General features: G+C 41.2%; 1 protein-coding gene across 1 annotated transcript; it reads left to right on the top strand.

The window, feature by feature from the left end:
* Positions 1-50,970: 50,970 nt before the first annotated feature.
* On the top strand, positions 50,971-109,216 carry LOC148029075 (uncharacterized). The gene is made up of 5 exons (XM_087687831.1): positions 50,971-51,444; positions 51,629-51,743; positions 51,877-52,052; positions 52,160-52,255; positions 108,346-109,216. The coding sequence occupies exons 1-5, from the start codon at positions 51,151-51,153 to the stop codon at positions 108,634-108,636; spliced, it is 972 nt and encodes a 323-aa protein (XP_087543957.1). The 5' UTR covers positions 50,971-51,150; the 3' UTR covers positions 108,637-109,216.
* Positions 109,217-144,179: the final 34,963 nt, after the last annotated feature.

The following is a 144,179-nucleotide window of genomic DNA, read 5'->3' as shown; positions in this document are numbered from 1 at the left end:
GTTGATTTGATGTGTTGGGGGCTACAAAGAAGTACAGATCAATGGAGTCCATGAATTTTTCGCTTCCAATCTCCTATTGTATCACAAGAAATGGCTCACGATTTGAAATCATAGAATCTAGTATTTCTCTCTCCTCCCTCTCTCTCCTCTTTAGTATCCGTTTTTATGCATCATTCTATGAGAGAAGGGGGTGGGTTATTTTGAGAGATTTCGATTCAAAGATGATGTTGAGACATGATGGAGCATAGATTGATGTTTGGAGGAGTGTTAGCGGTTGTTAATGCGCATCAGGCTATTAATGAGCATCAGCAGCCTTCAAAATACGAGATACATGTGGAATAAAGCACAGTTTTATGAGTAACTAATAAATTTTATCGTTTTATGATAACTCTCAATTGTGAATGGTTGAAAATGGTTGTTTTTTATTTTCAATGATCTAATTTATGAGTAACATTAAGAAAATCGACAAGAATCATACATCTATTACTTTTTCTATAAACATGTAAAACTCGTAAAATTGCAAATTTAAGGTGAATCATAGATTTTAGGGGTTTTGATGTGTCAATGGTATTCACATGAGATGAAATGAGGGATGAAGATAATTCTCAACAAGTCTAATCAAGTCACATCAGAACATAAGGAAATATCAGTATTTGATACATAAATGGAAAAAAATGGAAAAAAATAGTTTTTTTGTGCTTTAAAAATAGAAAAAATAGCATATGTGTTCATCGATGTATATTATGACTAAAGCATGAGGTTTAGCCTCAATTTAGCCCTATCTTTATGTTAAATTGAGTATTTATCGCTTTTTATGAAGGAAAATACATCAAAACTCTCTCTAAATGTACCATCAAATAACCCTAAAACGGTAGGGAGAGGAGGGGGTAACAAGTGTTGATTACATGCTGAATCTAATTTTCATTGATGCATGTTGCATATAGGATACATGTGGTTTTTGAAAATTAAAGGGTTTAGTAGCATGAGCATGCTCAATATAGCAATTACGTTTAGAATGAAAGCATGAAAAGAAATATTTTCACACGGTCACAATGGTATTTTAAATGAATAAAAATGGTTGAGCATTATGAATCATTCACAAATGCATTGCATTCAACACATGGTATCATCTTGGATACATGGCAATTGTCTTCATATACATTGACCCACGTTGAGGGTGAGGTATCCCAAGCCGTAGGGTTAGCGATTCATTTCCTTTAGGGGACTTACTCAGTGAGGATTTATAACATGCTTGCCTATCGGCTATCCAAGCACGTTTTTAGTGGTCCATTGAGAGACTATGAATGGGCACATTATAGTTGGTATCATAGCAAAACTTCGTAATGATACGTGATTGATTAATGTATGGTTCATAGATATATCCTAAACAAAATAACCTAACTGGTGTGGCTTGATTGTCAGGCACCTTCTACACCCACAAATATAGACATGCAAGAGAAGAATTTCCTTCTCAAGCAAATTAAGGCACCCAAGTTTGGTGGAAAAGGAATAGACATCGCAACAAAGGTGGAGATATGGATTGAGTCAATAGATGATTATAACTCTACTTCAGGAACTGCTTCTACCAATGAGGCAATGATAGCCAAACTTAAGTTAGTTGGCCAAACTCGGATATATCAAATACAATAAGTTGTTGTTTCAAAAGACCATATAATTATGAGAGAGCAACGAATGTATGTTGGGTCCTACCCCACAAGTTCCAGAACTGAAACCCCCAATTCTTTTGAGATGAGGACATCTCGAGTTCTCTAAGGGAGAGAGGATGTAATATCCCGGCGTAGCCCGCATAGGACCCCCCCTAATTTTCATTAAAAATAATTGTTTTTTTACTCTCTCTCCCCATGTCGACGCTGCCAATTGGTGAACTAAGAGGGAGGAAGCAAGCGATGATGACAGGGAGGAAGAAGTAGATGACGCAAAAGATAACGTTGGGGAGAAAGAGGTAGATGGCAACGACGGTGATGACAAGGATGACATGGAGAAAGAAGTCTCTGATGTCGAGGGAGGAGAAGGAGGAGATGACATCAAGGATGAAGAATATGATGATGACAATGCTGAGGGGGTGACCACGAGTCTACCACCCCTCCACTAGCCTTCTCGACCAGACCCTACGACCCAAATGGACTCCCCGCCGCCATGCAGAACGGCGGACATGTGGGGGAGACCGCCACCGCTCCACCTCTTCCCCATGCCCTCCCCCCCAATAATACCTTTTATCCTCCCTATATAAACCCCCCCCCCCCCCCCATCATAAGGAGGAAAGAAGGGCCTAAATGGCACGCTGAAGGATACTACTTCATTTCCCCTCCCCCTTGCTGCTAACAGAGGGGGAGAGAGAGAGAGAGAGGGAGAGGGAGAGAGAGAGAGAGAGAGGGTGTGTGTGTGCGTGCGTGCGTGAGTGCGTGCATGCATGCGTGTGTGTGTGTGTGTGTCTGTGTGTGTGACACACACACACACACAGCCTTATTGAAGTATCTCCTTCTCTTCCCCTCCTTAGAGGGTGTCCACATGCATTCTTTCTTTCCCCTTCTCCACGAACCTATACCTTTTTTTCTTTCCCCTTTTCCACAAACCTATACCTTTCCTGCAAAATTATCCTCCACTTGCAAGCATAATTCTCCCCCCAATTGGTCCCCCACTAATCAAGTAAAAGGTGCTAAAGTCTTGTGCAAGTTGCACCTAGAAGCAAAGAAGGTCAAGAATGGCCCCCAAGCGAAAAATGTCATGCGCGGATGGCAATCCCGCAATGAAGGCCTCAAGCAAGGGCATCATTGCCAATCCAACTGTGGTACCGATTGTAAGTAATGTATTTCCAAATTAATAGATGTTTGCTTTGAGTCTCGCTTGAGATACGTTAGGTTTGTTACTATGCCGCACGAGAATAGGTCATCAACAGGAAAGGGTTTCATCTCACATATTCGAAGGATAGAGTTTGTAAAGCATAGCTATCAAGAGAAGTAAATTGCATTTAGTTGCTATGTGACAAATTTGTATATAGCATAAATAGCATATAAGATTCCAAGGTATTGTCGACTCCCCTTTTCTTGTAAATAATGGATATGTTTTTCCACCACACTGAAGGTATATTGTAGCTTGCACGCTTGACGAATGGCATGGTAAGTAATATAGCCTAGAGGAAATTCAATCTCAAAACTCTAAGATCTTTGCCCAAGCTCTTGCCAACAACATGAATTGATAGCTCATGTTTGATAGATTGGAATCTCGATGTTATGTGTAGCTAGTACAAACAACGATTGTAAGAGTTAAAACTAAGATCCCTTGAGATCCATCCGATAGCTACTATGTTTCATCACTCCAATTCAAGGTTGGGTTATCGATCATCGTAAGTGATCTATAGAACTTACGTCTTGTACAGTGTTTGAAACCTTAACATATGCCTTAGCCGAAGGAAGGGAGTGTTAAGTAAAATTCTGCATAGTATCACTCTTGGATCCCAAGGGGGAGAGAAAATATGCGATGGAAATGCTATCGTGTCTATTCTTGCATTGTTTGGAAAAATACATTTGGTTTTGTTGGCTGTTCAAACATGCTTTTACATTCAACTGATTCGATTGTCGTTTGGATGATTATTCCAAGTACTTGTGATTTATGGTAAATTCATGGCAAGGGTCTATGAGGACAAATTGCCATGAGAGTAAAGGAATGTTTTCTTGGAAAATGATATTAGGGTTGATTGCCTTGATTATGCTTGATTCTTAACTGGATTAATTAAGGAAATGATATTTTGCACGGGTGGATCATCTCAAAAGTCACACCTTGGTTCAACTTAAGAGGGCACTGCTTGATTCATGGGCCGAAGGTCAAGTGGTGAAAAGGCCAACCACGGAAATTATGCCTCACTCCTAGGCCGCTTGTGGGTCAGGTAGAGCTCTGGACACCCCTTGCCTAGTCTAGAGCAGAGTTGACGACTGCCATGAGCCCAATGTCTATGGCATTAGAAGATCCTATTCTAGATAAAGTATGGAATTTGTGGTGCCATGTGATTTGGACCAGTTACTTCTGTAGGGCAAAAGGGATATATAATTTCTCATGTATGGGCAGGAGACAAAGATTAACTTGAAGATAACTTAAGGAGCTTTATTTGAACTTGGTTATCAAAAGGACTACTTGCACTGTTTTCGTGTCTGTGCTATAAGTTACATGAATAAACCATGTTCCCTAAACGGCTTAATTAAGGAAGCTGATTTTAAATGTCACACATAAATGTGATAGGATCTAATTAGATAACTAAAGAACACCTATTGAGGGAAGCAGGTGGGCGGAACCCCTTACGGGTCTGTCCTACAGCAGGGTGGTCCCAGAGAACTACGAGGCTTCTCACAAGGTTAGGTATTGTTAAGTTAAAACCTGATTCATGCCATTTTAAGGGACCAGAATGGGACTATGCCCTACGGGTAGAGAGTTTGTGTTAACCGTCAGACGAACAAGGTGGAAAATCTAGAAAAGCTAAAGCAAAAGACAAAGGGCAAGGAAAAGTGAAACGGAAGATGAAGGCATGCCAAGAAAAATCTAGAAACATAAGAAGCGCAAGAAAAGTCCTAAATAAGGGAAAAAATACGCACAAGGAAAAGTGCAAGTCAATACTTTTGTAAAAGAGTGCAAGCGCATCATGATTTAATTTAAGGAGCACTAGGCTCTCACCTGTGCAATTTGTAAATGTAGACGAGCGGTGGAAATGAAGCTAGGAAGATAGAAGGACAATGGAAAAAAGTGCCTAGGCCACGGTCGACCATGTAAAAAAGGGGATCAGGGGATGACCGCCCAAAAGGGATTTAGGGTTTTGTATATAAAGTTGAAAAGTGAATGAGAAGCTTATTCTTGTGTGTGGCCAAAAGTGGCTCTCCTCTTCTTCTTCTTCTTCTTCTTCTTGTTCTTGCTTGCTTGAGCTTGTGCTTGAGAGAGGGAGTGTGAGAGTGTGAGGGAGTGAGTGTGTGAGGGTGAGGGACCGGAGAGGAGAAGCTCTCCATCTTCTCCTCTCTTCTTCTCTTCTCTTCTCTTCTCTTCTCTTGCTCGCGGTGATGGAGCTTGGAGCGTGGAGCTTGAGGATGGAGCTTGCTTGAAGCTTGCACTCCAATCGTGGAGCTACCAAAGTGCCCAGGAGAGGAGGTAACTCGATCGGCATGGAGGTAAGCTCACTACACCCGTAGATATGGATGGCGCGTCGACTATGTGAGAGGTAGCCATTAGTGCTCGGCTTGGAACGCTTGAAACAATAAGCGATCCGTGGGTCTTGGCGGTTGAGCGAAAGCTCCTGCATTTTGGTTCCGTTTTCAGGACCAACGGATTCAAGCCTTGAGCGCTTGCGCACTTCGAATCGAGCATTGAAGTAGGGTTTTCCCTGAACCGATACTTGAGGTAGATAGGTAGGAAGCGAGGGAGTTTGAAGAGGTATTCGATCTCCTTAACAAGTAGGTTTTTGTTTTGGACTTGGGAAAGCATGATGGAGTAGTGTAGGTATTTTTCTTATAATTTTTTATTGCATTTAGGAAGTATAGGAGCAAAACATTGGAGCAAACAGTAGGGTTTTCTGTTGTTGTATAACAGGCTGAAATAGGAAAATAGGGACACAGATTCAGATTTCTGACTGGAAGAGTATGAGGGATTAATTTTTGAAGTTACAGTGGGCTGGGATGGGATAATAAGAGGCCCAGGGAACCAGGAAAGACCACATTTGACATCCTGCCTTCTAAGAGTGAGCTTGAGAGCTAGGGAGAGAGTGAGAGAGAGAGAGTAGCGGGGAGACCCCTGAAGTGCCGATCGATTCGAGCACCACAGTGATTCTAGGTAAGTTTGGCATTTCCTTGTATTGCTTTGCATCTATTTGGAAGGCACGGCACGATTCCGTGGAGTAGGCGTTGACCTTGAGGCATCGCGCACAACCCGCGGGCCGTCATCCGCGCCGTCAGACCAGTTCGTCCGAGTCCCAGAATAGGACTGCCCGACTTTCGGAGTCGGACCGTCCAACTCCAAAAATTGGACCACCTTTGCCTATCTGATTGGACACTCGACCGTCTAATTTTGAAAATTGGATGCTCGGACACAAGGAATCAAACGGCTTAGAATCGGATGCCGGTCAAAATTGGACGTCCAATTCCAGAAATCGGACGTGACCAAAATCGAATCACTAGGCCAATTGGTCCAAGCCAAAATTGGACGTCTGATTCTGATAATCGGACATCTGAGAATCAGATAGAAAACTATCAAAATCGGACAGGTATCTAGAACACAAATTTTGACGCATCTAAACCCTGAAATTCACCCCAAAGGCTATATAGAGCTAAAGGCATATCACAGATCCATCACTAGGCTGAAACTTAGAGCAAGTAGTTCAAAATTTGGCTATAAATGGTCCTCCAAATTGTGCATGGTGTTTACCGTAACGGTCCTACAGGCCGGGGGGGACTGCCCCCTCCGCACCTCCCCCAAGTAGGTTGGAGAGAAAATGCGCGTCGTGACAGGCCCTCCAAATTGGACCCTAGTGTAGTAATGGCTCTACACGAGCATGAATTCTCACTTGCAAAAGAGCAACCAAAATCCCATACCCGAATAGAGAGAAACAGAGACCCTAGACCATTAATGGGCCAATCTAGCCAATAAGGGCAAAAAGGCCACACTGCAAAAACACATACGTGTTGCATTCGAACTGCATCTAGTCAAAGCGAAAAGCAACAACATCAAGCTACAACAGCGAGAATGACTAGATCTGATAGTCCTGACGATAGATGCTCCTTGAATAGCACTGCACTGACGATCCAAGACATTAGTGGAGAATCCACATCTGGTCGTGCAGTTGGGGACTCAAGGGCATTTGTCAGAAGGCTTAAATTTACAAGCCAAGACTAGGAAGACGAAGACATAGTGCCACCTGCTTATCTTAGGGTCAAACTCACTACGTAAAGAGAGCATACTATCGATGCTCTGATTGATGAAGGAGCAGATTTTAATATCTTGACCTATGAATCATGGACCCTACTAGGCCAACCAGAGCTCACACAGACTAATGCAACTCTTAGCCCTTATGGGGGACACCCACAAGCACTCATAGGGAAGTACAAAATCCTTGCGACAATTGAAACTGAAAGTTTGCCTATCCTATTTCATGTTCCTCCAAATAGTACTAATTACCGGAAGGAAACCCTCCTTGGAAGACCCTTCAAAAGGGCAACCAAGTGTGAGGCCGACTGTGTAGCACAAAGGATACACCTGACACTACCGAGTGTGAGGATAGTCACAACCTTTAGCAAGGGTGACCTCATCGGACCTTGAGGGAAAGGCAAGGAAGATGCTTACATAACAGTCAAGCCTACTAACAAGAGCAAGGGCTTGTTGGAATAATTGATACAAGCCCAGGTCGAACAACGAGAACCAGTGAGTGAGCCCATACCTGAAACAAGAAGGTCAAGAGACAATGCCTAGGATGGGCTTTGGACTTACAAATATCGTAGAAGACCCCAGAAGAAGCCCAAGCCTTATAGACGAAGGCATCGATGGAGGGTCAGCACAATGCCACGATGGATATCCAAACCATTGCTGCATGTTCAAGGGTATTATGTAGCTAACCGATGGATTTGGGTGCCAAAAACCCTTGCTAAACCTCCCTTGTTTACTGAAGGCCAGATCGTATCAACAGCAAAGAAGCGTAGGAGATCTAAAAGAAAAACCAAGTCTCAAGTCAACAACAGTGGAGTGACCGAGCCCCTCATGGTCGAAATCAAGAAACCAAATGGGACTAGTCGGAGGGTAGATCCTCAGCCTAGCGTTCTTGACAAGTAGATATCAGATGTAATCATTGAAGATATGCAAAAGCCACTAGTGCCCAAGGAGCCTTTAATTCCCTAAGACGATAGTAGGCATCATAGGCACAACATTGCTCATGGCAAGGTTAAATGCTCAACAAAGCAAATAGCAAAATCATTTAATAGCCACGAGCAAATCTCCCAGCCAATTTCAAAGCCACTTAGGAGTCCCAAGTCTCCTACACCCTCTTCCCCTAAACGGACACAGGAAGCACAACAATCGTCAAGTGCAGCTACTCAATCCCAATCTCTACCTACATCAAAGCTTCTAAATGTCCAAGAGGCAAGACATGACACCACCCTTAGCTCTCAACCTAAGGATATGCATGTGCAATCCACTGTGGCTAGCTCAACTGATACTCGACCTATACAAGTGAATGCTCTAAGGGCAACAAAGGACACGACCACTTCCAATCGACCTAAGGACCTGACACCGCAATCCACCAAAATTAGTAAGTCCACTGAACTAGCTGCTACTACTTCCAATCAGGGATCACAGCAGTCACAGCCCTTGGCCATGACAATGCCCCTTGCGGAATGTGTCCTTAGTAGTTCACCTGTGGAGGAGGTGTCGTAACCATCTTCATTGACAACTCCATCACTTTCAAAGCGCCTAAAGTCTAGGCTGGAGGAGTTAAACAGAAGGGAAGAGCTAGACTCTCCGAAAAGGGAGGCAGTTGTACCCTCACAACCTAGCGAGGCTATTCAGCAGGCCACGGCTATGTCCCATAAGAACACACTAGAGAAAGAGAATACTGAGGCCCAACCAAGCACATCAATGGTTAACCTAGTCCAGGGTCCTGAGTCGTTGAGAGATACACCTACACTGACCAAGAAAAAGAGGAAAAAATAGTGAAAATAACAGCAGTTATAGGTGGTTGTGGACCCCAAGAACGTTGACACCAAGAGCGCTGGAGAGCTAAGGAATCAAGCATCGAGTCCATCCACCAATGACCCCTTTGATGCCTCTCCTAGTAGCAGTGAAACCTCAGACACATCCGTGTGCTCTGAAAAATCAAAGCAGTTGTTACCATCAATGGTTGCTTGCAACACTCAATCCACCGACAATAGAACTCGCATTGACCAATCAAAAGTGGATACAACGCTGTCACAACAGGATGAAAAATTTATACCAGTCACATCCAAGGAGAACCATGACGCAATAACAAAGCCTCAGGAGAAACATGGAAACCCCAAGAGCATAAGAAATCCTAGCGTTGACCAATCTTGCTCATCTAGGCCTGAGCCCCTAGCTATGCTAAAGCCTAGGCAAACTCCTAGAACCTTACATGAGATAGCAACCGAGCAAGCCCTCGTTGAACATAGAAGTGTCGCAGAATGCTTAACCGAGTTGGATGCTAAGCTCAAAGTGTTCGCACGTGTCTATGTCCTGGCAGACATGGGTGCATTCCCTAAAGAGCAGCTTGAAGAATACTTCCCATTTCCCTTATCCTAGGAAGAGCAAGAACATCTTGACGAGCACTATAACAGGCTCCTATATGAACGCATGCGACTCATCTTTGACGAGGAAGCCGATGAACTACGCTTAACTGTAACATTCAATGATGTGCTCTGCCAACCAAATCTCTTAGAGATAGAGCAACTAAAGCGAAAATCAGAGGGTCGACATCAATTTGAACAACGTTGGTGTGAAAACCGCGTTGCAATGGCCAAACTAGGAGCCCAGATCATGACACTCTCAGAGAAGCGATTGGCCAAATGGCGATCTCAAAGAGACCCAACCTATGTGGCACCAACTTCCTTTCGAGTGCTAACTGCCATTCGGGGTACGGACTTAGCTAAAACTAACCAAGAGAACTCTTTGTCTGATAAGGTTCTCACTGAGGAGGAGTTACATATTGCCAGTAGACTCGGACAAGGTTCCATGCTACTCGATGTTGCAAAATATCTATCGGTATTGAGTAAGCTGCCGCGAGTACTAAATGTGTGTGCCACACTCCACTACAATCTGGAGTTCTACAATTGGCTTTTATCCTTGAGAAGTGACATGGATTCGTAAATATGTACATGAATAAACAATGAATTTTGTGACCCTATATAAACAATGTCAACACACACAAGCAATGATAGTCAAGTGCAAGGAGAAGAGTTGGGTTCAACAGGCTGAGCTCCTCAGGTCCTCCTCTCACCACACATTTAAAAGTTGTGTGACCATTCCCACCTCCAAGCGGAGGGCATGCAACCCTCATCGCCACCATAGGAAGCTCTGACCAACATCTCTGAGGGTGTAGACAGGGTACCGTCCCTTTCTATACGCCTTTCCCCCTTTCTGGTCTATCCTTCCAAGGATGAGCCTTGCCCCACTCCATGACAACCAGTCCACGCAACTTAGCATAAGCCAAGATCTCCTAATGGCTGGAGGCCAAATGAGCATCATCATAGGGGCCATCCTTCTACTACAAACACTGCATGCCTCACCTCTCCCCTCCTCGTCATACGCGCTTGATAACCCACTGTATAATCCCTTCCATGCGAATGGTTTTATCCTGTCTCAAGGCCTAATCCTTGGTTCGCATTTTGCAGGTCCTCCTACGGTAGCAGACATGGAGCACCCAGTGCAGCTGGCTTGCAAAGACGCTATCCGCCATCGAAGGGAGCATGCAGCACAAGCTCCTCCACCAGAACGCTCGTACCTAGCCTCAAAAGGTATGCAAAGAAACGAGGCCCCAAGTGACACCGCCCCGGACATAGGCCAAAAAATCCCTAGGCCAGGGGAATATAAGCTCAAGGGAGCACACAAGGCGTGGCAACACCGATCGTACGAGCCCCCAATAGATGCTCGGGTACCAGGTGCTCGAAAGAGGAGAGGGCAGCTCGAGACAAGCAAGAATTTGATGCATTGTTCAAAAGTATTTTGGAAATAGTTGCGGCCATGGATTATACCATTCAGATCCCGGCCGACATTTTCCTCGCCTAGCCTCACAGGAGCCCCTCACCAGCATAGCCTCAGTCACCCGACCACCCAGACTCGCTCCGCCTCGTACAAATAGAGTAGCCCCATGTTGCATAAAAGGCTTATCAAATGCTACCTGGCCATGACTTTTTGTCTTTAAATGGTTAAGTGCTGACATGTTCCCCGATTGTACAAACTTTTCATATTTGCGTTTAATATACTTCACGTCTTTAGTAAAAGAAAAAGCTAATCAAGCGCAGGTGATAAGTATCTAAGCCAACACCATGGAATTCAGATAAGTGATGCCTCCTTGCGTTGCACTGGTTTATTCTAGTTGCGATATATGTCGTGCATGTACTCTCATGAAGTGACAAGTGGATGCAGGATCATGCAGGTCTTTGAGCGAAAGTGTTCAATGCCCAAGTCACCGCAAGTCCATCGACCCCACAAAGAGCCGCAACAAAGCCACGCTGTCGAAAGCAAAGATCACCCATGCAAGTGCCCACGTCGCACGGGCCAAAGCATGACCTTAACCACTTCCTCTTTTTGGGTTACACTCTACGCCGGGCACTCATGGCAGTTGTTACCCCAATTGTACCAACATCGCACGTTCCAAAGAGGGTTGCAATATCTCAAGTGTATCTCCCCTCTCAACGACTGCTTCTCTAACAACGAGGCTAAGGCACAATCATCACTATCATATCCATTTCCTGAGCCTTCGAAGCTTGACATTTCCCAACCCATTGAAAGGCTGCTAGCCTCAACATATTCCAATGGTTGTACTCAGGCAAGTCCAAAAAAAAAAAAAGAGAGAGAGAAAGAAAGAAATAAAGAAAGAAAAAAGCACAAGAAAAAGAAACCAAAAAAATTTTTAAAAAAAGAAAACAGAAAAGGAAAAAATAAAAAAAAGAACGAAAAGATAAGAAGAACCCACGAATCACGGCACAAGCACCTAGGGGTCCTCAAATTAGGTACGTCTAGTGACCTTAGTCGGCTGGCTCTGTCCCTAGTCCCCTAGCCCTTTAGCATCACCCACAATTGTTCAGGGCACATCAAGGGTAGGACATACCTAGGGAGCTTGTCTCGCCTATGGTTAGACCTGTCACCCTGACCCATTCGCACGATTCCCTCTTGCACTTTAATTGCCTTAATACCATTGCATTCAATTGTGGTAAGCACCACACGAATGGCCATGAAAAGTACACCGTCCTCATCAAGCAAGTCGATTAGCTCCCAGCTACCGAAAGTGCGGTGTCCCTGTGTTCAATTATGCTATGTCGTACAGTCACAATGCAAATGATGTCTCATACATCTTCACGTGTACTTCTTCTCAACATGGACAACTTTACTTCATCCACACATTGTTATGAGAAACCAGCCCATGCTCTTCTAACTACGTAATATCTAAGTATGCACAAGCACTCACATAATATTTGCACCGAAATATATACACAGTTTGGGTCCTTAAGTGAAGGACAATACTCTCAACTTTCTTAGAGTTCGACCTGTCTCCCAAACTAATTGAACTATGTCTTGTGCACGATAGAGCAGACTAGCACTACCCCTAGGGAGTGACCACCTATGAGAGGTTTTCAATTGCAGGTATTGAAGACTCCAACGAAAGTGTCATTCGCTCTTCATGGATACCCAACTCTGAATGCTTATCCTTTATCATCTTGCAAGCCCACAAAGAATCATCATGTGCAGAATCCCCAACAAACTAACGCTTGTGATGGCCATCGGTGCAATCCCCAACAAAGAATAGCCCTACCACCAACTCCAACAACCCTTCCACCAGCCACCTAGGCCACCAACGTGCCCCCAAGGACCTTCCTCCATACCACCACCAACACTCCTCCACAGCAACCAGGCACCCTTGCCACCTACGTCTTCGGTGCATGCTAAAGCCTGCTACCTACGACGGTGAGTGCCATGGAACTGGCACTTGTCTAGGAGGGGGTAATGTTAACCGTCAGACGAACAAGGTGGAAAATCTAGAAAAGCTAAAGCAGAAGACAAAGGCCAAGGAAAAGTGAAACGGAAGACGAAGGCGCGCCAAGAAAAATCTAGAAACACAAGAAGCGCAAGAAAAGTCCTAAATAAGGGAAAAATGTGCACAAGGAAAAGCGCAAGTCAATACTTTTGTAAAAGAGCGCAAGCACATCGTGATTTAATTTAAGGAGCACCGGGCTCTCACCCATGCAATTTGTAAATGTAGATGGGCGGTGGAAAGGAAGCTAGGAAGATAGAAGGACAATGGGAAAAAGGGCCTAGGCCATGGCCGGCCATGTAAAAAAGGGGCTAAGGGGATGACCACCCAAAAGGGATTTAGGGTTTTGTATATAAAGTTGAAAAGTGAATGAGAAGCTCATTCTTGTATGTGGCCAAAAGTGGCTCTCCTCTTCTTCTTCTTCTTCTTCTTCGTCTTCTTGCTTGTTTGAGCTTGTGCTTGAGAGAGGGAGTGTGAGAGTGTGAGGGAGTGAGTGTGTGAGGGTGAGGGACCGGGGAGGAGAAGCTCTCCGTCTTCTCCTCTCTTCTTCTCTTCTCTTCTCTTCTCTTGTCTTGCTCGCGGTGATGGAGCTTGGAGCATGGAGCTTGAGGATGGAGCTTGCTTGAAGGTTGCACTTGAATCGTGGATCTATCGGCGGAGTGCGCGAGAGAGGAGGTAACTCGATCGGCATGGAGGTAAGCTCACTACACTCGTAGATATGGATGGCACGTCGGCTATGTGAGAGGTAGCCATTAATGCTCGGCTTGGAACGCTTAAAACAATAAGTGGTCCGTGGGTCTTGCCGGTTGAGTGAAAGCTCCCATAGGTTGAGTTACGCGTCCCTCTCGTTTTCCATTCTCTTTGAACCAAATGCAGCATGGGTCTGCTTCAGCTTGGGTATCTCTACGTAAAGTAGGATGTCTAGGACCTGATGCTAGAATGATGTAAGAAGACCTTGACCACTAAGGAACCAAGTTTCAGGTCGATCCTAGTCTGTCAGGAGTTTGGGAAGGGTTATCTATTGGACTGCGAGCCATATAAATGATTATTTGGTTAGATCAGTACGTAACCTTTGGATGCTCCTGGCCACGAGGCTATGGGATATTTTGGTTAAGCATAGAAACCTGACTAGAGCTTAGAGCCAGTGTTGGGCCCATTTTAGGTCACGACACCAAGAAGACATGAGAGTGTACTCTTAAAGAGAATACCTCTGATTCATTTGACTCTTCTCTCCCCATTACTATGCCAAAGAAGCATAGCAAGCTTCAAGTTGAGAAAGGTAGTGAGAGAGATCTAAGTGGCAAACTTTGACATGAGAAGGGTAGTTGAGAAGTGTAATGAGAGAGGGCAAATTGGGCAAGCCACCAAAGTATCAAACCCTTAGCAAGAGAGCACTATTTCCAGGTAGTGCTTCTGCAGAACAAAATAAGACCATGCAAGCATCAAGGTACAAGCATGCTGAAGAATGTAAGGCCACAACCCTTAGATATACAACAAAAATCTCCACCATTAAAGTTCTTATACATAGAACGTAAACCTAAAGGGGAGACACAAAGACATGAAACTCTTAGCTTGTATTTGACTCTTCAGGATTAGGATGGAGCCAATGCGACCTCGAATAGAGCAAACTATCATATTTATTGAGAAGCCATGACAAACTAAGACACCCCTTCTTACAGCGGAAGGGTCTTCAACAAAGCACACCACACATAAGTACCCTAACCATGAGAAATGTTTATTATACTCTATCTAAGGAAACCCCATTTTGTTCCTTGCAAAGAAACCTTGGCTTGAATATGCTATTGACTGATAGGTTGAAGCAATATGGGAACGTTATGTCATGTAATTATGTAGATTTGCATAGCTTTATAGTTTACTCGATAGTTTTTAATAGTTCAATGGTTCAACATTTTGGACTGAATGAGAAAAAATTAGTTAAAGCTCAATATAGTGTAGGGCTCTTGAGAGGTGGAATTCAAAACAAAGAGAACCTTATTATTATATTATCTTCTTTTATCCAAGGCAACATATAATGAATGTATCTTCATCTTAAAACTCTATTCAAGCCAAAGAGATGTCTCATTCTATAAAAATCAAAACTAGTGAGAGAGAAGGTAGCAAAAATATACAAAAGAAGAGGAGTCCACCAAGGGAGATACTTACATTAAAGAGAAGACTTCAAAAGAAATCTAAGAAAAGGAGGAGCCTATGCCAAGTACCAAGTCTAATTCTGAAGGATTTCAAAGATGAGTCAACTACTAGAGGAGAGGAACTCATAATGCTAGGGAGGGATCTTGAATAAGGTATCTTGCCTTGAGAACAAAATACACTTAGGAGGTATACAAAAGAACATAAACTTATCTCCCTTCCAATCAGGTAAATACATTAAAGGTATCTTGCCCCCATTGATGAGAGTACAGGGCTTAGACTATTAGAATGTGAGAACCCATCAAATGACATATTAATAACTTGAAAATGAAAATGAAAATATTAGGTGGCTGATACTTAGTTGAAGCAAGAAGGCAGCTTCTAGAAGTGTATCCTAATACACGTCACTTTGAATATGCTAAGTGCAAAGTGTATGCAAGATTGAGTATTTAAGAATCAAAGTTGGGATCAAAATATATTAAAGTAGAGATATATGTTTACTAGGTCATATTAAGTGGTTGATACTCAGTTGAAGCAAGAAGGCAGCTTCTAGAAGTGTATCCTAATACACATCACTTTGAATATGCTAAGTACAAAGTGTATGCAAGATTGAGTATTTAAGAATCAAAGTTGGGATCAAAATATATTAAACAATCAAAGCTGCTAGCTTGAGAGCATAACATTCATAATGATTTTAGGAGAAAAATGTTATTCATAGAGAATATGAAAATTTTTAGGAGAAAAATGCCATTCATAGAGAAGATGAGATTTTTCCATACAAAATATGAGGAGTATATGCAACAATATAGGAAGTTAGATTTGAACACGAGAAGATTTTGCTTATTAGAGATTGGTGTGGTCATTGGATGAGAACTCTAGGATGGGATTTTTATAAGCATGACCCAATGTATTTACATGATCAAATCTTCCATATGTGGAAAGATAAATAATTAAAAGGTCAAAAGTTAAAAATGTTTTGAGATTATGAAAATGTCAGTTTGAAAGGAAAGTCTAAGAAGATAGATGTGTCCATTGAAAAACTTATCAATGATATGAAGTCATTACCATAACACTCTCCAAGGCATGAAGGATGAGAGTGCTTATATCCACCTTACCTAGGGTATTAGCAAAAGAGCTCTTGCTGGATGAGATGATCAACAAACTAAACTTGTAAGTTTTATTTTCAATATGTTTACATATTAGTATAGTTTACTTTTTCAAATACTAAGAAATATTTTTGTTTGCAAACATAAAGTTTATATGAAGATACAAGAGACGATGACAAAGCATCTCAATTGTTCTTCATGGGATGAAGTTACATATGAATATCATGAGGTCAAGTTCAGTACACTAAAAGATTCATATATTTGGGTGAGAGCATGGTTTGGTGATATAGACTATTAAGGACACTACCTCTTTTTGATAGAATACACCTCAAAATTGGTTTCTTATTTAGTTTTTTTTGGATTTCTTTTGCTTATTTAAAAAAGTATTTGCTTTGTAATAGTTTGTCTTCCCTTTCTTGTTTTGCTTTGTGCTACATACATATTTTTCCTAGACAGTTGTACCATCATACACATGATTGTAACTCATGGTCTCATAGGTCATTTTGGCCTTTTGTAGACGTTAATATATCATTTCATTTCATTTCTCTCTCTCTCTCCATGTTGTTGTCACCCTTCATTGACAATTTTGTAGCTGTGTGTGCATGTGCATGTGCGTGTGCATGCGCGCGCGCGCGCGTGTGCGCGCGCGTGCGTGCGTGCGTGCGTGTGTGTGTGTGTGTGTGTGTGTGTGTGTGTGTGTGTGTTGCATCGTCCCCTTCCATAGTCCATGCTGACAAAGTTATCTCACTCTCTCTCATGTGTAGCCACCTTCCATAGTCGATTATCTAGGGGTGAGCATGCACACACACACACACACACATGTGTGTGTGTGTGTGTGTGTGTGTGTGTGTGTGTGTGTGTGTGTGTGTGTGTGTGTGTGTGTGTGTGTGTGTGTGTGTGTGTGTGTGTGTGTGTGTGTGTGTGTGTGTGTGTGTGTGTGTGTGTGTGTGTGTGTACGCATGTGCACATGTGCGCGTGTGCCCGTGTGCGTGCGTGCGTGTGTGTGCACGTGTGCACGCGCGCGCGCGTGTGTGTGTGTCATCTTCACCTTCCATTGCTTGTTTTGTAGCTCTTTCCCTCTCTATACCACCCACAGATTAGTTCAATATGGATAATTTGTGTAGTAGCTTCTCATTTCAAACAAATAGGCCTAGTGAGAATATGGAAGGTATTTTTAGTATTGATATTGTCCAAGGCATTGAATCCATTGATTGGAGTATGGAGAGGAATCAAAATGTCTCAATAAGATGGATTCTATGCTTAAGGATTGGGCCACTAAGAAAAGTGAAGAGAGAAGGAAAGAAAAAGAAAGTAGCAGGCTGAAAGTTCCATCTTCAATGGATGAAGCAAAGTCAAGAAAGTAGATGTTTTGAGCTATGGCAAAGTTTTGGTTCAAGAAAACAATAGGGCTTTTGGTGCCCATATAGAGTTATTCCAACAACTCTTGCTTCATAATCTAGCTTTTCAAGATATGCAATCATCAACATGTACCATTGAGAGCAACATTTTATCCAACATCTATAACACACTCAGCCAAGGTGTCCCACTCCACACATGAGTTGTTCTCGAAATTCTTCTTTGACGATGGCAAATAATGCAAATCGCATAACACAAATGAACCATATAAGAATAGTATGTGATTTGGGTGTTCATCAAAGAAGCATTGCTATAGCCAATTGTCATCTTTAGATTAAAGATGATGAGGAAGTTTTGCCATTCAGTGTTTTCCAAAGGCAATTATCTCGATGCAATATCATTGTGCATAAAGTAAGAGATTTGGTTCATATTTTTTGGAGCATGGAGACTTCAGTTTCACCTAACAAAAATGATATATATCCTATGCATCTTCTCAATGACTCTCAAGTTAATTCGAATAATTACTATTATCTTTTATTTCTTTATTCTATATTAGATGGTTGTAGTCTACATGTAGTACATTTTGTTATGCCTTATACATTCCTTCTAGAAAACTTATAGCACATCATTTGCTTCCTATAGAAACCTTGGGTTAATAGAACCTAGATTGATATCAAAGTACTTGAATTGTACCTTATTTTACCCTATCCTTCTATGTTAGGTACTCAATAACACTTTTCATCTAATTAAAGCACCACCTAATAGTCTCCAAAGTCCATCTACTCTTTCTTTCATATGCGGCACATCACATAGCATTCATTATGGTTTTGGTACGAGCACATTCTTAGCATTGTACCAAATCAGTACCTTATAGTACCCTTATGATACTATACATTTCTAAATGGTGGGACAAAATTGCTCTATTAGTCTATTGTATCTCACACTACAATATCAAAGTTTCTATAAAGTTTCAAATTGATAATGTATAGTATCAAATGGACCTAGTACTGTAGTACATTCCTAGTATAGTACCAAAAGGGTACTATGAAGCACCAAATGCTTCTATGAAATACCAAATTGAAAATGTATAGTAGCACTTTTCTTGGTATAATATCAAAATGATACTATAAAGTACCAAATGTTTTTGTGAAGTACCAAATTGATATTGTATAATACTCTATCATATCTTCTAGCACGGTACATAATGCTTCCATAAAGTACCAAATTGTCACTATGCATTACCAAAAGGATCTAGTACTCTAGTACATTCCCTACAATACCAAAAGGGTACTATTAAGTTTAAAATTGGCACAACACTATATCAAATGCAGATACCAAATGGCTCTAATACTTTTATATTTCATATAATAGTACCAAATGCTTATGTTAAGTTTAGAACTAGAACTTCATAGTACCAAATGGCTGAAGTACTCATATATTTCATAGCATGATACCAAAGTTCTTTTGTAAAGTACCAAATTGATTCTATATGATATCAAATTAGGCTTTTTAATACCAAAAGGGATACCAAGGGGTCTAGTACTTTGTTATTTTTCCTAGCATGGTACCAAAATGTGCTTACAAAGTATCAAATTGATTCTAGATAGTACCAAATTAGTTCTAGACAGAATTGAAAAGGGTTACCAAATAGGTCTAGTACTTTGTTATATTTCCTAGCACAATACCAAAGTTCTGGATATAAAGTCTTAAATTGGTACCATAAAGTTTCAAATTGGTACTATAAAGTGCCAAGTTGATACTATAGATTTCTAACTCTATAATGTATAATACCAAATAAGGCTACTAAAATGTTCTAATATAGTACAAAAGATTATTTTAAATGAAAAAACTAACCTCATGAGTTTCAATGTTTAATATCATAGGTTGAGTTATACCAAAGATTCAAAAGGGCCCATAATCAAATGATATATTTTAAGGAGGCATTTAATATGATGAGACAAAATAAGTTTGGGCACCATGGAAAGGATCATGCTTGCACATGTTTTGTCTACTGTAGAAATGATGACCTAGATCAAACCAATCAGTATATCATAGCATCACCAATGTGTGGGAATCTCTCATCATTTAGAATATCATACAAAAAAATACTTGTTTGGGGATTCTTGTAGATGTGGCATTAACATGATCACAATGTGTCATGATGAGACTTCAATGGATAGCAGGGACGTGGCTATGAAGATATTCACGGAGGTCTCAACAAGGCAAGTGGATGAATATGGGGCTGAGAAGAAAAGAAAGGACTTGGAAGTGCAATGAATAAGAAGCTCTACGTTTGTTAGCATGTTCTCCTCTCATCTTGGATACTTCATCAAGCACAACTTCATTTTTTGATGGCAAACACAACAATTTAAAGAGTGGTTGGCGAAGTTCCATCTTATTTGTTCTTTTAGTTTATTGACTTTGTAGAGAAAATTTCATTTAAGATGTAGAATGAGATACAATCCATGCATTGGTGGTCTAACAAGCTATTATACGTGTTCACATAACTTATATTAGGAACACAAGAGATATAAAGGGAAAGATGCTCCATTTTACATATTTGATGATAAGTTGCATGATACTCTCCTTGCATAGTATTGTTTTCTTCTCCATGACATTGAAAAGACAAGGAAAAAAGAGGGAGCTTGAGCTCTTGCAAGACACACAACACATGGAGTATACACACAAAATAGGAAGTTGAAAACCTAGTCTTTCTTCTTTTTCTTCTTATTCACTATAGTATTCTACCAAGAAGATTAAAAGAGAATTGGCTTTGTCCCTCCCTTGAGTTTCTTCTATTTTGATATAGCAGCCAGATGTCTCAAAATACTAAACTTGTAACTAAATACATACCTATTATTTAATAAATTTGGTTTAGTAGAGCACCAAATTTGGTACTATCCATAGTACCACGTTTGGAACTCTATAATATCACAAGTTTAAAGGCCTTTGTTGTTGGTTGTTTATTACATGGTACAATTTGGTCTATACTATACAAACATTTGAATTTTTTTGTTTTGGTACTTTAACACAGTGCCAAACTTGAAACTGCATAATACCAAATTCTTAAATTCTATCGGTCTTGCTAGTTTAGTATAGTTTCCAGTTTGGTTTGATGGAGTACCAAATTTGGTGTTGTATAGTACCAAAGGTTTGAAGTAATTTGTTCTTGCTTCTTTAGTATATCTTACCAAATTTGGTATACACAATACCAAAGCTTGAAGTCTGTTGTTCTTGGTACTTAAACATAGTATCAAACTTGAAGCTACACAATACAAAGGCTTAAAGTGTTTTGTTCTTGGTATACACAATATCAAAGCTTGAGGTCTGTTGTTCTTGGTACTTAAACATAGTATCAAACTTGAAGCTACACAATACCAAAGACTTAAAGTGTTTTGTTCTTGCCACTTTAATATAGTGCCAAGTTTAAATAGTACAAAAAAATGGTACTCCACCAAAGGCTTAAAGTGTTTTGTTCTTGCCACTTTACTATAGTGCCAAGTTTAAATAGTACAAAAAATTGATACATCATAGTACCAAGCTTGTATTGTACAACTTATATTACACCAAAGGTACCATGATCACCATTGACATTTTTTAAAAGGCCTAAGATCAACACATAATACCACCTACAATGAACCATATCCTAATGACTCCGATAGTTCTTCAGAGTACTAGAGCAAACAAAACATTAGAACATGTCAAAAACTACATATTAAAAAAGGCTAAAAGTATTGAAAAGTAATAGAAAAGGGTTTAATATTGACAACTTGATAGAAAAAAATTCAATATATTGTGGTATGTAGGAGTGGCTATGAATAGCAAGCTAGCATACAACTTTTGAATATTGGGGATAAATTACAAATATTAATTACAAAGTGCAAATAATGTCACATGCCAACTAGGACAAATCATACATTTGTTGGGGGTCCAAACTGATCTAAATAGCCTCCAATCTAAATAAATTAATTAGCCACCAATGGAGATAAGTTATCTTTGGACATCAAGCCTTGATTGTCACCTATGGTAGGCTAGTGGGTAGGGATCTTTTATCCATCATTGAAGCCAAGGTTTCACTATATCCAATAGATGGGAGGGATTATCAAAAGTGGTCCCACTTTTGGCTCATAGGAATGGATTACTAAGCAATTTTCATATTCATTCTTCAAAGACTTATAATTGTTATTTTTAAAAAGTATCATATTAATTGAACTAAATAACAAGTAAGACATTGAGAGAGACAAAACAAATAGTTGAACTAAAAAAACTAGAGATTAAGTAGTATATCAAACTCATAATAAAAGCGTGAGTTGCAAGGCCATGTAGTACTTGTAGGCACACCACATCTTGCATGCACATATTTTAGGTATACACACATGGGAGCACTTTGTACCTTTACAAAAGCTCTACTAGAGGAGCATCATCTTCACTTAGTTGTTGCATTTTCTATAAGTCCTCTAGTAAGGTTCTTCTCTCCCTCCAACTCCCCTTCCATCTCTTCACAAATACAAGCTTCAATGGGTTCTTCCTCTCCCTCTACACTAGAAGAGATTAGGGGCCATAGTAACAGATGATTGTGTCAATTTTTTTTGGCATCGCTATTTCTCTCAATATACTGATGTGCTTTTTGACATGCATTTTGATGTTGATATATCGATGAAAATAGCGACAACATATTGTGTGAAAAAAAGTGCCAAACACAAAGCACAAGAGTTTTAACTTTGCAAAATGAGTGTGAAGAAAGAAAAAAAAGAGGAAGAAAGCATGAAAGAGAGAGAGAGAGAGAGAGAGAGAGAGAGAGAGAGAGAGAGAGAGAGAGAGAGAGAGAGAGAGAGAGAGAGAGAGAGAGAGAGAGAGAGAGAGAGCCACAAAGGAGGAGACAACCACGAAGAAGAAGAAGAAGAAGAAAGAAGGAAGGCTACGAAGGAGAAGAAGAAGACAATGAGTGAGTACTTCTTCAAGCTTTGAGGTAAGTCCTTTCCTCTCTTGCTTCTTTGTTTTTCTTTATGCATTGTGCTTAAGAGAGAGAAAAGGAGAAAGAGAGAGGGCAAAGGAGATGGAGTTGGAGAGAGAAAGAGGGTTATAAATTTATTTTCGTGTTTCTTTGTTTACTTTGTGCATTGTACTTGTGAGAGAGAGGGAAGGAAAGAGAGGGGAAAATGATTGTAGTGATGGAGAGAGAAATATAGAGGGAGAGGGAGAGAGAGAAATAGAGGGATAAGAGAGAGCCATAGAGAGAGGGAGGGAAGGAGGGAGAGAGAGAGAGGGAGAGAGAAATAGAGAGAGGGATGTAGGGAGAGACTCAATAGAGGGAGAGAGAAACAGAGAGGGGAAGAGAGAGAGAGAGGGGGAGAGAGAGAGAGAGAGGAGTTGTTGGTCTTATGATGCTCTGTTATGCTGAAGTGATGTCTACATGTATGGGAATGCTATGCCCATGTTATGGGTTGGATTTGGAGCTGATTTTGGTACTAAAATAGCTTGGTTTGACAATGTATTCACTACTGTATATAGTAGAGCTGAACCTCTTTTAATAGGGATTTTATGTGCCTATTGCTTCTAGCTATGATTTGGGTGTTCTATATGCACTCTTGATGTGTACTATTGATGCTAGTACATTGGTATATCATATGCCCATGATTTGAGGTGGCTTTGAGCTTCATGTGAGGACCGGTTTACTCAATTTTGATAACGAATTTATTACTATAATAACCAAGGCTGAAGCCTATTTGGTTAATGTATGCTCTACCTAATTGGTCATGAGTGCTTCTCAGGTGACACATATACATGAATGTATACAAAGGTTGGCAAATGTCTTGGATGGTACCGAAATGCATTTTGAGCCTCATTTGAGCTCCATATTGGGTGGCACTTACTTGCCATTGGACTATACTGGCATGCTTTGTGACAGAGGTTATACCTATGGTCTATGCATGACCCGTTGGTACATGCTTTGAAGCATATGTTAGTGATGCATGCTCCTTACATTGTCTATGTTTGATTGCCACTTGGAGCTTCACTTGGGTGTTCATTTGCATACTTTGGAACTATTGGATGCTTATTTGGGTTGTCAAAGATTTGATATTGACTATTACATGATGTACTAGGGATGTTATAGGTGATGCTTGACCAATCCCTTGCTCTAGATGCTTCGTTGATATACGGTCTTGGCTCCATGATGCCTTATGCATTCACATGTTATCTTTGAGCTTGGTTGCTCGATTGACATCGTTCTTTTTGCTAGTGGGAGCTTCATGCTATCTCTAGATATTGCAGAGCTTGTGGTTTATGCAGTTGAGCTTCTTGAGTCGATGAGACCGAGATCACTTACATGTCTATGCTCTTGATATATACTTGTTTGCATTGGATGCTTTTGGGCTGATTTGATCCGTCTTCTCTTTGAACGTACACCGACCTTTGTCAGGTATTTGGGTGTTTGGTTCATGGTTATTGGCTGCTATAGTGTTTTTTAGATGTCTGCTTCATCTGACCTGGCAGTCATACTTGACTTTGGATCACTGTTAGCTCATTGTTTGCTCTCTTTTTCTCACTGCTATGACTTATTACAGCAAGCTATTTTATGCAAACTGTGATGTATTTACTGAGCTTAATCATATCATTTTAACGTACTTTTGGTACTATTTGGTGGGGACAGCTGGTCATTTTAGTAGTTTCTCTTATTTTCAGCTTGTTTTGGCAGTGGTTTTGGCATGTTAACTGCTAATTATTACAGCAGGCTATTTTATGCATAGTCTGCCTCTGTTTGACTCATTATGGCTGGTCATCTCAAAGATACGGCTTTGTTCAACATTGCCAAGTTGGATGGCACCAACTATGGCTAGTGGAAGTCTTAAATATGGCAGGTTTTGGTGCAAAAATTGCAGATTAAACCACTAAGAAACAAGGGTATTGAACCTGAGAATATGGATGATGATGATTGGGATGATTTAGATGCACTATGCAAGTCCATTATCATTTTATCACTCTCCAAAGAGGTCCATAATAATATTGTTGAAGATGAAGATCAGAGTGCATGAAATCTATGGGATAAGATTCAGGAACTTTATGCAAAAAAAAGCCCTGCTTCACAGATGTATTGGCTTAAACAGTTGATGGATCTCTGCATGAAGGAGGGGACCCCATTATCTGCTCACTTTGGCCAATTTCATTCTATCATGGAGAATCTACTTCAACAGGGTATTGAGTTTCAAGATAATCTGCATCCTTTATTTCTACTTGGCACTTTATTTGAGTCTTGGGATGTATTTCATACCACTATATGTACCAACAAACTTGATGGGCTGAAATTGCAAGATGTAGAGAGTGCTCTTTTGACTGAAGAAATTAATAGGGAAACAATGATGCTTCCCGCAGTTCACATGCTTTATCCATTAGAGGTGGCAGAAGTGGCAAGAAAGATAATGATCGTCATGGGAAGGACTCTCAGAAGTCCCGGTCTAAGTCATGTGGATGCAGCAAGTCCAGTGGATGTAAGTCTGATATTACATGCCATTATTGTGGGAAGGTAGGACACATACGGCCATAGTGCCATAAGATGCACAATGACAAGTGCAAAGAAAAGGGGAAATAAAAAGTATAGGAGAAATCCAATGATCGCAACATTATACCTACAAAGTCAAGTGTAAAGATTGAGGAGATAAATGTCATGCAACCTGAGGAGTTCGATGGTGACTACATCTTCGCAGTCTCTTCATGTGATGCCTCTCAGCTAATCGAGGCTAATCGAGACTCAGTCTATTCATGCACAGTATTGGATCTTGGATTCAGGTGCATCTTTTCATGTGACCCCCTACCGTGAGTGGTTTCATACCTATCGTAGTGTATCCGATACTGTGCACTTAGGTGATGATCGGTCTCTTGCTATTGTTGGCATTAGTGATGTCACTCTACATTTTCTCTCTAGTAACACTTTTATTCTGCATAATGTATGTCATGTACCCGCACTGACTAAAAGCCTTATGTCTGCTGGGTAGCTTGATGATGTAGGTTATCATATATGATTTGATGATTCTGTTTGGAAGATAACTCGTGGCAGGCTTGTTCTTGCAAGAGGTGCCAAGTCTGGCAACCTATACCCCTTGGTTGTATCTGGTTCTACTCTTGATCATGTTTTGGTAATGGGTTCTATCCCACATGTATCTCTTTGGCATGCTTGTTTGGGTCATATGTCTCTTAAAGGAATGAAAATGCTTCGTGCTTTGCATTATATCCTGCATTTTGACTCTTCTAACTTTGTGTCATGTGATCATTGTTTGTATGGTAGGCAGACTAGGAACTCGCATAAGAAGTCAGATATGTCATACATAGGTGAGCCATTGGCTCTTGTGCATTTTGATGTTTGTGGACCCATGCCATGTCAGTCACTAGGGGGTGTGAAGATCTTCATTACATTTATTGATGACTTTTCACGTAAGGTTTTGGATTATCCCATAAAGCAGAAGTCTGATGTCTTGGTAGTATTTCAGCATTGGCTTGCTTTAGCCCAGAACCAATCTGGGCATAGGCTGAAATTCCTAAGGATGGATAATGGGGGTGAGTATGTCTCACATGCTTTTGAGCAGTCTTGTGATGAGCGGGGTATTAAGCATTAGTTGATCGCTCCTTACACCCCTCCCTAGAATGGTATGGTTGTGTGTATGAATAGGACTATCCAGGAGAGGGTCTGCAGTATGCTTAGCCAAGCAGGCTTACCACATCATTTTTAGGCTAAGGCAGTCTCTTACTACCGTGCATCTCATTAATAGGTCACCTTGTAGTGGTATGGACTTCTAGGTTGACGAGGAGGTATGGACAAGAAAGCCTCCCCTATGCTCATTTCTGTGTCTTTGGATGTGAGGCATTTTGCCATGTGCCCATGGATAAATGCAATAAGTTGGATCCTAAAAGCGTAAAATGCATTTTTCTTGGCTATGGAGATGCATGTGAGATGGGATATCGTCTTTGGGATCTATAGTTATCTACAGCCATGATGTTGTGTTCCATGAGGAAATGTATATGCAGCCTTAAAAAGTTATTGAGATACGTAGATATGTACCATTGTAGCAACCGCATCACCCCAAAGAAAGTGAGGTAGACTTCCATGCTACAACATCAATCGAGTTATCTCCAACATGGTCTGATTGGCATGCTCTACTACACCATTCTCACATGGAGTATTTAGATGGGAATATTCCATCCGAATGATGTGAGCCTTGCAAAACTTAAAAAAAGCAATAGAATAAAACTCACTTCTAAGGTAAACTCAAATACCTGAACCTTGAAAGTCATTTGCGTTTTTGCAAACACCTTCCACTCAACAGAAGTTGGGGAGTATTCCTCACTCTGGTATTCCAAGAACTAGAACAACACATATGTATTGAAATCATCAACAATCAACATCAAATACTTGGCCTTCCCAAGGGAGGCCATGCCCATGGTCTCACATGAGTCTATGTGCACCCACTCTAGTAATCAAGTAGCCCTCCAAGAAGCAACCTCTGTATGAATTTGCCTACACTGCTTGCCTTGTAAGCAATTAGGGCACAATGTGTGAATAGGAGGAAAATCTAGCAGTCTCTCCACTAACTTCATTTGATAATCCTTGCATATGGAGTCAAAATTCAAGTGTACTTAACATGCATGCCAAATTATCCCAAGCTCGTGGAAAGTCCACTCACCAAATGCAATGAGCTTATAAAGCCCACCCTCTTGAGTACATATCCAAAGAATAGAGCCTGTGAAAGAATCCCAACAATCATAGCAATCTTCTCCCACCTATTTTCGGGTACAATGGCTACCACGGCCCGCGATTCTACAAACTGCTCCATTGAGAGACAGTGATTATTTGATATCGCCTCCTCTTCAGTCTGCTCCTTTGAGAGACAGTGGTTGCTCAACTCCTTCCTCTTCTTTGGATTCCTGGTCCACTCCATTGAGAAACAATGACTATTGCCCAATCATTGCTTATAGTCTAAGCCCCACCCTTCACCCTCATCTACTTAGGTTCAAGAGGCTACCTTTGGGAGTTCTTCACCACGCTAAATACCTTCTTCGGCACGATCAGCGGCACTTCCTTCATCATCAAACATTTTCGAGTCTATGATCCATGAGTTTTTGGATTCTCTATCTACTTCAGAGGGGGATTCAAGCCTTGTATGCCGGCTTGGGGTGTCCAAGGGTACTTTTCAACTTGTACAACCACTTGTTGCAAGGCAAAACCAAATCCCACATATGCTTCTTATGCAACGAGTCAATTTCATACTGCATAGCCCTCTCCCAGGAGTGATTGTCACCCCTATGCATAGCCTCATCATAGGTGAGAGGCTCTCCTTCATCTATAACCAAGGCATCATTTATGGAGGGCTCATAGCAGTCAAGAGGTCATCTATCTCTAGTAGAACACCTCAATGCAGGCTATGCTACTGTCCAATATCATGTCTAGCATCCTATGTAACATCATGTCTAACATCCTGGCCATGAGGATCAGCCTGGTGTAGGTTGTCTAGCTAGTTGTGCGGGAGTAGGGGGCTCCTCTTGAAAGATATGGAATGTATACAACAGCATACAACACGAAAACTATGGCTCGCTTTAGAAACAAAACACTACATGCCATGTGATATCCATTGTATTATCTTGATAGTTCTATGGTACAATATACACACAATATTTTATAAGTTCAGAATTTGAAGCTATAATCCATAAATGGGTTCATACTAAAATTATGTGTATACACAACTCAAGCTATCTATAATAGCTCTTTTAGACTTTGCAAAGTCATAAATCAAAAAAACTATGATATTGTAACGAGAGAGAGAGAGAGAGAGAGAGAGAGAGAGAGAGGGCAGGGAGGGAAGGTTTCCCTTATAGTCCTTCTCTAGTAGTCTTGTAGAGCCAATGTCAACTTAGCACCAAGTTGACCATGGTAAGATAATGTGTCACAAATTTGGCTCTTATATTGATCATGTAAGCTAACCAAATATGAAGTTGATATGAGTTGTATCTCAAAGAAAAATTGTAAGTGTATGCTAGTAACTCATGTGTTTGATAGGTGTATTATGTGTGTATCAATTTAAAACTAATAATGCATTTCTTATTAGCATAGCTATTAGCACAATATGTTTCTTAACTCTCATCAAACTGTATACAAGGATTCTACACAAGAAACTCAACCACATATGAAAGGCTCAAAAATCAATATGCATAGCCATTTGATGAAGACGTGAACAATGATATCATTGATGATGGTATGAATGAGTTACTCGATGATTGGTAGTGAAGATTGCCAAGAAGGCAACAAGACTTACCTTCAAAACAAAGCCCTCCAATCTATTTGACTTCCAATTTGACGCAACTAAGTGAAATTTTATTGCTCCTCAATCTCTAAATCGATATTCTTGGAGCAATGCATCTGCATGGTGCTACTAAACCACATCTCTTATCGTGGTTAAGTGCTCTATTTATGATGATGCTCATGTAATTTTATTGCTCCTCAATCTCCTAAATTGATATTCTTGGAGCAATGCATCTTCATGTTGCTACTAAACCATGTCTCTTATCGTGGTTAAGTGCTCTATTTATCATGATGCTCGTGTAACATTCTCCCAAAGTCCAAAGATGAGATCAAAAAGATGAGGATGCAACTTGGTCATACTACAACATGATTCATGCATGGATCAATGATTGCATCTTAATTTGTGGTGAGTACGAGCATTTGACAAGATGTCCAAAGTGTTCGAATTCTCAATATAAAGATGTTGTAAATAAGGTGCTACAAAAAGTACTATGACATTTTCCACTTGCTCTACATATAACGCATATTTTTTAAAGTTTTGACTTAACTACCTATGAAAATGCAAGCAAAGACAAGATTATATGAATCCCAATCAATTGTTTCACCTTTAAGCACATTAATGCACATGGTTAGAGTTTGGAATGGAGCCATGCAACATTAAGATAGGTTTAGCATTTGATAGTGTCAACCCCTTCTCCATGTGCACAAGAAAGTGATGGACATGGGTAGTTGTGGTGATAACGTATAAATTGCCCCTAGTTTATGTGTCTAAACCTAAAGATGAGAAAAGCTTCAAAGTTTGTGATGTTGTAGCTTGGACTATCCATGACTTCTCGTGTTATGAATTTTCCTCAGGTACACATTACTTTCATTTTATATAAATCCTGGTCAATTGTTCCACATTTAAGCACATTGATGCCACATGGCTAGATTTTGGAATGGAGCCATGCAACATTAAGATGGGTTTAGCATTCGATAGTGTCAACCCCTTCTCCATGTGCTCAAGAAAGTGATGGACATGGCTAGTTGTGGTGATAATGTACAAATTACCCCCGGTTGATGTGTCTAAGCGCAAAGGTGAGAAAAGTGAAAAAATACAAAGCTCATCATCCAAACTCTCTGAATCACTATCCCAAATGACTAGCAAATGCATCATGAATATCTAACCATTTCTGTTTACCTTTTTCTTTTCTTGTAACGCTGGTAGATACACCTCAAGTTCCATGATTCTTGCTTTTCTTTTTGCACACGACTATCATGAGCATTATCATCATCTAATGCATCACCATAAATGCATACCAACTGCTCATCTCATCAAAAATAACATCCTTGCTCACTCTGAACTCACTTGTGATAGTTATAACAGTGATACCCGTTCTACTCTAAATAGTATTCAATGAAAATATATTTTTTGGCATTTGGATCAAACTTCTTTCGTAGCTCATATTGCACATGAACATATGCAATACAAATAAATACTTTCAAGCATGACACATCGGGCTTCTTGCCTATAAAGCATTCTTCAAGGGTCATTCCATGAATTGTAACTATGGGAATTATGTTCATAATATAAAAAACAGCATCAACAACTTCAAACCAAAAATGTTTTGGCAAATTATTTTTAGCCATCAATACCCATGCAACTTCTACAATATGCCTATGTTTCCTCTTTGCAACCCCATTTTGTTGTGGAGTGTACCTACAAGTAAACTGTCTCTTTATCCCATGAGACCTCAAGAAATCATCAAACTCCTTAGAGAGGTACTCTTTCTCTCCATCTAACCTCAAGCACTTAACTTTTAAGCCTGGTTCTATTTCAATAATAACCTTAAAAGTTTTGAAGTGCTCAAGCATATCACTATTTTCCTTCATGAGTTACACCCATAGCTTTCTTAAACAATCATCAACTGACAAAATATTTGATGCCACCAAGAGATATATTTTGTGAAGATTCCCAAACATTTGTATGCACAATATCAAGTATATTCTTACTCACATCTCAATCATGCAAAAAGTGTTATCTTGTTTGCTTACCGAACTTACATGCTTCACACACTTGATAAAATTCTGCAACTCTAAAAGTAGAAAACCTTATAACCAACCCTTTGGACTACATTAATTTCAGTCTTTGCACATTTGCATGTCCAACACATGTGCCATATTTCAATGTTTCCAACTACTCCATTGCCTTTAGCATACATAGTAGGAATTCAAATATCTAAAGTAAACATGCGGCTAACTCTACTTCCTTTTGTGATGACCAACATACACTTATCAGTAAAATCTTTCACAAAATAGCCTTTTACATTAAATCGAGCTTACAACCCTTGCTCTATAGCATCTAACACTAGACACTCAATTCTTTGTGATGGATGGCACGTGTAATATATATGACACACTCTTTGTTTGACTATCATGCATGGACAAGGAAACTTTTTTAATGTGTAAAATTGGGTGGAATGAATCATCACCCATCTACACATAGCCTGGATTTTGTAAATCTTGCATCTCTCCAAACCATTCAACATGGCTAGTCATATGATTAGATGTATCTGAATCAACATACCATACATCATCATGTGTTCCTTTCTTGTAACAACATTCATCATATGTTGCATAACAAACAGACACTCATTTTTTATCTTCATTTTGTTGTGAACACGATGCATAGTTTCCTTGCTACAATTTACCACTACAGATATCATCCTTCTTAGCATAATAATGGGCTACAATATGACGTGTTTTGCCACAATAATGATAAATAATGCCACAATTGCTAGAACCTCTATCGTACCATCCACCTCTTCTTTAGAGCTCCCCCTACCTCTAAAGTTGCCATGGCCTCTAAAGTTACCACGACCTCTAAAGTTATCATGGCCTCCTAAAACTTACATATCACTAAATTGTTGATTTAACCTATTTTTTCAGTTATCACCAGCATATCTCATACCATGGCCTCTTGAAGAGGATCTACCACATCTCCTTTCTGAACTTAAGTAAAAAGCTTGGACCTATTCACAACTTCTTTTAGATGATTTACCATGTATGTTGATCTCTTTAGTGATCATGAGAGAGACCAAATCATCAAAATCTAGAAATAGCTTACATATATATAGATATAACGAACAATTTTCAACCATTTTTATTTTATTAAAACCACACAAAGTAGATGATACCAAATCATTATCATCTGACATTGCATCAATTGTTTGCTACCAAAGCATCTACAATGCTTCTCACCTTCAAAACATACTCATTGATAGACATTTTTTCTTTCTTCAAAGTATTCAACCCTGCTTGAGCTAAATCTTTTGTACCTTTGTATTCACAAAAAACAAAATTTCAAATGTTGTCCATGCTACATGTAAACTTTCTACACGTTTGATATACCCCAAGATAGTGTTATCAATGATTACATATAGCAAATACATTAACTTTTTGTCTTTTTCATTCCATTCTTTTCATGCCTTCAACTCATTTATAGTCATAGGATTAACTTTTGCTCCTTTTCTTCACCTGAAATAAACTTGAAGTTGCCTTTTCCAATAAGGAAGTTTGTCATACGAAACTTCCATGCTGGGTAGTTGTTCTTTGAATAGAGATGGAGGCCAAAACATTTTCTTCTTGGTTTTTTCTCTTCTTTTTCCACAACATAATATACACAAGTACACATAAGATACAATATAAAGAAAAGTGACCTATTAAGTAAATAATTAGTTAGTGGCCATGTAAGAGTCATAATGACCACCACTGATGTGCTAAGTATAGATGTGCAAACCCATCTAACCAAGTGGTCCATCATCAATGTCCGCATGTGTTGACCTTGCCATCTCAATAGCTTGCATAGCAATAGGTGGTGGAGTGTGGTGGCAAGATTATATTTCATTGAGGTGAGTTTTTTTTTTAAACATAAGCTATACAAATTAAAGTTTTAATTTTTCTTTTTAATCTTCCCCTCCCCTCCCAAAATCCCTATTTCACATATGCTAGGGTAGGGGAAAACCAAGCCATTACAAGATGCCACCTTATCTTCTCGTAAGACCCATGATTGGCATAACACCCTTAGGGTGGAATTTATTTTTTCATACATTATTGTTTATCTTTCGTGTAATTCTTAGTGTATACATTTAATATGTGTAGCACATTTTGCCTTTTTTCATCAATGGTTACTTAACAACAAACACACAAAATATCGTTAATCAATTAAGTAAGTTGACTATATATAATTAAATACCTCTTTCTAATGTTTTAAGACTAATGCTACAAGGGTATATGAGTAATATATTACTTTTTGGTTCAGGAAAGCAAATTACAAGCAAAGAAATAGATACATGGCTCGTTCCACAAAAGAAATTTGAATGTATTGAGCATGTTTGTTTGATGAAAATAGATTTTTCTATGTCATTTTTTAATATTGAGATGCACATTATCATTCATCCAATGGAGAAGACTAAGGTCATAGTAGCTATTTGTTACTCAGGATGGTTTTCATGGAAAGATTCATGGGAGTACTAAAGAGATATGTGTGACAAAGAGGAAGACCTAAAGGTTCAATGGCCAAGGGATGGTTGCATGAAGAGTGCATGTACTATCTTAAAGAGTGCATGCAAGACCTCAATGAAGAAATTAATTAGACTAAGGAAGAGTCTGGAAAGATATCAAACAACATTTTGTGTGGAAAGGGGATTCTAGTGTATCTAAGCTAGAAGAGCAAGAAAATCAATGTATCTTCATGATCTATATCTCTGAGTGTGTGGGGAGCTCAAGAAACAGTATGAAGACAAATGCAAGTGCATCACAAGAAGAGGGACAAAAGCTAATATACTAGGGCCACCTCCATCATCCTTTCTTGGATGAGCACTCAAATCATAAGAGCACATGTGCAAAATATAGATGTAAGTAAAGAGCAACTTGAGTTGAACTTTGGGTGTGATCGAGAGGTAATGCCTTTTTTGTAATCATGTTGAATTTTATATATATATGGAATCTTTCTTCATATATTTGTGTCTAATTTTCACATAAGTTTGTGCTCTTGGTAGTATGTGGGCATATGGACAACATTTCCACATATACAAGATAGACAATATTTGCCTCACACAAGATTGCTCCATTGTTGCATCTTTCCAACAATCAGCCACAAGTATCGCATGCAAGCATAAGAGATCAAAATCTCATCAATGTCATGCTTTGAAAGGTTGGCCATATAGGAGTAATTTACGAACTCAACTATCAAGTCATGAAACACGTATTGTGAATCATATTTCATGTATTGCTAATATTTATTTACATAGAATTTTCCATTCTTTGAAATGACATATTTTGTGATGGGTTGTCTTAAAGGTAGATTGGTTTTGTGCTTAGTACAAAGGCACAAATACAATACTAAGACTTGAGCCCACAGGTTTTTGGTCTATCAACTCCACTCAATTGGTGACCACAAAGGAGCCATATATCCTTCTTGTGCACTACGAGTAAGTATTTCTTTATAGAGATCCATAGTCTATTGCTATGCAATGGTTACAAATCATGAGACAATGAATCCCGAAGGATGACAAATTTTTAACAACACAAATCCCAATAGGAGTACATCAAAGAAGAGGAGGATACAACATTGGAGGTTGGCATGAGAGGAATGTTGGAGATGCAAGTATCCAGTTCATCAATAGATAATATTGAGAGCAATATATAGGATACTTAAGAAGAAGCTCATCTCTTGGAGTTGGACTTGGAAGTTATTCTTCCAAATGGCAAAAGTAGCAAATGATAAGATTTCAGTCCACAAGCTCAAAGAAGTCATTAGGGTTAATATGGACATTGGATTAATCGATGATTATTCTAGCAATAGTGTACATCAAGAGATGTACACAAGCTCTTGTGGCTTTAGAAAGATAAATAACTTATCTAAATTGATCTTTGTGCATATGTTTTTAATAAGCTTATTCAAACAAGGAGTGGTGGGAAGTTCCATGGTGATGAACTTTAAAGGTCAATAGGGGTTCAATTCCCACAAGATCGATGTTATGTTGGTCAACATTAGAGTGATTGTAGCTCTATATTCTTGAAGACACATGAGGTTAAGTGTGTAGAGATGGATTCAAAGCTTATTGATCAAGGTTGGTTATGAGAGCAATTGAGGACATAGCAATTGAATCAAATCTAGTCCATTGAAGAGTGAGGCACATGAGGAATCATTAGTAAAAAGACTGCTTCTCTATGATAACTGTGTTGATCACATGGGTGGGTCACAAGTACTTCATGCAAAGACTCATCTTAAATATTAAAGAAATACCATAAGGAAATATGGACCTTGAGGGGCAAATGGCTCCTTTACATGTGCTTTTCATTTACAACTTGTAGAGGAGGGAGCCTAGCACTCTTTCACAAAGGACTAAAATGTGTTTTATCTCTTATGTGCCTTGTTCTTGATTTTTAACTTTTTCATATGCTTCTTGGTCTTCTTTTTCCATCAGGTTGTCTTCTTATGCTCCTTCTTAATCCTTCTTTGCACCTTGTATTGTTCTGAGGGTTAACATGATACCACTCAGGTGGTTGATGTTTAGTCATCATACTTTCAGTGCTGGCTTCTTGATTTGAGAGCTTCCTTTCATGTTACCTCACATCATCATTGGTTTTATACCTACCACACTATTACTAGTTAAGCTAGACTAGGAGATGATCATGTATGTGAGATTATTGGCATAGGTAATATGAGACTAGAATTTGATACTAATACTTTATTTATTCTACATTATGTACATCATGTCTTGACTTTGACTAAAATCCTTATCTCAACTAGATAGTTGGATGATGATAGATATTATGTATCTTTTGGTAAATCTACATGCAAGATTACACATAGCACCTCATTTTTGTTAAAGGTGGCAAGATTGGCAATTTGTATCTAGATCTGTTGATCATGTTTTGGCCGTAACCAATCTCCCACATGTATCTCTTTGACATCACCATCTTGGGCATATGTCCCCTAAAAGGAATGTAAGTCTTAACTCATTTTGTAGTATTTCTAGCCTCTTGATTACTCATGTTTTGATCCTTATGATCATTCTTTATATGGCAAGCAAACTCATAATATGCCTGGTCCAGGATCCACTTGTTGTATAGGATCATGATGTTAGACAAAGGGGACAAGATTACAAGCCCCATAATTGCTTTTGAGATACTCTATTAGACCCTCATATCCTCCTAATCATTTAGAGCCCTCTATGCATTATGTCTTGGTGATGGATTTTGATGAGTCCCTTACTTATGAGGAGGCTATGTACAAAGGTGATAGTCACTCTTGGGAGAGGGCCATGCAGTCTAGAGTTTGATTCACTACAAAAAAATCATACATGGAACTTGGTTTTCTTGCCAGATGGTAAACATGCATTGCTATGCAAGTGGGTATATAAGTTGACAACAAGCACCCCTAATCACCCTAAGCTAGCATACAAGGCCCATTTGGTTGCAAAGGGTTTTAAATAAGAAATGGGAGTTAACTTTGATGAGATATTCTCCCTTATTGTCAAGATGATGACCTTGCACTTGGTCTTAGCCTTGTACAATTAGATCCAGAGTTTTATCAAATGGATGTGAAAACATATTTCTTACATTGTGACGTGCATGAGGATATTGATATGCAATAGCCTAAGGGCTTTGTGGAAAAGGGCAAGGAACACCTAATGTGCAAGTTAATAAGAGTATCTCTAGACTTAAGTACACACCTAGGGAATCGAATCACAAGTTTGATTCTTTTTGCATTCATAAGGTTATTTTCGTAGTAGTACAGATATGCGTCTTTACATGAAGAAGGCCCATAATGGAAGTCTTATCATTTTGGTACTATATGTTGAGGATATGTTGATTGTTGGGAGTGCTCATGCTAAGCTAGATGCTTTCAAGACTCGGCTCAAGAAGAGTTTTGAGACAAAGGACATTGGACATGCCTCTCACATACTTGGTATGCACATTACATGTAATAGGTCTAAGGGATTTCTCTACTTGTTGTCACAGAAGCAGTACATCTAGAGAGTACTCGAGCAATTCCATATGTAGGGTGGTAAGCCTATTAGCTGCTCATTACCTTCTCATGTCAAGGTCAGCTAGGCAAATTGTCCCAAATGTTGAGAAGGCCAAGATGGCCAAGATCCTCTATGCATTCATAGTGGGCAACTTGATGCATGTCATGATATCCACTAGAATTGATGTAGCATTTGCATTGGTAGTTATGGCTTCTTATATGGCAACACTTAATTTGGCAATATTGAGACATCGTGAAGGGTATCATGAGATACTTAAGGATACTACATGTTTGTGCATTTGTTATGGTGTCCATGATACTGGAGTTGTGAGCTACATAGACTCTAATTATGTAGGACATGTAAACAATAGGAAGTCCATCTTTAGCTATGTCTTCATCTTTGTTGGTGGTGCTATTTCTTGGATGTCCAAGGTGTAGAAATACACAACCTTGTCTACTACCAAGACTGAGTACATCACAACCGCTTAGGCTTACAAGGAGATTCTATGGCTAGGTCACCTCGTTGTAGAAATTGGTATGACTATGACTCTTACATTGCATTCAAACTCTATGAGTACTATCCAATTGGCATGTAATGTTGTCTTTCATGGAAAGATTTGGCACATTGAGGTTTGTTATCACTTCATTAGAGAGGTGATTGAGGACAAGCAGATAGAAGTTGTCAAGATCTCTACCAAAGAGACTTGTGTAGATTTTCTCATTAGAAGTCTCCTAGTGGAATGTTATGCCTTCCTTAGGAAGATGATGAGCATAGGATGAGATGGGATCTATTCTTCATCCTGCTGTACTTGTATGCACACATTGTACTTTGTCCCTTTTTTTCTTGTTCTCTCCTCACTCGAGTACATTTTCCTTTAAATGCGAGGTTGTTGGGGTTTAAAGGTTTCCTACCTACCTACATTTACTTTGTACACAATGCTCGCATGCCTATACACTACAGGTGGCTACCATCCATCACTATCACTTTATTTTTTATTCTCTTTATGATAATAGAATAAGGGAAGGCAAATCACACATTTTGGTCTATTAGAGCTCCGACATATCTTTTTGTTATGTCTCTTACTTGAACCTCCATAACTCTTGCTTCCTCTTACTTAGTTGGTGCTCTCACTCTTGCTCCACCTTTCAACAAGCTTTATAGATTGATGTGATATATGTTGATGAAAGTGCAACGAGTGGGGCCTCATTATATATGACTAGGGTTTTTTCCAAAACTTTGACCCTTATTTAATATTAAGAGGTGGAAAACATGTTCACACCTTTAACACACATGCTTATACACCTAAGGTGTGTTCACACATAGGAGTGTATATAAAACTAACTAATAGTTGTTCATTTTGCAAACTTCTTTGAACTATTGAGAAGCTATAAGGGTCATCCTCAATTTAGTATGTATCCAACTTCTTAGCCAATAATGGAGTCTAATGTATCCATGTAGTCAAATAGATGTCACTACACAAGATTCAATAACAAATCTTGTGAGGATCATGCACCTTGACATTTAAAAAAAAATCCTTCAAATGCTATCCATCTTTGGTTGCAGAGTCACAAGCTATTCTCTAGTATCATTGTGTATGTCTAATGTATCCATGTAGTCAAATAGATGTCACTACACAAGATTCAATAACAAATATTGTGAGGATCCTGCAACCTTGGCATTCAAAAAACATCCTTCAAATACTATCCATATTTACTTGGAGAGTCACAAGCTATTGTCTAATATCATTTTTAATGTACAACAACTAGTTCATAGTGTTTGTCCCTTCCTCCAACAATTATAAGAGTTTTTACTCCATGGCCTCACGAGTCATGCTTGAGACATCAAAGTTAGCAGCATTGCTAGAAAGTGTCAATTGTAGTCTGGAAGTTGTCTGTGAAGCTCCTCTCAAATTTTTTATTCTTTCCATCATGCTTGAAAGTGTCAATTGTAGTCTAGAAGTTGTTTGTGAGGCTCCTCTCAAATTTTTTATTCTTTCCATCATGCTTGGTATGGTCCTTGTGATCTCTAGATTGACTAGTTGGATAACTTAATTGATAAGGCCATGAATAGGGGTGTGCTAGTATACATTCATGTGTACACATGTGCACTAGGCTATGCACAAAATGCAGGGTCTACCATGTACTAGATGTGAAGATGCAGGTATTGTGTGCCAATGTGTGAGTAGGTTCATGCTATGTAGTTTGCAAGCAAAGATTTATATGCCCAATTTGTTGTTTCCTTAAGTTAATGCATGGGGCCATACTAGGGCATATGCAAGGGTGTATGCATGCATTGGTATATGCACACTAGCCTAGATGCAGTGATGTAAACAACTAGAAAGCCTACATGTGGATGGAGGGGTGTGTGTGAGGGTTATGTATTCGAGAGCATGTACTAAGGTGTGGGATCACTGGGGCACATTTTTTCCCTCTTTAAAAGGTATTTTTTCCCTCGACCTTGTATATATGCCTATTCACTTTTAGGGCATACTTAGCTTGTAGCTCTTATCTATTGATTCCTCTTAATACACTTTTAGTGCTCTCTCAAGCTTCTTCTTCTCCAATAAGTGTACTTGCATTCCTACAACCCTAAATCCAACACTCATTGTTGCCTCTATTTTCTCTCTCTTACCATGATGCTTGCCCTATTTGCGAGGGAGGGTCAAGGGAAAGGATGAACAAGGAAGGTGACACCTTGCAGTACAATTGTGTACTATCCCCAATCCATTAATACACCTTAGCACACATACACTATGTGCACTAGTTCCAACCTTAGTGTAGTACACATAGATCACAACACCACCTTGCACTTATCCTAGGGCATAAAACACCATTACATAACACCTGGCCATTGATCCTAATGTACTACACTAGTGCACTAGCACAATACACATACACAATGTGCACACGCATGCACGTGTGCACTAGTGCACCCATCCATAGCCCCCCACTAGTGCCCTTGTCTAGTATCACCCTAGTGCACTCATCATGCATTATAGCCTGCACCTTAGTACACTAGCACATTAGCTCTACCCTTGCACACCAACCCTAGTGCAGTAGCCTCAAGGATAGTGCACTACCACAGATCCTTACACCAATCCAACTAGTGCACTCATCCTCCACCTAGCCTAGTACTCATCACCTAGGATACCCTATATGGGCGCAACCTTAGTATAGTACTCTCATGCACTAGTGCACTACCCTTGCACGTGTGTACTACACCTCATACATTGATACACTAGTGCACCACATCCTAAACCCTCTCAATGCACCTACCTTTGTATACTCTACTCTGCACATCATAGAGCATAGGGCACATCCGTTGACCCTTGTGCATGCTATCCACCCTAGTGCACACTAGTGTTGTACTATGCTCGTTGTTGCACATGCACTAGTGCACTCAACTTGCATTATCATAGCACGCACATCCTAGTGCACATGTGCACTAGCCCATCTACACCATCATGCATTGTGCAAGAATATGTGCATTAGTGTACCTCCCATATCCCCTACACCCACATAAGACACGTGTGCTCTTAACTACTACACAACATGCACTTCGTTCTATCATTGCACCCTAGTGTACTACATTGTGCACTAGCAAGTCCCACTCATACATGGTTCGCATATATCAGTGCACACGTACCACTACACATGCATAGTGTGCGAGACCTAATGTGCATGTGCACTGGTGCACCCCATCTTAGGCTATCTTATAGCATTCATCCTTACATGCCTTGCACATAGATCATTGAAATAGGCACCCTTATTCACCCTAATGCATATGCAAAATGCATTAGTGCATAGTGCACATAAAGAGTACATTAGTGCCTTGCACAACCATACATAGCCACTCAATACCCCTCTTACATGCATCGCCTAATGTACTTTTGGTGTGCATTGGTGCACCTAACCACCATATCTCACCCAAGTCATCACATCCTAGAGCATGTGCATTATACCAGTGCACTAGTACACTAGTATGTGACCCTAGTGTACTACGATCCTTGCATGCATAATCTAGTGGATTGGATCAAGCCACAAATGGGAGTAAACCACCCAAAGATTTTCAAATAGATTTAAGCTTCTCACAAGGCAAAGACTTTTTGAAAAGAGATGCAAGGTTATCCTATGATGGCACATAGGCCAAATTAATCTCTCTTGCAAAGAGTCTCTCCCTAACATAATGATAGTGCACCTCTCAATGTGCTTAGTATGTGCATGGAACATTGGATTTCATGCAATTGCCAATGTGCTTTGACTGTTAGTGAAGATGGTGGTGGTAGATGACTGTCCAACAATCAAATCAATGAGAAGGCATATGAGCCAAACACACTCAACTATGGCTGTGAAAAAGGTGTCTAACACAAATCATTGAAAAGGCATTGGAGCCAAACACACTCAATTGTAGCTATGAAAAATGCCATGTACTCAACTTTACAACTAGAAATGTCCATAGTGGGCTATTTCTTAATCATAATATGCATGAATTGCCAAGCATGAAGCAAAGCAACTTGTGGGTACACAAGTGTCATAAACAATCATCCCAATCAAAATCCAAAAAAGAGTGGTAATGATCTACCCTTGTTGGAATAAAATAGCCCAAGGTGTCGAGTACTACTCAAGTACCAAAAGATCTACCTCATTGCCTACCAATGTTTAGTGTCTAGGCTATGCATAAACTTGCTCATCAGTGAAACTACAAACTAAATGTTAGGCCTTGTAATGCACACATAAATCAAGCATCCAATAGCCTATTGATAGAGAAAAACATTAAAGACATCTACAACATCATGAAGGATCAACTTCAAACTTGTTTCCATAGGAGTAGCAATAGGCTTGCAGTCCTCAAGACCAAACATATACAATAATGAATTCACACACTTTGTTTGACACAAAACAATACCTCTATTGTGCTGCTTGAATTGAATGCCCAAATAATGATGCAATAGGCCCAAATCTAACTACCAAAATTTGAATTCAACTCAGTCTTAAAATCAGCAATATGTGTCTTATTAAGACCGATGAGCAACATATCATTGATATAAAACACAACGATCAAAGGCAAATCACCCTCATCTATGACACATAAGGTGATCCTAGTATTTTGAAAACTATGTGTAGTCAAGTATGAATGTATCTTCTCATATCAAGCCCAAGGTGCTTATGTTTTTCAATTTGCACATTTTGTTTTCTTGCCCCTTCTACATAAAACCACAACATTGAAAAACATATACTTCTTCATGTAAATCACCATTCAAAAATGCAATTGTGATGTCCAATTGATGTACATTTCAAGCGTTATAAGTTACTAATGCACATATGCTACAAATAGTTGTCATATGGCGAGTGGAAGAAAAGGTCTCATCAAAATCAATGCCCTTCTATATTGAGCATAACCTTTGCCACAAGTTTAGCTTTGGAGCTCAACACTATCATCTGGTTTGTGTTTTCTCTTGTAAACCCACTTGGTGCCAATGGAATTCTTGCTAAGAGACAAATCACATAAAAACCTACCATTTTTTAATAATAACATCATACTCAAAATTGCATAACAACCATCTAGTTTTTGTATTTTGTACCTCTTCAAAAGTCACAGGCTCATCCTCATCACACAAATTAGAATAGTCAATGCACAACAATCTGAAGTGTAAGAGGCACTATGAGAGCCCAAACAAGTATGACTAGTCAATGATACATCAAACTTATTGTCACGTAATGTTTGCATTAGCCATTTTGGCATAGTCCTAGATTACTCAATCTGTACTTTCTCATCAAGAAGTGCATCAATCACATCTGCATCAAAAATAGGCTAACCTATGTTATCATGAGAAACCTACATAGGCTGAATAACTACCTCATTTAGCACTGCATGTGATTGCATACCATTGAAAAGAGGTAATAAAGTATCATAGATATCCTATGAACATACATATGTCTCTTTCATATAAGTAAGGGGGGCTGAACAACATCTTCCAAAAAGACAACATCATGCATGACTAATATACACTTATTTTGTGGATGGTATAATTTACAACCTTTGCTTTTATTACTATACCCAGCAAAAAATGCATTTCATAGCCTTGTCATGCAACTTGTTGCATTGTTGCGCTGGTATCAATGAATAAGCTAAGCAAGCAAAAATACAAAAGTGAGTCATAGATGACTTTTTTCCATTCCAAGCCCCATGCAGAGTGATAGACTACAAAGCCTTAGTGGGATAATTATTATGTACATAGGCTACACATAAAATAATATCAACCCAAAAACAATATGCCAAAGGTTGACTCTTAATCACACATCATGCCATCTCCATGGGTTTTCCTCTCAGTTAAACCGTTTTATTGTGGTGTATGGACACTATACATCAGTGTTTTATCCCACACAAAATTAGATATGCATTAAAATTGTTAGACATACACCATGTTGAAAATTTGTTTAAAGCACAAAAATATATTGAACTTAACTTTTAAAACATACACTCATGCATGCCTAGAATAGTCATCAATGAAGTCACAAAATACCATAAACATTGTTTTGCGCAAGTTGCAGTTTGCAAATAACTCTCATTGAACCATCTTATGGAAATGAAGAATGTTGCATTTTTCCCAATATGCAACCTTTATAAATATGTTTTCCATGTGCCTCAAGAGTAGACAATGAAGACACCATATCAAATTTTTGCAAAAGCGCAACAAACTAGTAAAATTTAGATGACCAAAACATGCATGCCAAAGTTTTGCAATCTAAAATAGCCTTCGAATCTACAATTATGCATGCCATGTCTTCCACACATTTATCATAATGAGACTGAGCTTATAGAGCCCATGACATAATGAACTAGATGCAATGATTGTATCACTACAAGAGAGATCATGAACTATACATCTGTCATCAGCAAACTTCAGAATCAACCCAATCTTGGTGAGTATAGAAATTAATATCAAATTCTTCTTAATCTTTAGCACGTACAAAGCATTTGTCAACACAATTTTCCAACTTCTTTAACTAGATAAGAGGACTTATTGACACATGCCACAATATTGCCCTTAGGGGCATACTCGAGAGAAGTGAACAGATTGCATAAATAAGTTATATGCTTCATGGCACCATTGTCAAAGTACCATACATTGATATCCACAATAGGCATGCAAAAATCATGTAAAGACTAGTCATAATTGCATTGTGTACTAGATGTCCAATCTGTATCCTACACAACATTTGTAGATTCTAACTTAGATGGAGACGCATATGCAATAGCCATTCTAGCCTCTTTTTTCTTAGCCTCTTTTGCAACCAATTTGGGATAGTTCACGACATGATATTTTGCCTTACAATACCTATAAAACATTGGACTCTCATTATTCTTCTCATCCTTGTCAACCTTCTTTGTTTAAATAGCATTAACAAATTTATGCTTGCTAGTAGAAAAAGAAGCTTTTCTTTTATCTTTCTAACTAGCCACAAAAGCTTGCTTGATTTGCAACACACAAATGGACATGTTTTGCCTAGATTATTGTTCTTGTAGCAAAATAGAAACCAACACATGCAATGAAAAATCATTTGGATTGCCTTTCATCATCAAATGAAGAGTAGATGCAAAACTCTAATATGAATTAGGAAGACCATCAAGAGCAGTCTACACAAGTAAACTATATGCAACAATTCAATGCTTCTTAGGATCTTTGACCTTTGTCAAAAAACTATTAGTGGAGTCATCTTCACCCATATGCTCACTCTCTAATTGCTTACGTAGGTAAGCAACTTGAACCTCATTTCTTCCTTCATACAAACATGCAAGTATATTCCAAGCATCCTTATATCTCTTACATGAGCAAATATATGGGATCATGGTACATTTAACACACAATGTAATCAAAGGATGAGCCTATGTATCTTTACTATCCCAACAATGAATCTGCTCAAGAGTAGATGGCCGTGGTGCTCTAGCATTAACTAGAGCAAAACATGTAGCATCCTCAATAACACTTATTTCTATTATTTCTTTTGCATTTCCAGCTTTGACATACCAATTGGATGTCTTTTAATTCCATGTACAATGTTCCAAAGCCCCTTTACAACCAATGCATGACGTGTGATATAAGACTGGGGTGGATAGTTAGTTCCATCCAACTTGTCCTCAATAGCCAACATATGGAATATATCATTATTACCAACCATGGCCATTGACTGTACTTGATTCAAAAGTTGGTTGTATATAGGAAAATATACACAAAACCAACTTGTGCTATATAGCATACTATGAAAGGGCTCTTACTTGCGAAATGGATTTGATGTCTAAAATTTGACACAAAAGGACGAAATAGCCTACATAGTACTAGCATCAATGCAAATGGAGGCCAAAACAAACCTGAATCAAAAATATGAGGATGCCCTAAAGATCACTCCTGTAGTGTATATCAACCTAAGAATGCTCATCAAGTCTGGTCCTAATTTGAGGAAATCAAATAGAAGGTATTGACAACTGCACCCAAGAGGTTGAAGCTTGCTCTAATATCAATTGTTGGATTTAGAGTTACAGGAACACAAGTATGCTACTTCGAGAAAAAGAAGCTTGAGAGAGCACTACTCAAAGTGTATTGAGAGGTATCAACAAAGAAGAGTTACAAGACTAAGTATGCCCTCAAAGTGAATAAACATATGTATAAGGCCAGGGAAAAAAGTGCCTCGATGGTCTTAAGTGTGTTCACGCATCATTATCGAAAAAGTGGTAATAATGAGTGGATAAGTGTGCATTACTCTACTTGCAATGAGGTATGTGCATGCGCGTGTGCATTAAGATATGTTAGTACACATGGTGGTGCACAATGCATGTGCAATGGTGCATGGTGAGTGCATAATTCACATGCACTAGTACACAATGCAATGTGGTATTAACCTAGCAATGAGTTGTGTGTGCCTATGTGTAAAGCTATGTGCAAGATGTTATGCAAGGAGGGTGTGGGTATTTGTGCACTAGAATGCAATGATGTGTCCAATGTATAGTGCACTAGGATGGGGTCAATGCACGATGATATACACTAGTACACTAGGCTAGTGCATAGTGTGTGCATGTATATTGCACTAGGGTTGAACTAGTGTGCAAGGTTGAAATTGGTGCACTAGGATGCAAGGCGCAATGTAAGGGATAGTGCACTATGTGTGCACATTGCTAGTGATGTGCACTAGGGCACAAAGATTAGTGTGCAAGAGTGTGACAACATAATAGGTGTAGTGCAACAAGGCAAAGTGCAGTAAGTGTACTAGTCTGGTGCACTAAGAGATGCTAGTGTGCCACACAATGGTGTGCATTGGTGCAATGTGTATAAGGGTTGGTGTGTAAAGATGAGGCAAGTTTACTAGGGTGTAATGCATGAAGATGCAATGGGTGCATTGCAAGGTGCCACCTTCCTCTCCCTACTACCCCTTGACCCTCCCTTGCAAACATGATGGGTGTCAAGGTGAGAGAGAAAAACATGGGCACTTGTATGTGCACAAGTATGTCAAGGATTGTGTTGTGACCTAGGCTAAGTGCACTATGATGGGTTTAGTACATGGTGTGGTGTGCACTAGTATAGTGCACGAGTATGTGTACATGTGCACTGTGCAATGCATGGGTGCATGTGCAATATGCACGAGTGACCAAAATAACCAAAGCACCAGGTTAAGGAATATGCATCTTTATAACATTGTTAGAAAATTAACAAATCAATTAGCCATCTTCCACCCTTTTTTAAATCTCTCTTCTCTTCCTTCCCTTGTATATATGGTGGGAATCAGAGAACCAAGGTGTTAGGTGCCTCACTCCCCTCATACACACTCCCTCTCTTCATTAATGCACCGTTCCCCAATTATTTAACGATGATAAGTACTAAAATCTTAATGCTTGGGCAACGTGTTGCAATAAATTCATACTTTGTAGGTGTTGTGAAGGTTGCAGCTTCTCCTTGGCTTTGCTTCTACTAGTAGATCCTCCTTTTTCTTGGCAGTTCTTGGCTCCCTTTTCTCTTCTCGATGCAGACTATGGTCATTGGTCAATCGAGGGTGTTGAAGTCCAACAATGCTAAAAAGAAAGTTGAAATTCCCTAGCAATTTACTCATCCTCACTAAACCATTGCTAATTCTCATCCTCAATCACAACCACAATAGCTTTCTTATGTTTTTTCGTAAGAGCCTAGAAATAGAATTGTGTGCGACCCTCCCCATCAACTTCCTACTTAACTTTTAGTTGTACCTTGCAAGATTAACCCGAAGTTGTTCTTGAGAATGAGTAAAATCTTCAATGTGCTAAAGTACTTGAAGCAATATCGGATCATTTAGATCCATAATAAGATTAGACATAATAGAAATTTAGGCCCCTACAACCAAATCACTAACCATTCTATGCCTTACAATTTTATTTGGCTCATAGCCCCTGGAGAAAGAGATAATTGTCTCAACATATCGTTGCCAATTTATGTCAAGCCTCTTGCTAGGAGATGAGACTTCGTTTTATATGCTTTTGGTAGCTTCATTATGAGTAACTTCTTATTAGGAAATACACATTTAGCTTGGAAGGTAGGGGCTGCTTGGGGCCGGGGGGGGTGTCCTCCTTTGAAGGAACATCACAAAAGATGCTACAAATAAGAAAGATAGGACAAAGACTTGATTGTTGCACTTTAAACAAAATATTGAAGGAAATTTTAGGACAAGGCCACCAACTACCTTCTCCTACATAGACACTGATGCCTATTATGCCACATGTAAGTGAGGTCATAAATTTCTAGCATAATGACAAAGATTGCACACTTGTTGATATGATGGAGATTTTTTTTTTCGGGGGTGCAAACCAAACCCTTTTGAGGCTTAGTAAGTAGCCATGAAAGTTTTCACATGCATGGATTGTTTTGAGAATGTTGTTGCATATCATAATTGGTTGCATGATCTCAAAGCTAATGAAGTTTGTAGCGTACTTGATGGGCTCACTACCACATGTGTGGTTGACTAATATCCATAAGCTCAGAATGCCCATATATGAGATAAATTGCAAGAAGTTTTAGATAAATTCCCACTATTATTCTCACATCTTACTACTATATTATTTTAGCTATAGGTTCGGAAAGCCCCGAACCTCCAGAGGGCTTCCCGAACCTACCCTCTTTTCCAAACCTTCATTTTTCAATCAAAACCCCTTCCCCTCCTCTCTTTCTCATGTGCAATATCTCATTTTCTCTTTCCCTTCCCTTTTTTCATTAAAGCCTTCCCTCCCCCCCCCATTTGACTTCCCTTTTTTAAATTAAAACCCTTTCCCCTCTCTCTCACTTATAATCTCTCTCTTTCTTTTCCTCATCCCCTTTTTAATTAAATTCTTTCCCCCTTCCCCCTCTCTCTCTCTCTCACGTGTAGGGCCTAGGTTCTCTCTCTCTCTCTCTGATCTCCTTTAATTAAATCAAAATTAGTCTCTCTCTCTGTGTTAGATTAAACTTTTATTTAATTAAACATTTTAAAAGCTTTTTTTAATTTAAAGTTTTTTGAACATAGCTTTTCACACACTTTGAGAAGGAGATAGAATAAAAGAAAGAGAGAGAGAGAGAGAAGAAGAAGAAGAAGAATGATAAAAAGAAGAAGACGGAGAGAGAAGGGGGAGAAAGAGGAAATAAAATAATCTTTTTTTAATTAAACATTTTTCTTCTCCCCCTCTCCCCTCTCTCTCATGCATAGGGCCTAGGTTTTCTCTCTCTCTCTCTGTTAGATTAAACTTTTTAATATAAACGTTTTGTTTAATTAAAATAAGGAGAGAGAGAGAGAGAGAGAGAGAGAGAGAGAGAGAGAGAGAGAGAGAGAGAGAGAGAGAGAGAAGAGCAAAATAGCAAAAGAGAAGAGGAGAGGGAGGGAGGGAGGGAGGGAGAGAGAGGGGGAATAGAGAGAAAGAGAATTATAGAGAGAGGAAATATAAAATTTAATAGAGAGAGAGAGAGAGGAAAAAAAGGAAAAGAGAAGAGAGAAGGGGAGAGAGACAGAGAGAAGAAAATGAGAGAGAAAATAAGACGAAGAAAAGAAAGAATTTGAACACAATGAGAGAATTATAGAGAGATGAAATATAAAATTTAAAAGAAAGAAAGAGAATTACAGAGAGGAAATATAAAATTTAAGAGAGAGAGAATAAAAGAAAAAAGGAAAAGAGAGGAGAGAGGGGGGAGAGGGACAGAGAAGAAAATGAGAGAGAGAATAAGAAGAAGAATTATAGAGAAAGAATTTGAACATAGAGAGAGAATTATAGAGATAGGAAAGATAAAATTTAAAAGAAAGAGAAAAGAAAAAAGAGAAACTTTAATCTTTCTAATTAAAATAGAGAGAGAGAGAGAGAGAGAGAGAGAGAGAGAGAGAGAGAGAGAGAGAAATATACAAAGAGCAAAAAAGAAAGAAGAGGAGAGGGAACAGAGAGAGAGAATTATAGAGAGAGAGAAAAAAAAGGAAAAGAGAGGAGAGAGAGAGGACAGAGACAGAGAGAAGAAAATAAGAGAGAGAAAATAAGAAGAAGAGAGAGAATTTGAACACAGAGAGAATTATAGAGAGAGAAAAGATAACATTTAAAAGAAAGAGAAAATAAAAAATTTAAAGAGAAGAAAAAAAGGAAAAAAGAGGAGAGAGAAGGAAATGAGGGGAGAGGGGAGAGAGAGAGAGGAGAAGAATAAGAAGAAGAAAGAGGAAAAGAGATGGAAAAAAAGAGAAAAGAAAAAAATCTTTAAAAAATTTAAATATTTTTTTTGAGAGAGAGAGAGAGAAGAATAAGAAAAAAAAGAGGAAAAGAGGAAGAGAGATGGAAAAAAAGAGAAAAGAGAAAATTATTTTTAAAATTTAAATATTTTTAGAGAGAGAGAGAGAGAGAGAGAGAGAGAGAGAGAGAGAGAGAGAGAGAGAGAGAGAGAATATAAACATAAAGAGAGAATCATATATAGGGAAAATATAAAATTTACATACTTTAAGAGAGACTGAGGGGGGAGGGAAAGAAAGTAAAAGAAGAAGAGAGAGAAAACATGTAGAGAGAATTATAGAGAGAGAAAAGATAAAATTTAAAAAGAGAGAGAGAAGGAAAAGAGAGGAGAGAGAGAGAGAAGAAAAGAGCAAAGAGAAGAGAGAGAGAGAGAGAGAGAGAGAGAGAAAGAAATTAAAAAATTTAAAAAGAGAATGAAAAGAGAGAGATAAGAAAAATAAAAAAAGGAAAAAAAAAGAGAGGGAGAGAGAAGGAAAAGAGAGGAGAGAGGGGGGAGAATAAAATAAGAGAGAGAGAAAGAGAAGAAAAATCTGGAGAGAAAAAAGAGAGAGAGAGAGAGCCAAGAGAAAAGAAAAATAAACTAAAATAGAAGGCAAAGAGAGAGAGAGAGAGAGAGGAAAAAGAGGAGAGAGAAAGATGAGAAATGGATTGTTGAGTGAAGTCTCCGTGCGATACTTCGCTTGCCGCTTCGAGACAGCGAAATTGCCGCGAAGTGGCCTAGCGTTCTGTGCGCACGAAGAACGCTAGTAGAGAATTATGACACTATCATGAGCTTTTGCGAGGGAGGGATCGTATACTTATTTGAGTGTGATTGGAGGTAGTGGGCTACCACCCATGGTAGGGGTCGGTAGCCCCCTACCCCTAACTACACCTAGCCCATATATGTGATGACTCCCAAGGAGAAGGTCATTATGCTAAACACTTGGCCAGTAGCCCTTTGGGTCTAATGGCACCTAGGTAGGCATGTGGTGCTTCTTGATGAGAAGCTCATGATGTTGGACACTATAGGGAAAATCAAGGGGGAAAGGGTAGCCCCTTGCCCCCAACCACACCTCGCTAGCTATGTGGTATCTCTTGAGATGTTAAATACTACAATGAAAAACATGGGGAAAGAGGTCGGGATTGGCAACTCCCTACCCCCAACCACACCTACCAAGGCACTGCAACTAGCAAGGTATGCGGTGCCTCTTGAGTGGAACTTCATGATATTGTTTTCCCCATGGGAAAGTATAAAAAGCTTTTGAAAAAGTACGACTAGGCGCTCCGCACCTAGACTCGCCCCGGCGCTTCGCGCCAGGGTGGGCACGATTTTTAGGGGGGGCGGGTGCTAGACGTGTGGCACCCGCCCCCGTGTTCTCTTTCTTTTTTGTGGGTGAGGTGGGGGGCTGCCATGTGGCACCCGCCCCCACCTCTCCTTAACTAATAGTATAGATGCCGTTTGTGGCAGATTACTAGACGCCCTCGTAACGGCCCATTCGGGCACACTGGTTCATCCCGGAGAATTGAACTTAACTTCTTACGCAACCCACACAAAACCTTATTGTAATTGGAGTTACAATTGCTTGCGATCTGATGTGTGTGTGTGTGTGAAATAGAGCAAGTTGCTAACACAAACATGCGGTGCCGAATCCCGAACTGCTTGGTGGGAAGAATGGGGGCGATTTTGTTTGCAGCAGCACTAGCCTAGCGCCCTGAGTGCTATCACAGCACCACCATCATTGATTATCATTCGCCATCATCATGCCTTGCGCTACCTGCTCATCATCTGCTCCACCCGTATGCTCCACCTCCTCCCCTGACCCTTTCCCTCTGCTGCCAAGCTCTGGCTCTGCTTCCTCATGTTCTTGCGTCTTTTCTTCGCGGAGAAGGCCCCTTCCCAATCTCAGCCTTCGTCAACACCGGCACCATCGTCAATGGTGCTCCCTGCAGGCCTTGCCCCCGTCTGCGTCGTACACCCCCACCATGACCCGTTTGCAAGACCTCGATCCTTCCAGCATGCTTCTCAAGCAGCGGATTATCTTTCTCGGTTCGCAGGTTATCTCCATCCTTCGTTTTAGGATTTCGTTCTAGTTGATAATTTATCTGTGAACTGTTCTTTCGATGCTGTATGCTAACGCAAGTCTTTACACGTATATCAGTATTTGGGTGTTAGTCATGCCAGTGCTTTGTGTCCTGTTATTACCACCGTACAATTAAGCCCCAAAGACAACACTTGCAGGTAGACGACTTCGCAGCTGATGTAATCATCAGCCAATTGCTACTTCTGGATGCAGAGGATCAAACAAAGGATATCAAGCTCTTTATCAATTCTCCTGGTGGTTCTGTTACTGCTGGTATGGCAGTTGAGTTGCATCATTTCTTTCGTTTTTAGCACCTGAGCATCTATCAATGTTACAAACCAAATGTTAATCGGTGTAAGTCAAGTTAAATAAGCTCAGTTTTACATTTTCCTTTATGTGTATGTAGGGATGGGCATATATGATGCCATCAAGTTGTGTAAAGCAGATGTTTCGACAGTTTGCTTTGGTCTGGCTGCATCCATGGGTGCATTTTTGCTGGCCTCTGGCACTAAGGGGAAGAGATATTGCATGCCAAATGCCCGAGTGATGATTCACCAACCTCTTGGTGGTGCACAGGGCTCAGTAAGTCAGGATTGTGGCACGTTGAAGTCTTACAAGTGTATCAATTGTGGGGCATATTTCATATTTCTGGATTCTAACTTTTGTGTCAAGCTTGACTCTTATTCTAGGCAATCGATGTGGGTTTACAAGTCAGAGAAATGATGTATCACAAGGTGAAGCTGACCAAGATAATGTCTCGATTGACTGGGAAGTCAGAGGAACAGGTATTTTGAAAAATGTACTTCATAAATTACGGTTTGCATAAACAGAGTTATGTGTGCTATAAATCAGGGTGAGTCTTATATTGGCTAAATACGTGGTTATAAATTTGAAAACTCTAGATTGGACCGGCTTGCTTAATACGTGTTGGCTAGGAATTATAGACTGATGTAGCTTCGTCAATGGATTAGTGGTAGGAAAGCTGATAGATATTAGGAAAATATCCCCAAAAGGACTTTTGAAGATCCCCCACACCATTATTTTAAGATTTTGTGTAGAAAACAATTGCTCTCTTGAAGCCATTGTTTGACTCCAAGAGTTAGCATGAGATGCACTTGGTTATGTCCAAAGGTGGAGAGTCCACATTTTATAAATCAACACAACTTAAACAGTGGAACTGTCATTTGGTGCTTCTCCATTTTGTGAGTCTATGTTGGCAAAACAGACTTCATATTCTTGGGAAGCACAACTTTAGTGGAACTCTAGAATTACATGTGTAAATTCTTCTAACGATTTAGACAATTTAGTCTTTCTACTGTTCGTGCATGAGAGAAAAGATTCTTATCTATTTCTGAACCAGGAAAAAAAAATTTACAGTTTGTAAACACCAAATTATATATGCCTCACAAGCATCATTGTCCATAAGCTTTTATAATTCAAGTAAACAAATCAAAGGAGTACTATATACATTATGTTCATCTTAAATCACAGTAGTTTTTCTATTTTTTTGAAGAGTATAAGGCGTAGTAACAGGGAATGGCCGTCCTGAGGCCTCGGAACGTGGGAACGCCATCCCGAACGGATGAGCCGAATGGGGACGCCAAAATGGGACAGGGACATCCCCTGTCCCGGCCGTCCCCTACCCCGTCTCCTATTAGGGGACGTTTTTGACAGTTTTTTTTTTTGGGGGGGGGGGAGTGAGTATCTTTTAGGGGGTGGTTTTTTAGTATGTTCTTTGGTAGTATACATTCACCCACACAGTAACATGGGACCAATTTTGGGGATAGGGATGGGAATAGGGACGGGCCCATGGGGACAAGAATAATAAATTGCCATCCCCTGTTACCATGAGAGGGGGCTCTAACACGGGGATGGGACTAGGACAGGAAGCTACAAAATGGGCATCCCCTATTACTATGCCCACACATCCATCCACCACATCACATGCATACATTTTCAAATGCTATTTATGAATGCCATTCCCTCCCGCATCCCACCCCCCATCCCCGTTCCTTGCTTTTAGCCGTCCCCCCGTCCCTGACCCTGTCCTTGTCTCCGTTCCCGTTCCCCATTCCATGTTACTATGGTATAAGGACTTTTTAAAATGATGTCTCTACACTTTATAACTGCTTTGTGTCCAATGCGACATTGTCCCTAACTAGGTTCATGATTTGGAAATCGAGCTTTTCCTAATATTCTTGAATATCAGATTTTCTTTATTTGCAGTGTTTCTCTTCTCTCTTGTGTTTGTGCAGTCTGTTACAGCAGATTCTCACACTTCCGTTGCTGCACCCTAATCTAACATGGTATCAGACATCCATGTTTGGGAACTTGGTGCTGTTTTTTGCTGCTGCAGGTCTATGTTTCACATCTTCTACTGCTGATCTCCTCTTCCTTGTCTGCTGCGATTGCTTCTACAGCCTGCAAGACCCTTCCAGCAGTCAAATCGGCCTGTTTTCTCCTGTGGGACTGTGTTTTGCTCAATTCAACCTGTTTTTGCCCTTTCTGCATCTGCAGCATGACTGGGTGCGTGTAAAATGTTTAAACTGCTGCACGACCTGGTTTTACCCTTGCAAACTTTGTGTTTTTGCTACACTTGTTTGTGTTGACAGGTTTCTGCCCCTCTACAGGCTGGGCTACAGTATTTCAGGCTGCTTATGGGCTGTCTTCTGTGTGATTGATCATCCCCTGGCTGTATTTGATCTGCTGTCACCTGTTTGATCTATTTTCTCTCTGTGCAACAGTCATTTTGTGATCAGCTGTCTCTTACACTATGTGTGAACTCTTGACAAGGACCTTTTGGGCTTAGTTTGGGACTGCTGTCTCTCTCTCTCTCTCTCTCTCTCTTTCTCTCTCTCTCGTAATGAGTAATTATAATATATCAAATGACTAAAAGAGGACAAAACTCACATGACTAAAGAGTACAAAAGTCATTGTAAAGAAGCAGTAGAGATTGCTATATGCCAAGGAACCAAGTCCTACTTGTAAAGGAGATTAGAATGCCGAATAAGATCTGGCTGCCAATGTAGGAGACCCTTCAGCCTAGCAAGATGTCTTTGAACACCAAAAGTGAATTAAAAAATAAAAGCATTTTGGGTGACAAGAGGGCCCAGATTCTCAGGCTAAAGGGCACGATAGAAATCGGTGACAAGAGGATTTCACATTGGTGAGGTAGGAAAAGCAATTGTCATTCGAGATTTGATGTGTTGAAAGGGCTGAGGGAAGGGAGGGCAAAGATAGCCATCCCCAAAGAGTAAATGGCGGGTGACAAACTTCATGATCAATAGGTGACCTCTCTGAGGGTGGAGACGTAGGGGCCCCCTCTAGAATCAAAGAAGTATAAGCCCCCTTGGAGGGCAAAAATAGTACATCCCCCTCTGAATCCCCTTGTGTGAGAGAAAGGGAATCTAAAAACTCGTGAATGACGAACTTGGAATCATTGAATGACGACGGAAGTATTGCCGGTTGTGTCGAAGAAGGTATTTGGGGTGTCGAAGATGTTGAAGAACTCCTAGAGGTGATTCTAGTGGAGGGTGGGGAAAGGTGACTCATGTTGAGCCAAGGGTGGGTAACAGTTGATGTCTCTCAATGGAGTGGACTGTGGAGTTGAAGTAATGGAAGGTGTTGAAAAGCCATTGCCTTGCGAAGGAGTGTTGTTAAGGGGACAGTATCCAACAATCATTGTCTCTTGGTGGGGCGGACTATAAAACCGCGGGTTGTCAAGGCGGCATTCGTGAAACCCTAGAAGAAGTAGAAGCAACTTTTGTAGCATGTTGCGGTGGTCGCAAGGAGATCGTGGTACTAGTCGATCCTCTTGTGGCTCAAAAGGCTTAGTGCATGTTGGATGCGTCTTATTGCCTTGAGCATAAAAATCTGAAAGTTGGTGCAGAAGAAAAATTGTGGCTCAGGAGGGAGAGGTGGTACAATGAGTGCTCCTAGGGGTAGATACATATACTCCGAGGGTGTAGGGTGCAAAGATTCATGTCGGCATCATCGTGGGGGTTTTGGTGATGTCGAAAGAGGAGCACCTAGTTGTCTGTGCATCTACCTATGGAGAAGTCATAGTATTGGATTGTCAATTTGTAAAAGGGAGGGTGGATGGACCTATCTTTGCCTTCTATGATGCACAAGTCTTCATGGCTCACTGAGCACCTCTGGCTTTGATACCTTGTTAAGAAAATCACAGCGCGACCAAAGAGAGTAGGATTTGTGAGGAGAAACATAGAGTGTGTACAACAAACACTGAGAGAGGAGAAACTCAGAAACACAAGGACACAGCGATGATACATTGAATCATGCTATGAGAAGAAAATGACAGCGCGACCAAAGAGAGTAGGATTTGTGAGGAGAAACATAGTGTGTACGGCAAACACTGAGAGAGGAGAAACTCAGAAACACAAGAACACGGCGATGATACATTGAATCATGCTATGAGAAGAAAAGTTGATATAGTGGAGTCGAAGCTCAAAAGATAGCTACATTGTCTTGTTTGAATTAGGCGGTAGCACCTGTGGGAATTTCCATAGTGAGGGGAGCAAAATCCTTGGGCAGTTCGCTATCGAAGGAATCACTTGAAGGTGAAGGACAGCTGTTGAGGGAGCAAACCGCAGTCCTCAGATGCTGTCAGAGATAAAGAAGATGATCACTAATTGTCGAGGGAGTAAATTGTAGTCCTTAAATGCCGGGGAGTAGCCTGGGCAGCAAAATGCAAATCCCAGAGTGTTATCATAATTGTCGAATGCAAGGAGAGCAGCCTAGATGCTAACGCCAAGGGATGGATGATGATGCTAGATGAAGGGACAGACACCAGGAGGGTAAATATAGCTTGTGAAGGCTTGTTAACCCAAAAAACACAGGCATCTGGTGTTGAAGGTGAAGAACAGCTATTGAGGGAGCAAATCGCAGTCCTCAAATGCCGTCAGAGATGAAGATGATCACTATCTGTCGAGGGAGTAAATTGTAGTCCTCAAATGCCGGGGAGTAGCTTGGGCAGCAAAATGCAAATCCCAGAGTGTTATCATAATTGTGGAACGCAGGGAGAGCAGCCCAGATGCTAACGCCAAGGGATGGATGATGATGCTAGATGAAGGGACAGACACCAGGAGGGTAAATGTAGCTTGTGAAGGCTTGTTAACCCAAAAAACACAGGCATTTAGGGTTGTAGACAATGACACCAGATGTGGGGTGACGCCAGGCAAGAAGAGGCTTAGGAAAAATCAAGGGGCAATTGGCTTGAATTGATTGTTGATTGTTGCTACAACAAAGAGGTTTTTTGGAACAGCAAAGGAGATTGAGAATCTCAGCGTGTACTCATTCCATTAGCAATCAAGCTAAAGAAATATTGAAAGGGATGCTAGTTTTTGGGCCAATAGGGTGTCCAATGTCCGAGATTATTAAGGTAATTTGTGCACTTTAAGTTATATTCATTTGTCAATTGCTGTAGTTAAGTGCGTAATTAGGGAATTACCCCCCTTTCCAAGGAGGAAGGTTGGTTTTAGGGGTGAAGAATGACAGAGGTGGTATAGAATGAATCAAGTGACTGCCTATTTGTAGACATAAGCTATCTAGGTGGTGCATCACTCTGTGGGTGTCTACTTAAAAAGTGACCAAAATGTGGACGCTAGCTCTTTTTGGGTTTGTTAGTGCGAAACCCTAAATGAAATGTGTAAACTGAAGAAGTGGTTTCTCAATACCCCCCCCAGGCCCAAAAAGAGATGAAGAAAGAGAAGCAAAGAGAGATAAGAAGAAGATGTAGAGGAGCGCGGAGATCCAAGATTTCCACCTCAAAGGTGATCCATAGTAAGGAACAACAGAGGGGATGAACTGTAAAACATGACTTCATCTTGGGAGAGAAGCCACTAGCTCTGTAGCTTTGTGTTGGAAGGAATTCAAAGGCCCTATCACCAAGTCACGGTTGAACCTCAAAGGCCCCAATCTAGGCAATACTTGAAGATCGTAGGCATTAATAGGAGAAATGACTATTTGAAGATAGCCATTCCCAAAGAGTAAATGGTGGGCGACACGAACTTCATGATGAGTAGGTGCCTCCCTTGAGGGTGGAGACACAGGGGCCCCCTCTGAAGCCAAAGAAGTAGGAGCTCTCTCGGAGGGCAAAAAGAGTACATCCTCCTTTGAATCCCCCTCTACGAGAGAGAGGGGGTCTAAAAACTTATGGATCATGGACTTGGAATCATCGAATGATGAAGTGTTGCAAGTCATATCGAAGAAGGTATTTGGGATGTAGAAGATGTCAAAGAACTCCTAGAGGTGGCCTCTTGAATTTGAGTAGTGGAGGGCGGGGAAAGGTGAGGGTCATGCTGATGGGAAACAGTCAATGTCTCTCAAGGGAGTGGATTGCGGAGCCAAAGTAATGGAAGGTGTCAAACAACCACTTTCTCCAAAGGAGTGGATTGCTGAAGGGACAATATTCAACAATCTCTCTCTCTCTCGGTGGAGCAGATTGTAGAACTGCAGGTTGTCAAGGTGGCATTCCTAAAATCCTAGAAGAACTAGAAGCAACCTTCATAGGGCATTGCGGTGGTCACGAGGAGGATGTGGTACTAGTCGATCCTCCTATGGCTCGGAAGGGCTTAGTGCACATTGAATGCGTTTTATTGCCTTGAGCAAAAAAATCTGAAAGTCAATGTAGAAGAAACTCTGTGGCCTTGAAGGGAGAGGTGGCACAACGAGTGCTTGGGGGTAGACACATATACTTCGGGGGTGTAGGGAGCAAATGTCCATGTCGGCAAGCATTGGTGGGGGTTCTAGTGATACCAAAAGAGAAGTACCTAGTGGTTTGTCCATTTGCCTATGGAGAAGTCATAGTACCGAAATGCCAACTTGTAAAAAGAAGGGTGGGTGGGAGAGGGTATCTTTGTCTCCTGGTGATGTAGTGGAAGTGAAGGGGGAAATCAATAGATGATACTAAATCTGCAACTTGTCTTTGCCTTTTGTGATGCACAGGTTCTTCATGGCTCACTAAGCACTTATGGCTCTGATACTGTGTTAAGAAAACAACAAAGAGACTTGAGAGACCATAGGGTTTGCGGGGAGAAACACTGTGCATGGCAAACACTGAGAGAGAAGAGAAACTTAGAAATACAAGAATATGGTGATGATACACTGAATCATGCTATGAGAAGAAAGCTGATACAATAGAGCTGATGCTCAAAAGATAACTGCACTGTCCTGTTTGATTCAAGCGGTAGTACCTGTGGGAATTTGCACAGTGAGGGGTGTGAAATGTAGTCCTTTGGGTAGTGGGCTATGGAACTAATCACAGGAAGGTGAAGGATAGTTGTCGAGGGAGCAGATTGCAATTCTTTGATGCTGTCAAAGATGAAGAGGATGATCACCAGCTGTCAAGGGAGTGAGAACCCCAGTCCTCAAATGCCGGGGAGTAGCCTGGGCAGCAAAACATAAATCCCAAAGTGTGGGGAGTTGTCAAATGTATGGAGAGTAGCCCAAATGTTGACGCCAAGGGATGGATGACGACACAAAATGAAGGGATAGGCACCAGGAGGGTAACTGCAACTTGTGAAGGGGGTTAATCCAAAAATGCAAGTATGCAGAGCTGTAGAAATTGACCCCAGATGTGGGGTGACGCCAGGCAAGAAGATGCCGACATTAGGGTGGGGAAGGTGATACCAGATGTAGAGAAGGACTCCAGGTAGCCAAATGCAAATCTAGAGAGGCTTGAAGGGAGTGGAAGAGGTCGCCAACTATGGAGGACTGACACCAAGGTAGGAGTGCTATCACCAATAGTTTGATGATGATGCCAAGAGGGTAGAGCCTCCAAATGTAGACATCACTTAGGGTGCTTGAAGGAGAAGAGGAAGGGCGACCACGAACTGTGATGTCCTCTAGTAGGGGTATGGGTTGCAGTGGAGCGAAGAGTGGGAGTGATGGAGGAAGAGGGATAAAGAATGCATGAGGTGGTATAGAATGAATGAAGTGACTGTCTATTTATAGGTATAAGCTGTCTAGGGTGGTGCACCATTGTGTGGGCGCCCATTGAAAAAGTGACCAAAATGTGGACATCAGCCCTTTTTGGGGCTGTTAGTGCGAAACCCTAAATGAAGTGTGTAAACTGAAGAAGTGGTTTCTCAACAATGGCATGGAGATGTCAACCACCCCAAGAGAGTAAAGGGTGTGTGAAGAACAGCAGGACCCCCTCTGAAGTTGAAGGAATGGGTTTTTGCACTAAGGAAGAAGAAAGATGAGCCGCCTTAGAATCCCCCTTGGTGAGACATAGGGAATTAAGAAACTCATGGATCACAGCCTCCAAAGTGCCATATGAAGAAGTTATTTGGGGCTTTGATGGAATAGAAGCTAGGGAGCTCCCGGAGGTGGCCTCTAGAACCTAAGTAGAAGAGGGAGTGGAGGGAGGGGTATCACATAGAATCTCCTCGATGCCTCAATACTGCAAACGAATTAAAAGAGTGTATAGATGCTCAAAGGCAGAGCAATTGGAGTAGTTAGAGGGATCTCCACTGGAGATGGATTCTGAGGTTTATAACCACTAGTTTAAGCTGATGATGCTGAAAGTGGAAGGGCAGTAGTCTGGAAACTAAAAGGCAGAGTAGTCTTTAGGGTTGGAACTAGTAAATGCAGCAATGTAACCACTTGAATGTGAAGATAGCTGATCATGGGTAGCAGTAGGAGGTTGAGTGATAGTTGTAGAAGGTGAGGCTGATGTTGATTGGGCTTGCATTGCAGTAAATGCAAGCTGCAGCATGCACTAGAAGTGGTTGGGCAGTAGGGTGGCCTGCTTAGTCAGTAAACACTTCTGTTAGGAGAGGTAGAAATTGTTCTCTCTAATAGTTGGAGTTAGTAGGCAGCAATAGTGGACATGGCTCCAAGGGCTGTTGATGATGTGGTAGTAGTTACGAAGGTTGGACAGGAGGTGGAAGATGGAGCTGATGGTGAAATCGGCAAGAAGAGTGATGACTTGCAAGAGAAGGGATGAATTGAGTGGTACAGGCAGCTTCTATTTATAGATGTGGATCTTCCCAAAATTAGGGTTTTGGTTGATGTGACTCAAAAACTTTGGTAATCTTTGAGTTTAGGGGTTGTTTTAATAAGCTAATGTGTGTAGTGCATCGTCTTTATCTTAACACCCCCTCTCATGCCCAAATTGGAACCAAAAAGGGACTACAAGCATAGCTTAGCCCATAATATCCCGAAGCGTCCCATCCCAAAGCAGCTAGGGCATTTGAAAACGGCTTGTAGATCTAATCTATAGGATAGTGAACATAACCTTAAAACACATACACTATTTAATTCAGCAAAGAAAGAAAATGACACGAAAGAGCTAGAGCGCTCTTGCACATTAGATGACACTAGATTGACCCTCAAGATGAGAGCCCCTTATGGTATTTCTTTAATGTTGAAGATGAGTCTCTATACAAACAATTTGTAACCTAACCATGCAATCAACACGGCCGTCATTGGGTAGCACTCTTTTTGCTAATGATTCCTCGCATGTCTCGCTCTTCAATGGACCGAATTCGCTCCAATTGCTCTCTCCAACCTTGACCAATGAGCTTTAAATTAGTCACAATTACACTTAAACCAATGTTTCTTCAAGCATACAAAGCTGCAATCACTCCAATGTTGACCAATGTGATGTTGAAAAGTGCATGCATGGTTTGCCACTGCAGCCACATTGGAATCAATGAGGAATTCATACAAATCTCAATCCCAAATTGATCTGATTTGCCAAACAAGGCCTTAACCCTGATTGTCCAACAGTCTTAGAGACCAATGCACATCAATTCATTGTCAACTTAAAGTAACTCAGATGTGTAAACTTGTAGGTCCACAAACTCTAATCATTGATATGGATTTGCCCTATGATTGGATGCTGAATTTGGAAAATTAAATTGGCAATCCATTATGAATGGAATACTTTTTGGCTATCTTTCTCTCAATAGCTAGCTTTTGGGCATTTAGACCTCCAAAGCTTCTTGAGCTACCATGTCCCTCTTGAACTAGTTGCCAGATCTTACTAAAGTGAAGATCGTTTTGGCAATGCCCTTTGAGAGAAAGATAGAAATCAGTGGAAATTTCAGAGAAAGACAAGACGTTGACTTCAGGAATGTGACTAAGAGTATTAGTAACCATATTAGTTGCATCCTTCCTATAGTAAATTTCAAAGTCAAACTCTTGCATAAGCTTTGTCTATTTCGCCTTGCGGCCACGGAGATTGGGTTGCTCGCATAGGTATTTCAATGAATGGTGCCTGTCCAAATAATAAACTAGGTGCCGTACAAATATTGATGTCATACTTTAAGCACATGGATAATTGCCAATAATTCCTTCTCTGAGGTGATATAACGTGATTGGGCATCGATGAGCTTACGGCTCTCGAATGTGATAGGTCAGCCATCTTGATAGATGATAACACCTAAAGCATAGCTGCTTGCATCCGTATGAATCTCAAAAGGATTATTTGAATTGATAATCTGCAACATCGGTGCAGTGGTAAACAAGTCATTTCAATGTTTGAAAACATTGGTTAAGCTCACTAGTCTAAACAACTGGTGGACTAACGTGTTTCTTCTTGCTTTGGATACCCTTAAGCAATTGTGTCCAAGGTTTAGCAATATGAGCATAGTCCTTTATAAGTTTTCGAAAAAGCCCAATAAAACCTACAAAATATTTTACTTGCCTTATGGTTCTTGGAATAGGCCAATTGAGCACTACTTACACATTTTCGGGATCAATTTGAATGCCATCAATCGAGATGACATGACCAAGGTATAAGCGCTTTGTACAAAAGAATTTGCACTTGGATAGTTTAGTAAACAATTGCTCTTGTCTTAAGAGATGTAAGACGATTCACAAGTTTTTGGCATGTTCCTCCAACGACTTATTATAAATATGAATGTCGTCAAGGAAAATGATTGTCCACTTTTCAAGGTACGAACGAAATAAGTCATTCATTATCTGTTGGAAAGTTATGGGAGCATTGGTTAATCCAAAAAGGTAGGACAAAAAGTTAATAATGTTCATATTATCTTCGAAATATAGTTTTTGGGACATCCTCGGAAGCTATCTGTATTTGATGGTATCTAGACCTGAGATGGATTTTGTTGAAATACCGCATATCATAAAGCTTATCTATGAGGTTATCCATCCTTGGTAAAAAATTAAGATTATTATTAATAAAAATTAATCAATATATATGGAAGAGTATTTATCAAAGAATCATGGTATGCCAAGAATGACATCAACATGGTCAAGTCTTATATGTCAGAAGTCCATGATTTGATGGTACTATTGGATCGAAAGGTTCAAGTTGTTTAATACGATGCATTTTAGCAATTCATCATAAAGCCCTCTGCATATTGGACATGATAATTTCAGTCAGTGGATATTATGTGTAGTCGTAGTTTTTGTACCAAACAAGAAAAAAATAAGATTATGAGTAGAACCATTGTTGAATAAAATTGTAATTTTATTGGTCATTTATATGCGTAGTAGCTTTCGAAAGGTCATGCAGATTATAAACAATTTTACTAATGGAACTACTATTGCTATTACTAATTTCATGAGGATATGAAATTTTATTACTTTGCTTAGCATTTGAATAGAAGTTAATGAAATGTGTTAATGTGACTTACACATGTTAGGTGCAAGCCAATTGTTTTATAGTGTGGGACCTAAGATCATGTGATATCAGTTGATGCCAAAGGCAAAAGTTGTAATAAGTTATGTTTGTCAGGTACTAGGTGGTACACAATATCAAATTTTGACCTAGACCAATTTATTGGCCACTAATGTTAGTGGTGACATTAGATACTAGGCATTGTTTTTTTTGTTTGCAAATAAAGTGTGGCTAATCATATTACTTCAGAAAAAAATCGAAATACAAGGAAGTGCTCATGTGCAACAGACTAGGTGGAGTTGATGCAGAGTCACAGATATATCAAGTATACAAGCCTCTCAAGGTGGTCTAGGGGGAGATGGGGGCTAGAAGCCATGGAGAGGGTGTATCACTATCTGGGGCTGCTTGCCTGCATCATGAAAAATAGGTCCTGGCCGCCCCAAGTGCACATGAAATGAAAACGAAGCTTCTGTTGAGCTCGAGACTCGCCTTGCATCTGGTCCCATCGGCTGCCGGAGGGAGTGGATGATGGAGGCCCAAAGCTCTGCTAAAGTCTCCTGTACTGAAAGTCTCTACCCGCCCAAAACCTCTTGACACTGCACCTTCCAGATATGCTATTCAATAAGACTTCCTATAATCTCCCATAGCTCAGAGTGGTCTGCTGTGGGCTCCAGTACTTGGCGGATGGGTAGAGCCTCCAAATTGACCACTACGCGCGACCTTGTCTCAATAATGAATATCGTGTCTTGTATCCCAGCCTCATAAGAAGGTGACGGTCCTGGCTGACTGCCTGCTAGCAGAAAGCTCCCCATGAGATATATCCAAGGCTGGGTGCTATATGGTGGAAGATGCGGCATGCTCCTCTCCACACGAGTTGTGCTGCCTCACACACCAAAGGCAGTGCTTTGGAGAATCTAGAGGTGCTGGTGTGTAGCGTTTACAATCTCCCTGCTTTTGCATCTGGGCTAATTAACTCTCCACTGCTAGGCCTCCATGTGCCGTAAGCCATAAGAAATACGATACCTCCTTGGCCTCTAGCTATCCCATAGGAGGCGCCAGAAGGTCCGTCGGAAAGCCTCTGAGATGTTGTGCTCCGCCCAATGCCTGCTGCACCACAATGCCCAATCCATGTCCTCTTGCATCAGTATGTGTTTGCCAATCCTGGTTGTGTACTCCAGGAACCTCGGTAGCTTCTTGGCGACCACAGTGGCCGGCCGTAGCCACTCTCCCGGATCCCACTCCGGCTTATCAAGTGGCTTGCCCTCCAAATCGAGAGGTGCCACTCCCTGAGCTCCTCCCAGAAGACATAAGGGTCCAGCCGCCATGTCTTCCCCTGAAGGCCAACCACCCGAATCCTCCTCCATGAAAAGACAACTATCCCCTCATCCTGCTGCCCTTTGTCAAAGGCCAGACGCCCCCCTCCTGCACGGTGAAAAAAGTACCATGTGGGGCTCCTCCGGAGTCCCACTCTATCTGCCAACTGTAGGGGGATACTTGCTGGTGAAACCTAGCGGCCCATACCTCCCCGGGCTCTATCGGCTCTTATCTCGGGGGGGGGGCAAGCCACTCCTGAGATATTGTTGCATCTATCTCCCTTCTTCTCAACTCAACTCCTCTGCCGGACCGATCTCTCGAGTCGAAACTCCTCGCCTCGCCTGCCATCTATGAGAACCCTGTTGGTGGTCGATCTGTAAAGTGCAGAGACTCCACGGATCCATGCTTGGGGAAAGCCCAACCTCACCATAGTGCCCTCTAAGAAGTCCCAGTCCACCCTGTCATTGGCTTTCTCGAAATCCAGGAGTAGTATAGCCAATCCTTGACCACTGTGCTGGGCCCACTTTGTCACCTCGAAGAAGGTGAAGATATTGTCTAGGATGCTCCTATCCTGGACAAAGCCTGTCTGTGTGTCATGAATGATGTCTGGAAGCACAAGGCGGAGTTTCCTACCAGTCATCTTTGCCAGTGCCTTATAGGCCACTGACAACAAGGTGATCGGTCTCCACTGGGATAGCTCCAACCGGTCTCCCCCTTTAGGGAGGAGATTGATAAGACCTGCTGAAAGACTCTCTGGCATCCGTCCAGAAGTGAAAATGTCCTGGAAGGTTAGCAGTAAGGGGTCCTTCACCACCTCCCAGTAGGTAGTGAAGAAGGCCTTAGAGAGTCCATCCTCTCTCGGGCATTTTTGCCGTCCTGTGTATGGAAAGCCTCCTCTAGTTCCTTCTCTGTGAAGGGGGCTAGGAGGGAGTGTCCCATCTCCTCTGTGATGAGGGATGGGATGTGGTTATAGACCTGCTGTCTACATTGCTGTCCTCTAGCTGAGGTTGTCTCTTGCTGGAAAGGGCATCTGTAGTAGTCAGTGGCAATCTCCATCACCTCGTCTGGGCTAGAACGAGTCCTCCCATACTTATCCTGAAGACTGTGTATTTGCTCTCTTGAGGTGTGGGGCTGGTACACCTGGAAAAACTCCATGCACATCGTGTCTCCCTTCCGCGCCCAGGAGGCTGTCCCACTCCCATGAGTTTACATCTTGCATCTTGGAATGTGAATAGCCTCCACTATAGTGGAGCACATGGTTCTAGGAAGTTGATTGTTCGGCAAGAGCTGCAGCCTGCCCTTGCCGAACGGATCGACATCTTACTTCTACAGGAGCACAAGCTCAAGAGGCATAGGGTGAACTGGCCACTATCTCATGGGCTGTGTCTGTCGAGGTGAGTCGTACCATGAAGATCCCTTGCCCCATGAGAATCGCCTCCATGATCTGCGCCGTGCCGATGCGTAGCGTGGAGTGAAGCCAATCCCAAAGTTGAGCCCTGGATGGGGAGTGTCCTATGACTTGACCGAAGATCATTGTTTCTTTTAGCTCCAGCTCTGTGGCACGGACTGCTAAGAGCTGTTCCTCAAAGAGAGGACTACACGCAAGGTATTTGACTGGGGGACACTCGCAGAATGCATGAGCCTCTGACCAGAGGTTTCCATCGTGTGTCCCTTCTGAGAACATACCAATCACACTGCTGTACTGCCAAAAGAGGAGTGTTGTTGCAAGTGGAGGTAGCAACTCGGGGAGGGGGGGGGGGGAGAGGTGTGATAGCGAGGATGGGGGGTCTATTTTCTGACGGCAGTGGAGGCACCGGGCGCCACGGGTGATTATGTCAGGTTGGAGCTGCATGGGTGGGGGGGCTTGGAACCGCAGGGTAAAGGCTAATAAGTGCTTGGGGGTCAAAGTGGTGTCGCGTAGTGTGGTGGGCCTGGATTATCCGCCTGGGGGTAGCGCGAGGGAGATACCAGGGCGGGGATTGGGGGGGGGGTAACGCGAATGGGTTGCAAGCGAGTGGAGCCACAATGTGAACAGGGTGTAGGCTGGGGGGGGGGGTTCTAGGAGGCGGCACAATGGGGATGTAGACAGTAGGAACCACATGGTGGGGGAGGGGATGCACAGGGGGGGCAGCGTGATGGTGAGGAGGAAGGGACACAGGGGCTAAACGTGATGGTGAGGAGGAAGGGATACAGGGGCTAAACGTGATGGCGAGGAAGGGGAGGCTTAGCTTGATGGCGAGAAGGGGGGGCAGCGCGATGGCGAGAGGCAGGCGAGAGGGATGGGGGGCCGTGACGCCAGTCAACAGGGGGGAGTTCGACGGTGTTACGATGGCAGGGGATAGGGCAGCGGCACGTTGGTAGGGAACTGCTAAAAGTTTTTATCTTTTACTAGGCATTGGTTAATTAATTAATGCCGATCTAAGGGGCAATAATTGCTTAGGGATACTTGGAAAACAAATTGGCCTAGCCAATGTAATTATTGGTTAGTGAAATTGATTTTTTTGAGCACTAAAATAATTATTCACTTAATTTTCAAAATTAATATTCTGAAAATCAATTTAATAAGTTGGATAACGTTGGAAAATGGGATTAGAAGATTGCCACTTGGAAAAACTTGCAAGTGGGAAAAACGTTTTTAGGGATTGTTGGAAGTCTATTTCAACCATTGTGAGAGAGGAGACTGTTAAGAGAGCAAAGAGGGGTTGCTGATGTGATTTGTAGCCATTAGGGATCAATTCTACAACATGTGATAGCAGTTTGGAGCCCTCCAAGAGTAGGCGACAACAGCCCACGATTCTTCTGGTATAGATGACAGCACACGAGGGGGTAGTAGTCTTTGTTGTGATCTTAAGCTGTAGGTGATTGCTTCCATGGCTGTTTGAGTAGGACAATAACAATTTTTCAAAATTTCTCGCAATGAAACTCTGAAATTTCTCTCTCTATAGCATTCTCTCTTATCCCCTAGCCATCTCTCAAGTTATCTCAGCATTTTCGAGCAGTTTGAGCCATTAGAGGAAGAGATTTCAATCAATCTTTGCCATGAACCCTGATTTACAGTAGAAATTAGGGTTTTGATAGCCTGTCTCGGGATGTGTGATCAGAATTGAGGGCCTAAGACTTGAATTTTAGTAGTTGAAATTGAGGAATTTCAAGGAGGTTCAAGAGGCCCACCAATCAATATTAGAATTGGGATTGAATTTGTGTTTTAAGGAGCAAGTTGAAGACCAATCCCTGAACAAATCAAGGGGCAAATTGGTTTGGAGGCTTGTTGGTCATTTATGATAGCAAGGGGCATTTGGATTAGCGGAAAAGCTTAGAGGGTCTCAGCTGTATTCCATCCATTTGCAATAAAAGTTAAAGGCCAACAGATTGTCCATTGTCCAAGATTAAAGTGGTAATATTTGCATTTTCAATCTATGTGAATTTTATGCTTGTTGTAATTAGTGTTAAATTAGGTTATTTACCACCCTATCTGAGAAGGAAGGTTGGATTCATGGTTTCATTGTCAAGATATCATTAATTCTCTTGACTTAGTGGACCCAAGTCCCTTGATTAAAGGTCAGAAGCTTTACTCTAGTGCTGTAATTGTATTCAATTGAGCATTACAACAAGAATGTCTTGAGATAGTGAGATGGGATTGAGCAAGGATGATGTCTCTCGATTTGAAAATTCACACGGTGTTGGGAAAAATGCAATGCATGATCTTTAAGAGGAAGAGGAATTTGATGACTAGTTTAAAGATTAGCTGAGGACAACAGCTAACATGTTTATGCAATTGGCAAATGATGCTCAACTCATGCGCTTTTGAGGGCAGCAAAGGTAGCTTGGGAATAGCAAGATGCTTCGAAGGAAGAGCCAATATAGCAGCATGATGTTTCAAATATGGATAGTGAGTATAAGCAAATGATGCTAGTGGGGCAATCGATGCATATGCAAGGCCAACTTGGAAGTGCTAATCCAATGTTTTTTGGATAATAAGGCATTTATGCAATTGTGGGGTGGCCAGGTTACTTTGGTGGTGGCATTAGTTTCCATGCTATGGTGGGTTAGGGACCTCATACGGGGATGTATGACAGAACTTCTTATCATATGTAGCAACCAATGCATGGTGAGGCCCAATGTATTCAGGTATGGCTGGTAATATGTATAACCCTATGTATAAGTATGTTGGCGTGATGTTGGGGCACAAAGTGGCAAGTTTGGCAATGCATATATGCAACCTACTGTGTTTGGGATGTAAAGAAAAATACCCTAACACAGAAACATAATCAAAAACCGTACGACAAAGCACAGATTGATAAAAAGAACACAGTTAGGGTTAGGGTTAGAGTAACTCAGAGACAATGAACATAGTGAATAAATGAAATGATACGACTACTAATAATACGATGCTCATGCAGCAAACACACTATGCAGTGAATGAATACTGAACCTCGAACTCCTGTATCTCTAGGATCAGGGCAGGGATAATGAGCTGGAGAGTGTGTCGTACTCCGAACGGATCCCGAATCGCAGCAAAGCAACCTTCGGATGTCGAATACCAGCAAACGCAGCAGTGAGAAGCTGGATCTGATGCAGATAGTAGTGAGGAGAGAGAAAGACTAAAAATGAAGCTTGCAGGAGAGAGAAAGACTAAAAACGCAGGTAAGACAGCTTACAGTAAAAATGGAGCTTGCAGGAGAGAGAAAGACTGAAAACGCAGGTAGGACAGCTTACATGAGAGAGAAAGACTAAAAACGGAGCCTGTAGGAGAGAGAAAGACTGAAAATGCAGGCAGGACAGCCTGCAGGAGAGTGAAAGACTGCAGGACTGTAGACAAGAGAGAGAAAACTGTCAGGGCGGTAGTTGGAGCCTGCAAACGCAGCAGTTTGCTGGCATGGCAGGTTGTAAGATAGCAGTGCAGATGAACAGCAGTCAATTGCTAGGCAGAAACAACAGCAATTAGTGTGTGGAGGGCTGGAAAGAGGCGCCAGATTGTAGGGAACAATGATGGACAGGAAGGGCTGAGATGTCCTCCATGACCCAGGTGTGGGCAGCAAGCTGGTAACACCTGAAACCTGCAAAAACGAGATTGTAAAAGAGTGGAGGACTGGCTGCCAATTTATAGAAAATTAGGGTTCTAGATCCTCTCCTACTTAACTTTCTCGATCCGCTCCCCTTTTTAGGGTTTTGGCTAAAATAAGCCTAAAATAAGCATGTTTTGGCGGTGTTTAAGTGGCTAAGTGCATTTCTTAGCACAACATGGGATTCGTGGTGTTAATGCTGGCCATGCAAATGCTTTGTATAGTGCTGATTATGAGAAAAAATACAGCTAGTAATGTATGCATTGTATAGGAAAATGTATCTTGGTATGGCTGGTAGTATGCATTCCCATGTACAGTTACATTTCAATGGTCCAAAGTATGCAAACAAGAATAGTTCTAAATGCATCTTTTGCTCCTAGCATGCCACATACACATGAGGGGCTAATCAATTGGATGCAATGTTGAATATTAGTTAAGTTGGATTGTAGCAATGCGAAAGTCTAAAGTATCACAATGCTTAAGGGGAAGAAAGGCCTATAACCTAGTGGAGGTTTCGAGACAAGTAAAGTTAGAGGGAAAGTTTCCATATGCTTCTTGGTGAAGCTTCAGTATTGTTTCACCAATAGATGCAGAGTGGTTGGAAGAGGATGACTTGGTAGACCATCCTTAGCTTTTGCAACTTTATTGAGATGTCTTTCAATTAGTGCCGACTTGGGTTTTCGAGCTTAGTCAGGTTTAGCAGAGCGGAGGTCCGGAGCATTGCTTGATGCTTAAAGGAGAGAGAGCACTTCAACTCCATCAGTTTGGACAGCTCTCGTATGCTGAGGATCTTGGATGTATTTAGCATGCATCCAAGTTATTGTGCTGACAGTATGTTGGCAATGATGTCACTACTGAGTGTATTAGTCATTGTGAGATGTATGCAGATGAGTATGAATTTCACTCCGGCACTAACACTATAGTTTTGCATAAGTTTATGATTAGTTTGGCACGAGTTTTTGCCTCTGTTTGAGAAATTTTTTTGATCAGTTTCAGCTCAAATTTTGATCAGTTTGAGAACCATTTATAGTTACTTTGGGGATCAGTTTTCTGATTAGATTTTACAATTAGTTTGTGATCAATTCTCAGATCAGCAAGCGATCAATTTATGATCAGATTATGCTCACTTTTCAATGGTTTACAACTGGTTCTATGGACAATAACATGTTAGTAAATGCCATTGATAGTTTCAGCCATGGTTTATTTTGAGAATATACTTTATTGTGGTTTTGAAGTCAGAACAATTGAGAAATACGAGTTATGGATGCAACCAATGGGTTTCTAGCAACAGTTTTGACTAAGTTGAGTTTCATGTTATGTGTATGCTGGCTGAAAAATTTCAGCAGGTTTGGGGCATATGGCATGGTTGGATAATAGCGGCCAATGCTGTGACTATGATGCCTTATGGAAATTCCGGTACAGTATGCTTTTCCTTTGGCACAATGCAATGCAATCAAGGACGATTTGTAGAGATTTCAAGGGGGTAATATGTCATGAGGACGTGAAATTTTATTACTTTGCTTAGCATTTGATTGAAAGTTGATCAAATGTTCTAATGTGACTTGCACATGTGAGGTGCAAGTCAATTATTTCATAGTGTGGGACCTAGGACCCTGAGATATTAGGTGGTGCCAAAGGCAAAAGTTGTAATAAGTTATGCCTATTAAGGACTAGGTGGTACCTGGTGTTAGATTTTGGCCTAGATCAATTTATTGGCCACTAATGTTAGTGGTGATGTTATATTAGAGACTAGTCATTAATTAATTTATTAATGCTAGTCTATTTTGAAAATTAATTTAATAAGCTGGATAATGCTGAAAAATGACATTAGAAGGCTGTTGCTTAGCAAAACTTGCCCATACAAGTGGAAAAAACGTTTTTAGGGGCTAGTGGAAGTCTATTCCAACCATTTTGATTTGTAGCCTCTAGGGATTAGTTCTACAGCATATGACAGCAGTTTAGAGCCCTCCAAGAGTAGGTGATAGCAGCCCATGATTCTTTCGGTGCAGATGATAGCACACAAGAGGGGGTAGTAGTCTTTCTGGTGGTCCTAAGCTGTAGGTGATTGCTTCCATGGCTATTTGAGTAGGGCAGCAACAATTTTTTAGAATTTCTCTCAATGAAACTTTAAAATTCTCTCTCTCCAGCATTCTCTCATTCCCTAGTTATCTCAACATTTTCTAGCAGTTTGAGTCATTAGAGAAAGAGATTTTAGTAAATCTCTATTGTAAAGAGATTCAAGAGGCCAATTAGCCAATATCAGATTTGGGGTTAAATTTAGACTTTCAAGGAGCAGGTTGAAGGCCAATCCTTGAGCAAACCAAGAGGCAAATTGGTTTGGAGGCTTGTTGGTCATTCATGACAACAAGGGGTGTTTTGGATTAGTGGAGGAGATCAAAGGGTGTCAGTTGTACTCTATCCATTTGCAATAAAAGTTAAGGCCAATAGGTTGTTGATTGTCTAAGATTGAAGTGGTAATATTTGCATTTTGAGTTTTTGTGAATTTTATACTTGCTGTAATTAGTGTTAATTAGGTTATTTACCACCCTATCCAAGACGGAAGGTCAATTAGCAATAAATGCTGGAAATGCCACAATAATGGCTCATAAAAAATGCGAGATGGCATGTAAAAGAAAAAATCAGATGCCCAACCCACATGCCTAGCCACCCAAACTCACACATGAGCTGATTAAATTGCTAACGTGTGTTTCCTCCTTTGGAAAAGAAGCCATAGCACCAATATGCCAAACCTGCAATTGGAGTGTGGGAGGGGGAAGACAGTAATGGTATCTCCCGAATGATGTAACAAAATGAATAATTTGGAATCTGAGGGTTGCTGCCCTTGCAACCTTATTTGCCTTCACTAAGAAGGCAGATCTTTAGCTCCTGGAGCACCTTTGCTTTGATACCATGTGAAGGTATACTCTGATATCATGCAAGGTAATGATAGGGTTTGTGGGGAGGAAGGCAGTGTGTGTAGGGCAAACAGTGTGACACAAAACTCAGAAACACAAAAGATGAATGTAATAATGAATCATGCTCAATGTTGATACAATGGAGGACAAGTGTTAGGATTCCACCTTTTTGGGGGCTGGTATTGAGGCCAGTAGACACTAGAGTTGAGTCACAGATGCCTATTAGAGCTCGGAGATGATTGTGTTGTCTTGGCTGATCAAGTGGCAGCATGTGTGGATGAGGATACTTTGTGGAGGGAGTGAAATGCAGTCCTCCAAGCAGGCTGATGTTGGTTAACACATCAGCTGATGAAGATGAGCAGGAGAGGGTGCAGAACAGAGTTCTAAGAAGCTGCTGGTGATGAATATAAAGCTGTACAGTGTAATCTCTCCGTAATGGTGGCTGCTGTTAAGATGTCTATGGTCTGATGTACAGCTAACTGGAGGAGAGAATGCAAAGACATCAGCAGGTTAGAGCTTGGAAACAGTAAAACTTAGGATGGTGAATGGTAGGCGACCGTTATAGAAGAGGGCTGATGATCTGGGTGCTGTCTCAGACAGAAGCAGCAGTAAATGTAGATCTGGCAGCTCCTCAAGATGATGCCTACTGGCTGGAAACTTGAGGACTACAAAACACGCCCTTAGGAGTGATGGAAGACACCAAGGGCAGTTGTCATGAGGACATGTATTTTTGAGTCTTTACTTAATACGTGGAATAATTTTTAATCACATGGTTAAGTAAATGTTGCACATGTGAGGTGTAACTGGGGCTAGAGTAAATTTAGGAGCCCGAGACCCGAGAAAATCACGAGATGTCGAAGGCAAAAGTTGCTATAAGTTATACCGCAAAGGTAGTTGGTGGTATCTGGTGCCAGTTGTTGGCCTAGGTCATTCATTTGGCCATAAGTGTCAGTTGGTGACACTAGGGAAGTGGTGTTTGATGGTACCTAATGCCAATGTGATGGTCAAAGATGGCGTAGAGACACATGGGAATGGAAGTTCCCTAGCCAATTTAATTATTGGCCAATCCGATTATTTTTTAGGGCACCGAAATGATTATTAGATTAATTTTTAGTATTTAAAGACTGAAAATTAGTATTTAATTATGAATAATGTTGGAAAAACCATTTGGGAAGGTTGTTACTTCTCAAAAATGCCCATGCAAGACTAAAAAATGTATTTAGAGGCTGGAAAGGGGCATTTTTAGTGTATTCAACCTGCATGAGAGAGGGAGGAGATGTTGCTGGTTTGATTTGTAGCCATTGGAGGACCTTCTGAGGGAGCCAAGGGCAAGAGAAGACCAATCAACAGCAGGTGACAGCATCTATAGGATGTCAGGATAGGGCAACAACAGTAAATGATTGATTTTCTTCAGTTCTTTGCATTTACAAGCTGTTGAGATAGGCATTAGTAATAAATGACAGATTTTTCTTCAGTTCTTCGATCGTGAAGAAGTTTTGAATTTTCTCTCTCCTTAGCATTCTCTCTCATCTCCTAGCCTTTCTACAGCCTTGCTCTGAAGATTACAACATTGAGATCACCAGAGGCTGAGAAATTTCAGATTTCTTTGCTGTAAACCCTAATCTTTAGTAGAAATTAGGGTTTAGCAGCAGCCTCGAGAAGTGTGTCAAAAATTGGAAGTTCCAAGTCTTGGATTCAATAGGGCTGAAGCTGTTTTTAGCCTATTCAAATGGAAGGACCAGCAAATAATTGAATTTGGGGCATTTTCCATCTCCATCAAAGTGAGTGAAGGCCAATTGATTGCTCGAATCAAGGGGCAAATCGGATTAAAGACTTGTTGGTGACTCATCACAGCAAGGGGAGTTGGAATACTGAAAGGGATTGGGAGAATCCCATTGTAAATTAACTTCTTCTTCAATAAAGCTAAAGAAATACCGAAAGGGGTACCAATTTTGGGGTTGACAGGGTGTCCAATGTCCAAGATTATATGGTAAAGTGTGCATTTTAGTTTTGTTGTGAATTTGTTAATTGCTGTAAATAGTGCTTAATCAGGTTATTTACCACCCTATCCGAGGAGGAAGGTTGGTTCCATGGTTCAATTGCCGGGATACCACTCAATCCCTTGATTAGGTGGGCCCAAGGCACCTGATTGCAAGCCAAAGCTTTGTGTTAGTGCTGATTTTAACTCTCAGCTGAGAAATTACAGCAATATGTCTTCATACAGTGAGATGGACTCAAGCAATGACGATACCTCTCAGTATGAACGTTCACATGAGAATGAAGGAAATGCAATGCTTGACCTTGGACAATGCTCAAATTATGGACAACAAGCTAAAAATGTTGTTGTTGGGCAAGATGCACGGCCTGCAGGTCATAAGGAGGCTAATGACCAGCAAAGTGAAAAGGAATTTGATGACAAGTTCAAGAATTGGATGAAGATAATAGCAAATCTCTTTGCTGAATTGGCAAAGGATCCTCAATTTAACTAATTTTTGAATGATCCAAAGAAGGGCGATAAAGGCGAGAAGAAGAAGACGTCTTCTACACCTTCGGGACAACAAGATGCACCGAAGATAATGCCAAACCCTTCATTTGAATCTCCCAAACATGGTAATGAAATAAAACAGTTGGTATCTACGGGGCAAGGAGAAATACAAATGCAAGGCCATCACAGAAGTGCCAATCCAATGGATTTTGGATAGCTGGGCATGCATGCTATGATGGGGCGGCTAGGATATTTTGGTGGAAGCACGATTTTTCATGCTATGGTTGGACAAGGACCGCATACGGGAATGCATGACACAAATCCCTATGGTATGCATAACCAATGCATGGTGTGCAAGGCCCAATGTATTCGGGTATGGCTGAAAATATGCAAAACCCTATGTATGGCAGCATTAGTTTGATGTTGGGGGCACAAAGTAACATGTTTGGTACTGCATCTGTATCCCTGAATGCTCATGGGGCTCAAGGAATGAATGTTGGTCATGCAAATGCTTCGTTTGGCATTGGTTTTGATGTTAATTCAGCGAATGTCATAGAGATTTTGCTGAGTTGAGAGTGAATGCGACGTCTAACACACAGAGAGAGAGTAGAGAGCAGTAGAGAGGAGAGTGAGCATGACACACTGATGTTCGGTACAAAGACTAGTGTACCACTTTTTAGGTTTTGATAATATATATAAAGTACAAGAAGTGTAAGGGTGTGTTCACACCCAAACACTGTAAAAGGCACGGTGAGCCTTTATTCCCAACAACCTCCCACCTAAAGGCAACGTGTCTGAAGGGAGAGAAAAGAATCAGCTAAGTCTATGTATGTATAGGGTTGAAATACACATATACTATCCAACCCCTATCATCTGGCGGCAATGAGCAAACCGCTCGGTTGGGAGACCCTTCATAAGGTCTGTAGGGTTATCATCTATATGCACCTTGACAAGCTCAATGCCCTTGCTGTCAGGTACATCCTTGATAAAGTGATACTTCACTTGTATGTGCTTTGTCTTTGCGTGAAAGATAGGGTTCCGTGCTAGCATGATAGCACTTTGACTGTCACAGCGGAGGATAGGGATCTCTGTAATACCAAGCTCTCTCACCAGATGTGAAAGCCATAAAGCCTCTTTGTATGCCTCTATGGCAGCCACATATTCTGTCTCTGTAGTAGACAATGCAACACACTTTTGCAGCCTAGATATCCAAGAGACTGCTCCTCCTGTAAACATGAATACATATCTAGAAGTAGACTTCTTGCAGTCAGGATGGCTAGTATAGTCTGCATCCATGAAACCGACAACAGATGACTTCTGCTTACCAAAACAGATACACAAATCCTTTGTGCCCTTATGGTATCTCATGATACCCTTCACTGCTTCCCAATGCTTTTTGCTAGGATATGCCTTGTATGTGCTAACCACTCCCACCGCAAATGCAATGTTAGGACGTGTAGCAACCATAGCATACATCAAGCTACTAACAGCTGCACTAATGGCTTTCTCTCTCTCCATATTGAAATGCTACAGAACTTTCCTGACATACTCCTGCTATGAAAGATAAAGAAGACCCTTTGATCTATCTCTGAGTATACACATGCCAAGAATGTGATTTGCCTCACCAAGATCTTTCATATCAAAGTTATTATGCAGACTTTGCTTCAAGGAGTTCAAGGCATGAACATCCTTGCCTGCAATCAGCATGTCATCCACATACAAAACCAAGAGAATAAGGCTGCCATTTGTTGCCTTCTTGGTGTATAATCAGTGATCAACTTGAGAACGATGAAATCCTTGAGATTGCATGAATGTATCAAATTTGTGATACCATTCTTGTGGTGCCTGCTTCAGCCCATACAAACTCTTGTGGAGTTTACATACCATGTGCTCTTTTCCCTTTGCAACAAAACCATGAGGCTGTTGCATATAGATCTTCTCATGCAGATCACCATGTAAGAAGGCGGTTTTTACATCCATCTATATGAGTTCCATATCCTCAGATGCAACCAAGCCCAAGATGGTTCACAAAGTAGTCATTTTGACTACAAGAGAAAATATTTAATCAAAATCAATTCCATGTTCTTGTTTGTACCCTTTAACAACCAAGCGTGCCTTGTACTTGGGCAAAGAACCGGAAGTGACTTTCATTTTGTAAACCCATTTGCAGGGTAGCACTTTTTGTCCTTTTGGCAAATGTATCAAATCCCAAGTGCCATTCTTCATGAGGGATTCCATCTCTGATAGCATTGCTTTTTGCCATTTCTTACTATCTTGTCTGTCCATTGCTTCCTGGAAGCATGATGGTTCACCACAATCTGTTAACATGACATAATCAGCTACATAGTTTACATCAGGAACAAATCTATTTGGTTGTTTTTGCACTCTGGTTGACCTACGGACCCAATGGTCAAGATTTGCTGGTTATTCAGCTTGCAAAATTGCACTAACAGCTTGCTGTTCTGCAAGTTCAGCATGTTGTACAGCTGGTTCAGGTTGTTCCAGAGGCACATGTTCTTATTGAATTTGTGGGACATTATGGGCAAGATCTTGCCGATCATTTCAGCATCATTCCTTGCATTTTTAGGGACATTTACAGCAGGTATTTGCTGCTATCTAATGGGCATTCTTTGCCGTCCTATTGGTACCTCCTCCCGGAATACAACCCTTCAGACCTCTTTTGTTCTTTCGGGCTGTTTGTGCACGTGATCTTCCCGAAAGATGACATCATTGCTGCGTACTACTTTTCTTTTCTCGGGATCCCATAATCTATACCCCATCTCACCTTCATCACCATATCCTAGGAAAATACATTTACAGGACTTTGGCTCAAGTTTGCTGCGTTCTTCCTTGCGAATGTGCACAAATGCCTCGCAGCCGAACACTCTCAAGTGAGCATACGAAGGTGGCTTTCCCTACTGAGCTAAAATACGCTTTTCAGCTAATTAGCATTCTTAAACAACCCCAAAACACACTTAATTAATAAAAAACCCTAAAAAGGGGAGCGGTCCGAGAGAGTCTTAGTGGTCTCCCAAAAACCCTAATTTTTGGGGCACCCTTCTACATCTATAAATAGACAGGCTGCCCCCATTTAGCCTCATTCCGTCTGTGTAGGTTTCTCACTCCATGTGCAGATTTCAGCCATCAGCCTCCTTCCATGTGGCTGTCCAGCCCTCAAGACTGCTGCCACTCCATCCGTGTTTGCTCCTGCTGCTAGCGCCTTCATCCACGCTGACGTTAACTGCTAGCAGCATTATCATCTGCTGCGATCTGAGTCATCGCTAGCCACATCAGACACTGTTTCAGCTTGTGTTTGCACCTGTGCAGCCTAGGCATTAGCTGTTCATCATCCTGCGGCAATTTCAGATTTGTGTTTGCTGTCCGGGACAGCCGCCAGCCATCACACACACTCCTACTGTTTGCGTTTGCTGATCAGCATCTGCTGTCACTTGCGTTTACAGCATCTACCTCCTCAAACACTCCGATTGGTGGTCACAGACTTGGGATCAGTCTTCGGTGGACGTCACACTACGACATTGCTCTGCCCTTGAGCACATTGTACACTCTTACATTCATTTGCAGCATTCATTCACTTCAGAGTTGTGTTCTCTCTCTCTCTTCTTCTGTTTGTGTTTGAGTTTTGAGTTTTGCATTTAGGACTTGAGTTTTGCCCTCTGTGTCTGTGTCCGTCTCTTTGTGTTTCTGTCGTGGTCGTACACTCTTATGTGTCCTTAGTGCAAACCCTAGCAGCTTTCTTTACATGCCCCGACCACCCCCCCAAAGACCTGTTTGGTGATCAATTAATCAAGTGTACGGCTATCATAATAGCCTTTGCCCAAAATCCATGGGGTAAAGCAACATGTGACAGCATTGTACGGACCTTGTTTTAAATGGTTGTGTTCATACACTTTGCAACACCATTTTGGGGGGGATTATGAGGGATAGTAAGCTTCCTTTTAATCCCTTTGCTGTCACAAAAGTCTTGAAAGGCTTTGGACACATATTCCCCACCATTGTTAGAGCGAAGGCATTTTAATGTCTTGTTGGTTTGATTTTCAGCAAGTGCTAGGAATTTTTTAAATTTATGCAAGGCCTCGTCTTTCCTACGGATTGGATAAACCCAGACTTTGCGTGTGGCATCATCGACAAAGGTAATGAAATACTTCTCCCCCCCTAAAGATAATCCTGGCATTTGACATACATCTGAATGTATCAACTCTAAGGGTGAAGACTTCAGAGAAATATTTTTTGTGTGACGTTTGGGCATGCTTACCATAAATACAATGATCTCACTGTTCAAAATCAGCATACCTCAAAGACGATAAATAACCCAAACGAGAGAGCGCTTTCATTTCAGATTGACTAATGTGTCCCAACTGGCTATGCCACAAAGAAACACTTGTCTGCTTAGTTATGGCGACATGGTCACGCACACTAGGTACATGCAAAGGATACAATGTATCACTTTTGGACCCCTGGTAACAATGCGAGAACCCTTATAGATTTTCCATTTGCTATCCCTAAAGGTGGTGTGATAGCCTTCATCATCTAGTTGCCCTGTGCTTATCAAGCTCTTCTTGAGCTGAGGTACATGTCTAACATTATGTAAAACAAACACGGAGCCATGCTGAAATTCAAGTTTCACAGTGTCAACACCGACAATTTTACTTGCATAATTATCCCCCAAGTGGACAACACCATGTATACCACCATTGTAGTCAGAGAACCATCATGATGTGATGTGACATGAAACAATGCACCTGAATCAAGTATCCAAGTGTGTATATCATCCTCAGAATCTACAGTCAATGTATGTGCAGTCAAAGAAGAAGCAAGAAGTACATCACCATCATTGTAATTATCATGAGTGACTACATTAACCTCTTCTATTTTCACATTGCTCTTTTTGGTAGGCTGACTATCCTTGTTTTCAGCCTTGTTGGCTTCAATATTTTTGTTTTTACCCTTCTCTTTCTTCAATTGAAAGCAATCTCACTTGTAGTGCCCTTTTTGCCGCAACGATGACGCTTCACATTTTTTCCACAAGATTTGCTACGTGCTTTGTTTTCAGAACTGCTCGTGCTGAAATCTGCCTCTAGTGTGTAATGCATTAGAAGACTTGTTTTCTGAGTTATTCTGTCTATTGAGTTCTTCCATAAGCAAATAACTCTCCACATCAAAGTATAACAACTAAGCATTCGAATTACTCAAAGTTGTCCTGAAAGTATCTTAGCTTTTAGGCAAAGTGCATAGCAAGAAAGTAGCTTTCAACCCTTCATCAATATGGAAATTGTCATGAGGATATGTATTTTTGAAACGTCACTTAACATGTGGATTAATTTTTAATCGCATAATTAAGTAAGTGTTGCACATGTGAGGTGCAACTTGGGTTAAAGTAAATTTATGAGCCTGGGACCCGAAGAAATCACATGATGTCAAAGGCAAAAGTTACTATAAGTTATGCCGCACAGGTACTTGGTGGTATCTGGTGTGAGTTGTTGGCCTAGGTCATCCATTTGGCCATAAGTATCAGATAGTGACACTAGAGAAGTGGCGTTTAATGGTACCTAACGCCAATCTGATGGTTAAAGATGGCACAGAGACGCTCGAGAATGAAAGTTACCTAACCAATTTAATTATTGGCTAGTTAGATTATTTTTTAGGGCATCAGAATAATTCTTAGATTGATTTTCAGTATTTAAAGATTAAAAATTAATATTTAATTATGGATAATGCTGAAAAATCCATTTGGGAAGGCTGTCACTTGTCAAAAATGCCCATGCAAGACTGAAAAACGTCTTTAGAGGTTGGAGAGAGGCATTTTTGGTGTATTCAGCTCGCAAGAGAGAGGGAGGAGAGATTGCTGGTTTGACTTGCAGCCATTGGAGGACCTTCTGAGGCTACCAAGGGCAGGAGAAGATCAATCAACAGGAAGAGACAACATCTACAGGCTGTTGAGACAGGGAAGCAACGGTAAATGATTGATTTTCTTTAGTTCTTTGTATCTACAAGCTGTTGTGATAGGGCAACAGTTGCATTTGACTGATTTTCAGTCATTCTTTGAGACAAAACTTTAAATTTTCTCTCTCTACGGCTTTCCCTCTCATCTCCCAGCCATTTCACAGCCTTGCTCCGAAGATCTTAGCATTTGAACTCTTGGAGGTTGAGACATTTCAGATTTCTTTACTCTAAATTCTAATCTTCAGCAAAAATTAGGGTTTAGCAGCAGCCTTGGGTAGCGTACCTGAAATTAGAAGCTCCAAGACTTGGATTCAACAGGTTGAAGCTGTTTTTAGCCTATTCAAGTGGAGGGACCAACAAATAATTGAATTTGGGGCATTTTCCATCTCCATCCAAGAGGGTGAAGGCCAATTGATTGCTCTAATCAAGAGGCAAATCAGATTAAAGACTTGCTGGTGATTCATCACAGCAAGGGGAGTTGGAATATCGAAAGGGATTGGGAGAATCCCATTGTAAATCAACTTCTTCTTCAATAAAGCTAAAGAAATACCGAAAGGGGCGCCAATTTTGGGGCCAATTGGGTGTGCATTGTCCAAGATCAGTAGGTAAATTTGTATTTTCAGATTTGCATTAATTGTTTGTTGCTGTAATTAAGTTGTAATCAAAGATTTAGCACCCATCCACGAAAGGAAGGCTGGTTCCATGGTTCCATTGCCGGGATACCACTCAATCGCTTGATTAGGTGGGCCCAAGGCACCTGATTGCAAGCCAAAGCTTTGTGCTAGTGCTGATTTTTAGTCTCAGCCGAGAAATTACAGCAATATGTCTTTATACAATGAGATGGACTCGAGCAATGAGGATGCCTCTTAGTATGAACGTTCATATGAGAATTAAGGAAATGCAATGCCTGACCTTGGACAAGGCTTAGATTATGGACAGCAAGCTGAAAATGTTGTTGTTGGGCAAGATGCACGGCCTTCAGGGGCAGAAGGAGGCTGATGACCAGCAAAGTGAAGAGGAATTCGATGACTAGTTCAAGAATCGGATGAGGACAGTAGCAAATCTCTTTGCTGAATTAGCAAAGGATCCTCAATTTACCCGATTTTTGAATGATCCAAAGAAGGACAGCAAAGGCAAGAAGAAGAAGACGTCTTCTACACCTTTGGGACAGCAAGATGTACCAAAGATAATGCCAAACCCTTCATTTGAAGCTCCCAAAGATGCTAATGAAATAAAACAGTTAGTACCTACGGGGCAAGGAATGCAAATGCAAGGCTATCACGGAAGTGCCAATTCAATGGATTTTGGACAGCCAGGCGTGGATGCTATGATGGGGCAGCCATGATATTTTGGTGGAAGCACGATTTTTCATACTATGGTTGGACAAGGACTGCATACAAAATGTATGGCTCAAATCCGTATGGTATGCATCAACCAATGCATGGGGTGCAAGGCCCAATGTATTCGTGTATGGTTTGAAATATGAAAAACCCTATGTATGGCAGTATTGGCTTGATGCCTGGGGCACAAATTAGCATGTTTGGTACTGCATCTGCACCCCCGAATGCTTATGGGGCTCAAGGAATGAATGTTTGTCACGCAAATGCTCCTTTGGGCATTGGTTTTGATGTAAATTCAGAAAATGTACCCTTTTTGTAGTAGCCAGTGTGTGACAACTTGACACCCAAAGGGGTAGCAAAAGACTATGATGAGGGTGGAAAAAGAGTGAAGTTTGAGTCCTTCAGTGGTGTACAAGATAGGCTGAAAGCTTTGACTTTCATTCAGTAGTTTAATGCAACCTATTCAGGGGAAAACTTCATGGAGTCCTCAAAGATTTGAAAGGCAGCCACTTTCTTGAAAGGGAATGCATTACAGTGGTGGCCCACTCTTTTGATGCAAGGTAGAGCACCGTCAACGTGGGTACAGTTTGAGCAAATGTTTGCATCGAATTGATTGACAAGTACCTTTGAGGTGGACATCACGACAGCTTGGAATAAGCTGGATGCTAAGGAATGTAAGAATTTGGAGCAATATAATAAGAAGTTTTGGGATGCATTGTTGCCTATTACTTCTTATCGCCCCGCAACCCTTCATAAGCAAATGGAAAAAAATGTTTGTAGGCTGCCTAAAGGAATCGGGGATTTTTGCATTAAATCCACTGTGTCTAGCATGTATTGCTGCTACAGCCGATGCTTTGCTACGTGGAAAGGATTCGGGCTTCCTACAGAGTGGGGAGAAGCCAAATAAAAAGTTGTTTAAGGTTGAGAAAAGGGGCAAATCTGAAAGTCAGCTTGAAAAGAGGCCAAAAAAACAGAGAAAGGGCTCGAAAACATTGGCATAACGTAGGGATTTGATGGCTGCAAATAAATGTTTTATTTGTGAATAGGAGGGTCACATTGCAAGGAACTGTCCCAATAGGCAACAAGCTGAAAAATCAGAAAATCAAGGAGATTCTAAAGGAAAGAAGCCTAAAACATCAGTGGGATTGGTGCCCGATGTTGTTAGTGATCAGCCCAATGATGATGCTACTGAGTTGTGTAGAGCATGGGGCAAAATTAGGGATCAACACGCATTGATTTTCTTTGATAATGGTGCACAAGCCAACTTCATCTCTGTTGACATAGCCGCCTGTCTAGGCATCAGAGAGGATGAGATGGGACCCATGGGGGAAGTTGGAATGGCATGTAAAGGCCATGCAGAGCTTGCCACACCGCTCATTGGAAAGCTTCGATTGCACATATATGGATATGTGGATAGTTAAGAGTTCTTCATCCCTCCACTTGAGGGTTGTGATATATTGCTTGATATGCCATGGTATCACCGTATGCATGCAGTGATTGATTCTTGTGCAAAAAAGATCACTATTCAGCATAAGGGAAAGGTACTCACACTTGATGTAAAGTTGAAAGGTGAATCTGTCCCAGTTGTATCTGCAGCTGCCATTTCTAAAGTAATGAAAAATCATCTTTCAGCGTACTTGGTTTTTACTAAGGATAAAGATGATAGTTAGAATGTTGGAAACATGCCTAAGTTAGAGAAGGATCGCATGTCATTTCTGAAAATGTATGTTGATTGCGTCTCTCAGTCACTTCCAGGGTAGCTACCGCCTGAAAGACCAGAAGATAATGGCATAGATTTTATCCTTGAAAGTATCCCACCTAATTAGCCACCCTACAGAGTTAGTGCAACCCAACAGGAGGAGATTATGAGTTAGGTAAATGAGCTATTAGAAAAAGGGTTGCTTCAGCCCAACTCATCTCCTTTTTGTTCTCCAGTGCTTTTGGTGCAGAAAAAGAATGGTTCATGGCATACGTGCATTGATTATCGTACTTTGAACAAGATCACAATAAAGAATCACTTTCTGATTCCTCGGATCGATGATGGTATGGATAGCTTACAAGAGGCGGCCATATTTAGCCGTATAGATTTGAAAAGTGGGTACCATCAAATATGCATTAGACCAGAATATGTGCCTAAGATAGCTTCTAGGATATCTTTTGGATTGTATGAGTTTCTTGTTATGCCTTTTGGACTTAGGAATGCTCTTGCCACTTTTAATTGAATGATGGATCGTATCTTTAGGCCGCATAGAGGATTTGTGGACACTTTCTTTGATGACATGATTGTCTATTCAAAGAACGAGGTAGAGCATAGAAGACACTTGGATATTATGCTCAATGAACTGCGTGATCATAGGCTGGTTATCAATGACAAGAAAAGTGAATTCTTCTTGCATGAAATCCACTTTTTGGGGCATATTGTATTGGCTGATGGTATTTATATGGACCTTGCAAAGTTTGAAGCAATACGATCATGACTACCTTTGAGGAATGTGCATGAGATCCATAGCTTCTTGGGTTTATGTTCTTACTATAGGAAGTATGTATGCCGGTTTGCAGAAATTACATCTCCATTGTATGCCTTGCAGAAGAAGGATGTACCATTTAGATGGACAATAGTGGAAATTTCAGGATTTGAAAAGTTGAAGGAAAAGACGACTTCAGATCCTGTGCTTGTGTTGCCCGATCTAAGGAAGCCATTCATAGTTCAATGTGATGCATGTGGTAACAACATTGGAGTTGTTCTTATGCAGGGTGGCCGAGTTGTGGCTTATAAGAGCCGAATTCTCCGCGATGCAGAAAAAACTTTGTAGGTCCATGAGAAAAAGCTCTTGGTTGTAATTCATGCACTGCTTACGTGGAAACAATATTTGTTGGGGGACTGATTTTATAGTCCAGACAGACCATCAAACTTTGAGGTACTTATTGACGCAGACAAAGTTATCAGAGAAGCATATGAGATGGGCAAGTTTTCTCTCTGTGTTTCATTTTCAGATTGTACATATTGATGGTAAAAAGAATGTTGTGGTTGATGTACTGTCACGTAAGCGACAAATTTCAGCCATCAGCATGATTTATCACACTGAGTTGGATGCCATGAAAGAGCAATATGTTGCTGATTTGGACTTTGCTTATGTTAATCATCAGCTTTGCAATGGCCAAAGGCATGAACACTTAGTGCTAAGAGATGGATTTTTGATGATGCATGGAGGACTATGTGTCACAAAGCAATTAAGGCCTAGAGTTATCTCTGAAAGTCATGTTCCTCCGTATGTAGGACACAGAGGTATTGATGCCACAGTCAAGGTAATGGAGCATTTCTTTATTGGCCAGCTTTGAGGCATGATATAGAATAGTTTGTTAAGACATGCACCGTACGCAAGAAGGTAAAGTATGATAGGCAAAAGATGCGGGGTTTATTCCGGCCCTTGCATATTCCTGATAAGCCTTGGCAGAGCATTGCAATGGACTTTATTTTTGAGCTTCCTAAGACATCTACAGGGAATGATGGGATATGGACCATCATTGCAGGTTTAGCAAACAAGCCCATTTCATTCCGTTGAGGAAGAAAATAAAGGTTGATCATATGGCACGATTGTTTTTGTAGCACATCTTTAAGTATCATGGTATGCTAGAGTCGATCATTAGTGATCGAGACCCCCGGATGACTAGTTTATTTTGGAAGGGCTTGTTTGAGAATACGGGTACCACGCTGAAATTCTCATCATCCTTTCATCCGCAGACAAATGGTCAGTTTGAGGAAGCAAATTCCACAGTGTTAGATCTTTTGAGGTGCTATGTTTCAGGCCACAAGACATAGTTGGAGCAGTATTTGCCCTTGGTTGAGTTTGCTTACAACAACACAGTGTATAGTTCTATGTGCAAAGCTCCATTTGAAGTGGTTGAGGGTGGCAAGAAGGTACCACCTATTCTGCAAACTAAGGATAAGATCTTTGAGACTGATCGTTATGTGAAAAACTTGGATGTAGCCTATGCAAATATAAAATATGCACTTCAGAGATCGCAAGAAAAGCAAAAGACAGTAGGTGATTGCAAGAGACATGCTTTGCAGTTTGTAGATGGTGATTATGTATTGTTGTGTTTTAAAAAGGCAAGGCTGAAAAAGATGAAAGGAAGAGAAAGATTGTATTCGAAGTTGAGTATGAGATACTATGGGTCTTTCCAGGTGTTGGAGAAGATCAACGATGTGGTGTATCGGTTGAAATCACCTTCACATTAGCGGATACACAATGCCTTTCATGTGAGTTTGGTGAGGCCTTTTCATGGTGATGTGCTAGAGAATATGTCTGCTGAAATTCAGCTTGAGGTTGAGGAGTTGGATGAAATTTTGGTGTCCGAGTAGATTTTGGTATATAAGGGAAAAAAAGTCAAAGGTAAAGGTTCCAGGAGATACTTGGTGAAAGTTCATAATTATTCACCAATGGATGCCAAATGGATGGAAGAGGATGACTTGGCAGACCATCCTCAGTTGTTGCAGCTTTACCTAGATGCCTTTTAGTTAGAGCTGACTTTAGTGCGGGCTCTGTTTAGCAGAGCAAGGGTCCGAAGTATTGCTTGATGCTCAAGGGGAAAGTAGCACTTCCTCTCCTCTAGTTATGGACAGCTCTCGTATGTAGTGGATCTTGGATGTATTTAGCATGTATCCAAGATACTGCGCTGTCAGTATTTTTGCCATGACATCACTACTTAGTGTATTAGTCACTGTGAGATATATGCAGATGAGTATGAGTTTCACCCGGGCACTCGAACTATACTTTTGCATGAGCTTATGATCAATTTAGCATGAAATTTGCCTCAATTTTGAGACAAATTCTGATAAGTTTCAGGTTAGGTTTTTTGATAAATCGAGAACTGTTTATGGTCACTTTTGGGATGAGTTTTGCATCAGTTTTTGCATTGATTGCTGGTCAGTTTTTGCGATGAGTTTGTGATCAGTTTGGGGTTACATTTGCAACAGTTTCTGATCACTTTTAGATCAGTAAGCTCAATTTTTGATGGTTTATATCTTGTTCCATGAATAACAGCATATGTTATGATGCCATTGATGTTTTAGCCATGGTTTATGCTTGCTTATGCTACGCTATGGTTTGATTTTGTCACATGAGTTCAGCTCATGAGAAATGGACATGTCACATGATAATCTGGTAATGTTTTTGAGATTCTATGTGATTCTTATGCTATGTTATGTTGGCTGGTAATTTTCGGCATATGTTGGGCATAGGAATGGTTGAACATGAGTGCGCAATGTTGTGTTGACTATGATGCCCTATGTAAATTCCAGTGGAGTACTTTGCTTTTGATGCATTTGATAGTGCAATGGAGGACGATTGCAAGGATTTCAAGGGGAGGGTTGTCATGAGGACATGTATTTTTAAAACCTCACTTAACAGCTGGGTTAATTTTTAATCACATGATTAAGTAAATATTGCACATGTGAGGTGCAGCTGGGGTTAAAGTAAATTTACGAAACCCGGACCGGAAGAAATCACGGGATGTCAAAGACAGAAGTTGCTATAAGTTATGTTGCACAGGTACTTGATGGTATCTGGTGGCAGTTGTTGGTCTAGGTCATTCATTTGGTCATAATTGTCAGTTGGTGATACTAGAGAAGTGGTGTTTAATGGTACCTGACGCCAATCTAATAGTCAAAGATCGTGCAGAGATACTTGGGAAGGGAAGTTGCCTAGCCAATTTAATTATTGGCCAGTCAGATTATTTTTCAAGGCACCGAAATAATTATTAGATTAATTTTTAGTATTTAAAGATTGAAAATTAATTAATATTTAATTATAAAAAATGCTAGAAAAACCATTTGAGAAGGCTGTTACTTGTTAAAAATGCCCATGTAAGACTGAAAAATGTCTTTAGAGGCTAGAGAGACGCATTTTTGGTATATTCAGCCTGCAAGAGAGAGGGAGAAGAGACAATTGGTCTAATTTTGTAATATTCCTGCTCAAGAATATTATTAAACTTGACTTCCTGCACGCCGCGTAAAACGTGTGCAAGGTTCTCTCTCGCATTGTAATTACTTGCAGTTTAATCTGTACCCCGCACGCGCAAAAACGAGGCCACCGCATTGTGAAATCGAGCTCGGGGATTCAAGACTGCATAACCGCGGGAAAACACCCTTTTGGAAGGGGGCAAAATGGATAATGAAAAAATTAATGCAAATTTTTTTATTAATTCCCCCAGCCGATGCATGGCTAGAGGGAAGGGAATGGGAGAAGGAGGTGATGTGGTGAAGGGTGTATGGGGGAGAGCCATGCACCAGCTACGTGGTGGCTTCTCTCTTCCCCCCTTAAGCTCTATATAAACCCCCCTTAGCCTTGGGGGGGGAAGGGAGAGGGAGCCGTCGTGCTGTGAGAAGGACACCGCTGCCGTGCTGTAGCCGCCATAGCCGCCGCCTTGCTGCGCCCAGCGCCGACTGCCGCCCATGCTCCTCGCCAAGAGCGCCATCAATCGCTGCCCGTTTCCCCTGTTATCAATCCCTTTTTCCAATCATTGGGGCCTTTTAGATGGTTCTAGACAATCAGAAGCTTCTTAGAAGCTTCTCTAAGAAGCTTCTAAAGGGATAAGGCTTGGGCCTTGTTCTTACGCACCCTCCCCGGTTTTTAAACCGGGCCTGTAAAAGCCCCATTCCCACAAGCAAAGCTCCAACCCCACAAGCCTTCCCATAAGCCCAAATCTCACAAGCCCTAGTATTTTCAAAGATCCGCATTTCGGTGAAGGAATCTCCTGCGTATGAGGGAGAAGGCACATCATGAGGCTGTCTGGAGAACGCGTAGAAGCGAGGGTAATCCGCGGAGTTCAAGTCCTTAACGATGGCTCCCAAGAAGTCGCAAGGCGCGCCTGCGGGAGGTTCATCCCCTAACATTCACGTGGACATCACCGCGGATCCACAAACCCAAGTTCCACGAATGTATTTTCCACTTAAAGAAATGCTTTAAAGCACTTATGCATGTTTCAAATTCACCTAGCATAGGGATAATGCATTTCTCGCTTATCGTTAGTTCAAGTAATAGTGCTAAAATTACATTTGATAAATTATCTCTTGAACGATAGATAAGGAATGATGCATGTTACGCAATTGGATCATTTGCATTTCCAGAGTTGTCCGTCTTAGGAGATTAGCTGCATGTTGCTATTTTGGTGCATTTCCAAAGTAATGAGTCTAAACGCCTACTACTTAGGGCAAAGGAATGAAATTGTTAAGTGCATTAGCCATGAAGGAAAGGAGTATCTTGCATTTAGTCAATAATTTCCTTCATTATGATTCGCACAAGGAAATTGTTAACTTCCATTGCACGGCATGAAAATGAACTCCGGTCTTGTAAGTTGCACGGAAAAAGATGCTTGGAAATGGATTAAATCAACACTAGCCTTAGTGTTGCATGAACTTCATTTACGATGTTGTTGTATCTAAGGGTTGCATGTTACATATTCGCAAATTTCATTTCGTCAAGTTGCATTTGGAAAAGATTGCACGGCTTATTAAAGCATGAAATTCAAACACTTAGACAAAAGGTTGTAGGCATTATTCCTCGATGTAAATCCTAGTAGGCCCTATGTAAGTTATCCTTCAAGTTATCATGCGTTTTGACTTTTAGCAAGAAAGGATAGGGTTATTGCGAATCTAGTGGTACGTAGAAGTAATGAATCACATGTTTACATGTATTGTGACATTTTGCAACTATTTTTCTCCTTTAGATCAAGTTTATCATCTCTAGGAAAGGCTCATCCTTGTCGCAAGATGAGTAGATCGAATTATCTAAATCACCTAATCTGCAAGGGATTAGTATAGGCATGGTTCAATTGAAACGATAAATACCCCAAGTGCTAATTAGGGTTTAGCACGTTAAGGATTCGGCCTAGTTTCGCACTTGTTGCCAAGTCGAAACCCTCAAACCCAAAGGTCCTACCCACATTCACGGAATGTTGGGTCAATCGGATGCTCATGTAAATAACGATCTAGGGTTTCTACCCTAAAGATCATTCGACCTAATGCTAAAACTCGGATTGAGTTGGAATCCCTAGGACTGAACGTTGTCGGCCTAGTGCAATTAGGATTGGGTTGGGTAAGAAGACACCCTAAACCCTACTTCTTGTCTAAACATAATTCCTTGACCAGGAAACGTCGTTCAATGGGTGAAATGATCCCATGGAATAGATGCGACATTTGTGCAATAAGTTGCAATGTCGCATGGCCTCGTGGTTTAATCACAAGAGAGTTTTGCCATTCCTTGGAATGAGGTTGGTAAGTTTTTACGCAAGTTTAACTTGCAAGAGGATGAGTAGTCATACTGTTACATTACCTTTCTTGGGAAAAATTGCCAAGTTAAGGGAAGATATGTATTTGCTTGGAAGCAAAGGATCAATCAAGTTAGAGTGACATGGTCGCTAGGATTTACTGTTGATTTATGAAACCTAAGGTGTTGGTTAAGTTGGGTTAACAGTGTATGGCCCTAACCCAAGGACAAAAGGGTGAACAAACAAACCCTTGGGGATTTTGCTAAGTTGCAATTGTTTCCGGATCGAATACTGGATGCATTCGGAGATAAGGATTCACTCCTTAGCAGTTGGCCAAATAAATGACCACTGGGTTGATTGTGCTTGTAACAGTTTAGGAGCACTGTTTGCATTGTTTGCTCAAGGAACTAAAGATGGAAAGATAATTAATGCTTCAGGTTGAAGGCCTGAAGGGAGAGGCAGCATCAGTTACCCCTAACTGTCTGCCTGACCCTAACCAAGAGGGTTGTTAGCCGCGCCGGGAACGTGGATCGAACCCGCCGCATGAGGTCTCTCTGTTGGGCACTACTTGGAGCAGGAGGATGCTTGGGTGGTGCCAGAGGGGACTCTGGCTGTAAATCCCTTGCCCTCCGGGCCCTGCACAAGAGGCCAACGTGACTCGGGATTGGATCTCGAGGCCCGCATACTAGTCTACGGGCGGAATCTTGGATTAGTAATCCCTGTGGATTGCTGGATAGCCTTCGGGCGGATTATGGATTAGCCTACGGGCTGGACTTTATGGATGTATTCCTATTCCGGGAAGAAATCCCTTTTGGACAGCAAAATGTGTCCATTGTACAGCAGCAAATACCTGCTGTAAATGAACTTGTAAATGTAGTAAATAATGTTGGAAATGATCAGCCAGCTATTGCCCATGATAATGAGCTATTACATGTGCAGGAACAGCCAGGATAGCAAGCTGTTAATGCTGACTTGTAGGCTGAAATGATAGAACAGCAAGTTGAAAATGCTCAACAACCAGCAAACAATGATCATTGGGTTAGGAGATCGTTTAGAGCTACTAGACAACCTGATAGATTCATTCCTGGTGCAAATAATGTGATTGATTATGTCATGTTGACAGACTGTGGTGAACCGTCTTGCTTCAAGGAAGCAATGGACAGACATGACAATAAGAAATGGTATAAAGCCATGTTGTCAGAAATGGAATCTCTTGAAAAAAAATGGCACTTGGGACTTGGTGCAGTTGCCTAAAGGGCAGAAAACACTTCCATGCAAATGGATTTACAAGATGAAGGTCACTTTTGGTTCCTCACCAAAGTAAAAAGCAAGATTAGTTGGGAAGGGGTACAAGCAAGAACATGAAATTGACTTTGATGAGATCTTCTCTCCTGTAGTCAAAATGACTACATTGAGAACCATTTTAGGCTTAGTTACAGCTGAAGATATGGAGCTCATACAGATGGATGTAAAGACTGTATTTTTACATGGTGATCTACATGAAGACATATATATGCAATAGCCTGAAGGGTTTGTGAAAAAAGGGAAAGAGAAAATGGTATGTAAACTTAAAAGGAGTTTGTATGGGCTGAAACAAGCACCCGGAGAATGGTATCATAAGTTTGATACATTTATGCAATCTCAAGGTTTCCATAGAAGTCAAGTGGATCACTGCTTGTATACCAAGAAGGCAGCAGATGGCAGCCTGATTATCTTGGTTTTGTATGTAGATGACATATTGATTGTTGGCAAGGATACTCATGCCTTGGACTCACTGAAGCAAACTCTTCATGGCAGCTTTGATATGAAGGATCTTGGTGATGCAAATCACATTCTTGGCATGCAAATACTCAGAGATAGATCAAAAGGATTGCTCTATCTATCTCAGGAGGAGTATATCTCCAAAGTTTTACAGCGTTTCAATATGGAGGGGGGGGAAACAATTGGGGTTCCATTGCCTCTATATGTGAAACTCAGTGCAGAAGACAATCCTACATCTGATAATGAGAAGGCTGAAATGGCCAGGATACCATATGCTTCAGCCGTTGGCAGTTTGATGTATGCTATGGTTGCTACAGGTCCTGACATTGCCTTTGTAGTGGGAGTGGTTAGCAGATACATGGCAAACCCTGGCAAAAAGTATTGGGAAGCAGGGAAAGGTATTATAAGATATGTGAATGGCACAAAGGAGTTGTATATCTGCTTTGGAAAGGAGAAGGCATTTGTTGTTGGCTTTACGAATGCAAACTATGGTGGTCATGCGGATTGCAGAAAGTCCACTTTTGGATATGTGTTTACTTGCACAGGAGCAGTCTCTTGGATCTCTAGGCTACAAAAGTGTGTTGTATTTTCTACTATAGAAGCAGAGTATGTGGCTGCCACTGAGGCATGCAAGGAGGCTTTATGACTTTTACGTCTGGTGGGAGATCTTGGCATCATAGTGCTACCTATTCTCCATTGTGATAGTCAGAGTGCTATCATGCTAGCACGAAATCTTGTCTTTCATGCAAAGATGAAGCACATACAGGTGAAGTATCACTTCATTAGAGATGTACTTGACAGTAAGAGCATTGAGCTTGTCAAAGTGCATACAGATGATAATCCTGCAGACCTTTTCACAAAGGGTATTTCAGCAGAGCGGTTTGTTCATTGCCGATAGATGATGGGAGTTGGATAGATATATGTATTTCAGCTTTGTACATACTGAGACATAGCTGATTCTTCTCTCCTCTTATGGCACATTGCCTTTAGATGGGAGGTCATTGGGAATAAAGGCCCTCGTGCCTTTTAATGTGCTCGGGTGTGAACACACCCTTAGCACTTGTACTTATACATATATATCTATCTCAAAAGACCTAAAGAGGTACACACGTTATTGTACCCACTAATCATGCACACTCTCTACTCTGCTCTCTCTCACTCTTTGTCTCATTGCGCGTAATGAACACTGACTGCCTTGATCTTCGTGCCTCCCGGTCACTATATCTCTCTGCGCAGCATTCTCTCTCATCTCCGAGTCTTCTCTATAGCCTTGCTCTGAATATTACAGCATTGAGTTCACTAGAGGTTGAGAAATTTCAGATTTCTCTGTTGTAAACCCTAATCTGCAGCAGCAGAAATTAGGGTTTAGCAGTAGCCTTATGAAGCGTGCCAGAAATTGGAAGCTTCAAGACTTGGATTTAACAGGGCTGAAGCTGTTTTTAGCCTATTCAAGTGGAGGGACTAGCAAATCATTGAATTTAGGGCATTTTTGATCTCCATCAAAGCGGGTGAAGGCCAATTGATTGCTCGAATCAAGGGGCAAATCAGATTGGAGACTTGTTGGTCATTTTTGGACAGCAAGGGGAGTTGGAATACCAAAAGGGATTGGGAGAATCCCATTGTACATCAACTTCTTCTTCAATTAAGTTAAATAAATACCGAAAGGGGCACCAGTTTTGGGGCCAATAGGGTGTCCAATGTCCAAGATTATATGGTAAAGTGTGCATTTCAGTTTCGTGAATTTGTTAATTGCTGTAAATAGTGCTTAATCAGGTTATTTACCACCCTATATGAGGAGGAAGGCTAGTTACAGTAGTAGGCTGGCCATTCTGGTCAGTAAACACTGCTGTCAGAGGACTGAAAAACTGGTCACCATCAGCTAAATAAAGTTGAAGCTAAATAAAGTTGCTAGGCTGAGGCAGATGATGTCCGGCTGAGGGAGATGGTCGTTAGGCTGTAGGAAGAGGGTGCCAGGCTGTGGCAGCTTTGGAGAAACTCCGTAAATTGTGATGTCCTCTGTGTCAGGGGTTGGATAGTAGTGGAGACTTCAGAGCGCTGAAGATGATTGATTTGATGAAGAATGAATGGGAGAGAGAAGAATGCCCACAACATGCCCTATTTTTAGGGATTTTGAACACTCGTCCTATTATGTGATATAAGTGCCAATAAATACAAATAAAGCCTTTTTGGGGCCATTAATGTAGACCAAAATAAGGAATTAATGCGGTACAATGAAATGTTAATGCATCTAAATGACTTTGATTGCTCAATAAGGCAACCTGTGTGGCCCAGTAGCAGTCATCCCTTCCATTCTACTGTTGTGGGCATTTCAGCCCTTGGCAACCACTGTCATTGCTTGGCAAACAATTATAGACTACTGTATGGGTGGACAGAGTTGCATCTACTTATCCATGTGGATCTTCATCAGTTGATAGCATATAACACCAGTCAACGAGTTTTCAGGTATCTTTCTGGATCAGGTCGGCCAGGTTTCAGCTCCTCTCCCTGTTTATAGGGCAGTGTTCTCCATCCCTGACCATTGCATGTAGCTGATTGCTTCACTCTACTGCTGTTACAGTTATCCTATCCAGCCATTGTCATCTTATCTCATCTTGCTCAGTCAGATTCACGTCGTCTTCTACCATCAGTTCAGTACCCTCACTGAAGCGGCATTCACACATGTAGGGACTGACTATTTGCAACCTTGTATTGCCTTCAGATCAGAGTGTTATTCTTTCAGCTTCATTTGTGTCTTCATATTCTCTTATGCTCTTTCTCTTCCTTCGTGTTTCTTTGCTATTGTTGCCCACTCCCACAAATTCAGCAATAAATCGATTCACACATGGGAAGCTAGAATGTTGCTCAGCAAAAACAAAAGACAGATTGGCCCCAAAGCTTGGCACCTATTGTGGTTCTTAGAGCTGTTCAAACTGAGTACAAAGTAGCTGATTCTGCTCTAAAACCCTATGTTATAGCCACTAGTACACGCTAACCAGCATCTTGCTTTTGTACCTGCTCTTCACAAATCAGTCCGGCCCTGCTTGCTTTCTAAATCAGAAGTTGCTCTCACCACCTATGATTAACAGCCATCAAAACTGACCGGATTTGTGAAGAAAACTTCAATTTCAACATAATCTCCTCAAAAAACACTTGCACACAGACTTACCAACAGCAAACTCTAGGCTCTTTGGTGAGAGAAAGTGCTGCCGGCCTAGAAGCAACCGTAGACAGCAAGTCTGAAATACCTGTGTGCAGTGGTATGGTATTTATGCCATCATCCTAGCCCATTTCTATCTCGTGTGTGACTTTTTGGTAGTTTCAAAGGGAATTGCTAAGTTCGCTGGGAAGAGCCCTATTTTAATAGGCTGGGCATCAAGTGCAAATTTTCTGCTGCATTTCTTTGAAAGAGGCAGAGTTAATGGTCAGAGAAAGTTTGTGGAAACCTTTGATGATGTTGTAGCTAATGGCAGAATCAATATGGAATTCTTTAGTACTTGCATTCACCTACATTCATAGAAAGCAATACGAAATGGTTTGTGCAACAAGTGATTTTCAAATCCACTGTATTGATGGATTTTGGCACATTAGTTATGTTGTACTGTCCATAGTTCTTAAGTACAAAAGGTACGATACAGTACGGCACAATAAAATACGGTACTAAATGGTACCTTAATGTTTCATAAGGTATGGTACGATATTAGTATGAAAAAAAACTTGATTATTTTGGACTAAAGATAATAGAATAGATGTTTCATGTCTAAATAGCAATGCTATTAGTGTAGTGACGGGTCGACACGAAGATCGAGATAGTCGTTGTTCCTTGTGCACGGAGAGACAGAAAGAGTGAGAGAGAGCAGAGTAGAGAGTGTGCACGATTTTGGGGTACAATGAGGAGTGTACCACTTTAGGGTTTTAGATAGATATATATATGTAAGTACAAGTGCTAAGGGTGTGTTCACACCTGAGCACATTTAAAGGCATGAGAGCCTTTATTTCCAACAACCTCCCACCTAAAGGCAATATGCCTTAAGAGGAGAAAAGAATCAGCTAAGTCTAGATATGTACAAAGCTGAAATACATATATCTATTCAACTCCCATCATCTGTCGACAATGAGCAAACCGCTTTGCTGAAAGACCCCTCGTGAGAAGCTCTGCAGGATTATCATCTGTATGCACTTTGACAAGCTCAATGCTCTTGCTGTCAAGTACATCTCTAATGAAGTGGTACTTCACCTGTATATGCTTTGTCTTTGCATGAAAGACAGGATTCCGTGCTAGCATGATAGCACTCTGACTGTCAGAATGGAGAATAGGTAACTCTGTGATGCTAAGCTCTCCCACTAGACGTGAAAGCCATAAAGCCTCCTTGCATGCCTCAGTGGTAGCCACATACTTTGCCTCTGTAGTAGACAATCAACATACTTTTGTAGCCTGGAGATCCAAGAGACTGCTGCTCCTGTGAAAGTAAACACATACCCAAAAGTGGACTTTCTGCAATCGCATAATCACCATAGTCTGCACCCGTAAAGCCAACAACAAATGCCTTTTACGTTCCAAAGCAGATGCACAACTCCTTTGTGCCGTTCAGGTATCTTATAATATCTTTCACTGCTTCCCAATGCTTTTTGCCAGGGTTTGCCATGTACCTGCTAACCACTCCCACTTCAAAGGCAATGTTAGGACCTGCAACAACCATAGCATACATCAAATTGCCAACGGCTGAAGCATATGGTATCCTGGCCATTTTAGCCTTCTCATCATTAGATGTAAAATTGTCTTCTGCACTGAGTTTCACATATAGAGGTAATGAAACCCCAATTGTTTTTCTCCCCTCCATATTGAAACGCTGTAAAACTTTGGAGATATACTCCTGCTGAGATAGATAGAGCAATCCTTTTGACCTATCTCTGAGTATTTGCATGCCAATAATGTGATTTGCATCACCAAGATCCTTCATATCAAAGCTGCCATGAAGAGTTTGCTTCAGTGAGTCCAAGGCATGAGTATCCTTGCCAACAATCAATATGTCATCTACATACAAAACCAAGATAATCAGGCTACCATCTGCTGCCTTCTTGGTATACAAGCAGTGATCCACTTGACTTCTATGGAAACCTTGAGATTGCATAAACGTATTAAACTTATGATACCATTCTCTGGGTGCTTGTTTCAGCCCATACAAACTCCCTTTGAGTTTATATACCATCTTCTCTTTTCCTTTTTTCACAAACCCTTCAGGCTGTTGTATATATATGTCTTCATGTAGATCACCATGTAAGAATGCAGTCTTTACATCCATCTGTATGAGCTCCATATCTTCAGCTGCAACTAAGCCCAAAATGATTCTCAATGTAGTCATTTTGACTATAGGAGAGAAGATCTCATCAAAGTCAATTTCATATTCTTGCTTGTACCCCTTCGCAACTAATCTTGCTTTGTACTTTGGTGAGGAACCAGAAGTGACCTTCATCTTGTAAATCCATTTGCATGGAAGTGTTTTTTTCCCTTTAGGCAACTGCACCAAGTCCCAAGTGCCATTTTTTTCAAGAGATTTTATTTTTGACAACATGGCTTTATACCATTTCTTGCTGTCCTGTCTGTCCATTGCTTCCTTGAAGCAAGGCGGTTCACCACAGTCTGTCAACATGACATAATCAGCCACATTATTTGCACCAGGAATGAATCTATCAGGTTGTCTAGTAGCTCTAGACAATCTCCTAACCCAATGATCATTGTTTGCTAGTTGTTGAGCATTTTCAGCTTGCTGTCCTGTCATTTCAGCCTGCAAATCAGCATCAACTTGCTGTTCTGGTTGTTCCTGCACATGTAATGGCTCATTATCATGGGCAATACCTGGCTGATCATTTCCAGCATTATTTTCTACATTTACAGGTTCATTTACAGCAGGTATTTGCTGCTGTACAACGGGCACATTTTGTTGTCCAAAAGGTATTTCTTCTCAGAATACAATCTTACGGACCTCCTCAATCTTTTCGGGCTGTTTATGCATGCGATCTTCCTGGAAGATAACATCATTGTTAAGTACTACTTTCCTTTTTTGGGATTCCACAATCTATATCCCATTTCACCCTCGTTACCATATCCTAGGAAAATGCATTTACAGGACTTTGGCTCAAGTTTGCCGCGTTTTTCTTTACGAATGTGCCCAAAAGCCTCGTAGTCAAACACTCTCAGATGAGTATATGAAGGTGGCTTGCCCGACCACGCTTCTTGGGAAACAACCCTCCCAAAGACCTGTTTGGTGACCGATTAATTAAGTGTGTGGCTGCCATAATAGCCTCTGCCCAAAAACCATGGGGTAATGCAGCATGAGACAGCGTCGTACGGACCTTACCCTGTATGGTCTAATTCATATACTTTGCAACTCTATTTTGGGGTGGATTATGAGTGGCAGTGAGGTTCCTCTTTATCCCTTGGCTATCACAAAATGCTTGAAAGGCCTTGGACACATATTCCCCACCATTATCAAAGCGAAGTCACTTGAGTGTCTTATCAGTTTGATTTTCAACCAATGCCAATAATTTTTTGAACTTGTCAAGCACTTTATCCTTGCTACAAATAAGATAAACCCATACCTTTCGTGTATCATCGTCGACAAAGGTGACAAAATATTTCCCCCCTAAAGATAATCCTGGCATCTGACATACATCCCAATGTACTAACTCTAGAGGAGAAGATTTCAAAGAAAGAGACTTTTTGTGAGACGTCTGTGCTTGTTTACCATAAATACAATGATCACAATGCTCAAAATCAGCATAAGGAAGACAAGGCAAGTAATCCAAACGAGAAAGCACTTTCATTCTTGTTTGACTCATGTGTCCCAACCGGCCATGCTACAAAGAAACGCTTGGCTGATCGGTCATGACAACAACATGATCACTCTTACTAGATACATGGAGAGGATACAAAGTAGCACTTTTACAACCTCTGGCAATTACTCTAGATCCCTTACAGATCTTCTATTTTCCAACACCAAAGGTGGTATGAAAACCATCATCATCTAGTTGCCCTGTGCTAATCAAGCTCCTCTTGATCTGAGGTACATGCCGTGCATGCTGAAATGTGAAGACAGAGCCATGCTGAAACTGCAATTGCACACTGCCAATACTTGCAATGTCACATGCATAGTTGTCCCCAAAATGGACAACACCATGGCGACCTCTTGTATAGGCAGAGAATCACTCTCGATGAGGGGTGACATGAAAGGAAGCACCTGAATCGAGAATCTAGGTATGAATGCCCTCATTTGTATGTGCAAGTAAAGCATGTGCACCAAAGTGTGAAGAGACCAAAAGTACGCCATTCTCATTGTCCTCAGTGTTATGAGTGGCTACATTCACCTCTTCAATTTTGACATTGCTCTTCTTGGGTTGACCCTCTTTCTTCTCTTCCTTGCTATCATCTGACTTCTTGCCCTTTTCTTTCTCTTTTTTTCATTTGTAGCAATCACGTTTAAAGTGACCCTTCTTACCACAATGGTGGCATCCAACATCTTTGCCACGTGATTTACTGCGTCCCTTGCTATCAGTTTTTCCTTTTTGCTGTGATCTGCCTCTAGTATGCAAAGCACTAGAAGACTTACTGGATGTATTGTTCTGCTGATTCATTTCTTCCATGAGTAGAGCACTCTCTACATCAACATACAAAAGAATCGCATTCAAATTGCTCATAGCAGTCCTGAGTGTGTCCCAACTCTCTGGCAGAGTGCAAAGCAAGAACGTAGCCTTAAATTCTTCATCAATCAAGAACTTCAAGGCAACTAGCTGGCTGAAAATGGGGTTAAACTCACTCAAGTGAGTAGACATTACTATACCCTCTTTCATACGCAAATCCATAAGCTTTTTCAGCCAATACACTTTGCTTGCAGCACTCTTCTGTGCATATAGTTCTTCCAGTCGAGTCCATATAGCATATGCAGAATCCAAATCTTCAATGTTAAACAACAAGGCATTAGAAATCGATAGCTCGATAGTTGAGCGTGTAAGCTCATTTAACTCATCCCAATCTTCTTGCTCCATGTCTGCGGGCTTTGCCCCTTTGGTTTTAATCGGCTTTGCCTGCTTCTTTTGCAATAGGGTATTGTAGCACCGTTTTTGCCAAACTGCAAAGTTATGTGCTCCTTCAAGCTTCTTTATGTGCATGAGATTATTACTATCACTGCTGCCAGCCATAATTTTCAGCCCAAATGTGACAAAAAAATCAGCAAATGCAGGCCCAAACTGTCATCCAAGTGACCAAGGTACAAACAAGTACCAACTAGCAATAAATGACCATGTAGAAGCACAGATTTCAGATCTGTAATTAAATTTTCAAAAGCACCAAACCATGTGCTACAGCATTCTACAAATGATGACAGCTGTTCCAAGGGCATATGCATCACATTATATGAGAAATCCCAAATTTTAGTTGCAATTTTTGGTGTACATGTATCCACTGGCATAATTTGACACGCATGGTCAAAAAGCCCCAAAATTTTGTGCTCAAATCATCAACCATACATTTGTATTTTCTCTGTCATGCATAGAACATGCCAATTTTGCCAAAATAGAGCAATTTCAGCAAAACCCCCAAAATTTCCAAGTGTTGGATGTCCAAATTACATGGAATTGAACTTGATGTACATAAAATGACCAAACGATGCACAAATTTTGCCCAAAAAAAAACCCCAAATTGCATGGGGTCCAATGTGCATCAATGTCAAGAAATTGGGTAAATTTCAGCCCAATTTGTGCATGCACATGAAAAGCCCCAAATGTCGGAGGTGAAATGTCACAAATTCTTGCAATTTCTGAGACAGATATCATTGTTGCATCTTGCTCGCACCAAATCTGGACAAATCTCCAAATTTTTGAGTCCTGCGTGCACTAAGTGAAATTGAAAGAATTTCACTAAAATGTGAAAAAGCCCCAAAATTCCCAGGCAAATGTGCACCAACTTTGCAATTTTGAGTTAGATTGTTAAGTTTTGCTTCAAGATTCCCAAATTCGGGAAAAGCCCCGAATTTCTCGGCTTGGATTGCATGAAAATTTGAAGGTGTGCCTCCACATGTGAACCCTCGGTAGGGGAACTTCAAGAAAAAGAATTTTGAAGGAAAAAAAAGGTTGAACGACGGGTCCGTTGACCTGCCGTGCAGGTCGCCGTTGGTGGTTTGTCAGAGCCACTGTCTAGTCAGCTGGTCCATCGCGTGTGGAGGCCGCCACCAGTTCTGTCGCTTGTGCAGCTCGCCAGCTATTGCTCGACACCCTGTCCTCGTTGCGCTGGTCACCCGTCAGTTGCTTTACGGGCGTTGTCCATCAGGTGCCGTCCAGTCCTGTTGCAGAGAAAGTGCCGCCTGATCCCACGGCTACAGCTCCCGCCAGTCGCCTGGCTGACTGGCAACACGTTAGCTGCCTGACGATTGACTGCTTCACGACTGCTTGTTAGGTCAGAAAACGACCTCACGACCTGCTCGCTTGTCGTGCTCGAACTCTGAGAGGTACGAACGCCTCAACCGCAACTTTGATACCAATTTGTAGTGACGGGTCGGCACGAAGATCGAGACAATCGTTGTTCCTTATGTGCGGAGAGACAGAAAGAGTGAGAGAGAGCAGAGTAGAGAGAGTGCACGATTTTTTCAGAGTGCAGCGGTGCGGAAGCGTAGGACTGAGAGAGAGAGAACGTAGAAAGAAAAGGGAGGGAAAGAGACAGTGTACAATGAAGATCTGCTGTATAAAGAATGCTAAATACAAAGATATACACGGGCGTAGTGCGCTGGACTGCGTGTCTCCACCTCGACGATGCGACCTGCTGTCCACCTCGAAGTCTGCTGCAGTCTGCACTGTCTGCTGTCTGAAATCTGTGAACAGAGAGAAATCTGCACGGCACCGGTCTGTAATCTGCGACAGAGAAGAGTGGCCAGACTGCTGGAAACATCGACTATAAATAGTCGAAAAACTGCCTGAACTGGGGCGCCAGAAATAGGGCGCAGCCTGGAATAAATCGGCTGCAGGCAGTCGGACTGCCACGTGGCAGTCCGACTGCACAGTCCGACTGTGCTGCACAGTCCGACTGTGCAGCAGCCTGCTGGTCCGACTGTGCAGCACAGTCTGACTAAACAGGCTATGATCGCTAACACCCCCTCTCAGAGCCTGGACAGGGCAGAAGCCTGAGGGATCTGGAATGTTGCCGAAGGAGAGCTTGAGGAAGCGCCTTCGTAAACAAATCCGCAAGATTGTCCTCCGTCTTGCAATACTCCACAGTGATGGTCTCATCCAAAAGCTTTTCTCGGATGAAGTGGTACTGAATCTCAATGTGCTTCGTCTGGGCATGAAAAACAGGGTTCCTCGCCAAGGCAATGCAACTTTCATTGTCACATCGCAGCAATGTAGGACGAGTCTGGGAGCACCCAAGCCCCTCCAACAATCTCCGAAGCCACACAACCTCGCATGTGGTGGAAGACGCGGCCCGATACTCCGCCTCAGTAGACGAAAGGGCTACCGTGGGCTGCTTCTTGCTACTCCATGAAATAACACCTGCACCCAAAGTAAAGCAGTAACCTGTTGTAGACCGCCTGTGGTCCACGTCACCGGCCCAATCTGAGTCGCTCCAACCTGCAAGTACAAGATCTGACCCATCTGTCCCTGCGGGGTAATGAATCCCCAAATCAGACGTTCCCCTCAGATACCGAAGTATCCTCTGAGCAGCCTGCCAATGCATCGTCTTAGGTTCACTCATGAACCCTGCCAAGAGCCCAACAGCAAAACATAGATCAACCCTCGTGTTGAGAAGCCAAATCAAGGACCCTATCAACTGTCGATAGCGGGACGCATCCGCCAAAGGAGAAGCTGAATGGGAAGTGGCCTTCCAGTTCGGATCCATAGGAGTAGAGAGGGCCCGACAATCTTCCATCTCAAAAGTCACCAAGAGCTCCTGTATATATCTCTGTTGGGAGAGAAAGATCCCCCTCTGAGACTGATAAATCTCATGGCCTAAAAAGAAATGGAGTAGCCCCAAATCCGTCATCTCGAACGTCCGATGTAAAGCTGACTTTGTCTCCTGGACCTGCTGTGCATCATCACCTGTGACAATTAAATCATCAACATATAATACAAACAACACACAACCATCCTCGGAAGTGTGAACATACAGCTGCGGATCGGCCTTGGTCCGCCGATATCCCAACTGAGTCTGAAGGAACGAATCAATCTTCTCGTTCCAAGCTCGCGGGGCCTGCTTGAGACCATACAGGGCATTCTTCAACCTGTAGACTTTCCCATCTGAAGAACCAAAGCCAGGAGGCTGCTCAACGTAGATCTCCTCCTTCAAATCACCATTCAGGAAGGCCGACTTCACATCCAACTGATAAACAGGCCATCTCCTATGGCCAGCCAAAGCAAGAACAGCTCTAATGGTTGCCATACAAGCTGTGGGGGCAAAGGTGTCATGACAGTCAAGCCCTGGGCGCTGGGCAAAACCCTTAGCAACAAGGCGAGCCTTGTGCTTATCCAAAGTACCATCACTAAGATAGTTGGTCTTGAAGACCCACTTGACTCCAATCACCTTCTTTTTCGGGGGGCGTGGCACAAGTGACCAAGTGCCATTCCTCTCAATAGCCTCCAACTCAGCTTTCATAGCTTTCTTCCATGGGGCGGACTGTAAAGCCTCCTTCACGGAGGTGGGCTCTCGATCCTGCATAACACGGGACATCAAACAATAATTGGAGCAAACAAGCTCCGAAGAATGCGCCTGGTGCCTCCGTGACCGCCGCGGACCATCCTGCGGTCCCCACTCCTCAGGAACCCCCTCGATCCCTGAATCACGGAGTGTGTCACGGGCCCAGCGAGGAGGAGGCCGAACCTCCTCTCGTCGTTCTCCATCAGTAGAAGACTCTGGAATGTCCACCGGTGGTAACTCCTCAGAAGGGTCCGGTGGAACAGTAGACTCTGTGTCAGAAACAGAATCATAATCAAAAGGCACGGGCTCCAGTGGAACTATAGAAGGAGCCAAACTCTCCCTTGGATCTCCAAGAACGGGATGCTCCTCACCCGTTGAAGAAGCCGGAACCTCCACAAACCGCACATCACGGCTAGTATATACATCCCGCTTGACGGGATCATACAGTCGGTAGCCTTGGGACTGGGAGCTGTAGCCAACAAATACCTGTTTTCGGGAAGCCGCTTCAAATTTGTCACGGTGAGCCTTGGGAATGTGAACATAGGCATCACACCCAAAGACCCGAAAGTAAGAAACATCTGGCTTCGTCCCAAAATAAGCCTCAAATGGAGTCATCCCTTCCACGGCCGAAGTAGGGGATCGATTAAGGATGTGGACTGCAGTAGCCACAGCCTCGGCCTGTAGAACCTGAGGGGTCTGTCGGTGCTCCATCATGGTGCGCGCCATCTCGATCACACTGCGGTTCTTCCGTTCTAGAATACCATTTTCTTGAGGAGTATTGGTATTGGCAAACTCCTGGTGAATTCCTCTATCTGCACAAAACCGAGCAAATTCATTAGACACAAATTCACCTCCCTTGTCGGATCGCAAGGTCTTCAACTTCCGGCCTGATCGGTTCTCCTCAAAGAGAAGCCAATCCTTGAAGTGCGAGAAAGCTTCTGACTTTAGTGCCAAAAAGTAGGCCCATGTCATCCTGCTGTAGTCATCCACGATCAGCATGAAGTACGAGCTCCCACGCAGGGACTCATTCCTCATAGGGCCACATAGATCCGTAGATACTAGCTCCATCGGTGAAGTAGACCGCCGCGAAGCTGTGTGGGGAATGGCATCCCTATGCTGCTTCCCCCGTATGCAGGAGACACATGGCTGCTGGCTCACCACTATATCCGGCAACCCTCGAACAAGCTGTCCACGTGACGCCCTCCGAAGATAGTCATAGTTCAGGTGACCAAACCGAGCATGCCATAATTCAGACTGTGACTGTGAGGTAAGAAGAAGAGTAGAGAGGGCAGTGGAAGACTTCAGTTTGTAAATGCCGTTCTCCTCATATCCAGATGATAGAACCTTCCTCGATTCACGATCAAGGACTCGCACAGTAGAACTGTCAAACTCCACCAAAAGACCAAGGGAGCAAATCTTATGAACTGAAAGGAGATGGTACCCTAATCCTGGTACATGCAAAACCTCTGAGGTATGGGTGCCACCTCGTCCATCCGGAATAAGCTGCATCTTACCCCGACCTGCAATAGAAACTGAAGAGCTGTCTCCAATGAGAACCTGCCCACGCGAAGGTCGCAGCTGGGCAACACCATCTGATGAAGGAGTCATGTGCCGTGAGGCACCACTATCAACAATCCACTCTCGAGCTTGGGGAGCCATCATCGCAGCATCAGAAAGATTCGGTGAAGCGTCCTCAATGACAACTAAATGTAGAAATGCAGCTGATGAGGGTGCAGCCACCGCTCCAGAATCCTTGGTTTCCTTCTTTTTGGTGTCCTTCGAGTCTTTGTCAGGGCAATCCTTCTTCCAATGGCCAGTCTTTCCACAAATGTGACATGTGGAGTCTTTGTCCTTGTCCTTCTCCTTGTCCTTCTTGGACTTGTTATCCCCCTTTTTCTTCTTTTGGTCCTTCCCCTTCTTCTGAGAGGCTTGACCTGTCAACGCCTCCGTCTTGGAAGCATTCTGTCCCTTTAACTGTTCCTCTTGGTCCAAGACCATAGGAACCAACTCTTCCCACCGAAGAGTAGACTCTCGCCCCGAAGCAATAAGGGCAGAGTAAAATGTACCGAATCGTGGCGGCAACTGGGACAAGAGTGTGATCGCCATGTCTTCGGAGGAAATCGGCTTCCCCGCATTCTGAACCTGCATCTGTAGCTGCCTTAGCTTGTTAATGTGTTTCCTTAGCGAAGAAGACTTATTGACGGACAAGGTCCGCATCTGTACCTCCAAAGAAACCCTCTTCATCAGGGTCATCCGATTGTACATTTGATCAAGCTCCAGCCATATCTCACGAGCCACTGTCAAGTGCTCGATGTGAGCGATCACGGCTGTAGTGCATGATAGAAAGAGAAAGGATCGAATCCTGGCATTCAGTTTGTCCCAATGAGACTGGGCCCTGGCCAACTCCGCACAAGCATCGGAAGAGAGTTTGGACTCATCTCTTACCGAAGGCCGGTCAATATCCTCCTGTACCAACTCCGCCAAATCATAGGACTCAAGGATGGCCAACATCATAACGCGCCAAATGCGGTAGTTGTCGCCGTCGAGCTTCTGATCTGTAGGAAGAGCCGGTAGGACAGGCACCTTCCGGTCCATAATCGCCTGGAATTCCAAGTCCATCTCTATAGACATCTTCACCTGCAATGCCTTCTCAAACGCAAAAGCAGCCCCCTCTGACTGGGTAAACTCAGCCTGCTAAGGCTCTTCCGCGTCCCGAAGCTTCTTCACCCGCCGGAGGCGATGAAAAAGCAAAACCTGCACTTTTAGGTTGAAAACTCAAACTTCCTCCGCGTCAAACAGCAGTAAACAGCAGCAAATCCACCACTTGTACTCCTTTCCTGTGCGCCCACACTCGTTTCAGCCTTGTTCCAAGGCGCAGCCCTCCTGTCTGCCCTTAAATGCAAAAAACGCAAATTTGTGTCGCGATGGAAACTCCCCTTCAGGTTGATTCTGCGCTCAGTCAGCCCTCAAACACTGCTCTGATACCATGTCAGAGTGCAGCGGTGCGGAAGCGTAGGACTGAGAGAGAGAGAACGCAGAAAGAAAAGGGAGAGAAAGAGACAGTGTACAATGAAGATCTGCTGTATAAAGAATGCTGAATACAAAGATATACACGGCGCAGTGCGCTGGACTGCGTGTCTCCACCTCGACGATGCGACCTGCTGTCCACCTCGAAGTCTGCTGCAGTCTGCACTGTCTGCTGTCTGAAATCTGTGAACAGAGAGAGAAATCTGCACGGCACCGGTCTGTAATGTGCGACAGAGAAGAGTGGCCAGACTGCTGGAAACATCGACTATAAATAGTCGAAAAACTGCCTGAACTGGGGCGCCAGAAATAGGGCGCAGCCTGGAATAAATCGGCTGCAGGCAGTCGGACTGCCACGTGGCAGTCCGACTGCACAGTCCGACTGTGCAGCAGCCTGCTGGTCCGACTGTGCAGGCCTGCCCTCTAAACGGGCTATGATCTCTAACAGATTTTTGGGTACAATGACGAGTGTACCACTTTAGGTTTTTAGATAGATATATACTTGTAAGTACAAGTGCTAAGGGTGTGTTCACACCCGAGCACATTTAAAGGTACGAGGGCCTTTATTCCCAACAATTAGAGTATATAAGATGAATACTTGAGGGTAACATGCCAAAACCTGATGCTACATGTGCAACATGCGCTATTGCTACCTACAACTTACAACTACATAGATGGGAGTGGATACGCATACATGAATGATCATACAAATAAGAGAAGTGTGGGCTTGAGAGAGAGAGAGAGAGAGGCTTAGGGGGTAGAGAAATAAGAAAGAAAGAAGAAAATAAAAGAAAGGAGAAAGAAAAGAAAGTTGTATGCTTGAAGGAGTGGGGCCAAAAAGTGTCTTTTTTGGTACTAAATCGTACGAATATGCACCGTACCATACGGATCATACCGTGGGGATCAGTCCGTACTACGCACGGAGACAACCCTGGTTGTACCTGCTTTTGCTAGAAAACCTATCTTTAGTACATGGTTGACAGAGTTTATGGACAGACAGTAGACACAATGCTTTGAAGCTGTTGTAGGGATTGACAGAACCAATGGAGAATTGAAGTATGCCATCAATGATTGTGTACAGGTTGATGTAAGAGTTAACACTGAGATCTTGTATTTTAGTATCAGCAGTTCTTCAACAAAAATGTCACCCAAGAGCTACAGTCAAGGAGTGGAAAACTTACCAACTGTCTATCAATTGACAGTTCAGTAGGAGCAGGGAACTCCAGTGCTGCAGTACTTATATGAATGGATAAGACATTTTTGGGCACCTAATTGATTTCTGATAAGCCTGGGTTGTAATCCTTGTAATGGTCATGTTTCAAGCAGCATATTAGAAAGCCTTGATTGATGCATTATGTATGCATTACATGATTGTCACCAATGTCTAGTGTTCTTGATTTAGTGGCTCTTTTCTGATTACATATACTAATTAAACATTTCATTGTCATTGCTTTTACAGATAGAGTTGGATACTGATCGGGATTTCTTTATGAATGCTTGGGAAGCGAGAGATTACGGGCTTGTAGATGCTGTGATTGATGATGGAAAGCCTGGTCTCGTGGCACCTATTGGAGAGGTCAAACCGCCTCCAAAGTCCAAAGTTTGGGATTACTGGACAGTAAGGGAAGGGAAAGAGAGAAAAGTTTTGCCTTCTGAAGCACCGGTCACAAAGACGAATCAAACTGACAGTCCATCTAAAGGCAAGGAACAGGAATCGGAGAACAAGGAAGAGGAGGCAGCAGCTGTATAGTATGCTGATGTGGATACAGATAATGGAAGTTAAATGTTATGGCACCTCCTGGCTCAATCAAGTTAAAATTATGCATTACTTCTATAAGGCTTACATCACTAAACAAGGTGCCAATCTCCAACCATAGGCGAAATCCTCTGATTCTTTACTGTCACATTCCTTGGTCAAATCGTCTGATTTTTTACTGTCATGGCCCTTGGCCCATGATTGTGTGACATTATGGCTAACGGAGGTTCAGGCAAAAATTGACATATTATGGGGTGACCTCTCAAGGCTCTCTTTCTATGCATCTGACACTGATTTTCTGTAGTCCACTATGTTTAGAAGAGCTTTTACATCTTATTATTGACAGAATGCCAATGAAGCTGTGCAGTTTGTTTAGTCAGAGTTTCTGACAGGGCTGAGCTCGCAAGAAGCTATTCAATGCATGGCCTCAAACTTTTGCATCAGCATCTGAAAGAACTCTCTATTCTTAACTGGGGTGATGGGTAGTACTGGACAAAGTCAAAGTGTCTTAAGGTTACCAAGTCACGGATGTGTAAACGGGCTTTCAAATTGTTAAGAATGGCTTTGTGCACCACTCAGTTTTGCAAGTAATCCACATGTTAGTGACAGAAAGTTGAGAGAGAGAGAGAGAGAGAGAGAGAGAGAGAGAGAGAGAGAGAGCATGCTAGAAGCATATGAAAAACCATAGTGAAGCATTCATGAAGCGATTGCTAGAATGTTTTGCAAATGATAATGGATGGATGCTAGTGTTCACGGATTTCCATTTGAGTTGACTTGGAAAGAACTGGTTTGGTAGACAATCTGTAGTAGATGTGACATGTCTCATGTGATTGCACCATAATAAAGAAGAGTCTTAAGTCCTTTGAAGACCTTGCAAGTGCATGCTAGATAAAACTCTTATTGAATAATACCATAGGAAGAGTCTCTATTTTGAAGAATTGATGATGTTGACTAGCCATTAAAGCCTTTCCATGAGTTACATATGCCAAAGTTGATGAAACTAGCCTTCCTCCTTGGATAGGGTGGTAATAACTTGATTTAATAGTAATTACAAGTAATTAATTTACATAAATTGAAACATACACTTTTATCTTTTCATTATTGGACAATGGACGACTTGGTCGTCCCAAAACTAACATTCCTTTCGGTGTTACTTAATCTTTTATTGCAAATGGATGGAGTATGATTGAAACTCACCGATCTTCTCTCCTAATCCAAATATTCCTTGTCATTAATGATCGACAAGCCTTTTAACTAGTTTATCTCTTGGTTTACTAGAGGAATCAACATTTAGCTTACTTTTTGCGAGAGAAATTTAGTCCCAAATTAAAATTGGTTGGTTAGCCTTTTGAATCTCCTTGAAATTCCTTAATCCTAGTTATTAGAATTCAAATCTTAGCCTCCCAATTTTGAGAATGCAATGCTTCTTGAGGTAGTTGTCAAAAACTTAATTTTTGTTGTAAATTAGGGTTTATAGTAAAGAGTGATCAAAATCTCTTGATTTTAGTAGTGAAATGTTGAGAGGAGTTGAGATGTGGTTGGAGAATTTAAAGGTGGTTGTAGAGAGAGTTTTGATTTTCTCTGTGAAAATTACCTTCAATTTGTTGTAACAATAATTAAGAGATTTCAACATGGAATCACCTTTAGTGAGTTCAAAATGGCTATCACTAGCTCTAACTCATATCACTTGCTCGTTTTGGCTCTTTTGCAGGTTTCTTATGGTAGGTCTTCAAGTAGTCATGTGGAGCTTTTGGAAAGGTATCCAATGCTGTAGAACAATCCAACAACCTCTTGTTCTTTTTCTATCATAATACACTAGAGCAGTGCAAAAACTTGAATTGCATTAGGTTGACCTTTACAGAGACAGAGGCTTCTTCCTCATCAACATTCTCTAGGTTCAATTGTGTGATGCACATGCCTCTTTGTAGCATACATAGAATAAGGAGATGCATAGGATGCATTGGAAGTGGAAATTTCAAAAAATTTGTCCATAGGTTATCAATGATGATATAAATAAAAGCAGTCATTGACAAAGCATTGAATAGAAGCTTTACACATGGCTCAAGAGGAGCACAATCCAACCAAACAAAAAGAGAGGTTGACACGTTTCCATCTTGATTTTATTTGGCGTATATAGGGAAAGAGAAATATCGTTCTATTATGTGTCCTATCACCAAAATTTCCACCTATTAACAGGGGAAGGTTTGATTTGTAAAAGAAGTTTAGTGCTTGTGGCCTTTTGATGTATGATGAGGATGTGCTTACCAAATCAGAATGCCATGTGGCAATAGTTGTCATATTTATTGTTTTGCCCATGTTGCCATGCATGGATTTGGATGAGATATCCCATATAATGAGCAAGGTGAAATGAGCAACGAGAAGAACATGCGACTTCATAGCACCAAATAATAGACAAAAATCCTAGTGAGGGTTCCATTGCTATCTAGATGAGACTTATGTGATATCCAAAAGAAATAGCTACTTTCGATATTTTCAGCACTATACACATAAAATGATACCTCCATCAAAAGTAAGTATAAGAAAATGATCATGCAGCATGGAAAGGAGTAGAAGTCAAAGAAGATAAATTTATAAAAATATACAAAACACTCTTTCTTTTCCCATATAATGATACCATAAAATGATGCCTCTACCAAAAGTAGCAAAATAAGTATAAGAAAATGATCATGCAACATGCAAAGGAGCAGAAGTCAAAGAAGATAACTTATAAAAATATACCAAACGTTCTTTCTTTCCCCATATAATCTCATGGGTATCAACAACACCTATCTCAATAATGTCATTGTCGTCTTATGTTCTCATCATCCAAGAAAACGTGTCTTCTATGATGAAGCTCCCTTTTTCCTAGTTGCAACATGGATCTTGAGCCATATTTCTCGCTATGCTCTCTACATACTTTAGCAAAACACTAGACAAATGCACAACAAGGGTATTCACATTACACTAGTGTAACATTAAACAAGTAGCCTATAAGTAAACAAATCTGATTCATAGTTATCTCTATTCACTTCCAAACATACTTGAACACTAGAAAAAAAGGTCAAAGAGTGTTACATTGCTATCTAAATGAGACTTGAGTGATATGAAAAGAGAAATACTTAATTTCTTCCATTTCAACACTATGTCTCTAAAATAGTATCGATTCCAAAGCAAACCAAAACAAGTATAGGTACCCAAAAATGATGCTAAATTATAAAAAAAATCCATGTTAAGAAGCCAAATAAGCACAAATACAGAACAAAAAAATGATCACAGTCCATAGACTCTAAAATATGCCTACCAAGAAGTCAAAGCAAGCATAGGTACCGAACAATAAAAAGATCATAACATAATATCCCTACCAATACTATCACACATAAAACAAGCTAGACGCTCATTAGTTATCATAGGGAGAGATGCCACCCAAAACATCTATCACATCATCACTTGCTTGAGAGTTTCTAACAACCTCCTCAATCTACCTCTTCTTAGGATGAAGAAGAGGTTAAACATGTGGCAAGATCAATGTCTCATAATCATCCATTGATATGCACAAATGTCTTGGTTGGAGGTGGGCTTAAAGTAATGGGCAGTACCACACCCTATTTGGGGACCCTAACTTAGGGGAAACCCCCCCATGACAACAAAGAAGCTCCAAAAAACATGCCACAAAAGCGTGGCTCCTTTGCATGCCCCCCCACAAATCATCTTCATTGCTATCTCATGCTCTACTCTTGGAAAGCAAGTAGTGGTACACAATAGAGTCTAATGGTCTAAGTCGAACCACCTAAAAAAAGAGGATGATTGGAATCAAAATACACAAGGGTTCACATTGTTACCTTTGAAAAACAAAACATAACATGGATGTAGAATACTACATTACAACAAGTAAATCAATAACCCATTGCCACATCCCAGAAAAATGTTGTCAAAATTATATGTTTCAAATGATTTTCTCACATCTACACTAGCAAGTTGCTAGCTCCACATAATGGTAAGTCAAATGATGCAACATTAGGGCACGATGCTATATCTCCATACCAGACAAACATGCATATCTCTTTATCGATCCCACACAAGGACATGAAAAATAAGAGTGTTACAGACTAAACTCATGGCCCATCAAGCACCTCATGAGAAGCATTTGAGAAACAAAACATTTGTGGTAGAGGAAATAACCAACAACTATCCATAATTTGATAAGGAGGCTACAACCACAGATATACCTAAACAATAGGTCCTCAGAAAGCTTGCCCCATAGTAGATGCAATGTGGATCCATGAAGTGTGCTATGGTGGAAGGAACAAGAGAGCAAGCACTAGAGATATGAGATGTGGAAACTCATGTTATTTCTATTTGATTTTTCATTTTTAATTGATTAATTATACTTTTATGATAATTAAGTAAGCTAAATTTAATTGTAAAAAGTTAAATTATTACTTTTTGATAATTTTACATATATTTAATACTAATACTTTAGTAATTTGGTGAATTGATCATTAATAAAAAAATTAATAGAGAGAAAATAAGTCTAATTGTAATTTACAAGAATTTCTAAGCTTCATTTCTAAGTAATATGATTTATTTAAGAATGTTTAAAAATAAAATAACAAACATAGGTCATATGGATGGTTGTATTTTCAGTATTAAGGATGGATGAAGGTCACACAATGTCAACGTGCTTACGTGGGACTATGGTAGTTGAAATAAGATGCTAGAATGATGACGCTTGTGCAAGAAGGATGATGATGTGCAAATGGCCTCTATCTCTTCATTGTGTAATTTCACTCATTTCTCTTTTTGTGTCTCTCTTTTACCCTCACTCTCACTCTCAAGAGCATTCTCTTCTCAAGGTTAGCTTAGCAATGGTCAAATGCTTGGGTGAAGAGTCTTTTGGTGTGGCCTTGGGTATGGCATAATGTCTCAAACCCATTTGACTGTGTCGAAAGCATGGATGTAATTAAGAATATTTTTTAAAAAATTTATCCAATAAAAATCAACCAAATAAAATAATTAAATTAATATTTTTTAAAGAAAATATTTAATGTATCATTTTTCAAGGAAATCTCAATAATTTTCATTTTTAAATAAAAATCAACTCACCACTAGGTTTAATCTATATATGTGTATACAAAAATATTTAATTACTAAGGTATTCCAAAATATACTCATTATTGAGTTTAAATTACATACATGTATATGCATAGGTATTTCATTAATAAGGTATCTCAAATATTTTTTAATTTATTGGAAACTAAGAAAGAATAAAAATGATTTATGTATCGCATTTCACTAACTACAAAGGAGGTAATTGAAACATGCATACTGATGAAGAAATTGCTTTTTCAACGTAATTTTTAGGCTAATACTACCAAATTACTAATTTTACTTAACTTTTTAAATGGTAGTTTAAACAAAAAGTCCTCTTAAGCGTCAAATAATTTATAAAATATAATTTTAGAAATATTTTGATAAATTTACCTAATTTTCTATATTTTCTTGATATATCTTTACTCATCTAAAAAATATCTTGAGAGAAATTAAGTTTTAACTTCTAATCTAATTTACTTATTATTTATATATGATTTTTATAATTTAATTGATTAATTATGATTTTATGTTAATTAAGTAAGCTAAATTTAATTCTTAAACTCTACATTATTAAATTTTGATCATTTTTAAATATATTTTATACTAATAGTTTAGTAACTTAGTGAATTCATCATTAATAAAAAATTAATGGAGAGAATATAAGTTTAATTGTAATTTACAAAAATTTTAAAGCTTCATTTTCAATAAAATTATTTATTTAAGAAATTTTGATAATAAATTAACAAGTACTTCTTATCTTTGTGTCATTATTTAGTTGTGTACTTTTGGACTACATTCGAGATTTGAGATCTACTATGCTAATATTCTTCATATCTATTACCTTATCTTAAGCTACTTGTTTTCTTTGTAGGCAAGGGGTAGGGACTTCATGCTTTTATACAAGGATTCGATGCAAAGCTTGGAGTTGGTTTGGAAATTCCTCTTAGGAGGGATGCACATAATCAATTTCCCTCTCCAAAGGGTGTTCTTGAGTCAAAGGGAACTTCATTCCAAGCTATCCTTGATTAGCGATATGAGTAGGTAGCTAGCCTAGGTATGAGTTTATAGTTGGGTTTCTTGTCACGAGCGATAAAGTCCTTCTTAGAGAGGGGGAAGGTGTTTCAGAGTAAACTCTATAGGAAAAACAAAGTAAAATTTCCCTTTAGTAAAAAAGGACAAAAGAAAAATCTAAAGGATACTTATTGCCTCATGAGGTCTTGGTAAATTCTTGGGTTTGAGTCATAGGGCCAATGCTTTGCACTCCTTGGGATGAGACCTAGTTGTGTGGTAAAAATGAAGTAAATAGAAAAATACATATGTCACCTTACGATATGGTAGCAGGTTCTTGGGTGGGAGTTAGGCTTAGGATTGATACCTTGGTGTCCTTGGGGCATGATGAAATAAAAAGACTGATGAGCCTCCCGCACTAAAAACAAATAAAATAAATGATGATAGAAAAAAATCCAAATGAATGGACATACTTGGGATGGAGTGTTTAATGTATTTACACTTGAGGGTTCCTAAGTGGTAGGGAGCTTTTTGTCTAAGGCTACCCTAGTTTAGGATCCCTTATTTAGGATAGGACCATTGCTAGGTGACTCTTAGATAAGTTAGGAATTACCTCTAGTTTGGTTTAGAATCATCTCATGTGGAGGGGGGTTGTAATATGACATCCCCTTGGTTGATTACCATACTTGGCTTCAAGTTCTTGGCCATTTTCCATGTGTATCAAGGTGGCCCGTTCTTTTATTTTTGGCATTTCTAGTTATTCTATTTACTGTTTGTCAATGTATCACAATATGTTGGTTTTGATGGGTTGATTTGTGAATTTAACAGATGGGATGCTCTATCCCATGGTTATCAATGCGAGTGGATTTTTAGAGTCACCTTATGGATATTTTTATGGGGTCTTAAAGATATCTTTAAAGATCTGCAACATGTTCAAGGTCTAGAGTGCAAGAAAAACTCATGGAGATGGGATGTTCTCAAAGGTATCAAGGCACAATTTGGTGAATAATTTGAACATGAAGGTGCCATGAATCTCTAGCCATAGATGTAGTAGCCAAAAGGTGAAACTTCATTTGCGTATGCATTTTTTGTGTCCAGATTTACCATTGAAATGGAAAGTGAAGGGGAGGACAACCCAAATAAAATGAAGCTCAAATGATATTTAATAAATGAAACGTAATTCATCAAAATGAAGATGGGAAGGGGCACAAAGGTTGAAAAAACATGGAGAAAGAAGGAAAAGAGGGGGTGTAAGATTTCATGTTGATCATGGTGCCTTCTTAGAGGGTTCACTCTTTTGTAAAGAAGACCATTATGTGAGAGCAAAGAATCCTTGAAAACCTCCTATCTACATCTCATGAAAGAGTTGTATGACCTCCCTTTTTACAATTCTATGATGTATAAAAACAACTTATTGCATATCCCCTTCTTTACATATAAGATTTTGTATTCTATTTAGATATAATAATTTATATTTAATTTAGCATATATGTATACATATATATGAATAATTGGCTCAATCTCTCTAGCATTATTTTTATTTTCATAAAGTAGAAAGTACAAGCTGCAAACCACTTAAGTCAGATGCATGACTACACACATCTTGGTATCCCTTGAATGTTAAGCTACTAGGACGTGGAACCCAAACACCATGCTTAGTGTAAACATAAGGAAAGGCTTGTATCTTTGTGTGCCAAGCAAGCCTAGGACATCGCCACATAGCAAAAAGAAAAAAGCACAAAGCACAAAAGTCATACACATGACTATACTAATCATAGTGTCCCTTCAGTGAGAAGCCACGAGGATGTGGGACCCAAACACCATGCTTAGTGTAGGTATAAGGAAAGCCTTGTATCTTTGTGTGCCAAGCAAGCCTAGGACACTGACTTACACTAATCATGGTTTCCCTTTAGTGAAGACAAGACATGAGTATGTAGGACCCAGACACCATGCTTAGTGTAGGCACAAGGAAATCCTTATATCTTTGTGTGCCAAGCAAGCCTCAAAAACTAGCAAAAATTAGAAACTACAACCTACAAACTCATTAAGTTAGACACATGAGTACACTAATCCATGGTGTCCCTTCAATCCCAAGCCATAAGGACAATGGATCTAGACACCATGCTTAGTGTAGGCATAAGGAAATTATTGTATCTTTGTGTGCCAAGCAAGCCAGGGACATTGACACAAAGCAGAAAGAACAATCTACAAAGTACTTAAGTTAGACACATGATTACACTAATCATGGTGTCCCTTTAGTGCCAAGCTTGGAGGACTTGAGATCCAGGCACCATGAAAAGTAACAAGTCAAATGAATGATTACATTAATCATGGTATCCCTTTAGTGCCAAGCCAAGAGGACCTAGGACCCAGACACCATAGTGTACGCATAAGGAAAGCAGTGTATCTTTGTGTGCCAAGCAAGCTTGGGATACACACACAAAGTGAAAAATACAAGCTATAAATTATTATTGAACAATCTAAAACCATACAAAGACAAGACATTAAGAGGAAAGCACAGCCTATCTTATTAAAGTTGTGCCTTGTCAGATGATCTAAAATGGATATTTGAGGATGTCTTAGATATACACCATAACTAGGATGGCTTCATATGCTTGAACAACTTTTATATTTGAAGATACATTAAAAAGTAATACAAGCTAGTAGGTTTGGCTATTTTGATAATCATATAAACTTGCCTTTATCATAATTAAGAATAATTAGACATGCACTAATGATACAAATCAATTGAAAGAACTAGATATAAGAGTATATAATATCATCTCAAGTATTAGTAATATCTGTAATTTTAAATTTAAATATTTCATGTTAAACATTAAACACCCCTCCCCTTGTGCTCAAGTGAATTAAACCATTGAACCATTACATTAAACACTAAATCAAATATAAAATAATTAAATAAGCCTTTAATCAATATAAACATGGAAAGATTAGAGATGAGAGAGAGAATAGAGAAGAGATCGATTGAAACAAATAACCCCCCTCTCTGTACACTAATGATGGTGTCTCCATAATTAAATATTTAATTGAAAATAGTAAACATCTAATAATTAAATAATTCACTAAGTTTGTAATCAATGATTAAATAGTTAACTAACCATCCCTTGTTTGCCATTCTTGGCTCCTAAGCTTGGGCCAACAAAATTGAGCTCCAACCACACTTTGCAAAAACTCATCCTTTAAAGCCTGTTGCTCTTTAGCATAAGTGACAATCCCCTTCTTACTCTTACCATTGACAAAATCAGGAATGTTTTTGATAAGCCAATGTGCAAGGGTATCCTTGAGATAAACAACCTTAGAATTCCCCTTCTGTTGCTTATTCTCTTGTGATCATCTTGCAACAACTAAAGCTTACCATACCACAAACTAATGACTGGATAGAAAAACTCAATAGGTGGTTGGAGACCTATCTTAGATACTTATGTCATGATGTGCAACATGCATGGGATTCTTGGCTATACTTGGCAAAGTTTTCCCAGAATAATTCTACCTATGCCACTATTGCAATTTCTCCCTTTGAAGCCTTGTCTAGTTATAAAATGCCCCTCCCCACAGTTCTCTTTAGTGAGAAGATTAACCCTCATGGGAAAGAAGAGTTAGAATGGATGCAGACTATTCTTCAATAGTGCAAAGTGAATCTTACGAAAGCTCAACAGTAGATGAGATGTATGCTAATGAGAAGAGGTGTCCTATGGAGTTCCAAGAAGGAGAGTTGGTGTTGTTGAAAGTACCTAAGTCTTGCTGTTCTACTTTGAAGGATGGCTCAAGCAATAAGCTTGCTCACAGGTTTGATGTGCCATATAGGATTCTTAAGCGTATAGGAGACTTGGCCTACAAATTTTAACTTCCTCTTCTACTAACATTCATAATGTATTCCACATCAATTAGCTCAAGCCTTTCTTTGGTACCCGGTTGATATAGTGATGAATTACCCCCCATTGATGAAGAAGGTCTTATACAACATTTCTCTGAGGAGATCAAGGATCAACATGAAAAGAAGCTTTGGTCCAAGTCTATTATCGAGTATTTGATTAAATGGAGAGGATTGTTACTTAAGGAAGCTTCTTGGAGGCTTGCATCTATATTGGATGAGTTTTCCTATTTTCAGGATGCATTATTGGCTGAGGCATAGGAATAGTTGGGTCTATATTATTGTAGATAGTACCCAAATAGCAATCTATTTTAGGAAATATTTTATTCTATCCTATTTTCAACAAAGTGCTATCTATATATCTTAAAAGCACTCATTGAGAGCTTCGTTTTGATATGTAGCATGCCCCATTTGGATTACTCCTTGGAAAGTTATTTTAGATTCTTTCTTAGTAGGGTTTGTTATTATAGCAAGCTGTCTATCAACTATAGAGACTTTTTCATGAAGGCTTTATGGCTTAAGTTTCTTTTTGAAGACTATACATTACAAAGGCTTGTACCTTAGTCTTTATCTTAGCTAAATGTTTGGTTTGTTCCAAATATTTTGTATAATTTATAAGGCTATAAAATAGAGTAGTACTTTGACATTTCCATTCTTTTAGCCTTGTAATAACTTCTCATTTTGTTTTTGAGGGTAAAGACCTTAGGGTAGGGATGGAATGCAAGAAATTAGAAAGAGATTTATGTGTTTGATATATTTGGAAAATAATGCCATGTCACATTGACATAGGTATAAATATGTAAGGGACTTGTAAAATTTTCACTATTCAGTAATATTCAAAATAGTCTCTTGATCTCTCCACAACTTCTCCAAGCTTTCATGGCTTCTCTCACCTCTTTTCTCTCATTACTATTTCTCTCTCCTCCTCAATCTTTCTCTCTCCTCTTTTCTCTCTCTTCTATACTCTTCTCTCCCCTCCCTAGTCTCCTTCATGACACGAATGTATAAGAATGTGATCTCTTTATCTCTCCTATTCTCTCTCTCTCTCTCTCTCTCTCTCTCTCTCTCTCTCTCTCTCTCTCTCTCTCTCTCTCTCTCTCTCTCTCTCTCTCTCTCTCTCTCTCTCGCACTCTTCTCTCTTCTAGTCTCCATGATATGAATGTATGAGAATGTGGTCTTAGGGAAGGGAAAGAGCACATGTACATGAAGAAACATATAAGGAAAATGTAATCCCAAGGAAGTGGATATGTCATAATCCCTTTCCCTCTTAGAGAAATCTCATCTAAAAAAACTCAGGGTGATTCCTCAGGAGGGATTTCTTAGTTCAAATTGCATACTTCTTAGCGAAATCTTTCCATTGGACTAGATATTCTTGTAAGATTTTTAGGGTTTTTTCGCTAGTCTCTAGGATTCTCTCTAGTTGAACCTCAAGAATTCATTAGGTTAGAATTACAATTTCATTATTGTCAAGGATATGGTTAGGTTTGGGAACATATGGATTTGATAGGCTTATATAAAATACGTAATGAATTCTTAGATGAAGAGGTAAGGATAGTTCATAGACATGTTTCCCAAGACATTTTGTAACCTTGTATGGTCCATAGTTTCTTGGGTTGAGCTTTTTGAAACTTTCCAAGAGATAGCAAGCTATTTTTGGATCAGACCCTTAGAAGGAACATATCTCCTTCTTTGAAAATTCGATTTCTCCCTTTTAGATTCGTGTAAGCCTTTGATCTTACACTGCCTTCATGTTTGGATAGATGGGTTTTAACTTGCTCTAGCATATCCTCTAATATCTTCTCAGAGACTTCAACTCTTAGGATGGGGATTAGAAAAGTTGAGGGGGGATATGCACTCTTATCGATAAATTTGGAAGGGGATCATTTCAATACTTACTCTACAAGGATATATTGCATATAAACTCCACAAGGTAAGGTATTCTATCAATCTTCCTAGCTTCTTATTGCAATACACTCTCTTTTAAGGCTTGGTTGACCCTCTTTGTTTTCCTGTAAAATTTGGAGGTGATAGGTTGTGCTAAAGCATAATTGAGTACCAACAGCTTAGAAGAGAGGAGTCTTAAATCCAGAGATAAAAAGAGTATTTCAATCATTTAAACATACCCCATCCAAAATCATAGGAAGGGTAGTTTTGTAGTCATCTAGGGATTTGATTATAGTGACCATCATTCGTGCTACTCACAAGCATGAAACTTAGGTGACTAGGTATTATCTAGGTCTGTCTTGAAAGCGAAGCATCTAACCTTATCTCCATGTAGGTTCCTAATAACCCATCTACAATCTCTAGTGGAATTCCAACATCAAGCTAAGATGGTCACTACTGAGCGATCCATCAAAGAATCGAGGTACACAAGCACCACAGTTGGCTCAATGAAAGTAAGAAACATGGGGGAGCTAGGCATCCACCACTCTGCCCATAAGACATAGTCTCACAACGGTCCCCTAAAATGATGCTAAACCAGTTCTAGGACTTGACCCTAGGATAGTCACAATTTATGTCCCTTTTCTAATTTATGGAAGAAAGTAGCCGGCTAACCATGTCTACCTAGTCATATGACCATTTTGTATGGAAGATCATCCACCTGCTTTCTATTTTTAGACATGTCATATTTAAGTTATCTAAGTAAGGATATTACTCACATTATGGAACACATCAACACAGCTTTCTTTCTTCAATCTTTACACATGGTTTGCTATTACATTATTATGCATAAACATAAAAGCATTCCTTTGGAAAACAAGGTATTTATATTATGGTCTTAATCACAATTACTATGAAGAGCAAAACCAACCCAAAACTAGATTGCTATCATGATCTATTCATCTAGGCCTTCCAATGCTAGACCACATTAGGCTCGTACAGGTTTCCTTCCCTATCAAAGGAATGTGTATGAGAATGTATCCTATGACTAGAGCCCCAATGGTTTTTTCTCATTGTAAGGTAGAACCTTCCTATATGGATAACCATATGTACTTAAGCAATAGTCAGCTACCTTAGAAAATTTATTATAACTTTGGATAATGAAAAGAAGGGATGTGAAAGTGCAACACAATATTTAGAGGATCAAGCAATCTTTGGATAATGAAAAGAAGGGATGTGAAAGTGCAACACAAGATTTAGAGGATCAAGCAATCTTTTTCTTCTTCATCTTCATTCTTCTATTTCGTCCATTATCAATTGAGTACACACAAAGTATCTCCCAAGAGTGATAGATAACTTTTGACCTTTAAGTCACTTCACGCAAAACTTCTATTTATTTATATTTCCTATGTCTATTTCTCCACACTCCCTCTCAAGCTTAGAATGAGCTTGCAGATACATTACCCCAAGTGCACTTATAAGTTACTCAAACTTATCTTCACTTAATTCTTTGGTAAAGATATTCGTGACTTGGTCATTGGTTTTGACATGTACCATGTTTATGTCTCCAACCATAAACTTCTCTTTGATGAAATGGTAGTGCACTTCAATATGCTTTGTCCTTGTATGGTAGATTAGGTTCTTTGCCAACGTACTATGCTAATGTTATTACAATACATGATAACTCTACCATCTATCTCAATCCCCATATCACATAATAGTAATCTTAGCCATGTCTACTCACATGTTGCCAATGCTATACCTCTATACTTAGCTTTTGTACTAGATAAGGCAACTGTAAGTTGCTTCTTGGTTGCTCCAACTCACCATGGTTGAACCAAATTAAAAAGCATATAAACTGATGGATCTCCTATCCATGATACTTCCTTCCCAGTTTGCATATGTGTATCCAAATAATGTAGGCTTGATCCCTTTCTCATAGAACAAGCCAAAGCAAATGGTCTTCTTCAAATATCTCACGACTATCCTCATTCCATCCAAATTTGACTTACATGGATTTTATATGAAGAGGAAAATCACGCCCACTGAATAACTCAAGTCAAGTCGTATTATGGTTAGGTAGATCATGCTACCAACCATCTTTCTGAACATAGTGACATCCTCAATATACTGTCCATCTTCCACTATCTTTACATTTTGATCCAATGGTGTATCCACTAGATTGCAAGTTATCATTCCATGCATCTCTAATATCTCTAATTAGTATTGCCTCTATACAAACCAAAGTCCATGAATCCGAAGCATCAATCAACTCAATGCCCAAAAAGTATCTCAATAAATCAAGGTCCTTGATGTCAAACTCCTTGTGCAACCCATGCTTTACTTTAGAAATTTCTCTCTCTAGAGTATTTACTATAATGATGAGATCATCAACATATATGACCACAAAAACCATTCCATCTTATTTATGCTATAAGCAGCCATGCTTTGCTGAAATCCCATGCTACATAAGAACTTGTTGATCATTTCATTCCAAGCTCTAGGTGCTTTCTTCAATGTACAATACCTTCCTCAACTTGCACACATAATGTGGATAGTCACGATGTAGATACCCTTCTGGATAATCCATATTTACTTCCCCTTCCAATGCACCATTCAAAGAAAGAATTCTTCACATCCATTTGATATAATTTCTAGCCATAGATGGAAGCTAATGCAATCACTAATCTCATTGTAGTCACATTTGTCACTGAACTAGATGTCTCCTCATAGTCCAAACAATATGTTTGTGTATAATCTTTTGCAACCAACCTTGCTTTGTACCTTTCCAATGAACCATTTGATTTGCACTTGACCTTATATACCCACTTGTAGCCAATCGTCTTCTTGCCATAAGGCAACCCAACTAGATCCCATGTCTTGTTTTTGGTCAATACATCCATTTCCTCATCCATGGCATTCTTCCAATCTTTTCTTCTAACTGCCTCTTCAGAATAAGTAGGCTCTACATGCTGAACATAAGATACCATGTATGCATAATTCACCTTTATGAAGCCATTATATGTCAATTTGTCAACTGAATGCCTCACTCTATTTGATCTCCTTAACTAAACTACACTAGATGGTGTCTCAACCGTTCTTGCATGTGGTGGAACATACTTCCCTACACTCTTTATCCCTAGATTTCTCACATATGGCATCCCAAACTCATCATGCATAGACTCTTCCATAGAAATTTCACCCATAGGCTTCTTTCCTTATGCAAATATTGCACTCTTTTTTGCACTTCTCAACCTGCCACTCCATGGACTATAACTCTTCATAGTCTTGACTAGACATGTCCTCAATATGCCAATTTCTTTGACCATTATTTACTCTAATTTTCTTTCCATAACCATCATCATCATCACTGCTCTCATAAGTATTCATCTCAACTGCAACTTTTGGTCTATATCAAGACTTGTACTCATTGAGTCTTATATCCTTGCTTATGTAAACCTCTTTGGTGACATGATCATAGCATTTGTATCCCTTCTTCTCATCCGAATACCCAAGGAAAGTGTATTTATTAGCCTTTTGTTACATCTTTTTCCTCTAATCATTAGGGACATGAATATAACATACACTATATGGGATGCACTATATATTACCTCTACCCAATAAATTAAAAGGCATGTGCATTTGATTAATCCTAGCCCTTACAATTTTCGTAATAATCACGTTCTTCCTTTCTACAAAACCATTCGATTGTGGTTTTGAAAGCTGGAGTTTAGGCCCCGGAACGTGCCTAAAAATAGGAGAAAAATGGGGAAATGCGGGGAAAAATACCCGATCGCGAAGGCGGCGGCTCGATCCAAGACGATTTTAAGCGTCAAGCAGTCGACGGGCGCCCAAGTGACACATGCGGATTTTTAGTAATTTTTCTGTCAGTCAGGACTGGATGAGGGAGCTGCAGGCCTGTCCGAGACCCTGAGATGAACTCATAGAAATTTCCAGAACTCAATTTCGATGCCGGATGCTCAAGATTGCCCAAAACTGCCCGACCGCCCGCAAGAAAGGCCAAAATTTGTGAAATGAAAGGACATAGTAAGTGGGGGGTGCCCTTTGGGGGCTCCCCCCCAACCAAAATTCTCGATCGATCTGCACGCGCGCGACGAAAACGCCCCCCCCCCCCCCCCCCCCCCCCCCCCCCCCCCCCCCCCATGAAATGATGGATGTGGGTCATGAAGACTCGATGTAGGTGATGGCAGGGCCAGACTGCATAATTTCTCGGCATCAAATCGCCACTCCTCACGCGCAAAATGGTGGACTGATCAGAGAGATAAAATTTCAGTCTTTCTCTCTCCTCCCTCTCTCTCCCCTAAGAGGCAGTTCGTGTGTGGGAAGGAGCAATGAAGAAAGGACGATGAAGGCTTGTCCGACGCGGATTGGATCGCTTCACGGGCTGAAGACGATGGTGCGTGACCGTCAGAAGCATTGAAGGCTGCTGGATTTCCTGATTTGCAGCATGGAAAAAAAAAACCCGAAACACGCGTTTAAGCGGTAAACTAAAAATTACAAAGAAAATTTAGTGTTTTATGCTTTTGATTGATGGAATGCCGTTCATATGGACTAAGATTTGATTATGTTGCTGATTCTTCTGAGTTCTTACTGTTTATAACCAGAAATTATGAAAAACATGCATTTCATGGCTCGAAATAATTTCAAAAAACCCGAAAACACATGAAAAATGGGAAGAAACAAGGGTTTTGGGCGTATAAATGGGAAAAATGTTAATACACATCAACTAAATATCTTTTTATTCAGCGAATGAACTAAGGGCCACAGCCCATGAACCGGTTTTTATTTTCAGCCAATAAAAAATGGGAAAAATAGGGGGAAATACCCATAAAATGATGAAAAACCCCAAAAAATAGGGGAAAAACACATTTGGGGTGGGGAAAAATTAGGAAAATTAAGATAAATGTTTGAGGATGTGTAACAAGGCTGAAGCATGGAGATTTGCTTCAGTTCAGCCTTGTTTGTGTGTTTTAGTGAGTTTTTTCCATATTTTTACACATAAAATGATAAGGGAAGAAATCCTAAATAGCGAACAACGAAGCAATAAGTGGATAATGGAAGCATGGCATGAAAATTCATTTAAATGTTGCATAAAATGAAGGAAAGTTGCTGATTTTCTTTGCATGGCATATAGAGAAAGACGGTTATTTAATAAAGAACCTAGTAGCACGAAGAATATTCGGTGCTAGGTTCCAGCAGCAAAGCACGTGCGTTAGAATAAAGATCATGGAAGGAAATGTTTTTTGCACATTCACAAATACTGATTCTCCTACATGATTGAGCACTTATATGGCATCCACCTATTGCATGGAGTATGGTATTTAAAACGGTATCAGAAATACTGGATGCATAGCACTTGGTTGCCATAAAATGAATGACCCACGTTGAGAGTGTGAGGTTCCCAAGCTGTGTGAAGCCGAGGGTTTAAGGGGAAAGAACAAGTGAGGGAAAATGTGGTACACTCCTGGAACGTCTTTGGTACCTTGAGTGCAGTTTGTTCGTATTGTTCTATATGTTGTGCGACGCACCAAGGGGCCAATCCCTGCGGTGTAGGAGAGTCGCAGTGGGGTGGTGGCATTCTGCCGTAGGAGATCTCCTTCGTAGGTGAAACGTGGCTCTTTGCCAATGTGATGGGAAGCTCCCTCTGAGGAGTAGTGGGTAAAATAGGAAATTGGACTACAAACGATAGAAACGCGATAAAAGATAGGAAGGCAAAATGTGTATGTCCTCAACGCTCCTGGCCGCGAGGCCGTGGGGTCGTTGAGTGTGTGAGAGCGAGGTCCGGCTAGTGCATGAGCCAGTGCCGGCCCGCTTTTAGGTCCATCAGTGGTGCGTCTGCCGGGAGCCACTAAAAAGGGGTGGTTCCGAATCTAGGATCTTTAAGGACCTAGTGATCAGTTTATGTCCTTTGATAGGACTCGTCAAGCCGAAGTTCAAAAAGAAGAACGTGCTGAAAGAGCTAGACGTAGGGCTGAAATATTACGACGTTATTCTCCTCAAAGGAGCAGCCCAATACGCATAAGAGGCAGTAGTTCAAGCAACCCAAGTGCTGCAAGAAGCCCTTTGAGCGGAAAAGGGAGTGGTAGTACTTCCTCTCTTGCAGGTAGTCAATCAAGTTCAAGTGGAGGTGTAGGTTTACCTACGCAGCCCCCTATCATTAATCAGGTTGTAGCAATGGCACAACCGATAGCAATTCCAGCAGGAACACCTGATTTGCCAGCCTTAGGAGCCCCATTGCCCATTTTTAATGGGTTGGCAGAAGAGGATGGTGAGCTTCATATTAATGAGTTCAATAAACTCATGTTTAATTATCGCATCCAAGATGAAGGGCACTTGATGATGTTCTTCAACATGACCTTGAAAGGAAGAGCAGCACTATGGTATCACGGCCTAGAAGTCGGAACCATAACGACTATAGTGCAATTTTTTACAGCCTTCCGTAGGGAGTTTGCCCCTGAAAGGGGTGGACAGTATTGGCTTCGTGTATTGAATGTAACACGTCAAGAGCCAAACGAGAACGTCCAGACTTATGCGAAGAAGCTGAAACAAGTTTTATGTAAACTTGATATCTACATTCCTATCCCACCAGCTGCCCAGTTACAATACTTCCTTCATGGGTTGGATTTTAACATCCAGGTGCAGCTGAGTAGTGTCACCTTGGCTGACATTGATACCGCGATTACACAAGCAGAAGGTGTAGAGACACGCTTGCAAGCGGCTTATGCAGCTAGAGTGAACTAGAATGGGAATAGTCTGGCACTAACCAATGGGAGTCAAGGAGACCCCATGTCAAACGCAAATGGAAGAAGTGGCATTATGCCCAACCTGCCCATGCTACCAGCACCTCCTAGTGTAGGTATGTCGATGGTTAGTCAAATGGTTCCCTTGAATGTGGGAAACCAAGGAACAAACCCTAATGCAGTCCCAATAAGCCAACAGCAGCAGCCAATGCCTAATCAGGTGGTAAGGCCAATGGGACGGCAGATGGACGATCGTGGCTATGAGTCAAGTGCATCGAACGTCCTTGGCGAGGTCAAGGACATGATGAAGCACTATACGGATATGATTGCTGAACAGTATAGACAAATAGCCGTTGATGTCAACTTCCTTAAGAAGCAGCAGAATTTGATAGGGAGCCGACGCCCTGAAGAGGGTGGCCCATCTAGATTTAGCTGTAAGTGGTGTGGCGGGCAGCATTTCCCTAGGAACTGTCCTAATGTTAAATGCGACATTTGTGGAAAGTCTGGCCATTTAACCGCCACATGCTGGAGTAAGATTAGTTCTCTCCAACAAGGAAGTAAACAGCCGGGTCCAATTAATCATAGAGCACAGGGTAATGACCTTCCGTAGAAAGATGGACCAAGGCAGATACTGCAGAGGGGAAAAGCCACTGTAGAGGAGCTACCCCAAGGCAACGGAGTCAACCTCATTGAGGCGGTACAAGTGGATGGTGCTGAAACCTCTAACCTAAGAGCCGTGACGAGAGGCCAAAAGGCTAAAGAGGGTGATAGGAATAATATAAAGCCGGTTGAGGGAAACCCTAAGCAGGGAGATAAGGGGACGCAAGTCCTAAACCCTGATTTGGAAGGGGGACCCTTAAAACCGGTTGACAGCAAAGCTGATCTTAAGAAGGATAAAGACGTACCAAGAAAGAAGGCGAGAGCTAGAAAAGAGGCTCCAAAGCCGGTTTCAAAACCGAAAGAAAGGATGGTTTGGCGAGAGAAGAGAGCTTTGGCCACATATCAGGATTTTGATTTGGCAAGTTCTCTTTGCAAAGTCAAGCCAGATGTGAACCTCCTGCAGTTGATTAAATTGTCGCCAGGAGTACGCAAGGAGTTCAAAAAGATCTTGCGGATTGGGTATATTGTAGAACCTATGGGCATAGCTAGAGTAGGGGAAGACTGGATGGATCATGCTGAAAAGCATTGCCCTAGGGTTCCAACATATATCGATGGGATTTTAGTAGAGCATGCTATCGTGGATACTGGTTCATCCGTCAATATCATGAGTTCAGAGTTGATGGAGAGGCTAGGTCTAGGCATTCAAAAAGATGGCTCTACCCTTCTCAGGATGGCTGATGACAGTTTGAGACAACCAGAGGGTTGTGTCACTAGAGTTCATGTGACGGTTGCAAGCGTAGAATGTTTCTTGGACTTTAGAGTGATAAGATTCGCTGGGCGTCTTAGTTATCGAATATTGCTAGGCAAGCCTTGGATCTTACGAACAGACTGTCAAGTCGATATACCTGCCGGTCGTGTGATTCTAGGGAGAGGTACTAATCGGGTAATAGTCAACGCTTACCCTGAATCTCCGCAAAGTGAGTGGGCTCCTGTACCCTCCACTGAACTAGACACTGCAGATGAGGCATCTGAGGGTGAGTCGTCCTCTAGTGATGAATCCAAAGAGGGATCTACTACAGAGGATATTTCTCAGATCACCCTCAATGAGCCGATAGAGGTGCAAGATAGAATTAGAGATGCAGATGTAGTCGAGTTGGACCTTGGTACGCCGATTGATTCGCGACCTATTAAGCTAGGATCCATGCTCAGCCCAGCAGAAAGAGAGGACTATGTGTCTCTTATTCAAGAATTCCGAGATATATTTGCTTGGAGCTATGACGAGCTGCGAGGCATACCTCCCAGCCTGGCTATCCATACTATCCCAGTAAAGGAAGGTAGTCGTCCTGTACGTCAGAAAGTAAGGCGTATGCCTTTTGAGCTGAGGGACGGACTGCTTGAGGAACTGCAGAAGCTGCGAAAGGCTGGTTTAATTTTTCCTGTGCAGCACACAGAATGGTGCTCACCAATCGTCATCAGGAAGAAGAAAAATAACCAGATCCGGCTCTGTGTGGATTTTAGGGAGCTAAATAAGCAGACAGTAAAAGATTACTACCCGTTGCCATTCATTGACCAGATTCTGGATCAGCTGGCAGGTAGAGAGATCTATTCGTTCATGGATTGTTTTGCGGGTTATAACCAAATGGCGATCGCAGAAGAGGACAAACTGAAAACGACTTTCATCACTGTCTTCGGTACCTTTGCGTACCATGTGATGGCGTTTGGGTTATGCAATGCACCTGGGTCGTGGCAAAGAACAGCCGATAAAACCTTTGGTGACATCTCCCCAGAGGAGCTCAAAGTATTTATTGACGACCTGGGGGCAGCCACTGTAAGGGAGAGGCAATTGATCATATTAAGGAAGTGTTTTGAGCGTTGCAGGCAATTTTGCATCGCTCTGAACCCAAGGAAGTGTGTCTTTGGAGTGCCATATGGGCTGTTGTTGGGCCATGTGGTTAGCTCAGTGGGGATCGCAACCGACCCTGAAAAGATTAAGGTTATCGTTGCTATGGGTCCGCCGCGTACTCCAAAGGAAGTACATAGTTTCCTCTCGTGAGTAGGGTACTATCGTCGATTTATCAATGCCCTGGCAGAGAGAACATTGCCATTAACCAATCTCTTATCTTATAACTGTCTGTTTGAGTGGAGCGATGTGTGTAAAATATCATTTGAGGATGTGAAGCAGGAGCTTACCAAAGCACCTGTTTTAAAGGCACCCAAAAGAGGTGAGATATTTTACATATTCTCAGCAGCAACCACTCATAGTATTAGCTGCTGCCTAGCTCAGATCTGGGAAGAGAAATGGTACCATCTGATAGCTTTTGCTAGCCGGAAACTGGGCGTATCTGAGATTAATTATACCGATATGGAGAAGTTATGTCTTGCGATGGTTTTTGGGACCAAAAAGTTCAGACATTACATCCTCTATGAGAAGATTGGTTATTTATACCAAGGCGGAAGGATTGAGGTTATTGCTAAACAAGTTGCAGCCGCCTGATCGACTAGCAAAGTGGTTAATCACTTTGCAGGAGTTCGACTATGAGATTAAAAGCAAGCCGCCGAAATTGCAGGGCATTGTAGAATGCTTAGTGGATTTCGGAGAGCCGAAAGATGCCACGGCCGAAGAGAGTGACATGGAGATATTATTTAAAATTGATACAGCTTCCATTCCCTCGTGGTATGCGGCCATAACACATTATCTATCCACAGGAGAGACTGGAGCTAGCTTGTCGAAAAACGAGAAGAGGAAAATTAAACAACAGGCTTTAAAATTTGCGCTTATCGCAGGCACATTGTATCGGAAAGGAGTCGATGATATTTATCGCCGGTGCGTGATGCCTGATGAGGTCCCTTTCATTTTGGAAGAGTGTCATGACTCCGCTTGCGGAGGGCATTTTGCTGGGCGGTTAACGGCACAGAAAGCTTTAAGAGCTGGATATTGGTGGCCGTCCATCTTCCAGGATTCCTTTGAGTATGTTAAAAAGTGTGATACCTGTCAGAGGCATGTCAGCCGAGAGAACAGGAAACACCCACTTACGCCGATCATGGCTATACTTCCTTTCGAGAAGTGGGGTATAGATTTTGTGGGTCCCATCACCCCATCATCCACTACCCAGAAAATGTATATTATAGTAGCGACTGACTATTTTACAAAGTGGTCAGAAGCACGGGCGACGAGGCAGGACAACGCAAAAGAGATTGCAAGTTTTGTTGGAGCAGATTATCTGCCGTTTCGGTCCGCCAAAGGAATTGGTATCGGACCGTGGGACACACTTTTTGAATAAAGTGATTAAAAGCCTGACTAAAGCTTGGCAGATCAAGCATAACAAGATGACCCCCTATAACCCGCAAGCGAATGGGCAGGTAGAAAGCACCAATAAACAACTTGTGGGTATGTTGTCCAAAGTAGTTTCTGAGAAGAAGCGCGACTGGGACAAGAAGCTGTATGTGGTGGTATGGGCGTACAATACGACATATAAACGCGCTACCGGCCATACGCCATTTAAATTAGTTTATGGGGAAGAATGCGTATTACCCCTCGAGATCGAGTTGCCTACCATTAGGTTTGCGATTAACCACTCTTTGGGAGACGAGGAGGCACTCTTCAAGCGTTTCACGACAATAGCACACCTTGATCAGCTAAAGTTGCAAAGCCTGTTACATCAGGAGGTGACCAAACGTCGCATGAAACAGTTGCATGACCTTAAAGCGAAGAAGTATACTTTTAAGAAAGGGCAACTAGTCCTGTACTATGATGCGTGTAGGGAGCTGTTTCCTGGAAAGTTAGAACCCAAATGGGATGGCCCCTATAAAATTGTCAGGTTAGGAAAGAATAAGTCTACAGCTCTTTTAGCTGATCTGCAGGGAGTAGAGTTTAAAAATAAGACTAATCTTAACAAGATTAAACCTTATTATTTCTAGCCACACTAACGCAAGAAAAATGCATTGCAGGTCCACGAGGAAGCTGATTTGAGACCTGCTAAAGCACTTCAATTGGCTGATGGGGCGGCTAATCCCCTACTTAGAACACCCTTATCTAGAGCAGAGATATCATCAGGGAAAGCTGATTTGGTGGAGCAAGGGTTATAAGGTGATTGAGCAAGAGGACGGAACTTTTGTCTGGGAGATCAAAGTCTTCTGCCATCATTGTCTGCGTATATTGACCAGCATCCCTGTTGAGTTCAATGAGGACGGTGGGATGGAGCCGTCAGTGCACCCTCTGCGTATGCTGAACTTTGATTATCATCAGTACGAATAGAGGTGGTAGTGATGGCTGGTTATGTGAACCCCTTCTGGACGTACACATTGTATTTCAACGGAGCGTCTAGGGGTCCTCAAAGGAAAGGAAGCGTAGGAGTAGTTATCCGTGATCCCCATCGTAGGGTTATTATGAAGTTAGCAGCCTATCTTGGGATAGGGTTTACTAACAACATGGCGGAGTACAAAGCCTTGATTATGGGACTGAATATTGCCAAGCAAGGTGGTATCCGACGGTTGTTAGTCAAAGGGGATTCCCAGTTGATTCTGAATCAGCTAGATGGGACATACACAGTGAGAAATCCCATCCTTTCGATGTATCATCGCACTGCCATGACCCTTCTTGAGGATTTTGAAAGAGTGTCTCTTCAGCTGGTTCCATGTTATTGGAATCAGTTTGCGGATTCATTGGCAAATCTAGCTTTTGAAGAAGACCTTTTCTTCAATTGTGGTCCTAGTCCGGATATAGTTATTACTGATGAGACAGGACCCGGTCTTCTACGGGGGATATTATTGGAACATGCTATATTTGGCAGGCGATGGTTGATGCAGAGAATAGCCGAGACCAATCTGCCGTTACTATCATTGACCCATAGGTTAATTAGGCAGGATATTATTTGTACCCCCCTTGCCTTGTATGCAGAAGGGATGGGTCACAACCTTATGCATTTAGCTTAGGGCTACGAGCCCTCTTTTTCTCCTTCGGATATGGCGTGCAGTCTTTGTATCTTTCCTATCCTAAGGAGGTTTTAGGTGCTGATTTATCTTATTTCATTAGGCCAAAAGGGCCATTTAGGTATGATTTTAAAGCTTGATTTCGTTAGGCCAAGAGGGCCGACTCTATTTAGAGTAGTATTGTTTGATCTCTTTAGGCCAAAAGGGCCGTGTGTCTGTCGAGTACGGGTGCTTTTGACCGTGTTCTGTTTAGTCTTGTGCTTGACAGGTTCTGTGGAGCTGGAGGGAGCCTTTGGCGCGGCATCAACGCTTCTCGTGGCCAGTCCAGGTGACATCCACCCTTTACGAGTACCGAGTTTTGTTGTTGCATGTGTCTGTGTACTTGTGAGGGTTTTTTCTCTTTCTTTGGGGACCGGCAACCAAGGCATGAAGTCCCAGGATTAGGTGAGCATAGCCGATAGCGGTCCGTTTAGTCGCAGTCGTCTGTGAAGGCATTGTTAGGCGCCAAAGACCTATCTCAGATGTAGTCCAAGTGACCCTGTCCTGCTAGCCTGCTAGGCAGCTGAGTTAGGAGTATCTTCTAGTTGTGAGGCAGATAGAAAAGCCTGCCTAAGAAAAATGAGTAGAATGATAAACCCTAAAAATCAGGAAGATAAACCACCATGCGAAGGTGTGTAAAAAGGGGTTCTAACCCCTCTAATAGAAAAAGAAAAGAAAAGAAAATTATAAGCAGTTGTCTATCGCCTAGCGAAGGCTTGGTAGGCTCCTAGGGACGAGTCAGACCTGAGGCCGATGCCTTGTCTTCCTAGGGGTGGCATCATGCTGGAAAAGAATAAATCCAAAAGGTTGGAGCGAAAATAAAAGTGAGCGTTGGAAGAAAAAGGAATATTTTAGTGTCGCCTTGCGAGGGCTTGGTAGGCTCTTGGGTACCGAGACTGGACCTGAGGCTGATGCCCTGTCCTCCTTGGGATGCTACGCTCAGCTCCCTCCTTTTTACATGCCAGAGTAGGGGGGATAAATCCCTGATAGGAAAGAAAAGAAGATAAAAAAGAATATCTTTCGTTCAGGCTATGGGAGACCTCGCATAGGAGGGACTCCTGGTTAGGTTGTCCTTTGTTAGGACGGTAGTTCAGACCACCACTTAGGGCGACCCCTTTGATAGGCTTTTTAGCTTGGCCGTGTTGGAGCAGTCGGTTGTGACTAGCTCTGGCCGTTTGTTGGACTTCTCCTCGTGGAGTTCATGCCTTAGTTTTGTCAGGGGATGGGTGAGAGCTGCTTGTGTTTTGTTGTGTATCTGTTTTGTAGCAGTTTGATGCTCCTTTGGTTGTTTATGTGCAGATATGTTCGAGGGTTCGATGGCCTGAGTCGTCCTATCCTGTGGTCGCCAATGAAAGCTGGAGTTTAGGCCCTGGAACGTGCCTAAAAATAGGAGAAAAATGGGGAAATGCGGGGAAAAATACCCGATCGCGAAGGCGGCGGCTCGATCCAAGACGATTTTAAGCGTCAAGCAGCCGACGGGCGCCCAAGTGACACATGCGGATTTTTAGTAATTTTTATGTCAGTCAGGACTAGATGAGGGAGCTGCAGGCCTGTCCGAGACCCCGAGACGAACTCACAGAAATTTCCAGAACTCAGTTTCGATGCCGGATGCTCAAGATTGCCCAAAACCGGCCGCCCGCCCGCAAGAAAGGCCAAAATTTGTGAAATGAAAGGACATAGTAAGTGGGGGGTGCCCTTTGGGGGCTCCCCCCCAACCAAAATTCTCGCGGGGACGACAGTATGTCGTCGATCTACACGTGCGCGACGAAAAGGGCCCCCCCCCCCATGAAATGATGGATGTGGGTCATGAAGACTCGATGTAGGTGATGGCAGGGCCAGACTGCATAATTTCTCGGCATCAAATCGCCACTCCTGGCGCGCAAAATGGTGGACTGATCAGAGAGATAAAATTTCAGTCTTTTTCTCTCCTCCCTCTCTCTCCCCTAAGAGGCAGTTCGTGTGTGGGAAGGAGCAATGAAGAAAGGATGATGAAGGCTTGTCCGACACGGATCGGATCGCTTCACGGGCTGAAGACGATGGTGCGTGACCGTCAGAAGCATTGAAGGCTGCTGGATTTCCTGATTTGCAGCATGGAAAAAAAAAACCCGAAATACGGGTTTAAGCGGTAAACTAAAAATTACAAAGAAAATTTAGTGTTTTATGCTTTTGATTGATGGAATGCCGTTCATATGGACTAAGATTTGATTATGTTGCTGATTCTTCTGAGTTCTTACTGTTTATAACCAGAAATTATGAAAAACATGCATTTCATGGCTCGAAATAATGTCAAAAAACCCGAAAACGCATGAAAAATGGGAAGAAACAAGGGTTTTGGGCGTATAAATGGGGAAAATGTTAATACACATCAACTAAATATCTTTTTATTCAGCGAATGAACTAAGGGCCACAGCCCATGAACCGGTTTTTATTTTCAGCCAATAAAAAATGGGAAAAATAGGGGGAAATACCCATAAAATGATGAAAAACCCCAAAAAATAGGGGAAAAACACATTTGGGGTGGGGAAAAATTAGGAAAATTAAGATAAATGTTTGTGGATGTGTAACAAGGCTGAAGCATGGAGATTTGCTTCAGTTCAGCCTTGTTTGTGTGTTTTAGTGAGTTTTTTCCATATTTTTACACATAAAATGATAAGGGAAGAAATCCTAAATAGCGAACAACGAAGCAATAAGTGGATAATGGAAGCATGGCATGAAAATTCATTTAAATGTTGCATAAAATGAAGGAAAGTTGCTGATTTTCTTTGCATGGCATATAGAGAAAGACGGTTATTTAATAAAGAACCTAGTAGCACGAAGAATATTCGGTGCTAGGTTCCAGCAGCAAAGCGCGTGCGTTAGAATAAAGATCATGGAAGGAAATGTTTTTTGCACATTCACAAATACTGATTCTCCTACATGATTGAGCACTTATATGGCATCCACCTATTGCATGGAGTATGGTATTTAAAACGGTATCAGAAATACTGGATGCATAGCACTTGGTTGCCATAAAATGAATGACCCACGTTGAGAGTGTGAGGTTCCCAAGCTGTGTGAAGCCGAGGGTTTAAGGGGAAAGAACAAGTGAGGGAAAATGTGGTACACTCCTGGAACGTCTTTGGTACCTTGAGTGCAGTTTGTTCGTATTGTTCTATATGTTGTGCGACGCACCAAGGGGCCAATCCCTGCGGTGTAGGAGAGTCGCAGTGGGGTGGCGGCATTCTACCGTAGGAGACCTCCTTCGTAGGTGAAACGTGGCTCTTTGCCAATGTGATGGGAAGCTCCCTCTGAGGAGTAGTGGGTAAAATAGGAAATTGGACTACAAACGATACAAATGCGATAAAAGATAGGAAGGCAAAATGTGTATGTCCTCAACGCTCTTGGCCGCGAGGCCGTGGGGTCGTTGAGTGTGTGAGAGTGAGGTCTGGCTAGTGCATGAGCCAGTGCTGGCCCGCTTTTAGGTCCATCAGGTTTATACCTACATGTAACCTATCTTTTGATCCCATGGTCTCTCAAGAAGTAAGAGAACTCATTTAATATCTATTCTCCTCTTCTGTATGATCTCAAGCATTTTATGTAACTCCCAAATTTCTTTTCTACCAATGTCTTTAAACTCCAAGGATTTTCCCAATGCTTCACTCTTGTGTTGCAAAAAGTACACCCATGTTATCTTGTTGAAATCATTGATAAAAGTGATATAGAACTTGCATTTTCCACTCAAGGAAACATTCTGACATGGATCCCAAATTTTTGAATGTACCATTTCCAAAGGATAAGTGCTCACTCTCCCCCTCTTTGGAAATGGGAGTCTAGACCACTTGCCAGATGCCCACTTATTCTATGCCATAGTTTGATATCTTTATCTTGTCCATTCCTAATCTCAACATACATGGAACTCTGCATGATGGTAGTTCCCACATCCAAAGCCAATAACCTGCCTTTCTTTTGACCATGAGCAATAAGCCTACTTGGTTTTCCACTTTTGAACTCCTCAATGAAGCAATCATACTTGTGAAACCTTAGTTGCAGCCCTTGATTAACCATTTGGCCATCTGAAGCCAAATTTTCAGTGCTAGTGGCACACACATAACATCACTAAGATTATTCTCTATCCCATCTCTGGTCAACCAAAGGAACACTGCCAATATGAGTTATCTTATGCAATGTGTCATCTCCTATAGTCACATACTCTTTAGTTTTCATTTTTTACTTTCTATCAAAAGCATTTTTTATGGTGTGTTATGTGGTTTATTGCCCATGAATCCAAAAGCAAGTCATCCTCTCTAGGGGGATGCATCATACTACCAAGTACATGCTCCATAGCAAAGGATGACCTCTAGGTGATGAACCACCTCTAGAATTCTATCCACCACCACTATATCCACCTACATAGTGCCTAACCTCTAAGCATAGCATTCTACTTATGAAAGCACTCCCTCTCAAAGTGACCAACGTGCCCATAGTAGTGATATGCATAATCTCTTTATGGACTAGAACATCCTCGACCTCTAGAGTAGGATCACCCTCTATCTCTAGGCATAATATTACCACATCCAAAGGTATTACAACTATGTGCAAAGCTATCTACATGACCATATGATGTTTCTTTAGCTCTAGATGAGCTACCATGGTCTCTTTGATGATAGAGCACACTAGCCTAATTTACATTCTTTCCACTACTAGATGTATTGAAGCCCAACTTAATCTCTTCCATTAGCACAAATTATTCAACTCTTGAAAGTTAGGCATAGAGCCTCCTCTCATAGAAATGGAGGTATCAAGGGACTTGTATGCAGGTCGAGGTCTATTCAAACTAATAGATACCAAACCATCATCACCACAACTAGTGCATTTATTAAAGCAAAGTTTTCTATGACTAGCTTCCTCCTATTGTTGCTGGGCTTGGGGGTGAGCTGCCTTCTTCTTTGCAGCTCGCTCTGCTTCTTCCTTAATGGGTGAATGCATTGGTGATCGATGGGCTGGTGACTACTCAGGTGTTTCTTACACCACTTCTTCCCTCTCTATATCCCCCATAGCTTCATGGATTATGGTGGTTATCATGCCAATGAACCCTATGTTGGCCACTTTGGCTGTTGATTTATTCCTTGCTATCTCCATTATGGAAGCTGAAGACTCCCCACCTACTGCTCTAGGTCCCGTGGCTAGCACTTTTGCCAAAGAATCGATGATCTTATGCATGTAGTCATTCAAATTGACTTAATCCAAGGATCTAGCTGCAAGGCTCTTGAGCAACGGTACTGCGATCCTGCTCATCAAAGCATTATACCTTTGGTTGGAGAACAATGTGTGGACCATTTTTACTTGTAGTTTGATGTTGGGGTTAGAGATTCCAGCTAAATTGATCTCATCATTTGTGTACACTTGACCCCTATCCATGCCGTAGATGTTTCTTTTTGGCTGCTTCTCGGGCATGTTGACAAGCCTCAAAGGCCCTTCCACCAGTTGAGGACTCAACTCTACTTTTACTCTTTGGCTCTCCTCTCCTTGCCTCACCATCACTATGCCAAGGTTCCTTTTGGTGTTGAAGGATTGTAGGAATTTTGTACACTTGCTATAATCAATGGCTTGGCCAACCTTCTCTAGGTACTTGTTGTTGAGGTTGTATTGGTTGATGATATGTGTTACAACCTACTCCTTTATCACCCTGTCTTCTAGGTTCTAAATGCTTCTATATTTGAGTTGATTGAAGGCTCTCATTTCAACAAGCAGTTGTATTTGGCCTACTCCTCTTTTGAGAATGAAAGCTTGCTACCTTTATCATGGTGCCTTGCCATCTCAGGTGCTTGTCATGATGCAACCACTCACTATTAGTTCACTGGAAATGACTTTTGCCAAAAAGATAAGAGGATCACAAATGTATATTATGGAACAATAAAACATTCAAGTATAGAATGAATTTTTTTTCTTCAAGCAGTCCAAACATTCCAATGAGAATTTCATGAAAATTTTCCTCAAATCTTTAGTTGTCCTTTTTTGCTTTTGAAATCTAGTTTGAGGTTAGTCATGTTTTCTTGTCCACCTTACCTCCTTCTCCCCGAGAATGATGAAGATCCTTCCAAGGATTGGAGGATGAAGGGTTAAGGGTGTTAATAGCATTTTGACTAGATGGGATTTATTTCTTCATGAGCCAATCATAGAAGTTGGGTTATACTCTAAGTGGGCATGATGGTCCATGTCATACGGCCTAATGTGTTTGTGTGTAATGTAGGTAAGGACATCAATTATTAGGAAGTCACCAGAGTTCATTCTGCTAGTGATGTGCAGTTCTTCCTTGGTCAAGATTTGGTCCAAATAGGGGTGGGCCATAACAAGATATTCTAACAATTGATCGTGAGTGATAGTTAAGACCTTGAACAAGGTAGGGGCCACATAGGTTGGGTCATACTCAGAGGTTTGGATTACATGTCTCTGCTCAGTGTTGATCAAAATTTGGCAGCTCTCTTGTTCCCATTGGAGTTAGAGATCATACCATTTTTGGAGGAAGGAAGAGTCAAAGTCGGCTAGCTTTTTTAGCTTTTCTAGATCCTTATTGTAGAGACTTTGCTCTTGCTATAGGAGGTGATAAGCCATTGTTTGAGAGCTTGCTCTTGAGAAATCTCATTGGTGATCAATTCCTCAGCTACCATGGGAATCTTGATAAACATGAATCCATATTCTTCCCAGATGCATGGCAAGGAGCGTACATTTGTTGCACTAATGGATCTACTAGGAGGCCTATATCCAACCATTCATAGCTTTTAGCAAACATGGTAAAGATGGCATCCAAGCATCTAATGCAGGTGACCAAGTCATCCCCCGTATTTGTGGCTAGGTCTAAGGCCAAAGTAAGGATAGATCTCCACTCATGGGAGGGTCTAAGGCCTACGAGAAGTTGGGATTTGACTAGACTAGATAACTTAGCAGCTGATATATGCTTCACGGACTAGCTAGTAGGGTGTTTGTCAGCAACTTGTGTGATGGGTTGGTCTTGTGGCTCAATTGGTGCATTGCTTTCTACTTGTGGAATAGTTGGGACACTAAAGGTATTAGGTTGAGTTAGTTTCGGTGTAGAGGGCTACAGTTTTGGTCGATAAACCTATTGTGGTTCTAGGGGTTTGGTACCTTTTGGATCAAGTGGTTTCTCATTCCTAGCTAGCCTATTGTCTTGTGGAGATGGACCAGAAGGCAGTGTTTGAGGGACACACATGCCATTCCTAGCCTTGGGAAACCAAATTCACTTGTTTCCTTTGTAGTATCCTTGAGTGTGTAATAGGGATTTGGGGACCCATTGTGACTTGGCTGTTTGTCTGCTCATGTAGTGCTAGACGAGATGGTGGTGATTGTCATTTGGGTAACCATTTGAGTTGCTCCTCAGTGGTCTTGGGTGTGTTTACTAAGGGTTGTGTCCAGTTTGCTCTGGTGGGGTGGAATAAGTCACAACCCCCCTCCTTAGGCTTGGTACTAGGTTCGTCTACTAGTGGCACTGCGGGCTTAGATGGATCCGCATTGCCCTTACTGAAATCCATCACTATTCGAACACTACCAATGGCAAGGTGAATATAGCGTGAGTCATAATCAACATTGTAGTGTGCTTGTTTCTTGAATGCACATCCTAGGTCCCAATTCTCTAAAATTCATCTTCTGCTTATAGCCTTTTATAGAGTAAAGCAACACTAGGTTGCCTTGCTTGAAGATGCATTGTTTGACATATTTGTCAAACCAACTCTTGCATCTTGGCTTCTTGTAAATTAGTGCATGGGTTGCTAGTAGTCGAACGTCTCAAATAGGCGTTCTAACTCTACCAAGAGTTCCGTCTAGGCTTCCTTTCCATCCCATCTCTCTTGGACTGCCATTCTCAAGCTAGGAAATGAAGAACTCCATTGGCAAGATTGCTTTAGTCCCATAGGTCAGTTTGAATGGTGTTTGCCCTCCTATGATTGTCTTATAAGTATTCTATGGGCCTATAGCACTGCAATGAGCTTATTGTGCCATTCAGTGTGTAAGGTGGAGAGACTACCTTAGTCAAGTCATTTACTAGGATCTTATTCATGGATTCCACTTGATCGTTAGCTTAAGGATAGTATGGTTGAGGATTTCCTATGGATGATTAAGAAGGTGGATAGTAAATGGGAAATCACTTCATTAATGAAGTGTATGCCTTGATTACTAACTAGTTCTATAGGGTAGCCGAATTGTGAAATCACTTGATTCCAAAGGAACTTAGCCATGGTCCTAGTGTCATTCTTTTTGATAGCTTTTTGTAAGATAGTCCATCACTACAATTATGTACTTCACTTGTGAGTATTGCCCTATGGGGCTGATTGGTCCAATGAAGTCGATTCTTCATTTTTCAAAGGGTTGTCATGCTGTTACTGCGATAAACTCCATCTTGTCCTTTCAGATGGGAATTTTGGTCCTTTGGAAGTTGTCGCAATGCTTCACACACTCAGTTGCATTGTGGAAGAGGGTGGGCCACTGTAGTTGGGATTGTGGCACCTTGTGTGCTGTAGTCTCTTTGTTGAAGTGTCCACTAGCAATTCCACCATGCGCTTCAGCAAATACATCATGCATCTCATACTCACACACACATCTTCACAATAATCCATTCTGCCTTAGCCTATAGAGCTGGCCTACTATTAACTCATAGGGCTAAATCTTGAGGATAACACACTTTAGCCTAGCCTTCTCTATAGGTATTTCATGAAATCCATACTCTAGGATTTGGACTATGTCATCTACCCAATATGGCATTAGGTTGGCCCTAAACAGGCCTCGTTCATTGGACATGCTGAAAATATGCACATCAAATAAGTCATCTATGATGCCCTGTCCAACACCTTCTTCTATGGGTATGTGAGGTATATGGTATGCCATCTAATTATGCTTATCCTTGTGTACAACCATGGAGAAGTCAAAATCTAGAAGCAAAAGTAACCATCTAGCTATGGGTCCTATAGGGCACAATTTGTTCACCAAATAAAGCAAAGCTTGATGGTCAATGAAGAAGATGAAGGGCATAGCCAAAAGATAATGATGGAACTTCTTTACAGTGAAAACCATAGCTAGGTCTTTCCTTTCCTATTGTGGAGTAATTCATATCCATATCTGTGAGTTGTTTGCTATCAAGGCTCACAAGATAATCAAGAGTCACCAGGTTGGCACAAAATAGCTCCCATTGTGAACTTTGATGTATCAATGTGCAAGTGGAATGTTATGTTCCAATTTGGGGCTCGTAGAATTAGTGTGGTTGTAAGAGCCTTCTTTTAGTTCCTTCTTGTAGGCATGTTGGCATTTCTTGGTCCAGTGGGAGCCTTTGCTTGTTCATTAAGACCCACAGACCGCTTATTGTTTCAAGCATTTCAAGCCAAGTGCAATGGCTACCTCTCACGTAGCCGTACACGCTCTCACACCTACAAGTGTAGTGAGCTTATCTCCATGCTCGATCGAGTTCCTCCTCCCTCAAGTACTCTGGTAGCTCCATGATCCTAGGTGCAAGCTCAAGCAAGCTTGATCCTCAAGGTCCAGGCTCCATGCTCCATTGCCGCATGCGAGATAAGAGAAGAGAGAAGAGAAGAAGAAGAAGAGATGAGAAGATGGAGAGCTTCTCCACCACGGTCCCTCATCCTTGCACACTCACTCCCTCACTCCCTCACACACTCTCTCTCAAGTACAAGCTCAAGTAAGCAAGAATAAGAGAAGAGGAGAGCTAGTTTTGGCCACACACAAGAATGAGATTCTCCATTTATTTTTTAGCTTTTTTAGATGCCCTAATCCCTTTTGGGCACCCACCCCTTTTTTTAACATCACCAGCCATTTTAGCCTAGGTCCTCTTTTCCTATTCCCTTCTATTTACATTATGGCTTCACCTATGCCCATCTACTCTTTGCAAATTGCACAAGAGGAAGCCTAGCACTTTTTACAAAGATTTAGGGACACCTTTGCATTTAAAAATGTGCATCTTTCATTTTTACGCTTGCCTTGGGTTTTTAAGGTGTCTTTACACTTTTAGCCCTCTCTGCTCTGCCAGACCATTTTTTTCACTTTTTCCTGTATTTAATTTATTTATTTTACTTTCTTATTTTTTACTTTTTGCATTTCTTGCACTAGGGTTAACATTACTCCCTCCTAGTCGAGTGCCAGTCCCATGGCATTGGTGGGCTTTGTTGATGAGGAATCGGGTGGTTGGACAGTTGTCATGGAGGTCGATGATGGGGTCTTGCAGGGATTGGATATGCAGAAGAAGCATATCAAAATGGTTGAGGTTGTGGATGTTGAGAGTGGATTGAGTGGGTGATGGGGCCTTCGAAGTCTATGGGATATCGAGGTTGGTCAAGTTCACTTGAAAAGGAAAATATTATGCACTGCCTAGGGGGTATGCCTACTTTGTTATGCAGTGCATTGTGTACCTGTGCTAGTGGAACTGGGAGTTGGGGTGAAACCATAGGCAAGCCCGGGGTGTTGTTCCATACTTGAGGACCCAATTTATGTAAAGGGAAGGTGCGGTGGGTATAGCTTAGGGAGACAGGTCTAACCATAGGTGAGAGTGACCTCCCTAGGTGTGTCTTACCCTTGATGAGCCCTAAGTGTGAAGTGGGGGATGGGCTAGGGTGGTTCCTAGGTGCATTGCTTGTGACACTCATAGAGTAGAGATGGCTGATTTCCTTGTTGTGCTTCTTTGCTTTCTACTTCCTTCTTCCTTCTTGCCATTGTCCCTCTTTTTGTTTTTTTTGTTTTTGTAATGAATAAATTTAATAAGGGAGTATGCTAAGAGGCATCCTATTGTGAAGTAGGGGCCAAGCTGTATGGTGGCTTGAGGGCTTTACTGAGGAATGCCCTACTTTGCAAATATCCCTGTAAGCTCGTTACATTGAGTGGAGTAGATGAAAAAAACCGGTGGCTACACTCGGTGAATATACTATCACTCATATCCTCTAAGAGGTTCATGCAAAACACTAGTAGAAGAGTGGCTCTCATCATGAGGTGCACCATTGCATAGTTATCAACCCTAGCATTGAGGTCAAAAAAGAGGGGCGGTAGTCTCTCTTCCTTTGTAGTAGGTTTTTATTTTAATAGTACTCATAATAGGCGGATGTAATTACATGTGGTGATGAAAGTGGGGTCAGAGCATGAGGAGAAGTCAATCAGGAAACTTGCTATAGATGGGTGGAGGTCCCTTTTGGTAAAAATGAAAGCTCTCTTCAGGGGTTGAGGCATTTACATTATAGATCAAAGGGAAGTCGTATCTACCATGCACCTCCTCTGGGTTGAAATCAACTCCAATTTGTCTTGGGTAGCGCATGTAGATAGGATCATCCCACTCATAAGGTAGGGTGCTA

This window comes from Lygodium microphyllum, chromosome 11 (assembly GCF_053477565.2).
Source record: "Lygodium microphyllum isolate KBCC chromosome 11, Lygodium_microphyllum_v1.1.10, whole genome shotgun sequence".
NCBI lineage: Eukaryota > Viridiplantae > Streptophyta > Polypodiopsida > Schizaeales > Lygodiaceae > Lygodium > Lygodium microphyllum.
The sequence above is the reverse complement of the archived record's forward strand: the minus strand, read 5'-3'. Positions and strand labels throughout refer to the sequence as shown.

Excerpts from the sequence above, each read along its gene's own strand:
- LOC148029075 (XM_087687831.1), top strand. The coding sequence starts at position 51,151 with ATGCCTTGCGCTACCTGCTCATCATCTGCTCCACCCGTATGCTCCACC. Across the intron at positions 52,053-52,159 it reads TTGGTGGTGCACAGGGCTCA|GCAATCGATGTGGGTTTACA; the intron begins GTAAGTCAGGAT and ends CTCTTATTCTAG. Across the intron at positions 52,256-108,345 it reads CTGGGAAGTCAGAGGAACAG|ATAGAGTTGGATACTGATCG; the intron begins GTATTTTGAAAA and ends TTGCTTTTACAG.